The 144,179-nt window shown below is 45.7% G+C and overlaps 1 protein-coding gene and 1 long non-coding RNA gene across 2 annotated transcripts; one reads left to right on the top strand and one right to left on the bottom strand.

The window, feature by feature from the left end:
- Positions 1–35,266: 35,266 nt before the first annotated feature.
- SPP2 (secreted phosphoprotein 2) lies at positions 35,267–62,961 on the top strand. The gene is made up of 6 exons (XM_073577615.1): positions 35,267–35,273; positions 47,482–47,630; positions 51,230–51,358; positions 55,324–55,434; positions 57,967–58,018; positions 62,687–62,961. Exons 1-6 carry the CDS (start codon positions 35,267–35,269, stop codon positions 62,791–62,793), a joined length of 555 nt encoding a protein of 184 aa, XP_073433716.1. The 3' UTR covers positions 62,794–62,961.
- A 2,914-nt stretch (positions 62,962–65,875) lies between these two features.
- Positions 65,876–141,633, bottom strand: LOC141091832 (uncharacterized). Its single transcript, XR_012232598.1, has 3 exons — positions 141,264–141,633; positions 76,608–76,732; positions 65,876–67,653 (listed from the first exon to the last, which is right to left on the bottom strand). It is a non-coding gene; the product is annotated as an uncharacterized lncRNA (long non-coding RNA).
- Positions 141,634–144,179: the final 2,546 nt, after the last annotated feature.

Below are 144,179 nucleotides of genomic sequence, written 5' to 3'. Positions count from 1 at the left end.
TAGACTAAATACCCTGTGTTTGTTATTACCTTTTATCAGCACTTGCTGACTACTGTTATATGTCTTATTGCAAGGTATTTTTGCACATTTGTCATTCTGTGCTTTTTGTTTGTGAACATGTCAATACTGTAAAGTATTATTCACAGATAAAATGATTGTTTATTATACTAAGATATTCCCATTGTTTGTACTTTGAGGACATTTTCCCTTGATGCTTTTTATTGATTTTAATATGTGATTAATAAACTTATAGCATTTTATTCTATATTCCAGTTGTTCTGTGCCACATTTATAGGTTTATATAATTCAGTGGATACACAACACACATTTACTTGTTTATCTGTGTTAATGCTTTCTTTTACTTCCAAATATCTTAACTTGTAAGTGGGTCGCCCTCCCAGGGCTGTGGGGTACTCGGTACCGGGCCGGTGTCAGGGGGATGTGTCACAGCAGCGGTGACCCGGTCCGTGGCCCTGGGCGCCCAAATCAATGGTGGTTTGTAGTATAGGTTAGGTGAATAGTTCGTGACGCCACCTGTGGTGTTTGGCAAGTAAGATGTTAAGCCAACACTGCTTGCAGATCCGCTGGGACTGATGGTGTGATGCAGCAAAGATGGTGTAGCTCCTCACAGGTGGAGCTGTAGTCCCAGGGCAGTGTAGGTGTAATGGGTCTGGAGAAGTGCAGGATGGTGTGGATGCTGGTACCCAGATGTAGCGGTGCTGAAGGTGTTAGCGCACAAATCAATGGAGGACACCAGAGCTGCAGTTTCAAAGCTTTACTCACAGTTCGTGGTACACACTGGTGCCTGCCTCCGTGCCGTGTCCTCCGGGGTAAAGACTCAATCAACCTCTCGGGCAAGTCAGGGCTCTCCTCTCCAACACTCCGCCAACATGTACCTTTCCTGAACGACTCCGCCAATGCGCCTTGTGGTGTGAAGCACTCCAGTATTTAGTTACCCTGGAATACCTCCTGTCTAGATGTTCCTAGAACTCTACTTGTATGACAGACAGCTGTAGCCTGCTCGGGGATGCTCCAAGATCCCGGCTCTCTATCCGTGTTGCTGTTGTGTCCCAAGTCTTGGATGGGAGTAGTGCATTTACAGCCAACTACTCCACCGGTGTCTGCTGCAGAACCATAAGCGTCCATACCACCTCGGGGACCGGGCCCCGTCCTTGCGCTGAGAACCTTTAGGCAGGGTTCCTATCCAACCCACTCCTCTTCTCTGTTCTCTTCTCCTTCGTTCCTTACTTGTCTCTCCTTCATATGGATGCTAAGGTTACAGTTCTACGTCTCTCCTTCTCCTCGGACCCGTCCTCAGTCTCTCCTGACTGACTGTCCTTCTCACTCCTCTCAGACTGACTTGTAATTCTAAACCTTCCCAACCTTTTATATGAACCTAAACTCTACCCACCTCCCAGCACATCTCGTGTTACAAAGCAAGGACCCACGAAAGGTGCTCTGCTACCCTCTAAGCATGGAGCTGCAATCTGGTCCTTTGCTGAACTATCCTGTGTGCGGGTGCAGGTGTTGGAGTGTGGTAAGGCGTTCCCAACTTACCAGGATGGTGGGGCACTACACCTGAGTGAGAAGGTGCAGTACCTCTGTGGCGACTGAGCCTCAGGGGCGCCACATAAGCATCATCATTTTGGAGTGACAGAGTTGTTGTTATCGCACACGAATGGACAGAAACACTTATAGATTTTTTTCACATATGAAGAAAAAGTGAAGCTAGATTTCCTTCAGTATCTCAACCCTAAATGTATTAATTCAGAACCTTTGCAAGTAAGTTTAATTGTCCTTTTTTTGACCACCTACAGGCTTATGTGTTTCCATGTCAGCAACAACTAAGGCTGCGCTGGCGCTTGTGGTGGCCCTAACCTCCTGGTCACGGGACCTGACGAGAGATCCAGTGGACCCGGGTCATTATACAGAAGCCCGCTACCTGGGGTACGAGACTATGGAGCAGACCAGCCTTTGGGGGTGAGGGATGAGGTGAAGACCTTCCCTCTGGGACCAAGGGTTGAGGTGTACTCACCACCTCTGACCGCCGTTGTCTGACCGCATCTGCCCCGTGATCACTAAACTCCTCCGCGGTGGCTGCGCAGACTGGCTCCTGCGGATGTAGTTCTGGTTCAGCCTTGTCCTCCGGCGTGGGTTCCTCCAGGGCGGTTGATATTTCCGGTCCCGCGGCCTTCAGCTCCTGATGACAAAGTTCCGGCTCCCGATGTCGAGATTCCCGTTCTGGAAGATGTTGAAGCTCCGGCTCCGCAAGAGAGGGTCCCGGCCTCTGTTGGTGTTTTGGCTCCGGCAGCCGCCGGTCCTGTTCGGGTGAAAGCTCCGGGAAGCGGTGAGTATGAAACTCATCTTCATCTCCTCTCTGCCATCCGGGTCGGGTCCTTTCCTGCTTCTGCTTCCATTTCCATTCTACGCGGCTGACACCCCCGCAATGACGTACGCAGGAGTGCTGCATCGCTGCTGGTGCCGTGTGTCGTAGTGACACCGTGCAGTTGCACGTCGGGTTTTCTTCTGGGCCCCACTCATCCCAGGGTGGGGTCGCTTCTGGCCGCTCCACCCATTTCCTAGCAATCTGTGGCAGAGAGCTAGACCTTTTTTTTCTTGGGAGCAACCACCAATGGTGGGGCAAAAGACATTGCTGGACAGATTTTCGCGCCATCCCTGCACTGTCACGCCCACGAAGGGTGTCATCATGGTGGTGATTGTCCTTTTTGGTGCCAAACTCCTCCATCTTCATAACCGCCATCTTTGTCACAAAAACGGTGTAAGACAAGTCCAAACTATCAGTCATATCCAAACAATCAGCATCACTTTTCTTCATGGTTTCTAGTTCAGTAGGTACAGGGCAGTAGTCGTGGCTGATAGCATTTGCACTAGCGCTCCCTGCCCTCCTGTCACATACACATACTGTCCATAGCTCTGCATACACCTGTGGCTTCTTCACCTGCACCGTCAGGGCCCTCTGCATGTTTCTGGAGGCTTCCTCGGTTCGGTTTTTCACAAAATGAGCCACAGTCCAAATCAACTTGCAAATAAACAACTTTACTGATCCTAGTACACAGCATATGTATATTCGCTCCAGCATCAGCATCAGATTTCACACCATGCGACTCTCCCTCTGTCCCTGTCCTTTTCTCTGTGTCACTAAGCTGGTTTCCGGGACCGACCGTACCGTTCAGTTCTTCAGCGTCCTCCCTGTGTAGGCTTACTCCGTTTGGGGAGTCCCTCAGCTGTTTCACCCCAGTCCTAAGGGCATCAGCTCACGCTATAAGCTGCCACATTTTGAGTGATCTGCCAGTACTGCTTAGTCTTCCTTAGCAACTGCAGTTCCCACTAAGCTGCGCTGCTAGCACTGTTGCCGCCGCTTCTTCTGATGATGACATGGCCACAAATACCAGATGGCTGAGCCTCACGCTTCCTTATGTTGCACGACACAGTGTTGCCCAGGGCTAATTAGCCCATGTGAGCTGAACAGGCACCCTGGCCCTAACTGACATCTATCGGGAAGTCCCTCCTGCCTTATCCACCGTTCCCCTGCTATCTTAACTGTTCACATGCTAATCCTCTTATTCATACTATAGTATATACACTATGTCGAATCCCTAACTGATACTATGTAGGCTAAACTACCCCATCTAGTGGCCAAACTATGGAAATACACTGTCCCTAAAGAACTATGAACATACAATATTATATTATAAAACATTAGCACTATTTACATAGCAGCATTACCAGGCAACCTTAGACATAAACGAGAATATATACAATACAAGTCACAAGAATATATACACTAATATGTACAGCACTAATACTTAACCAGGATGTGTTTGAGGAACACAACAGTCCTTGTAACCCCTTACAAGTACAGGTGATAATTGTGTTTCAATGGATTTTATCTTTTCCTGTTAGTAGAGATGAGGTGATTGATTTGGTGGACTCCACTCCAGCGTCCAGATCAGTAGTACTTGGCAGCTGGATGGACGGCCCGTGAAACTCTTACCTTCCAGTGTCCCTGGCACAACATTTGATTTGTCAGGGCTGCCGCAAAGTCATCTGTGTGACGTGACTTTCTGTCACAACTTTCTCCTGCAACTTAACTAACTTAAGGTAAAGCAGCGCTGTCAGTCATCAGCGTGGAGATGGGGTATCCAAATTCAGGTGCAGAACAGAGCACTGAGGCTGCTCAGCCACAGCAAGGGTACACTGAGCACAGTAATTAAAATATGGAAATAAATAGCGTTATATGCACAATGGAGGGACAGATTTACAGCAGTCAAGTCCAGTATATGACTGTGTGCCTATTTTAAAGTTGTATTTTGGGGATAACAGACTCCCTTTAAGTAAAAAATAAATTTTCCTACAGGTGTCATATCATCAGAGTTGTACATGAACATATATATTACAGTAGTGCTTTACCTTTTTCAAGAAGAACCAGTCCTTGCTTTGTGTGATGTTGTGTTTGTTTCATATTGTCTTCTTCATTAAAACATCTCATTGAAATACACCTTGTTCTGACTTTTTTGTTCCTCCAAATCTCAGATCAGAAAAACTTCTATATAAAAACAATAATATTCTGTAAATTCTAGAATTGAAGCTCCTTTTTTATCTTCACATGCCTGTCACAATAGCATTGACTTAATCATATACTGACATTTCACTGAACCCATAGAATGGCCTTCATAGTTGACATTCCTATTAGTACAGTTAATGGACAGCTCATGTCCTGGGTCATTGCACTAACATTTTATACATGTTGTCTGTCTCCTGACCTGCAGAACAGTACTATGCAATGTACATTTTTGATATCTAATGTATACCATCACAGTTCAAAGGCAGTTCTCAGTTTGCTGAATAAATCTCAGTAGAGATGAGCACATATTTTAAAATTCAGATTTGCCAGCTTCAAATTTTTCCAAAAAATCTGACTCAAAGGAATCGCAAGTACTGGAAAGCATTCAATTGCTCTGAAAAGACATGTAACACTTTGAGGTCTCCTAGGACTGTATCCAAACTCTCTTTAATTAAAACACAGCTTTAATAATATGAATTTGACTTTGCCATATAAAGGATGGCAACTGATTGCAACCAACAGCACACTGACAAACTTTTCATGCTTTTCAAAAATTAAACAAAGGTCCAAAAATTATCCCTTTTATGCATTTATTCATTAAAAAAAGCCCTGTGCACCCAGATCCATGCAGTGGCCTAATCCTACGCAGAATCATACTGGGAAACTCCAGAGCAGTTAATCCCCAATTTGGTTGTAACATGTAAATAGCAGTAATTTTCATTAATCTCATTATTTTTACTTCCTATAGCACAAGTTGGTGTATAATTATAGTACAAGCAATCCTTTTGGTTTGCAAATTGTGGAGTTTGCTTTCCAACTAGCAGCTGGGGATAGGCATGAAAATTTAGCGCCATTGTATGTTCCAAATGTTCGAATGTAATCCCTACAGGGATGGTTTTTCAGAAAGCGCTATCTGGAGATATTGGTGATAAGGAAACATTAATACAATGGGACACTGTGTTCAATAATTTATCCAAACAGACAGTATCCTTTATTATAGATAAACGAAAGACCCAATTAATGCAAAGCAGTGTAAACATATCTAAGCTATCTTAAGAACTAAAAACATGTAAAAACTACCCTGATATTGTCACTTTATCTCACCATATTCAGGTTATGATGCAAAACAATGAAAAATATATAATTGAGAAACATATTAGACCACATATATGATGCTCCAGAGTATGATGGGCCTCATATATGATGCTCTTGTTTTTGATGTGTTTGATGGGCCCCATATATTGTTCCAACCATAAAAAGAAAAAATGAAATACTCACCTCTCCTCGCTGGCCGCTGCTCTGCTCTGGACTCCTCAGCATCGGCGTCTTCTGGCTCTCTGCACTGTGACTGTTCAGGTAGAGGGCCCAAACTGGTCACGTCATTGAGCCCTGTGACCTGAATCATTACAGTCAGGAGACGTGGTGGAATAGGACAAGGTAAGTATCACAAGTGCCAGGGCCCTGAGCAAGCATGGGGTGGGGGGCACTCGCGTACGCTGGCGCAAGCACCAGCGTGCCGGTGTCTCTGACGGCAAGTGGTCCCCCTCACCTGCTCAGGGCCCCAGCACTTGCCCAGGTGCTGACGCCGGCCCTGCCTTGTGCCTCTTTACAGTTATACAGTATCCTATCAAAATAATGTCCCCTTGTGCCTCCTTATTATAATAATCCCCATTGATCTCTTTTAATTATGACCACAAACCTCCTTATAATAATACAAACTCCCAGGTGTAATATAATAATAACAATACTAGCTTGGCCCGTGCAAAATTTTCGTTCTTTGGTCGTCGATTTGGGCGCAGGCAATTTCAGCAAGTTAGTCTAATGTAAATGTATTTCATGAGCTGATGAACACAGACAGGTATTTATATATGTAGAATGGTAATACAATAATTTGTTTTGATAAGTAGAGGCCAAAAAATGTTTTCCGGTTGAGGTGCCACCTGCAGGTCATTGTGTCTTTCTGCAGGTTTATGAAAATGAATGTTTAAACTGTATTTAGTGATAAAAACATGAATGTGTGGTTTGTTTGGCTGTTTTCTTGCTGAAGGGAGCAAGTTTTCCTTTCAAATCCTGCATCATGTGTATGTGTGTGGGGCGAGGTCATCAGTGAAAAAGCAGTGCATGTTTACAAATGTGTTGGTAGTGTGCTTTGGGGTACTGTGGTGGCACCTGCAGGTCATTTTTCTTTACTGCAGGTTTATGAAAATTAATGTTTAAACTGTATTTTGTGATCAAATCGTGGATGTGTGGTTTGTTTGGCTATTTTCTTGCTGAAGGGGGCAAGATTACCTTTCAAATGGTATATCATTGTGTGTGTGTGGGTACAGTATGAACGGGGATACAAAGGAATCACCCAAAAGCAGTGTTTAGAAATAATAGAATAGATTAATAATAATAATGCCTTCTTTGCTCTCTCAATAACATTTCCCCAATGTACCTCCTTATAACCTCCCCCCCCTTACTGTGCCTTCTTATAATAATGCACCTGAGCAGGGGATTCCATACAAGACCCCTTTGCAAAAGTCCTATAACAACGTACAGTTGCAGTAACAGTTCATACCTTTCAAGAATTTAAGACAAGCACAGGGATATGCACAGTTATTTCACCCCTACTGAAGCCCCTTAGTTTTCTCGCCCACTATACACTCCCTTTCATAACCTCCATAGAGTATGGTGCCCCCCATAACTCTCCCATACAGAATAATGTTGCCACATTTTTCCACCTACACAGCATGATTGCCTCAAAAACATCACACAATAAGATAGTCACTCCAGCCCTCCACACATTATTAAGGTCACCCTAATCCCCCAACACATTATGATTGCCACCACTGACCCCTATGCGGTAAAATGTTCACCATAGCTCCCCACAACATGATGGTTCTCACACAGTCCCCCACACAGTATAATGGTTAACCCAGAGCCCCCCACACAGTAGGATGGGCCACACGCAGCCATAATTCAGTATGATGGGAGTCCCCCCTATAGTATGATGGTCCCCCCCTCAGGTCTCCACATAGTATGATGGTCCACACAACATCTACACAGTATGATGGTCCACATCATAGACCAATAAAGTAAAATGGTTCCCTACATTTCGCATATACTGTAGTATGATGAATCCCTTTACAGCTGAAAATACAGTATAATGTTCCCCCCACTCGCACCCGAAATACTGTATGATGGTCCCCCTCACAGCCCTAATACTGTATGATTGTGCACCCACAGCCTCTATAGAGTATAAGGGTCCCTCTAACTGTCATAATACAGTATGATGGTCCCCCCACAGCTCTATAAAGTATGAGGGTCCCCCCTCACAATCCCAGTTCATTATAATGGTCCCTCACAGCTCTCCTATTGTATGAGTGTTCCACTTAAAGCTCCTATACAGTATAATGGTTCCTAACACGGCCCCCATATAGTATGTATGTCGCCCTCACAGCCCCGATAAGGAACGATGGTTCCCTACAACCCCCCCACATAGTATGATGAACCCTTTAACCACCCCAATACAGTATGATGGTCCCCCTTGCAACTCTAAGACTGTATTATGGGCCCCCTCACAGGCCCAATACTGTATGGTAACCCCCACAGACCCATATAGTATGAGGGTCCTCCTCACAGCCTCATATAGTATCATGTACAGGTTTACATCCCAAATACAATGCAACAGTTCCCTTTGCAGCCCCAATACTGTATGATGGTCCCATTTTCAGCCCCAATATTGTATGTTGGCCTCCCACAGTCAATATATAGTATGAAAGGTCTTTCTCACAGCCCCAATACAGTATGATGGTCCCCTATCAGCGCCCATACAGTATGAGCGTCCTCTTAAAGCTTCAATGCAGTATGATGGTAACCCTCACAACCCCCATATAGTAGGAGGGTCCTTTCATAACCCCAATACAGTATGACTGTCCCTCTCACAGCCCCAATAAAGTATGATGGTTCCTTACAGCCCTCATATAGTATGATAACCCCCTTTACAGCCCCAATACAGTACAATGGTCCCCTCACAGCCTCATTACTCTGCGATGGGGCTCCTTACTGCTTCTTTACTGTATGATGGTCCCCTGTAGCCCCCATATAAAATTAGCGTCACCTTCACAACTCTAATACAGTATGATGGTCCCCTGTTATGAATGAGTCACCGTAGGAGGCAAAAACAGAAATACTAGCTAAGTCCAGAAAACAGAGAAGTTGGCAGCTATCAGATTGCAGACCCTGAACCTATCAACAACAACTAGCAGTAGCCGTGGGGGGTTCCTACGGTGCCCTAGACCCCTCAATCACAGCCGGAGAACTAAATAGCCTAAAGACAGAAAGGGAAATCTAAACTGCCCCAGAGCAGACCCCAAAGCAATAGGCAGCCCCCAACATATAATGACGGTGAAGCAAGATGAAAAAACACTCACACAGATAGAAAGATAGGCTGAGCAAATGATGGGGCCCAAGCTAACTAAATAGGACAGGATAGAAAACCTGCTGTCTGCAATCCGCCAAAACCCTATCAAAACAAGAGCCAACAGACTGATAGGGAAAAAAGCCCTGAAGACGCTAGGCTTCAAAAAGACTATATCAGTACTCAGGTATTTTCTGAAGACAGAGCAAAAAGGAATTCAGCTCACCCCAGCAGGGAATGGCAGAAATCCAGAAAAACAAGGCAAAACAAAGCCAAAACACAAATGCAAAAAGCAGAGCAGAAAACTTAGCTTTTGAGGAGCAGGAATCAGACTGGTCTCCTAGAATCCCTCAGAGAAATCACCAGCAAGGCAGAAGGGCGTCGGCTGCCTTATATCCAGTCAGCAATTCCGTCACCCAGTCATCCTCATCCAGCTCAGGTGCTTGGCAATCAGTCTCACTACCTTCCTTCACCAGAAGAGGGAGTTCATCAGACCTCAATGGTGAAGGGGAAAATGAACTCACAACAGTGCCTCCCCCTTGAGGAGGGGTCACCGAACCCTCATCCACGCCACCAGGGCGATCAGGGTGAGCCCGATGAAAGGCACGCACCAATCTTTTGGCATGAATATCAGAGGCAGAGACCCAGGAATTATCCTCCTGACCATAACCCTTCCACTTAACCAAATACTGGAATCTCCGTCTAGCCAGACGGGAATCCAGTATCTTCTCTACCTCATATTCCATGTTACCTTCAACCAATACAGGGTCCGGAGGTGCCACCCCAGGAACTACTGGTTCAACAAACCTCTTCAACAAGGACTTATGAAACACATTATGGATTTTAAATGTGACAGGAAGAGCCAAACGAAAAGAGACCGGATTAATAATCTCCAAAATCTTGTAAGGTCCAATAAATCTAGGCTTAAACTTAGGAGAAGCCACCTTCATAGCGATATTTTTTGATGATAACCAAACCATATCATCAACCTTAAACTGGGGACCAATGGCCCTATGTTGGTTGGAAAACCGCTGGGCCTTTTTCTGGGAGAGAGATAACTTATCCACCACTTGGTCCCAGATCTGGTGCATTCTCTCCACCACAGAGTCAACACCTGGGCAGGCAGAAGGCTCCACCTGCCCTGAAGAAAATCGAGGATGAAACCCAAAGTTACAAAAAAAAGGTGACATCAAAGTGGCAGAACTAGCTCTATTATTTAAAGCAAATTCGGCCAAGGGCAAAAATTAAACCCAATCATCCTGATCAGCGGAAATAAAACATCTCAAATACGACTCCAAGGTCTGGTTTGTTCTCTCCGTCTGCCCATTGGTCTGAGGGTGAAAAGCAGAGAAGAAGGACAACTGAATTCCCAGCTTGGAACAGAAAGTCCTCCAAAATCTAGACACAAACTGAACTCCTCTGTCAGATACAATGTTCTCAGGAATCCCGTGCAAGCGAACCACCTGTTGCAAAAACAGGGGCAACAACTCAGAGGAAGATGGCAACTTAGGGAGTGGTACAAGATGAACCATCTTAGAGAACCTATCACAAATCACCCAAATAACAGTCATTCTCTGAGAGACAGGCATATCAGAGATGAAATCCATTGAAATATGGGTCCATGGCCTCCTGGGGACCGGCAAAGGCATCAACAACCCACTAGAGCGAGAACAAGGTTTAGACTGGGAGCAAGTCCCACAGGACTGCACAAAATTCCTGACATCACGAGACAAGGCGGGCCACTAAAAAGACTGACTCACCAGATCTCTAGTACCAAAAATACCTGGATGACCAGCCAATGCAGAGCAATGAACTTCAGACATCACTCTCTTCTTCCACTGGTCAGGAACATACAACTTTCCACTGGGACAACGCTCAGGTTTGTCCTCCTGGAACTCTTTTCCAGAGCACGTCTCAAATCGGGCGAGATGGCAGGAAGAACTACCCCTTCGCCTAAGATGGTAGCAGGCTTGGTCACCACAGGAGAATCAGCAAAGAAGCTCCTAGAGAGAGCGTCAGCCTTGACATTCTTAGTGCCAGGAAGAAAAGAGACCACAAAATCAAAAGGTGTAAAAAACAAGGCCCACCTAGCCTGTCTAGGGTTCAAGCGTTTGGCCGAATCCAGGTAAATCAAATTCTTGTGGTCAGTGAGGACCACGACTTGATGTTTAGCTCCCTCCAACCAATGTCTCCACTCCTCAAATGCCCATTTCATGGCTAACAGTTCCCGATTCCCCACATCATAGTTACGTTCAGATGGAGAGAACTTTCGGGAAAAGAGAGCACAGGGATTCATTTTAGATGTTACAGGATCCTTTTGGGACAAAACAGCTCCTGCACCAATCTCAGAAGCGTCCACCTCTATCTGGAATGGGAGTGAGACATCAGGTTGCCGCAAAACCGGGGCAGAAGTGAATCTTCGCTTCAGCTCCTGAAAGGAAGAAACAGCCTCCGGAGACCAATTCAACACATCAGCACCCTTATTAGTCAGATCAGTCAATGGTTTGGCAATACTAGAAAATTTTGTTATAAATTTCCAATAAAAATTAGCAAAACCCAAAAACTTCTGGAGGACCTTCAAAGAAGTGGGCTGAACCCAATCATAAATGGCTTGTACCTTGGCCGGGTCCATTTCAATAGTTGACGGAGACAAAATAAATCCCAAAAATGAAATCCTCTGTACCCCAAAAAGGCATTTCGATCCTTTGACATACAGGGAATTCTCCCTCAAGATCCGGAACACAGTCCGAACATGTTCCACATGAGAATCCCAATCCTTGGAGAAGATCAAATATCATCCAGATAGATAACCAAAAATGTATCCACAAAGTCTCGGAAAATGTCGTTCATGAAGCACTGGAAGACAGAAGGGGCATTAGTGAGCCCAAAAGGCATCACCAGGTACTCAAAATGTCCCTCCAGAGTATTAAACGCCGTCTTCCATTCATCCCCATGCTTAATGCGGATAAGATTATACGCCCCCCTGAGGTCAAGCTTGGTAAACCAGCAAGCACCTTTAACTCTGGAGAATAGATCCGAAATCAGGGGTAACGGATACTGATATTTAATAGTAATTTTGTTGAGGGCACGATAATCAATACAAGGCCTTAATGAACCATCCTTTTTGGCCACGAAAAAAAACCCAGCACCTAAGGGTGAAGAGGATGGTCTAATATGACCCTTCTCCAACGCCTCCTTAATATAGGATCGCATAGCCTCGTGCTCGGGTACAGATAAATTGAAGAGCCGACCCTTGGGAAATTTACACCCCGGGCTCAGTTCAATTGCACAGTCATAACTCCTATGAGGAGGCAAAGACGCAGACTCATTCTCACTAAATACATCATAAAAGTCCTCCAAATAGTCAGGAACATCAGGCGACTGAGGAGAGGTGGAAAAAAACGGAGCCTCACTAAGGGCACACCGACAACCCCAACTCACCACAGACACAGATTTCCAATCCAAAACTGGATTATGAATTTGCAACCAGGGAAACCCCAGAACAATGGCATCATACAAATTATGCAACACCAAAAATCTGCAATTTTCTTGATGGTCTGGGGCGACCCGCATAACCACCTGGGTCCAAAACTGAGGTTTATTTTTCGCCAAAGGAGTAGCATCAATCCACCTCAAAGGGATAGGTGTCCGCAGAGGTGTCATCGGAAATCCACAACGTTTAGCAAAATCCAAGTCCATTAGGTTCAGAGCTGCTCCCAAATCCACAAAAGCCTTGGCGGAAAATGTGGACAGGGAGCAGATCAGAGTAATTGCCAGAAGAAACTTAGGTTGAACACCACCCACAGAAAACGTGTGTGCAAAACGTTTCTCTCGTTTAGGACAAACAGAAATAATATGCGAGGCATCTCCACAAAAAAAACACAGCTTATTACGCCTTCTGAACTCCTGACGTTGCTCCCTGGACAAAACTCTATCACATTGCATAGGTTCAGACAATTGTTCAACAGGTGGCAACACCTCTTGTGCAGTCCTGCGTTCACGTAAATGCCGATCAACCTGAATGGCTAATGACATAGAATCGTGAAGACCAGAGGGAACAGGAAATCCCACCATAGTATCTTTTACGGCTTCTGACAAACCCTTCCGAAAGAGAGCTGCCAAGGCATTATCATTCCAGGTAGTAAGGACTGCCCACTTTTGGAATTTTTGACAGTACAATTCTGCAGAATCTCGACCCTGGCTCAATGCCAACATGGTCTTTTCAGCCTGATCAATAGCATTAGGTTCGTCATACAGCAACCCCAAGGCTTGAAAAAATGCGTTCACATTAGTCAGAATAGGATCGTCTGGTTTCAAAGAAAACGCCCAATCCTGGGGATCGCCACGCAGCAAAGAGATGACAATTTTAACCTGCTGCGCGGAGCTCCCTGATGAGTTAGGCTTCAAGGCAAAAAATAATTTACAATTATTGTTGAAATTCAAAAATTTAGACCGATCCCCAAAAAACACATCAGGAGTAGGGATCTTTGGTTCAGCAGCATGTGAATGAGCCAGGTAGGCGGAAATTCCCCGCACTTCCGCAGCGAGCTGCTCCACACGATCAGACAATTGCTTTATCTCCATTGAGAGAAAAAAAAATTCCCCCTATGGCCTCAGAGATATAGAGGAAAAAATATACACACTTTTTTTTTTTACAATTCTTTCCTGCTATTGAGTACCCTAGGATCTGCGGTATGGCTGGTGATTCTGTTATGAATGAGTCACAGTAGGAGGCAAAAACAGAAATACTAGCTAAGTCCAGAAAAACAGAGAAGTTGGCAGCTATCGGATTGCAGACCCCTGAACCTATCAACAACAACTAGCAGTAGCCGTGGGGGGTTCCTACGATGCCCTAGACCCCTCGATCACAGGCGGAGAACTGAATAGCCTAAAGACAGAAAGGGAAATCTAAACTGCCCCAGAGCAGACCCCAAAGCAATAGGCAGCCCCCAACATATAATGACGGTGAAGCAAGATGAAAAAACACTCACACAGATAGAAAGATAGGCTGAGCAAATGATGGGGCCCAAGCTAACTAAATAGGACAGGATAGAAAAGCTGCTGTCTGCAATCCGCCAAAACCCTATCAAAACAAGAGCCAACAGACTGATAGGGAAAAAGCCCTGAAGACGCTAGGCTTCAAAAAGACTATATCAGTACTCAGGTATTTTCTGAAGACAGAGCAAAAAGGAATTCAGCTCACCCCAGCAGGGAATGGCAGAAATCCAGAAAAACAAGGCAAAACAAAACCAAAACACAAATGCAAAAAGCAGAGCAGAAAACTTAGCTTTTGAGGAGCAGGAATCAGACTGGTCTCCTAGAATCCCTCAGAGAAATCACCAGCAAGGCAGAAGGGCGTCGGCTGCCTTATATCCAACAGCAATTCCCGTCACCCAGTCATCCTCATCCAGCTCAGGTGCTTGGTAATCAGCCTCAATGGTGAAGGGGAAAATGAACTCACAACAGTCCCTCTCACATCTCTACTGAAGCTGCTGGCAGAGGCTATTCCATGTTTATGCCGTTACTTCTTTGTGCAGGCTCCTCTCATCTAAGCAGCATTCCTACAAAGGACCTTTGAATTCACCTAAATAATCTACATAAATCAGGCTGGCTTCACACTAGCATTTGGCAGGACTGCGGATGGCAGCCTACTTCCTTCTTTCTTCCTCCGTAAAGCCCTGCCCACTGCCGCACCTCTTCCTTCAGCTCTGCCTACGTCTGCATGCGTCCTGCGTGCCCTATCTTTAACATTGTGTACGCAGGCCATGCGGATGTATGCTAACGCATCCGCATGTGTCGTTTTGACAAGATAAAGGCCAACCAGGTCCAGACATGGACATTTCAGATCTGACCTACACACTGCCAATCCAGCAACCATAGAAGAAGGGTGAAACAGGCCCAAACACAGGTGCATAATGTGGCGCCCCTGAGGCTCAGTCGCCACAGAGGTACTGCACCTTCTCCTAAGGTTTAGTGCCCCACCATCCAGGTAAGGTGGGAACTCCCTGCCACACTCCAACACCTGCATCCCACACACAGGATAGTTCAGCAGGGCCACATTGCAGCTTTAGGCTCAGGGTGTAGCAGAGCACCTTTCGTGGAACCCTGCTTCGTAACATGAGATGTGCTGGGAGGTGGGTGGAGTTAGTATGAAAGACTGGGAAAGATGGATTCACAGGGCAGTCTCAGTAGAGGACTGTCTGAGGTCAGTCCCTGAGAGGGGAGGCTGAGAGAGGAGAGTCTGGGGCGAGTCCCAGAGGTCCCTGGAAGAAGGGATGGAGGAAGGAGTGCTGCAGCTGCCTCAGTGACCTGAGCCAGCTGGCACGGGAAAGGAAGGAGGAGAGACGTAGAACTGTAACCTGCATTTCCATAAGAGAGAAAGACAAGTACGGAATGAAGTGGAGAGAGAACAGAGAGGAGGAGTGGGTTGGATAGGAACCCTGCCTATAGGTTCTCAGCGCAAGGCCGGGGCCCGGTCCCCGAGGTTGCATGGACACTTATGGTTCTGCAGCAGACACCGGTGGAGTAGTTGGCTGTAAATGCATTACTCCCAACCAAGACTTGGGACACAACAGCGAAACGGATAGACAGCCGGGATTCAGGAGAAGGGAGTCCCTGAAGCAGGCTACAGCTGTCTGTCATACAAGTGAGAGAGTTGTTAGGAACATCTGACAGGAGGAACTTCAGAGAACCACGGTACTGGAGCTCTTCACACAAAAAGGCGCAATAGAGGAGTCGTTCAGGAAGGCACATGTTGGCGGGATGCTGGCAGGGAGAGTCTTAACTTGCCTGGAGGTTGGCTGGGCCTCTGCCCCGCAGGACACGGTACCGAAGCAGGCACCTGTGTGCACTACGAACTGTGAGTAAAGCTTTGAAACTGCAAGCTCTGGTGTCCTCCATTCATTCCCACACCAGCACCGCTACATCAGGGTATCAACATCAACACCATTCGGTGCCTCCCACTCCTTCATCGCACCTATACACTGCCCTGGGACTACAGCTCCACCTGTGGGGAGCTATACCATCTTTGCTGCATCACACCATCAGTCCCAGTGGACCTGCAAGCAGCGTTGGCTTACCATCTTACTTGCCAAATACCACGGGTGGCGTCACGAACTTTCCATACAAACATACAAACATCACCGCCATTGATATTGGGCACCCAGGACCACAGACCGGGTCACCGCTGCTGTGACAACACCATTCCCCTGACACTGGCTCGGTGCCAAGTACTCCACAGCCCTGGGCGAAGCCAGCGAGGGCGACCCACATAATCAAATAGAGTCTGAGGGAGGGTAGGGCTGGTGCCATGGGAGTGATTCAGAAACGCTTCAGGTACACTTGTGGGTCGCCCTCCCAGGGCCGTGGGGTACTCGGTACCGGGCCGGTATCAGTGGGATGTGTCACAGCAGCAGTGACCCTGACCGTGGCCATGGGCGCCCAAGCACTGGAGGGAATTGTGAATGGTAGAATGTAGTTAGATGGAATAGTTTGTGACGCCACCTGTGGTGTTCGGCAAGTGAGATGTTAGGCCGACGCTGCTTGAAGATCCTCCGGGGCTGGTGATGGGTTGCAGCCAAGATGGTGAAGCTCCCCACAGGTGGAGCTGTAGCCCCAGGGCTGTGTGGATGTAGGGGAAGAGGACAGGCGCAGGCGGTGTAGAAGCTGGTATCCAGATGTAGCGGTGCTGGGTGTGTTGGCGCAAGAATCAATGGAGGACACCAGGGCTTGTAGTTCCAAAGCTTTACTCACAGTCTGTAGTACACACAGGTGCCTGCCTCCGTGCCATGTCCTCCGGGTCAGGGACTCAGCCAACCTCCAGGCAAGATGGAATGCTCCATTCCCACACTCCGCCAACATGTGCCTTTCTGAACGTCTCCTCTTATAGCGCCTTTTATTGTGAAGATCTCCTAGTACTGAGTTACACTGGAGTTCCTCCTATCAGATGTTCCCAAGAACTCTACTTGTACGGCAGACAGCTGTAGCCTGCTTCGGGGACTCCTTACTCCTGAGTCCCGGCTCTCTATCCATGTTGCTGTTGTGCCCCCAAGTCTTAGATGCTTAGATGGGAGTAGTGCATTTATAGCCCACTACTCCACCGGTGTCTGCTGCAGAACCATTAGTGTCCATACAACCTCAGGGACCGGGTCCCGGCCTTGCGCTTAGAACTTCTAGGCAGGGTTCTTCCTCTAACCCATGTCCTCTGTGTTCCCTTATTCTCCTACGTTCCGTACTTGTCTTTCTTTCCTATGGAAGCTCAGGCTTCAGTTCAATGTCTTTCTCCTTCTTTCCTTTCCCGTGCCAGCAGACCCGGGTCACTCAGGTCTGCTGCAGCACTCCTTCCTCCATCCCTCTCTCAGGGATCTCCTTTCCTCACTCCTCTCTGAGTGACTCCCTCTGACTCACTGACTGACTGAACCACAAAATCCTAAACCTTCCCACTCTTTTATGCATTCTCAACTCCACCCACCTCCCAGCACATTTCGTGTTCCAAGCAGGGAGCCACCAAAGGTGCTCTGCTACACTCTAAGCAAGGAGCCGCAATGTGGCTTTGCTGAACTACCCTGTTGTGTGGGGTGCGAGTGTTGGAGCGTGGTCAGGAGTTCCCACCTTACCTGGATGGTGGGGCACCACACCTTAGAAGAAGGTGCAGTACCTCTGTGGCAACTGAGCCTCAGGGGCGCCACACTTGCATTTTATACAGTCTTGCTTTTAATACATTTAGGAGGCCATAATGGCACAGCGAATATAAAAAACGTAGACTAGGACTGCCCCATATGAGAATGCCTTGGCGTTGTGGGGTGGCTCAAAGAATTGATCAATTGTTTGCTAAATGTACCATTTTAAAGTACAATTAGAAATCAATATGTGCATGTGCACTTTATGTATTGTGTTCTGACCATTGGCAGCGCTGACTTCCCCCCCTTTTTATTTGATATTGGCTTGTGGCTGACCACCACTTTTTGCCGTGCGCACTGGGTTATGCATGCCATTCTGTCTGTCTTTATTGTGATTGATCTAGGCTGCTTTACACACATACAGCAGCACTACGCTCCCCCAGGCTCTATTTGATTATGCACCTGTGTCTGGGCTGTTTCACCCTTCATCTGTGGTTGCTGGCCTGGCAGTGTGGAGGTCAGATCTGAATTGTCCATGTCCGGACTTGGTTGGCCTTTATCTGCGCTTGTCCTTCTGGCGCCATGGGAGTGATTCAGAAACGCTTCAGGTACGCTTGCATTTTATACAGTCTTGCTTTTAATACATTTAGGAGGCCGTAATGGCACAGCGAATATAAAAAACGTAGTAGGACTGCCCCATATGAGAATGCCTTGGCGTGGCGGGGTGGCTAAAAGAATTGATCAATTGTTTGCTAAAGGTCTCATTTTAAAGTACAGTTAGAAATCAATATGTTCATCTGCACTTTATGTATTGCGTTCTGACCATAGGCAGCACTGGCTTCCCCCCTTTTTATTTTATTTTACAATATGAAGAGCCGCTTTTTGCTTTTCTTTCTTTAGATTCTGGACAGATTCATATCAGAGTAATAAGACGGAGGCCATCGAAGATGTGCTATAAACAAATCAAATATTTGCTAATTAAAAATATTAGCAATTTATTTCTAATAATTTTTATTGATTTATTTATTTCTAATTCTGGAGAAGCCCTTTAAAGGGAATCTGTCAACAGGTTTTTGTTATCTCATCTGAGAGCAGTGTTAGGGTATGTGCACACATAGTTTTTTGTCTCTGCGGATTTTGTAGAGAAAACTGCAGGAAATCCGCAGGACAAAGTGCTGCGGTTTTTCTGCGGTTTATCTGCGTTTTTTCTGCGGTTTTGCCCTGCGGTTTTACACCTCTAAGGCTATGTGCACACGTTGCGGATTCCGCTGCGGTTTTTTCCGCGCGGAAACGCAGGTAAAACCGCAGGTAAAGTGACCTGCGGTTTTCCTGCGTTTTGGTCTGCGGTTTTGCCCTGCGGTTTCACACCTCTACTATGGTAGAGGTATGAAACCGCTGCGGAAACCGCACAAACAATTGACATGCTGCGGTTTGTAAACCGCAGCAAAACCGCGCGGAAAAAACCGCACCGTCAGCACAGCGTTTTTGAAACCCCATAGGGTTTCATTGTACTGTACTTGGTCAGCGGAACTACTGCGTTTCCGCAGCGGCAAAACCGCTGCGGAAACGCAGCAGAAACCGCACCGTGTGCACACAGCCATAATGGATGAGGTGTAAAACTGCAGCGTTTCTGCACCAAACAATTGACATGCTGCGTTTTGAAAACCGCAGCAAAACAGCGCGGAAAAAAACGCAGCATGTGCACAGCTTTTTTTTATTTCCATAGGAAATAAAGGTACTGTACAACCAGCAGAATCTGCTGCGTTTCTGCAGAGCCAAAAACGCTGCGGAAACGCAGCAGAAACCGCAAAGTGTGCACATACCCTAATGTAGGTAAGGAGAAACTGAATACGGGTATGTGCACACTTTGCGGTTTCTGCTGCGTTTCCGCAGCGTTTTTGGCTCTGCAGAAACGCAGCAGATTTTGCTGCGTTGTACAGTACCTTTATTTCCTATGGAAATCAAAAAAAGCTGGGCACATGCTGCGTTTTTTTCCGCGCGGTTTTGCTGCGGTTTACAATCCGCAGCATGTCAATTGTTTGGTGCAGAAACGCTGCGGTTTTACACCTCATCCATTATGAGGTGTAAAACCGCAGGGCAAAACCGCAGAAAAAACGCAGATAATCCGCAGATAAACCGCAGAAAAACCGCAGCACTTTCTCCTGCGGATTTCCTGCGGTTTTCTCTACAAAATCCGCAGAGACAAAAAACTATGTGTGCACATACCCTACAACGATGTGTCACTTAGTTTACTGGAGCGGATTGGACACAATCAGACATTGTAGATTTAAAATGAAACTGAACTGAGAAACCTAACCACGCCCACACCAGGCTCTCTGTGTATAAAGGGGTGAGGGACACGCGGCACACACTCCACACATGTGAGTTTTTTCAGGAGAAATCCTTTTGTCTGTGACATGGTCGTTTATAATTAGGGATGACTATTGGGTGCTCCTTTTGCACGCCGGCATATATGGGCTATGGTGTATTGCTGGGCCACATGTTAGCCTGTCAGTGTGGGGCGCTCTTTTTCTCATTGGTGTACTAAGCGACCAGAGGGATTTGATTCCATATACATACAACTTATTATAACCAGTTATTTTCCTGCTTGCATATAGTGTGGTTAAAGGAGTGCATAGCCTTGATTGTGTCCTACAACGGAGGTTATTAAGTTTGTTCATTTGTATTTTTTGTTTTAATTTTATGGTAAACTAGCTGAAGAGCCCGGCGCTGCCCGGGCATAGTAACTAACTTTGGTTAGTAATAGCAAATTATAATTATCCTTCATCCCATAGTCCTGTGCCCATAAACCCATCATACATATCCACGATCCCATAGGCCCATGCCCATATACCCATCATACATATTCGCCATCCCATAGTCGAGTGCCCATATACCCATCATACATATCCTCCATCCCATAGTCCCGTTCCCATATACCCATCATACATATCCGCCATCCCATAGTCCCGTGCCCATATACCCGTCATACATATCCTCCATCCCATAGTCGAGTGGCCATATACCCATCACACATCCTTTATCTCATAGTCCCATGCCCATATACCCATCATACATATCCTCCATCCCATAGTCCCATGCCCATATACCCATCATACATATCCGCCATCCCATAGTCCCGTGCCCATATACCTGTCATACACATCCTCCATCCCATAGTCCCGTTCCCATATACCCATCATACATATCCTCCATCCCATAGTCCCATGCCCATATACCCATCATACATATCTGCCATCCCATAGTCCCGTGCCCATATACCAGTCATACATATCCTCCATCCCATAGTCCAGTGCCCATATACCCATCACACATCCTCCATCCCATAGTCCCGTGCCCATATACCCATCACACATCCTCCATCCCATAGTCCCATGCCCATATACCCATCATACATATCCGCCATCCCATAGTCCCGTGCCCATATACCTGTCATACATATCCTCCATCCCATAGTCCAGTGCCCATATACCCATCACACATCCTCCATCCCATAGTCCCGTGCCCATATACCCATCACACATCCTCCATCCCATAGTCCCGTGCCCATATACCCATCATACATATCCTCCATCCCATAGTCCCGTGCCCATATACCCATCATACATATCCGCCATCCCATAGTCCCGTGCCCATATACCCGTCATACATATTCGCCATCCCATAGTCGAGTGCCCATATACCCATCACACATCCTTCATCTCATAGTCCCATGCCCATATACCCATCATACATATCCTCCATCCCATAGTCCCGTGCCCATATACCCATCATACATATCCACCATCCCATAGTCCCGTGCCCATATACCCGTCATACATATCCTCCATCCCATAGTCCAGTGCCCATATACCCATCACACATTCTCCAGCCCATAGTCCCGTGCCCATATACCCGTCATACATATCCTCCATCCCATAGTCCAGTGCCCATATACCCATCACACATCCTCCTTCCCATAGTCAACCATTATGACATCATAATGAGCGGCGAGGCTTGCAACCTATGATGACATCAGCGTCGCCATGGCAACCATTATGACATCATAATGAGGGGCGGGGCTTGATACACACACACTTTTCCCCCATTATGTAGATAGGGGCAAAATTGTTTGGTGAATTGCAACGCGCGGGGTTAAAATTTCGCCTCACAACATAACCTAGGACACTCTCGGGGTCCAGACGTGTGACTTTGGCAAATTTTATGACTGTAGCTGCGACGGTGCGGATGCCAATCCCGAACATATATACATACATACATACACACACTTGAGCTTTATATATTAGATAAAAGGATATTTTAAAAGTGTTTTCAATTGTGTTGTTTCTGCTCTCCTGTTTTCGTTATTATGGTGAGACAGACGGGTTTATTATCTCTGTGCATAAAGTTCATAGACAGTGAGCTGCTTATCACAGAAGGGGGTGTTGCCGGACTAGTCTGGCAATATTAATCTCTTAGTGATAAATCCTTCACAGTTAGTAAGCAACAGCACGCACTTTGACAAGTGACACATCCCCGAATTCTGTGTCTCAGCCTCTATCTCCTGCTGATTTAAGATTATATAGCACCAATCTGCTGACAGATTCCCTTTTAATATTTTTATTTTGAAGCCAGGATTGGAGTTGGTACAATTCTTTCAACTTCAACTCCATGCAATACTAACTTCAGACGCAACTCCACGTCTCTGGCCACAGGTCACAGACCACTGACATCTTCTAAGAGAAACCCTTTAATTAAGACGATTGTGGCTGATGTTTAATACACACTGTAATAAATAAATATTCATTAGATACATTTATACATTTTTCTACACAGTCACTATCACTAGGATTAATAGTTTAAGAGTCCTGTCCCAAGTAGCTTATCCCTACTCTGCTCCCGTAAACAGACAGGTCTCTTCCTATGTATGCCTGTGTAGGGAGAGACCTCTTCACTCAGATGGGGGTCAGAAGAAGCTGAGGTTCAGATTGAAGCATATGTCGCGCCCCTGAGGGTTCAGTTGCCACAGAGGTACTGCACCTCCTCCTGAGGTGTGGTGCCCCACCATCCAGGTAAGGTGGAGACACCTGACCACACTCCAACACCTGCATCCCACACAACATAGTAGTGTAGCAATGCACCCTTTGGTGGCTCCCGGCTTGGAACACGAAGCGTGCTGGGAGGCGGGTGGAGTTTAGGTTGCACCAAAAGAGCAGGAAGAGTTTTGGATTTGGGCAGTCTGACGGAGTCAGAGGAGGAGAGAAGATCCCCTGAGTGGGATGGAGGGAAGGAAGTGCTGCAGCCGACCTCAGTGACCTGGGTCCGCTGGCACAGGAAAGGGACATTGATAGAAAGCCTGACTCTCTCCATAAGAAGGAAAGGATTTGTACGGAACGTGAGGAGAAGAAAGGGACTAGGGTTAGAGCAGAACCCTTCCCCAGTTCACAGCGCAAGGCCTGGGTCCGGTCCCCGAGGTTGTTTGGATATTAATTGTCCTGCAGCAGACACCGGAGGAATAGAAGTTGTCACCACTTTATTGCCACACCAGACTTGGGGGCACAACAGCATCGTGAGTGAGCCGGGACTAGGTAGTAAGGAGTCCTCGAAGCAGGCTACAGCTGTCTGCCGTACAAGTAGAGTTCATAGGAACATCTGATAGGAGGAACTCCAGTGTAACTCAGTACTGTGAGTACTTCACTCTAGGCGCTAAGAGGGAGACGTTCAGAAAAGGCACATGTTGGCGGAGTGTTGGAAAGGAAAACTTCACCTTGCCTGGAAGTTGGCTGAGCTCCTGACCCGGAGAACACGGCACGGATGCAGGCCCTTGTACCACAACAGACTGTGAGTAAAGCTTTGGGACTACATGCCCTGGTGTCCTCCACTTATTCCGGCGTCAACCTACTCAGCACTGCTACGTCCCCCCCCTCCGCGCCTGACACTGCACCATCTACTTGTCACTTCACCTACACTGCCCTGGGACTACAGCCCTGTCTGTGGAGGGCTATAACATCCTTGCTGCACCACACCATCTGTCCCAGAGGATCTGTCTGCAGCGTCGGCTTAACATCTTCATTGCTGAACACCACAGGTGGCGTCACGAATCATTCATAAACTTTAATCACACTGAACTTTTCCCCTTTTACAATGGGCGCTCAGGGCCACGGGCCGGGTCCCAGCTACCGTGACATCTCCCATTGAAGCTCATCAGGCCCGGTACTAAATACCCCGCCAGCCCTGGGAGGGCGATCCACATACTCCAGTATAATTGTGGCGCCACCAGGAGTATGGTCGCCACAGTGGCATTACCTTCCTCCCAGGGAGTGTGATGTCATGCTTGGAAGCAATGAAGAATCTCTCTGTCAGTTAATCACAACACACAACACAGTTCTCATTCCAGGCCAGCAGAGGGAGCTCTGAACCAAAACTGGGGGAAGAGCTACTCTCTGGGGGCCAGGAAGGGGAAATTAGGAGTTTGTGTGAGGAGGGCAACGTGTGTGGATGTGGAGGAGAGGAGCTGGAAGATTGAGCAGAGTTGAGTGCTCACTTCTAGCTATAGCGCATGATCTGGAGCCCGGTCTCCAAGGTTGTATGGATACTGATGTTCCTGCAGCAGAAACCGGAGGAATAGGAAGCTGTAAATGCTCTGTTCTCATATAAGACTCGGAGGCACAACAGCAACGGGTGAGCCAGAAGAAGAAGAAGGCTACAGCTGTCTGCCATACGAGGGAGTTCTAAATGAGAACAAGCAAGTGGAACTTCAGTGTAATACAGTACTGCAAGTACCTAAGATAAGCGCTAGAAAGGAGACTACACAACCCATCTGATAGAGAGATTCCTAAGATGCTTCCAGGCCGGCCAGCCTCTGTTCAATCTGTAATCTGGAATTTGTCAGGAACACCGCACTGAACTTGCTCACTGAGCCAGTGCACGTGTCCTGAGTAAAGCGAACTGTGCTCAACGATACCTGTGGAGCGGGCAGCAGCCGGGTAGATGCGTACTGCAGAGCCGCAGGACCTGAAGCACATGACTGCTGGGGGCGTGGTCTAAACTCCAGAGAGCTAGGAGCTGCAAGAGAACTCCTAGCAGGGTAACTGCGAGACAAAGTTACCAAGGGGCATAGACAGGGAGCATAGTCAGGATGTAGCCAATGAGTCAAACACAGAGATAGCTGCAAGGTACCAAAGGGGTGAGCAGAGAGTAGTCAGGTCACAGGCAATGAGTCATACACAGAGATAATAACGCAGTACAGAATCAACAGGCAAACTCACAACGGGAAACAGAACCGGGTCAGAACCATATAAACAAGCTATAGCAACAAACAGGCACAGGCACACAGGGGTCAGCACACTCGGCCAAAGGCAGAAGTATAACTGGCAGGGACTGAAGCTTCCCAGGGGTTTAAGAAGCTCTCCCAGAACCAGAAAGAGGCCACCATCATTAACACCATGTGTGCAGGTCAAAACCTGCACTGAGCTCCAGACATTAACCCCTGACGTGCAGCTCAAAAACCTGCACTGAGATCATGACAGAATTCTGGACTGCATTTACCAAGCAAAGTAAAGGTAAAAGAAACTGCACCCTATTGTGTCCTTGCCTTCTTCCTCCAAACTCTCCATCACTGCTACATATCTGTGCCAGACACTCCACCCTCTTCCTCAACACCTATCCTCTTCATCTACTCTGCCCTGGGACTGCACCCCTGCCTGTGGAGGGCTACAACATCATTGCTGCACCACACCATCTGTCCCAGAGGATCTGTTTGCAGAGTCGGCTTAACCCCTTTATTGCCGAGCACCACAGGTGGCGTCACATATCATCCACTCATAAACTTTAACCAGCCACGCTTCAACCCCTTTTACATGGACGCCCAGGGCCACGGACCGGGTCACCGCTACTGTGACACTTCCCTCTGAGATACCGGCCCGGTACCGAGTACCTCGCTGCCCTGGCGGGCAATCCATAATGATGAAGAGGAAGTCTGTGATTGATGTTGCTTATGGTTCAAGCAGCATAAATTATCTGTCAAGTTTCCTTTAAAAATTGCAGAAAACTGATGCAATGTTTGACTATATCATTATCTACATGATTATGGTCAAAAGTACAAATCTCTCAAATATGTTAATAATTTACCAGTGGTGTGGTCAGGCAGAGGTATAGACTTAAAGCATCTGTATATAGTACATTTATGTCAGTTGTTGCGTCCTGCAAGGAAGATGAACATCTACATACTTCTGTTGGTGACTTTTTCCTGTTGCTCAGGTAACGTGCTAAATTTAATAACTTTTAAAAATAATATTTCTACTTTTCAGAATTGATGTTTCTTCTCATTCTGATGCAAAAATATATAATGGTCTTTGCTGGACACAAGCCTAACTACACGTAAGCCATCTGCCTCAACAGTCTTTGTCTCACTGTTAAGAGATACGCAGATGCAAAAGTGCAGAAAAAAATGAGACAGTGGTATTTAAACCAACAACTATTTATTCGATTAACAGAATTAGAAGGGTGCCATAGGCACAATATCAGGGGATAATGCAAAAGGTGAAAATGAAGCAAATTATGCTACAAGGCAAATACAGCAATTTGAATAAACAGGATGTTGGCACAATGCTTTATACACACTGTTGTTCTATTATTGCAATTAAGCAACTGTTATCATCAGTGAAGTCTTAGTCTTAATATCCTCATGAAAAAGACATTACTATGACTATCGAGCCTGTCACTGTCACTCCCTAGTCCACGTAAAATGTCATATGCTACCCGCTAGGCTGCAAGTCTTAGATTGGTAAGTTACTCAGCTCTCTTGTCACACTGGCTGCCTTCGTTCCCTGAACCACAGCCCCGGTCCCCACTTTGTACCTTATGTGTACTGTACACTGAAAGTGACAGCTCACACGAATGTCCCTCTACTGCGGCCTAGTCATCTCTCTCAGCCCTGACACTGCCCAACTCTCCCAGCTCTGGTCTGTCTTGAGTCTTCACTAAGGTCCGGTTTCTCTCGAGTCTTCACTCAGTTTTGCTCTCTTGATTCCTTTACTCGGGTCTGGTCTCTCGTAATGGCAGTTATAAGGCAACTCCACTGCTCTCACGACCATCCTGCTTCAGGTACAGTTGGTGACTCTTCCCCTTCTCAACCTTCCTGGGCCTTTTATAATATTAACTGCACTATAGCTGTCACCTGACTCAGTGTCTCCTCCAGTCTCTTTCCTGAGGGAACATGCACTTCAATGTTGAGTTCCTGCCAATGTAACGCTTTCTGCTTTTCGTTTCTCTATCATATCTGACCAGCAAATGGCAGTGTCCACTTGGAGACACTCTGTTAGGCATTTACTGTTTGTATCTGGATCGCCCTCCCAGGGCAGTGGGGTACTCGGTACTGGGCCGGTATCTCAGAGAGAAGTGTCACAGCGGCAGTGACCCAGTCCGTGGCCCTGGGCGTCCATTGTAAAAGCGGGATGTCGAGCTTGTGGGTGATGATTAAAGTTTGTGAATAAATGAGTCGTGACGCCACCTGTGGTGTTCGGCAAGGGAGATGTTAAGCCAACGCTGCAGACAGATCCTCTGGGACAGATGGTATAGTGCAGCAATGATGGTGTAGCCCTCCACAGGTAGGGCTGTAGTCCCAGGGCAGAGTAGGTGAAGTGACGGGAGACGTGGATCGTGCAGTGTTAGGCACAAAGATGTAGCAGTGCTTAGTGGGTTGGCACAGGAATAAGCAGAGGACACCAGGGCATGTAGTTCCAAAGCTTTACTCACAGTCTGTTTTGAATACAGGTGCCCGTATCTGTGCCGTGTCCTCCGGGTCATGGGCTCAGCCAACCTCCAGGCAAGATGAAGTGCTCCCTTCCAACACTCCGCCAACATGTGCCTTTTCTGAACGTCTCCCTTTTTGTGCCTAAAGTGAAGTATTCACAGTACTGAGTTAAACTGGAGTTCCTCCTGTCAGATGTTCCTATGAACTCTACTTGTACGGCAGACAGCTGTAGCCTGCTTCGGGGACTCCTTGCTACCAAGTCCCGGCTCACTCACGTTGCTGTTGTGCCCCAAAGTCTTGTGTGGGAATAAAGTGGTGACAACTTCTATTCCTCCGGTGTCTGCTGCAGGACCATTAGTATCCATACAACCTCGGGGACCGGACCCCTGCCTTGCGCTGTGAACTTGGGAAGGGTTCTGCTCTAACCCTAATCCTTAGTCCTCCTCTCCTTACGTTCCGTACTAATCCTTCTTTCTTATGGAGAGAGTCAGGCTTTCCATCAATGTCCCTTTCCTGTGCCAGCGGACCCAGGTCACTGAGGTCGGCTGCAGCACTTCCTTCATCCATCCCACTCAGGGAATCTCCTCTCACAGACTGACCTAGTCAGACTGACTAAATCCTAAACTCTTCCCGCTCTTTTTGTGCCAACTAAGCTCCACCCGCCTCCCAGCACTCTTCGTGTTCCAAGCAGGGAGCCACCAAATGGTGATTTGCTGCACTACTGTGTTGTGTGGGATGCAGGTGTTGGAGTGTGGTCAGGTGTCTCCACCTTACCTGGATGGTGGGGCACCACACCTCAGGAGGAGGTGCAGTACCTCTGTGGTGACTGAACCCTCATGGGCGCCACACATCTTCTCACTTGGCTATCTCCTTACATCACCATGATTTTTCCGGGTAATTGACTAAACTCAAAATAAAACTTTCAGCATTCTCTGAGATGTGAACTTCAACTTTCCCTTGCATCTTTCAGGATATGCTTTTGTAATGCAAAGTGATTGGTCTACGGCTTGACAGGCAAAAATGGCACCCAGCAGACTCCATTGGCTTTAATTGGATCGGATTTATGGCATGGTATTAATTATTTTACCAAAGTAAACAGCAACCCTCGCTCTGGCATCCTTGATAGTATCTGCAACAGCAACGCAGATGTGTGAAGAGCTAAGACTAAAATTAGTCTGTGGTTATGTTTTACAATATGTTTTATGAAATGAATCGGAAAATAATTCGTCAGTATGAATACCTAAGCAGAGCACCACATAAAGAACCCTGACAGACTGAAATCTGAAAATAAAGATTAAACAACAACCACAAGATGGATTTCATCAACCAAGGTATCATTGTAATCAGTATAATGGCACAGACCTGACACTGTCTGTAGGTTACTGTGCACAATCCTGCTGACAAGTTCCCTTTAAAGGTTTGGAGAGACTATCTGTTAAATAGCCCTGTTATTTACAAAGATTTGTTCTTTTTGCAGGATCGAAAATTATGTTCTGAGTACTCACTTCAGTTGCTGGAGTCCTTCGGTCTCTTTCACTCCAGCTTCGTGTTTCCAGGTTCCCTAAAACACTACAGAGTCACAGTCCTTTTCAAACAGTGCAACTTTACTGATAACATCAGCACTCATCACTTTGGCAGCACAATTCACATATAGCCGCATATCCTGCACTTTCCCTGCCTTCCAGGCAGACTCCATTCTTTCTATATCCTCTCTTTCTGTTCTCCTGACAATCCCTGCCATCTCTGTGGACAAGCCATGTCCCATCAATACTTCCTGCGTCACCAGCTCCCTGTCAGCCCGTCATCCGGTTCCAATCGGGAAAGGTGCCGGGAGTGCCATCCTAACTACTCCCACCCCGATCATAGACCCCGGAACCTTCCTGAGGATGGTCCTGCTGAGCTGGTGCCTGTTTGCACTACGCTCCAGCCTGGGGCTCATTAGTGCCATCCGCAGTTTTAGCCCCACGGCCTGTAACTGTCTCCTGCACTGCATGCACCCTGCACTTGAGTAGGCTACCTGGGCTTCTCACTCTAATTTGGAAGTATCCTGACTATACTTCCCTGATCTGTGCTGCTCCCCGCATTTAGTTAACCCCTGTGCTGCCTATCTCCTACTCTATTCTTATGCTGTTCTCTATCTCTAATGTGCCCCTCTCTATTCTACCCCACTATGGTCCTATACTATCTAAGATCCTATTCTAGCTCTAATCCTATAACAGTACATGACATCACAATGTATAAACATTACCTATCACATCAATAACAATGAGGTACCACATCTAACCGTGCAAACAGCGTCCAGGAGAGAGAAGGCACATGAGGTTCCCCGCCACCTCCTTACACTAGTTCCAGAACTGCAAGTATGTGATTTGCATACTTCCAACCGCATTTCATCTGGACGTGTCTGGCCTTGCTCAATTCACTTGTATTCAAGACTAGTTGTCATGTGACCACACGCATACTTGGGGTCACATGCATGCCACTCCTGGTGCCAGCACCAGAGAATCCTAACAGCACATGCACTGCACACTGTGAGGATTCACAAGTCTGCATTGACTAGAGTGACTGCAGACTTATAGGCCGGAAAACCCCTTTAAGCAAATAAAACCGTTATAGACAATGAATTCAGTCAAACTTTTAGTGAACACTACTATGATGATTGCAACTCAAATTATAGATTATAACTGAACTATAAAAAAGATACTAGATACTGTCTTGGGTTTACCGTGACAGAGAGGAACCAGAAGACCGCGCTGTCTGATTTCTCCTACTCCTGCACTGATTAGAAGCACTTTACCTTCAAATTAAACAGTGCATATTGCTTCTAGCAGTGCATGTGTTAATAAGTTCAGTTGAGAGCTCCTGGAGGCTTTTCTGCTTTGATGCTTGCAGCTGTTCAGTGTTAACCACTCTACCACTCTCCTCTCCTATATATACTAACCTCTGGCAAGAAGGTGTTGCCAGAGTTATCTTCATGTTGCATGGTTCAGGAGCTGGAGGAGTTTTGTTGCTTAAGGAGGCGTTTTGTGGATTTATCTAAAGACTGTTTGCTTGGTTTTGGATGTATGACAATCCTCTTCTTCTCCTACTTTGATTTTATCCTTCCTTTACTCCCTGGTGTTCCCCTTTGTTGTTTGTGAGAGCATATTTGTATGATTGGCATTTTCCTTTATCCCTGTACACATTGACTTGTTAGTCTGGTTGGTGTATTTGCATACACTACTACTCCCCTCTTCCCTGGGTTGGGGGAGGGAACAGACTTAGGGCAGATTCAGGAGCTCAGCAAGGTACGTAGCCCTGGCATCTTCACCATTAGAAGTAATCCGGGAAACAGGGATAGCTAGGGCACCCCTAGCGCTAAGGACAGGGAAGGCTATCAGACAACAGAGTCGTAACAAATACACAAAATAACTGAGCTTTACAAAATTAATAGAACTAGATACACACATAACAAATACTGCAGCTCTTTTAGCCTCTGTTCCTTTTACATAGGCTACAACAACTCAGGGTGCACAATCTCACACCATTGCATTAATTTCTCCCTTTGTCTGGTGACTCTAGAACAATCCCATAGCTTTTTGTCTGTTTTCGCAATCCTTGCATTTCAGCAGTTTATACTCCTGGGGTTTTATCTCTCTATCAATTCTGTTCAGTAGGCACACTGACCATAGGTTGCTCTGACCACATTTTAGGTCTTCTCCATTCAAACCTGTACTGACAGGCAACTTTTACTTTCCCTGACTCTCTCTAGGACTTTAACTAAGCCCCCTCAACTGTCTACTTAACACAGACCTAAAAAATTACTAGAATGTACTCCCTAGTCTCGTCGCATCCCTACAAGACCGCCTACAGCCTCTTTTGGGTTTGTTCCCACAATCCCACCAGACCCAAAGTCAACTACACTTAAACAGCATACCTCTCAAGGTCAGGTGCTAGCTCGTCATCCACTTTCCCAATGACTCAGGTTTCACTTAGCAAAGCAGTGCATACCTCCAATATGCAGCAGGACAGTCTTGGATTTGTGGAACGTTCTAAGGAGGTCTTTATCTGTGTCCTCAGGACAAAGTGGAATATATTGGTAGAGCAGGGAGCTGACAAATCCTTGCTTTACTATTCAGTTAAGGTAGAGCCTGAACCTTCAGATCACATGACATTCACAGAATAGTTCAAAATGCAACAACACTTAAATAGGAAATTAAAGTTTTCCTTATAAGTCATAAAAAAAAAAAAACGAGAAAAGTATTCAAGGAGTGATACCTTTATTGGCTAACCAGAGAAGTTATATTTGCAAGCTTTCAAGGCTCAGAAGGCCCCTTCATCAGGCATATACTGAGAACAGATGGCAACATTTGGCCTATCTTTCAGGCATCTCTCATGTCCTTGTATATATTCCTTGAATCATACGGCACATTTCAAAACAAACAAAAAAGACCCAGAAAATTCAGGAGAGCAGCAAAAATAAAATAAAAGCAACTTTTGACTTGGTGACAAGTCTGGTTTATCTGACTTCCTTTTCAATGTCTGCTTCCATTTCAACAGATCACCTCTTTCCACAGATCCGTAAAGGCCTCTCGTTCATATCTCCTTATCACTGGTCCGCCACATCCATATGAACAACTTTCCAGTCATCCCTCACCTTCCCCAAGGTCCTATCATTCCTAAGACTAAGAGCGATATGGTCTAGCTCTTCATTCAGAAAAATTCACGCTACCAGTATGGACAATACAATGGTGACATCAACCCCACAAATATGAACCCCACTTGCCACTGCCACAGGACAAGTGGGTAGAGCTGGGCAAAGCGCCATAATTGGCACATTTAATAGATGTGCCTTATCAGCCTGAGAATACCAGCCCCCAGCTTGGCTGGTTGTCAAAATTGGGGGGACCCAATGCCGTTTTTGTAATTGTTTATTTAACCCCTTCATGACCCAGCCTATTTTGACCTTAATGACCTGGACATTTTTTGCAATTCTGACCAGTGTCCCTTTATGAGGTAATAACTCAGGAACGCTTCAACGCATCCTAGCGATTCCGAGATTGTTTTTTCGTGACATATTGGGCTTCATGTTAGTGGTAAATTTAGGTCGATAATTTTTGCGTTTATTTGTGAAAAAAACGGAAATTTGGCGAAAATTTTGAAAATTTTGCAATTTTCAAATTTTGAATTTTTATTCTGTTAAACCAGAGAGTTATCTGACACAAAATAGTTAATAAATAACATTTCCAACATGTCTATTTTACATCAGCACAATTTTGGAAACAAATTTTTTTTCTATTAGGAAGTTATAAGGGTTAAAATTTGACCAGCGATTTCTCATTTTTACAGCAAAATTTACAAAACCATTTTTTTAGAGACCACGTCACATTTGAAGTCACTTTGAGGGGTCTATATGGCAGAAAATACCCAAAAGTGACACCATTCTAAAAACTGCACCTCTCAAGCTACTCAAAACTACATTCAAGAAGATTATTAACCCTTCTGGTGCTTCACAGGAACTAAAGCAACGTGGAGGGAAAAAATGGACATTTTAATTTTTCCAACATAAATTTTTTTTTTGCATCAATTATATCATTTTCACATGGGTAACAGGATAAAATGGATCCTAAATTTTGTTGGGCAATTTCTCCTGAGTACACCGATACCTCATATGTGGTCATAAACCACTGTTTGGGCGCACGACAGGGCTCAGAAGGGAAGGAGCGCCATTTGACTTTTTGAATGGAAAATATGCTTGAATATTTAGCAGTTGCCATGTCGCGTTTGGAGAGCCACTGTGCGCCTAAACATTGGAGCTCCCCCACAAGTGACCCCATTTTGCAAACTAAACCCCCAAGAAACTTATCTAGATGCATAGTGAGCACTTTGAACCCCCAGGTGCTTTACAAATTGATCCGTAAAAAAAAAGTACTTTTTTCACATAAATTTTATTTAGCCTCAGTTTTTTCATTTTCACATGGGCAACAGGTTAAAATGGATCCTAAAATTTGTTGGGCAATTTCTCCTGAGCACACCAATACCTCATATGTGGTCATAAACCACTGTTTGGGCGCACGGCAGAGCCCAGAAGGGAAGGAGCGCCATTTGACTTTTTGATTGGAAAATTAGCTCCAATCGTTAGCGGACACCATGTCGCGTTTGGAGAGCCCCTGTGTGCCTAAACATTGGAACTCCCCCACAAGTGACCCTATTTTGGAAACTAGACCCCCAAGGAGCTTATCTAGATATGTGGTGAGCACTTTGAACCCCCAAGTGCTTCACAGAAGTTTATAATGCAGAGCAGTGAAAATAAAAAATAATTTTTTTTTGCTCAAAAATGTTTTTTTAGCTCGCTATTTTTTTATTTTCACAATGGTAACAGGATAAATTGGATCACAAAAGTTTTTGTCCAGTTTGTCCTGAGTACGCTGGTACCCCTATATGTGGGGAGAATCACTGTTTGGGCGCACGGCAGGGCACAGAAGGGAAGGAGCGTCATTTGACTTTCTGAATGGAAAATTAGCTTCGTTAGCGGACACCATGTCGTATTTGGAGAGCCCCTGTGTGCCTAAACTTTGGAGCTCCCCCACAAATGACCCCATTTTGGAAACTAGACCCCCTAAGGAACTTATCTAGATGCATAGTGACTGCACTTTGAACCCCCAAGTGCTTCACAGAAGTTTATAAAGCAGAGCCGTAAAAATAATAAAAAATTTTCCTCAAAAAATGATTTTTAGCCCACTATTTTTTATTTTCACAAGGGTAACAGGATAAATTTGGACCCCAAAAGTTGCTGTCCAGGTTGTCCTGAGTACGCTGGTACCCAATATGTGGGGGGGGGGGACCACTGTTTGGGCACACGCTGGGGCTCGGAAGGGAAGTAGTGATGTTTTGAAATGCCGACTTGATGGAATGGTCTGCGGGTGTCATATGACGTTTGCAGAGCCCCTGATGTACCTAAACAGTGGAAACCCCTCACAAGTGACCCCATTTTGGAAACTAGACCACCCAAGGAACTAATCTAGATGTGTGGTGAGCACTTTGAACCCCTGAGTGCTTCACAGATGTTTATAACGCAGAGTCGTGAAAATAAAAAATAATTTTTTTTCTACAAAAATAATTATTTAGCCCCAATGTTTTATTTTCCCAAGGGTACCAGGAGAAATTAGACCCCCAAAGTTGTTGTGCAATTTTTCCTGAGTACGGTGATACCCCATATGTGGGGGTAAACCACTGTTTGGGCGCACATCGGGGCTCGAATTGGAGGGAGCACTGTTTAACTTTTTGAACGCAAAATTGGCTGGGATCAATGGTGGCGCCATGTCGCGTTTGGAGACCCCCTAATGTGCCTAAACAGTGGAAACCCCTCAATTCTATCTCCAACCCTAACCCCAACACACCCCTAACCCTAATCCCAACTCTAACCCTAACCACAAGCCTAACCGTAATCCCAACCCCAACCCACCCCTAGCCCTAATCCTAATCCTAATTACAACCCTAACAGTAATCCCAACCCTAATTCCAGCCCTAACCCTAATTCTGGCCCTAATCGTAATTCCAACCCTAACCCTAATTCCAACCCTAACCCTAATTCTAACCCTAACCCTAATTCCAACCCTAACCCTAAACCTAATTCTAACCCTAGCCCTAATCCTAGCCCTAGCCCTAACCCTGATGGAAAAATAAAAATAAAAATATTTTCTTTATTTTATTATACGTCCCTACCTATGGGGGTGATAAGGGGGCGGTGATTTACTTTTTTATTTATTTTGATCACTGTGACAGTGATCAAAATAAATGAATGAATCTGCAGCGTCGCAGATTCCCGGCAGGCGCATGGTGCATGCGCCCGCCATTTTCCAAGATGGCGGCGCCCATGATCCGGGACGGCGGGACACGGGGACGGCCAGAGGGAGTTCAGAGGCCTCATGGAGGGTGAGAGGGGGTGATCAGAGGGTGGGGGGACCGGAGGGAAGGCAGGGGGCAGATTTTGACAGCGACTGCCAATCGGCACCATCAGATGGTGGCGGCGGCCGATCGGCGCTGTCAGTTAGTTGGGGGGGTCGGTTCAGTGTCTCCAGCCATGCCCGATGCTATTTCATCATTGGCCATGGTTTGATTTGTAATATTTCATCAAATTTCATTGATGAAATATTACAATCGCTCTGATTGGCAGTTTCACTTTTAAAAGCCAATCAGAGCGATCGTAGGCACGTGGGGGCTAAGCCACACACCCTACGGTGAACTCTGAGGTGTCCTCTGTGTGCGGGTCGGGTGACCTTTCAGTGACCACGGTCACCCGACCCGCAGGGGGGCTTGAAATTCATGATGCCACAAAGGCGTCATGGGTCGTTTTGACAAGACTTTTCATGACACCTATGTGGCGTCAAAGGTCGTGAAGGGGTTAAATAATTAAAAAACAGCATGGGAACCCCTCTTTTCTTGATAACCAGCCTTGCTAAAGCTGATAGCTGAGGGTTGCAGCCCGCAGCTGTCAGTTTTGCCTGGCTGGTTATCAAAAATACAGTGGAACCCACGCAGTTTTTTTTTTTTTTTTTTTAAATTTACTTAGAGTGCATACAGCAGCTGCTGAATACTCTCATCAGCCGTCATCTGCCGTCTCGCTGTTTTTTGCCCTCACACTGTATCATGGCCCCCCTGTATAATGACACCCTCAGTAGATCCCACTCTGTATCTTGGCTCCCTAGATAGCCCCCAATCTGTCTTATGACTCCTTTCGTAGACACCAATCTGTATCATGGCCCCTTCAGTAGACCCCATTCTGTATCATGGCCCCATTAGTACCCCCACATTGTGTTATGGCCCACTTAGCAACCCCCATACTGTGTCATGACCCTTTTAATAGTCCCACACTGTGTCATGTCACCTTTAGTAGCCCCCACACTGTCATAGCCCCCTTAGTAGCCCCCACTATGTATGATGGCCTTCACTTATTAGCTCCCACTATTTATGAGTGCCTCCTTAGTAGTTGCCATTATATAAAGAGGCCCAATTAGTAGCACCAATTGTTTTGTGGGACCCCCACACATTATGGCCTTAACACAATTTTAAAAGAAAAAAAATAAACATCATTTACTCACTTTACCTTCGCAAGTCCAACAACAGCAGATGAATGTGGTGATGTCATTGCTCTGGGACTCACATCCTGCCCATGTCACTCCCCTCTGGACCTGCCTTTCGGTAGGCCACAGGACTAATGTGACCTACAGCCTACTGAACAGAGAGCAGCAGTGCAAGGAGATCGTGCCTCCCTGCTCTGCCGCAAAGTTTAATTATATCGGTGGGCTGCGCAAGCGGATAAAATTAAAAGTAGCGTAGCTCATGGTGGTGCCCTCAGGGCGTGGGGCCCAGGGGTGACTGCACACTCCCCTTCCCGGTAGATATGTTACTCGTAGAATCCTAAATATGTCCTAGAGGTCAGTGGTATATGTTGTCGCCGCTGGTGACTTACACATCTATTGTTATAATTCCTGTTAGACTTATACATATATTATTAACAGTCTTTGTCATCACCGACATATCAAGTTGAGTAAATTATAAGATATAAGGAATGCCAATGAAAGAAGCAATAGCATTAAACAAAAGGCATAGAGCATACTAATTGCTATTAACAATAAAATATCCCTATAGAATAAAAGTCTAGAGTAGAGTTGAGCGAAACGGGTTGAAAAAATTCAAAAGTCGCCGACTTTTGGCAAAGTCGGGTTTCATGAAACGAAACCCGACCCTAGGATGAGGTCGGCCACGAGGTCGGCGACTTACGCGCCAAAGTCGCGTTTCAAAAGTTTGTTTTGCGCTCTTTTTCAGCCAATCAGGATCCACGGACACTGTGGGCAACGTGATGACATAGGCACGGGTCACCACCATCTTTCAGTAGGGCATGCAAGTGATTGGCTTGCTTTGGTGGGCGTCACAGGGGGTATAAAAGGGCGTGCACGCCGACCGCCATCTTACTTCTGCCGATCTTAGCATAGGGAGAGGTTGCTGCTGATTCTGTAGGGAGAGCGTTAGGCAGGGAAGAAGACAGAAAAACTGCTTCTGCTGCTAGCGATTTGGCCTGCACAACACACCAGTCACTGTGTGTGCAGTGCAAGGGGAGGCTATATAGTGGTGTATCAGTGGTGTTGGTTGTTGGGCTGCCTTCTAAGGCTTCCTGACAGGCTGGCATTGCTGTTTACCCACTGCTCCGCAAACTGCTTTTTTAAAAGCAATCCAATCTCCCTTATCCTCTAGTCACTTTGGTCACAGCTGCGCCATCGAGCCTGTCACATAGCGCTCAGATATTCATTGGGCCTCAAACTGCTTTTTTAAAAGCAAGCCCAATTTTTTTTTTTTTTGTCCTGCTGAGAAGAAAAAAAAACTGCTTCTGCTGCTGATAGCAATTTGGCCTGCACAACACACCAGTCACTGTGTGTGCAGTGCAAGGGGAGGCTATATTGTGGTGTATCAGTAGTGTTGGTTGTTGGGCTGCCTTTTAAGGCTTCCTGACAGGCTGGCATTGCTGTTTACCCACTGCTCCGCAAACTGCTTTTTTTAAAAGCAATCCAATCTCCCTTATCCTCTAGTCACTTTGGTCACAGCTGTGCCATCGAGCCTGTCACATAGCGCTCAGATATTCATTGGGCCTCACACAATCCAAAAGTGTCCAGTGACCAAAAGTGTGTGCAGAGATTCAAAATCTCCCTTATCCTCTAGTCACTTAGGTCACAGCTGTGCCATCGAGCCTGTCACATAGCGCTCAGATATCAGTGGGCCTCACACAATCCAAAAGTGTCCAGTGTCCAAAAGTGTGTGCAGAGATTCAAAATCTCACTTATCCTCTAATCACTTAGGTCACAGCTGTGCCATCGAGCCTGTCACATAGCGCTCAGATATCAGTGGGCCTCACACAATCCAAAAGTGTCCAGTGTCCAAAAGTGTGTGCAGAGATTCAAAATCTCACTTATCCTCTAGTCACTTAGGTCACAGCTGTGCCATCGAGCCTGTCTCATAGTGCTCAGATATTCATTGGGCCTCACACAATCCAAAAGTGTCCAGTGTCCAAAAGTGTGTGCAGAGATTCAAAATCTCCCTTATCCTCTAGTCACTTAGGTCACAGCTGTGCCATCGAGCCTGTCACATAGCGCTCAGATATTCATTGGGCCTCACACAATCCAAAAGTGTCCAGTGTCCAAAAGTGTGTGCAGAAATTCAAAATCTCCCCTGTCCTATAGACACCTTGTACCTTGTTTTACATACTATATAGTTTGTTGGATTTTGTCTACATTTCTACCAAAAATGAGGAAGGCTGGTGGAAGAGGCCGTGGAATTGGGCGGGGGTTGGCAGCTGGTAATGATGGTGTTGGTGGTGGATCTGATGGTAGTGGCAAGAGCAAAATAGGACCGAATGCAGGAGGTGTTGAGCCTGCGTCATCGTCTGGCTACATAAGGCCTCGAACGCTTAGTTTTCTAGGAGTTGGCAAACCGCTTTTAAAGCCAGAGCATCAGGAAAAAGTTTTGTCTTACATTGCTGACTCAGCCTCCAGCTCTATCGCCTCCTCTTCTTCAGTTGTAAAAAGTAAAAGCACTGAGTCGTCATTGGAGGCTCATGTTCATGAACCACACCTTTCCTTGTGTCCTTCACCCCAACCAAGATTGAAGGATGACGCAGGCCATACTACTGATTACTCCATGGAGCTGTTTTCACATACCATGCCTGGATTATCAAGTGAAATGGTGAATTACCCAGGCCAAGATGAATCTGACATGGAGTGCACTGATGCACAGCCGCTGATGGATGATTCTGCTGGTACATTCACTCAGAGCACTACATTGTCCTCGCAGTGTACAGAGCCAGATTCTGACCCTGATGAGACTCAGGTGCCCCTTCCCGCACACTATACCACCATACACGGTGACACAGAGGAAGGTGCACATGACATAGAAGAGGAGGTGATGGATGACCCAGTTGTTGACCCAGATTGGCATCCATTGGGGGAAGAGGGTGCTGCTTCCAATAGCTCAGATGAGGAGCATCCACAGCAGACATCGACATCGCAACAGCTGTTATCTGGCAGGCCCGGAGCACTCCAAAGACAGGTTCCAAACATCAAAAGAGTTGCTGGACAGCTTGTCCAGAGGGTCAAAAGATCACAGCGTGCTAGGCCACAAAATGTCTGCCAAAGTAGGAAGAGTGCAGTGTGGCACTTTTTTGAACAAAATCCTCATGATCAGGCCAAGGTTATCTGTAAGAAGTGCGCAAAGATGCACAAAGCCGATGGAAAAATCTGAAAAATGTGAATACCAGTTGCATGCTTAGACATTTAACCAGCATGCACTTGCAAGCGTGGACACAACACCAAACCTCAAGTGCCACATGTGCAACTGATCACAACGAAGGTAGTCAGCAACGCTACATTGTTTCCCCCACTGTAAGCCCACCGGTTAGCACAGCAGCAAATGTTGAGGTGTCGTTGCAAGGCCACAGCAGTCAGGGAATCCCACTGTTATATCAACGAAAGACTGATTCTAGGCCATCAGAAAGAACACCAACTCCATCACCATCATCAACCCTCTCTCAGTCCGCCCTGTCCACCGCTACTTCCACCATATGCAGCTCTCAAGTCCAGCTCACCCTCCCAGACACTATGAGTAGGTCAAGAAAGTACTCAGTCTCTCATCCGCGTACACTGGGTTTGAACGCCCACATTGCCAAACTAATCTCGTTTGAGATGATGCCCTTTCGGTTGGTGGAAAGCACAGCTTTCCGCGAACTCATGGCCTATGCAGTACCACGCTATGACCTACCCAGTCGCCACTTCTTCTCTCGCAAAGCCATCCCAGCCCTCCACCATCATGTGAAAGACCGCATTGTCCATGCACTTAAGCAGTCAGTGAGCGGAAAGGTGCACCTCACTACTGATGCATGGTCCAGTCGGCATGGCCAGGGCCGTTACGTGTCCATCACTGCGCACTGGGTTAATGTGGTGGATGCAGGGTCCACAGGGGACAGCGGTGGTGGGACAGTGCTGCCTAGCCCACGGTATAGGAAACAGTTGGCTGTTGGCGTTCCACCCTCCTCCTCCTCCAGAAGCGAAAGCTCGTCCACAGAGCGCAGTCGTACGAGCACTCCATCTGCAGCTGCCACTGTTGCACACGATGTGTCCCCCTATCGAGCAGCTAATGGAAAGCGTCAGCAGGCTGTGTTGCAGATGATGTGTTTGGGCGACAGACATACCGCCGAGGTGCTGGCCGAGTACTTGAAGCGACAAACTGAGTCATGGCTGGGCAGTGTACATCTTGAGGCAGGCAAGGTAGTTAGTGATAACGGCCGTAATTTTGTGGCAGCCATAGCCCTTTCAAAACTCAGCCACATACCTTGCTTGGCTCACACCTTGAACCTGGTGGTGCAGTGCTTCCTCAAAAATTATCCGGAGTTAACAGCCCTGCTCCAGAAGGTGCGAAGACTGTGCGCGCACATCCGCCGGTCGCCTGTACACTCCGTTCGTATGCAGAAGCTGCAGTGATTGCTCCACCTTCCCAACCACCGCCTCATTATCGACATTGCAACAAGGTGGAACTCCACCCTGCACATGGTGGAGCGGCTGTGCGAGCAGAGGCAGGCCATAATGCATTTGTGGGAGGATACACGGCCAGGCACTTTGAGAGCAGACATGGAGTTGACAGGTGTGCAGTGGTCGAAGCTGAAAGACCTCTGTAAAGTCCTTCAGTGTTTTGAGGAATGCACACGGCTGGTAAGTGCAGACGACGCCATCCTAAGCATGAGCATCCCACTTATGCGTCTGCTCATGCAAACTTTGACGCACCTTAAGGAGCAGGCGTCTGCAGCCAATGTTGATGAGGAGGAAGAGGAGGAGGGAATCCTTGATGACATTCAGCCATTGTCTGCTCAGGGACCTCTCCTGGACGAGGTGGAGGAAGAAGAGGAGGAGGAGGATGATGATGGGGATGATTACTTAGGGGAGGAGGATGCATCTCGTGGGGCAAGTGAAAATGTTGGCGTGGCAAGGTCTGGTACAGGGTTTGTGCGTGACTGGAGGGATGTGGATTTGCCAGAAAGTGCTCCTCCACCCAGCACTCGCAGTGCATCATTGACACCGGGAACATTGGCCCACATGTCAGATTATGCCTTGCGGATCCTAAAAAGGGACCCCCGCATTGCCAAAATGATGAACGATGACGACTACTGGTTGGCCAGCATCCTGGATCCACGCTATAAAGGCAAATTACAAAACATCATGCCACAGGAGAACCTTGACCTAATATTGGCTAATAAACAAGCAACTCTGGTAAATCGGTTGCTTGAGGCATTCCCCGCACACAGCAGCGGTGATGGTTCTCACACGAGCCGTACGGGCCGGGGGCAGCTTGGCAGAGGTGTTCGTGGTGCACACAGCAGAAGTGGCGTTGGAGACAGGGGTTTCATGACAATGTTGTGGACTGATTTTTCAAATACCGCTCACACAACTGGTAATACTGCATCGATGGAAAGTGACAGGAGACAGCAGTTGTCAACCATGGTTACAAACTACTTTTCCTCCCATATCGATGTTCTCCCACACAGGTCATTCCCCTTTGACTATTGGGCCGCTAAACTGGACACCTGGCCTGAATTGGCCCAATATGCCTTACAGGAGCTCGCTTGCCCAGCTGCAAGTGTGCTATCGGAAAGAGTCTTCAGTGCAGCTGGATCAATCCTGACAGAAAAAAGGACCCGTCTGTCAACCCAAAATGTGGATGATCTAACCTTCATTAAAATGAACCATGCATGGGTTTCCAAGGATTTTGTCCCACCTTCCCCTGATGACACATAGGGTGACAGAAAAATGGCTTGCTTTGGTCCACCTCTTCCTGGGACTTGACCTATTTCGCCTTTTGCATCAGCTGAATGTCCAACATCAACATATGCCACTTTCTAAAACTCCCTAACTGTGCTGCCTCCCCCCCCATGGCCGGGGTCACCACCTAGCGCACGACACCGTGCGAGTGCCGTTGCCCTGGACAGGTGGGTAGGCCGACTCTTGGGCGCGGGCACTGGCACAGGGTCCCTCATAGTGCAATCAAGTGTCTCTGATGGTGGTGGTGCACACCCGCCGTCAGACACACCGCTGTACTATGAGGGGCCCAGTGCCAGTACCGACGCCCACGAGTGGGCCCCCCTTGCTTGGGCAGGGCCCCAGCATTTGCAATCTTTACCTCTCCCTGCTCCTCCGCTGTGTAATCTGGGCCGTCAAATCCATACTGTGCCTGACACCGTCTGAGCCTGCCTCCTGAGACATATATTTTGAATGTGTACGCTATCCATACATGTTATCCGGGGATACGGTACCCTTTCTAACCTTTGTGCAATCACGTGCAATCCATACTGGGCCTAACACCGTCTGAGCCTGCCTCCTGAGACATATATTTTGAATGTGTACGCTATCCATACATGTTATCCGGGGATACGGTACCCTTTCTAACCTTTGTGCAATCACGTGCAATCCATACTGGGCCTAACACGTCTGAGCCTGCCTCCTGAGACATATATTTTGAATGTGTACGCTATCCATACATGTTATCTGGGGATACGGTACCCTTTCTAACCTTTGTGCAATCACGTGCAATCCATACTGGGCCTAACACCGTCTGAGCCTGCCTCCTGAGACATATATTTTGAATGTGTACGCTATCCATACATGTTATCCGGGGATACGGTACCCTTTCTAACCTTTGTGCAATCACGTGCAATCCATACTGGGCCTAACACCGTCTGAGCCTGCCTCCTGAGACATATATTTTGAATGTGTACGCTATCCATACATGTTATCCGGGGATACGGTACCCTTTCTAACCTTTGTGCAATCACGTGCAATCCATACAGGGCCTAACACCATCTGAGCCTGCCTCCTGAGACATATATTTTGAATGTGTACGCTATCCATACATGTTATCCGGGGATACGGTACCCTTTCTAACCTTTGTGCAATCACGTGCAATCCATACTGGGCCTAACACCGTCTGAGCCTGCCTCCTGAGACATATATTTTGAATGTGTACGCTATCCATACATGTTATCCGGGGATACGGTACCCTTTCTAACCTTTGTGCAATCACGTGCAATCCATACTGGGCCTAACACCGTCTGAGCCTGCCTCCTGAGACATATATTTTGAATGTGTACGCTATCCATACATGTTATCTGGGGATACGGTACCCTTTCTAACCTTTGTGCAATCATGTGCAATCCATACTGGGCCTAACACCGTCTGAGCCTGCCTCCTGAGACATATATTTTGAATGTGTACGCTATCCATACATGTTATCCGGGGATACGGTACCCTTTCTAACCTTTGTGCAATCACGTGCAATCCATACTGGGCCTAACACCGTCTGAGCCTGCCTCCTGAGACATATATTTTGAATGTGTACGCTATCCATACATGTTATCCGGGGATACGGTACCCTTTCTAACCTTTGTGCAATCACGTGCAATCCATACTGGGCCTAACACCATCTGAGCCTGCCTCCTGAGACATATATTTTGAATGTGTACGCTATCCATACATGTTATCCGGGGATACGGTACCCTTTCTAACCTTTGTGCAATCACGTGCAATCCATACTGGGCCTAACACGTCTGAGCCTGCCTCCTGAGACATATATTTTGAATGTGTACGCTATCCATACATGTTATCTGGGGATACGGTAACCTTTCTAACCTTTGTGCAATCACGTGCAATCCATACTGGGCCTAACACCGTCTGAGCCTGCCTCCTGAGACATATATTTTGAATGTGTACGCTATCCATACATGTTATCCGGGGATACGGTACCCTTTCTAACCTTTGTGCAATCACGTGCAATCCATACTGGGCCTAACACCGTCTGAGCCTGCCTCCTGAGACATATATTTTGAATGTGTACGCTATCCATACATGTTATCCGGGGATACGGTACCCTTTCTAACCTTTGTGCAATCACGTGCAATCCATACTGGGCCTAACACCATCTGAGCCTGCCTCCTGAGACATATATTTTGAATGTGTACGCTATCCATACATGTTATCCGGGGATACGGTACCCTTTCTAACCTTTGTGCAATCACGTGCAATCCATACTGGGCCTAACACCGTCTGAGCCTGCCTCCTGAGACATATATTTTGAATGTGTACGCTATCCATACATGTTATCCGGGGATACGGTACCCTTTCTAACCTTTGTGCAATCACGTGCAATCCATACTGGGCCTAACACCGTCTGAGCCTGCCTCCTGAGACATATATTTTGAATGTGTACGCTATCCATACATGTTATCCGGGGATACGGTACCCTTTCTAACCTTTGTGCAATCACGTGCAATCCATACTGGGCCTAACACCGTCTGAGCCTGCTCCTGAGACATATATTTTGAATGTGTACGCTATCCATACATGTTATCCGGGGATACGGTACCCTTTCTAACCTTTGTGCAATCACGTGCAATCCATACTGGGCCTAACACCGTCTGAGCCTGCCTCCTGAGACATATATTTTGAATGTGTACGCTATCCATACATGTTATCCGGGGATACGGTACCCTTTCTAACCTTTGTGCAATCACGTGTAATCCATACTGGGCCTAACACCGTCTGAGCCTGCCTCCTGAGACATATATTTTGAATGTGTACGCTATCCATACATGTTATCCGGGGATACGGTACCCTTTCTAACCTTTGTGCAATCACGTGCAATCCATACTGGGCCTAACACCATCTGAGCCTGCCTCCTGAGACATATATTTTGAATGTGTACGCTATCCATACATGTTATCCGGGGATACGGTACCCTTTCTAACCTTTGTGCAATCACGTGCAATCCATACTGGGCCTAACACCGTCTGAGCCTGCCTCCTGAGACATATATTTTGAATGTGTACGCTATCCATACATGTTATCCGGGGATACGGTACCCTTTCTAACCTTTGTGCAATCACGTGCAATCCATACTGGGCCTAACACCGTCTGAACCTGCCTCCTGAGACATATATTTTGAATGTGTACGCTATCCATACATGTTATCTGGGGATACGGTACCCTTTCTAACCTTTGTGCAATCACGTGTAATCCATACTGGGCGTGAGAACGGCTGGCGAGCTGTTAAGCAAGCTACAGAACCTGTGGTTTGCACATGTAAGTTTTTCATTTTTTCAGGAATGACGGTTAGGCCTAATTCCGGAACTGCAGTTGACCTGCACTTACTGGGAAATCATTGTTCGCGGGTAATAATTGTAATCAGTGATCCCCATCACTAACGTTGTTCAGCGGGTTATCTGCACCTGTAAGCGACAAACGCTGGCCTTTTCAGTGTAGCGCACATGCAGCCACGGACATGTAAGGGCATGACACACCAGTTATTGGCCAATCTCATGTTCCAGAGCCTCACGTGTCCCTCTAGTAAGCCGGACTCGGACCGCGGGGCATGACGGAGTCTCGTTCGTTAACGGAATTAAGCTTGCAATGTGTGCATCTGTTCTGTAGCTGGCATGGTTGAGGTTTCCCAGGTGGAGTCGAATTTAACCGTAGGCTCCACTCCTGGTGGTGCCCTTCTGGACATTCCTTTAAGGTTCAGCTTTGCAACCATACTGCCCACGTAAAACAAACAATTTGCCTTCATGAACGCTGTTTGGAGGGTCATGACTCGTGGGAATAACGCCGCCCAATCAGTTAACCTGCTAGAGAGATCCTTCGTTGCTCCCAAGCATGACATCACACTCCCTAGGAGGAAGGTAATGCCACTGTGGCGACCGTACTCCTGGGGGCGACACAAGTGCACTGATGCCCAGCCACTGCTCGATGAATCTGCTGGTACATTGACCCAGACCACTACATTCCCCTCGCACGCTATACGGCCTGAATCTGACCCTGATGAAACTCAGGTTACCCTTCCCATATACAGTTCCATCTTACACGGTGACAAAGAGGAAGCTGCAGATGAAAGTGCAGGTTCGGCCCACCCGCCATCAGACACACCACCGTACTATCAGGGGCCCTGTGCCAGTACCGTCGCCAACGAGTGGGCCCCCCCTGCTTGCTCAGGATCACAGCACTTGCAAGGTTGAAATACTGTGCAGTGAGATGGAAGATGGGGACGACGAGGAGTCCAGACTAGTACAGGGATTCCCTAGCGAGGAGACTTATTTGATTGTTTTCAATGTTGGGACAGCAATTTTTGGGGAGCACGTTACTCTGGAGAATGATAGATGGGGCCCACCATACACTGGAACATTCCAAAGGTGGACATCAGACACTGGAGCAGCATTTACAGGGCCCATTATACACTAGAGCATTAGAAATGGGGCCCATTATGTTTGGAGCATTATTTGGGCCCATAAGACAGTGGAGCTTCATCCATGGGGACCAACATATACTGTAGCATTATGTGGAGCTCATCATATACTGTTTCAAACATTATATGGGACCAATGATTCTGTATGGAGAAATAGATGGGCCTCGTCATGAGATGTAAAAAGTGAAGTATTTTTCATTGTACTATACCGCTATTTCTCTGCCGTATCGGAGCATGATGAGTTTTGGTATGTGTTAAAGGGGCGCTCTTTCGCCCAGGGCACATGAAAACCTGGAGCCAGCCCCCCCCACAACTTTAGCCAAATAACCCCCATTTTTCAGTGCGTAACTTGTATTATGAAGTTAATTAAGGTTGACAAGCTTAAGTAAGAAGAATTGATGCTTTTGGCATTCAAATGGGCACTGTAGGTGTGTTTCCTGTCCTCCTCTCACTGCCGACTTTTATTCCCCATTGACTTACATTGGGTTTCGTGTTTCGGGACGACCCCGACTTTTCCCTATAATCGGACGATCTTGCTTGACCCGACTTTTGGAAAAGTCGGGTTTCACGAAACGAAACGCGACCCTAAAAAAACAAAAGTCGCTCAACTCTAGTCTAGAGTATAAATGTGGAAGAGAACAAAAGAACATCCTGGGGATAATAAACCATGCAAACCATACATACAGTATCTATAGGTCTGGTATGTTGTCCTAGACATAAATCAAGCAGATACTATATAATCAGGAGTTATAGTCACAGACACAAGAATCTTCCTTGATTATTCAGTAGTTGTGAGGAATTCGTATAATCTTCCCAGGCCTGCCAACCCTCAATGCCAAACCTAGACAAGAAATAATCACCACCGCATTAGATGCCTCTATTGATCAGCTGAACAACGAGGCTTGGAGAAGAAACATTCTAAGACTGTCAAGGGCTGGAGAAATAAGAGTGAAACCATTGCTCCAGGTAAGGTTTTTTTTTTAAACAGTCCATTTGCATGCTATATTATACAGTTGATATACACTACAACAACCTACAAAGACATGAAGGCACTGAAAACAACCATAGATATATGTAAAAGATTCTTTACTCAAAATATTATTAAATGCTCTTACATTTCATAATAGGGCTATCAGAGAGAAATATATTAATATGGGAACACCAGCATTCTAACATACAAGATCCAATACAGTTTGTAAAATATAGAATAGATCTCTGTAATATATTGTTACAACGACACAGGGCCAATCTAAAATAATAACATTAAAGTCTATTATTTCCAAAGTGGTCATATAAAGAGCAAATATCAATGTGCTTATAATAAAGAAAATACTGGGTCCTCCACTTTACCCTGACACGTCTCACAAATGGCTTTTTCAAGGGGAAGTCTAGTATGAACGTAAGTATTGGGACAAACATCTTAATCATTGAATCCAGGTTTTCATTAAGCCCCATTGCCACAGGTACATATAATCTGTCCTCTCCCCATGTGCAGTCTGTGTGTACAAACATTTGTGAAAGAATGGCTTGTTCTGCAGAGCTCACTAAAACCCACGTAGTTCTGCAACTGGTGAAGCAATCTCATCAAAAATTTGTATCCTCTTAATATGTTGCAATCATAATTTTATATAGCATTTTTCATTACATCTACAGTCATATGTTAAAGTTTGGGCACCCCTATTAATGTTAACCTTTTTTCTTTATAACAATTTTGGTTTTTGCAACAGCTATTTCAGTTTCATATATCTAATAACTGATGGACTCAGTTATATTTCTGGATTCAAATGAGGTTTATTGTACTAACAGAAAATGTGCAATCTGCATTTAAACAAAATTTGACCGGTGCAAAAGTATGGGCACCCTTACCATTTTCTTGATTTGAACACGCCTAACTACTTTTTACTGACTTCCTGAAGCACTAAATTGGTTTTGTAACCTCATTGAGCTTTGAACTTCATAGCCAGGTGTATCAAATCATGAGAAAAGGTATTTAAGGTGGCCACTTGCAAGTAGTTCTCCTATTTGATTCTCCTATGAAGAGTGGCATCATGGGCTCCTCAAAACAACTCTCAAATGATCTGATTATTCAACATAGCTTTTCAGGGGAAGGATACAAAAAGTTGTCTCAGAGATTTAACCTGTCAGTTTCCACTGTGAGGAACATAGTAAGGAAATGGAAGAACACAGGTACAGTTCTTATTAAGCCCAGAAGTGGCAGGCCAAGAAAAATATCAGAAAGGCAGAGAAGAAGAATGGTGAGAACAGTGAAGGACAATCCACAGACCACCTCCAAAGACCTGCAGCATCATCTTGCTGCAGATGGTGTCACTGTGCATCGGTCAACAATACTGTGCACTTTGCACAAGGAGAAGCTGTATGGGAGAGTGATGCGAAAGAAGCCGTTTCTGCAAGCACGCCACAAACAGAGTCACCTGAGGTATGCAAAAGCACATTTGGACAAGCCAGTTACATTTTGGAAGAAGGTCCTGTGGACTGATGAAACAAAGATTGAGTTGTTTGGTCATACAAAAAGGCGTTATGCATGGAGGCTAAAAAGCACAGCATTCCAAGAAAAACACTTGCTACCCACAGTAAAATTTGGTGGAGGTTCCATCATGCTTTGGGGCTGTGTGGCCAATGCCGGTACCGGGAATCTTGTTAAAGTTGAGGGTCGCATGGATTCAACTCAGTATCAGCAGATTCTAGACAATAATGTGCAAGAATCAGTGACAAAGTTGACGTTACGCAGGGGATGGATATTTCAGCAAGACAATGATCCAAAACACGGCTCCAAATCTACTCTGGTATTCATGCAGAGGAACAATTACAATGTTCTGGAATGGCCATCCCAGTCCCCAGACCTGAATATCATTGAACATCTGTGGGATGATTTGAAGCGGGCTGTCCATGCTCGGCGACCATCAAACTTAACTGAACTGGAATTGTTTTGTAAACACGAATTACAAATACCTTCATCCAGGATCCAGGAACTCATTAATAGCTACAGGAAGCGACTAGAGACTGTTATTTTTGCAAAAGGAGGATCTACGAAATATTAATGTCACTTTTATGTTGAGGTGCCCATACTTTTGCACCTGTCAAATTTTGTTAAAATGCAGATTGCACATTTTCTGTTAGTACAATAAACCTCATTTGAATCTAGAAATATAACTGAGTCCATCAGTTATTAGATATATGAAACTGAAAAAGCTGTTGCAAAAGCCAAAATTGTTATAAAGAAAAAAGGTTAACATTAATAGGGGTGCCCAAACTTTAACATATGACTGTATGATATCACATGATTAAAAACTGGCTAGCTGAATCCTTCTAAGCTCTATATAGGAAGAGGAGGTCAATTTTCCCTGTATGAGTCATAAATCACTGTCATAAGTCATTGGCAGGGAAAGGAGGGAGCAGCTAAGTCAGGAATAGAAGAGGGGATTGATAAATGCTGGGAAAATAGACTTACTGTTTCTACATAGAGCAGAGGAAAGAGAAGAATTGGGTAGAAAGGGAAAACAAGCAGTTGTAAGTACACAGTGCTATATAATGTGATGACTTCAATATATTAAGAGGATAAAAACCCTGATTGGAGGAGGAGTGCTTCTGTAATATTACGCCATCGGCTGGGAGTATTACTATTGAAAAGTGGAAACGTTTTGGAACTACAGCAACTTGGCCACAAACTGGAGACCACATAAAGTTACAAAGCTGGAGACCGAGTACTGAGGAGCATAGTACATAAAAGTCATCAGCGCTCTGCTGACTCCATAATTGCAGAGTCCAAACCTTCTCTGGCATCAACATCAGCACAAAAATAAAAATGAGTTAAAATAAATAAAAGCAATTCTACCATTCTATATAAATGACCAAGCACTTATAGGACAGATATCCAGTGGCTGCCATGTCCAAGTTAGAATCATTATACTGAATAAAAAAACTACATGGACGACTAAGATATATCCGAATTGATCTCATCTTTATTTTTGAATAATTATAATAAAACACAATATAAAATAGAGAGAACTACACAAAGGAGCCCACCATAGGTTTGCATGTGATTAATAGAACAAATACAGAAAATTATTAACATATTATGTGCGCATATAAGCACTAGGGTAAGTGACTCGTAGGGTAAAGCTTACAAATAACCAGCCGAATGCTCTATAACGTAAGAGGCAAAGCCCCTCTTATCAGATACTAAGCAGTATACACATGTAACCCCAGCACTGAAGATACTCAGAGTATTAGCGCTAATAGGAAAATATACAGAACTATATTAGAGTGGTAGGATATCCATACAGACACTATGGAAGCGGAACAGCCCGATGTTTTGCCTTGCTTGATCATTCGCTCATGCCTAAAAATGCTCCAAAAGTAACATGTGATATTGATTATTTTTATATAGGTTAAACAGGTTTTTCATCTCATACATTGCCTATTGCTAGGATATCAAGAGACAGCAATAGCACGTGTACATCCACCTATGGTTTGCCGGCTCTGACGACATGACCCACATCAGAGATTTGCAACTTCATTTCACACTTCTTTGTTTTTTTTTGTAGGTCAGAGACAGATCAGAAACTGAAGATGTATTTGAAGTATTTTCACAATTCGCAGTAAGAGAAACCATTTGCAACAAGAATACAGCTATCGATCCATCAGAATGTCAGTTTCAAGCAGGGCCGTACATGGTAAGTACTAAGCGAGATTTCACACAAACATTAGCGGGACTGCATTAGAGGAATATGGATGTTTCACATGCAGTACATGTCTTGTAGCTGGGCATGGAGAAAATCTTTTAGACAACTACCCGAAACAATAACTTGATTCCGCTAACACATTTTCTACATAAGTCAGAGTCTGTAATTTTTCTGGCAGATGGCATTTAATATTGGACCATGCATTTACAAATATTACAAAGGGATACGGAAGTCTTATATTTTAAAGCCTGTGATAAATGAGGATGAATGAACTCATGGAGATCAACATCCAACACTGCGGAGACACCATCACATGTTTCTCAACGCAGAGAATCATGTGATGGTGTCTCCGCAGTGTTGGATGTTGATCTCCATGAGTTCATTCATCCTCATTTTTCACAGTCTTCTACTAGGCATTGCTCCTACTGGCCAGTTTCCTACTCCCCACTGATGTGGGGCAATACCCCGAAACAGCTGTCTGTGGATGGATACCATGTTTTGGCATAGGTGGTTTCTTCATTGGAGACTGCCCTTCCCGTGGTTGTTCCTTCCCGGGGAAAGACCTGGCTAGTCATTGCTTGCGTTGAGAAACATGTGATGGTGTCTCCACGGCTTGTGTTTTGCCTATATTTTAAAGCGGCTGGCTGGCCATGTTATCTTCATTATAATAAATATGTTGGAGACATGATTTGTGTCCCTTACTAATATAAACATACATTTTACATATCCTGTATTTGCTCTTGTCATCATAACTATGTGCAATACCTCCAATTCTGCAAATCTTGCAAAGACATATTTTAAAGAGGCACTCTTCCTCCTTCCATCAAAGTTGTTACCCTCTTAAAATATCGCAATCACCATATTATATAGCACTCTTTACTTACAATTGCTCACTTTGCCTTTTCTACCCAGATAATTTTTCTCTTTTCCATTAGGTCTATGACATCATGTGATTAAAAATGGACTAGCTGAGTCTCTATGTAGAAACAAAAGGTCAATTTTCCCTGTATGAGTCCTAAGTCACTGCAAAAGTCCCTGGCAGGGGGAAGGAGGAGGAAGCAGCTGGGTCAGGAGGTGAAGAGGAAATGATAACTGCGGGGAAAAGAAACTTCATGCTTTTATATAGAGCAGAGAAAATAGAATAATTTACTGGGTAGAAAGGCAAAATGAGCAATTGTAAGTACACAGTGCTATGTAATATGATGATTATTAGGATCTAGGAATGTTTAGCTTGCAAAAAAGAAGATATTAATTAGAAAAAACTTTTTGACAGTGAGGGCGATCAATGAGTGGAACAGGCTGCCACAAGTAGTGCTGAGTTCTCCTTCAATGGAAGTCTTCAGAGGCTGGACAGATATCTGCCTGAGATAGTTTAAGTGAATTCTGCATTGAGCAGGAGGTTGGACACGATTCACCTTTGAGGTCCCTTCGAACTTTAACATTCTATGAATTAGTACAGTTTATTAAGAGAATAAAAACTTTGAAGTGACTAATTCTTTAAGTTATGTTGGAGACTTTGAAATTGAGGCTTAGTGGCTCTTTAAATCATTGCAAGTGCTTTAAAATTATGAATTTATTTAAGGTCTTTTTGTCTAAAATTACATTTTGTTCAGATGTTCAAAACCATGTGTGATGAATGTGAATCAACAGGCAATCTGGGAACCATATTGTATGCCATCTATTAACCCCTTCACAACATTTGATGCAAGTTTACGTCACGGTCACAAAGGGGTTCCCGCAAAATGACATAAACTTACGTCATAGCGATCATGAGGGCACAGACGCAGTGCCTGCAAGATCGCTGCAGGGAACTCAGCTTAAAGCGGTTGTCCACTACTTGGACAACCCCTTCTCATTCCCCACACTTGGCCCTGACAAAATAAAAAAAGCCTATACTCAACTCCGGTGCCGATGCTGTTCCCATGGTGTTGGCACTTGCAGTCCCGGGGCTCTCTTGCAGTTGTATGACACGTGACCCTGGTGTCCAATCACGTGACGCTGGCACAGGAGTATAAGCTTATTTTATCGGCTTAGCGTGGGGAATGAGAAGGGGTTGTCCTAGCAGTGGAAAATCTCTTTAAGTGAAAGCCGAGCCAAAATTACACTCCAGAATTAAATTGCCACTCCCTTCTGAGCCTTGCCATGCACCCAAATCGTTGGGGGATGCTATGTATATGGGGTATCGGTGTATGGAGAACATACACAGCAAATTGTATGGTACACTTTTTTTTTGTTACCCTTGTGAAAATGAAAAATTTGGGGCTGAAGCAACATTTTTGTGGGAAATTTTTTTTTTTTTATTTTCACGGCTTAACATTATACAATTCTGTGAGGTACCAGTGGGTTCAAGGAGCTCACAACACCTTTAAATAAGTTCCTTGAAGGGTGTAGTTTCCAAAATAGGTTCACTTTTGGGGGAGTTTCCACTGTTTAGACAAGCCAGCTGCTCTGCAAACACAACATGGTGTCCACTATCTATTCCAGACAATTTTCACTCCAAAAGTCAAACGGTGCTCCTTCCCTTCCGAGTCCTGCTGTGTGCCCAAACAGTAGTTTTCCACCACATATAGGGTATCGATGTACTGAGGAGAAATTGCACAACAAATTGTATGGTCCATTTTCTTTTGTTACCCTTATGAATATGAAAACTTTGGGGCAAAATCAAAATTTTTGTGGTAAAAATGTATATTTTCATTGTCACAGCTCAATGTAATAAAATTTTGTGAAGCACCTGTGCATTCAAGATGCTCACAACACCCCTAAGTAAATTCCATGAGGAGTGTAGTTTCCAAACTGGGGTTACTCATAGGAGGTTTCCTTTGTATAGGCACACCAGGGGCTCTGCAAACGCAACATGGCCAATTTTGCGTTCCGAAAGTTAAATGGCACTCCTTTCCTTCTGAGCACTTCCATGCACCTAAACAGTAGTTTTCCACCACATATGGGGTATCGGCGTACTCAAGATAAATTGGACAACAAGTTGTATGGTCCATTTTCTCCTGTTACCCTTGTGAAAATGCAAAATTTCGGGCTAAAGCAACATTTTTGTGGGAAAAAGTAAAATTTACATTTTTTTCCTCCACATTGCTTTAATTCATGTGAAGCATCTGAAGGGTTAATAAACTTCTTAGATATGCTTTTGAGCACTGAGGGGTGCAGCTTTTAAAATGGTGTGTTCTTGGGCACTTTCTTTCATACAAGCCCCTCAAAGTCACTTCAAATGTGATGTGGTCCCTAAAAAAAATACTGTAGTTTTGTAAATTTTGTTGGAAAATGAGAAATTGCTAATAAACTTTTAACCCTTCTAACTTCTTAACAAAAAAATATCATGGTTCAAAAATTATGCTGATGTAAAGTAGATATGTGGGAAACGTTATTTACTTACTATTTTGGGTTATATAACTATATGATTTAAGAGCATACAAATTAAAAGTTTGAAAATTGCAAAATTTACTAAATTTTTGCCAAACTTCTCATATGTTCAGAAATAAATGCAAAAAATATCAACGTAAATTCGTCACTAACTTAAAGTACAATGTGTCATGAAAAAACATTCTTAGACTCACTGGGATATGTTGAAGCGTTCCAGAGTTAATACCTCATAAAGTGACACTGGTCAGAGTTGTAAAATTTCATTTGATCAGGAAGGTGAAAACAGGCTTGGAGGGTGAAGGCGTCAATAATTGGAACAAAAGTATTTTTAAGTTACAATTGTGACCTTAAAGACTAATTCACATGTGACAGATTTGATGCTGCAATTTCCGTGACTGTCCCATTAATCTGAATGGCAGAAATACATGTGCTTGGCATAAAATAATCCCATTCAGATAAATTAAATTTATTTTTTGGTTGCTGAAATTTCTACAAAGCTGAGTGTGAAGATACCTTTTAAATACCTAAGGGCTTAATGGTCTTTCCAAGATGTCCTCTTATGGTCTTTATAATTTATATCGCAGGAAATACCATGTGAAAGTAAAGTATTGATATCACAAGGAAAAGTCATAGTCTTAAAAGCCCACTGCAACCTGAGTAAATCCAGCTCATCTGAGTCAGACAGCAGTGAAGAGGTAAGAAACCAGTAGAACTTGTACAATGAGGGTCCAATCGACATTTTCTTTCTTAAGCCTATGAAATGGCAGAGACAATATCTGCATTAACGCTGTGGTACTGATACAATTTGAGATAAGCTCTGCAGTGATGTAGACAAGTTAGGAGAGACTTTAATTATTAGGGTTATTAGGGTTATTATTAGTGATGAGAGAGTATACTCGTTGCTTGGGTTTTCCTGAGCATGTTCACATGTCCTCCGAGTATTTTTGGCGTGCTCGGAGATTTAGTTTGTGTCGACGCAGCTGCATGATTTGCAGCTGCTGGACAGCCTGAATACATGTGGGGGTTGCCTGTTTGTTAGGGAATCCCCACATGTATTCAGGCTGTCTAGCAGCCGCAAATCATGCAGCTATGTTGACACAAACTAAATCTCCGAGCACACCAAAATACTCACAGGACACCCGAGCATGCTCGGGAAAACATGAGCAACGAGTATACTCGCTCTTCACTAGCTATTATCACTATATTATTAGGGTTATTATCACTATATTATAAGGGATACATTTCGTCTGTTGGGAAATAATAGCTGTCACATTGTGGTGATGGACAAAGCACAGTATATTGAGACTGTAATAGGGTAAAGGAGTCCATGGCTCCTGTCCTTTTTGAGTTAATAAAGCTTCTTTCACAGGGGAAGACCAAGGGCATAAACAAAGGGTATAAGTCCTTTGGCCCATGTGAAAATACATATTGTCTCGTCTATTTTGAGGTCTCCTGGTCAAAGCATGGTGAGATACTAGAGTTAGAACCATCCTGAATGGGTACATCAGGTTTTGGTGGGATAGGTTTTACCCTTTTTTTTTAATCAAAAAAGTATTAACTAAGTACCCTATGTTATTTACATTCTGGATGACATGGTTTTCTGTATGGCAAGAATTTGTGTCCTTAAACCCTTCCTGGATTAGAACGTGAATTACCATCTTGGGTAGGGCGGTCTCTTCACACGTAGTTGATGGCGGCTATATTACATAGCCAGCATATGTCTCTAACAGCCACGGCTGGAGCCGTCTTCCGTCCATGGATGGTAACCATTTAAATGCTGTTGTAAGACTAACAGCAGCATTTAAATGGATATGTGCTGGTGCTCGCTCACAACTCTCTATGGCTCTCCATGACAAGATCGTAGAGGATCGATGGGTTACTATCACAAGTGGAGATCTACTGAAGATCCCCAGAGCTGTCATCTCAGCCAAAGGCTGAACTTCAGGGAAGACCAAGATTTTCACTATACACTAAAATAATATGTATTCCGATATACTGTATAGTGCAAGCAATCAAAGGATATGGGTAGGGGGAATCAAAAATAAAAGTGAAAAATAAAAGTTTTTAAAAAGATAAAAAAAATGTAAAAATTCAAATCGCCCCCTTTTTCCCGTGATAAAAATAACACCAGAATTGCTCTTTTTTGTCACCTCAACTTCCTAAAAAATGTAACAATAAACAATTGATAACAATAAAAATGTAATCTCACTACAAGAAAAACAAGCCCTCAGTTAGCCCCATTAATAAAACGAATAAAAATGCCACCGGAAAATGGCGACACAAAGCAAAACATTTGTTACAATATTCAGAATTTTTCACATCACGTAAATAGAAATAGAATTGATGCAACTTTGATATCGCCATAATTGGGCTGACCTACGTAATCATGTCATTTTAACCGCACAAATGAAAGTTTTAAAAACGAAACACCCTAAAAATGGCGGAATTGAATTTTTTTCAAATTTGGATTTTTTTTCCCCATTTTTCAGCACATTATATGGTAAAATGAATAAGGCCATTCAAAAAAAACAATTCGGCCTGCAAAAAAATGAGCCTTCGTATGTCTATGTCAAAGGAAAAATAAAAAAGTAATGGCTTTTTAGAAGAAGGCAAGGCAAAAATGAAATGTAATAGATAAGATAAGATAATCCTTTAATCGTCCCACCATGGGGAAATTCAGAGCATTACAGCAGCAAGGCAGGAACAAGTACAGATACAGATGCATAAAGGCATTACATTGACGGTAGGTACATATACGAAAAAAAATAAATAAATAAATAAAGCAAGCATGTGAGGATGTATAAATCATTACTGTAAAGATTGTGTTATTTGCCAGCCTGGCATGTTTACTGATCCACAGGGGGCACCTTGCTATGCCTCACCCATACAGTGGTAAGCATGCCAAAGGTTGATGTGGCACCGAGTATTCTGACAGGTGGGTTCTCTGCTGAAGTGAGTGTGAGGTGTATCAGGATTCAGCAATATATCTGACTAAGGAGCCAGTGCACTTCATTCACTATGACCCTAACCATTAGGATATAGTGTCCGCCAATGGGGACCTGATGGTAAGCTATGAATAGCAGATTCGGACTGCTGTCCTGCATAGGTTGCTGTATTACAGAGTCAGTGGCACTGAGTGACGGACAGAGAGGTAGGGGCACCGTAAGAGAAGAATGTTAGATATTCTGTTGTCTGATAATCTAATGCTTTCTCTGTTACAACACAAGATGTTCTGGAGGGCTCGTAACTCTGCTAGAGGAAATCTAAGGACCAAACCGGGTAAGTTGTAAAGTGGCAAGAAACCTTATTGCATTAGCTGTCCCTTATTGACATGCCATTTTACGCAATGCATTTGTCGTAATCAAAAAATACGGAGAAAAAACGAGTTTACCATATACAATGAAAAATAACTATTTATTAATACAAAAGTTCATCAATTACATAAATAGTAAAATGTACAATAAAATATATCATATCAGTTAGTGTGTATGGATACACATGATCCACAAGATTGATGGCCACAGTCATGTGGATCATGTGTATCCATACATACTAATTGATATATGTTATTGTACATTTTGCTATTTATGTAATTGATGAACTTTTGTATTAATAAATAGTTATTTTTCATTGTATATGGTAAACTCGTTTTTTCTCCGTATTTTTTGATATGTATCTCTGAGTTTATATACATGAAATTTTCTTGACTTTGTGCTGGTACTTTTTATGTTATATGAATTTGCCGTAATATAAAATGTTTGCTTCAATGACGCAACCATCATTTCCAGATCATAGAATACTGATGGGCTATCCTTATTAGGAGACATGTCTCAATATTTATTCGTTGAGGGTTTGACCCCTGGAAGCCCATCCGATCAATGAAATACCAGTGTCTATGTCACAAAGCCATGCACCTGACTGTAGCTGTACCTGGTACTGCAGCTTAATCCTATTTAATATAGCATACTGTACCAGGCGCCGCTTCTTCTATATATATGCTTCAACTGCATAAACATTGAAGGGTACAAAGCGCTTGCTGTACTGCCAAGGCCTATTTATTCACATATATATAGCAGTGCCGGGAGTGCTGTTAACAATGGATTGCCTTTCATAGGTATATGAGATCAATTATGTACACCCCTCCTCACATGTAAAGCTCCATGGAATAAATGGCGCTATGATAATAAATAATAATAGAAGAAAAATATATATATTTGGGGGCGCTAGTACTAATAAAGGAATGCCCGCCGCATGACAGAGCAACACACCACAACGTTGTAAATGAAAACTATAAACATAGATATGTGTCTGCGCTGAGATATCCTTAATATATCACCCTAAATTAACCCTAGATTAGAAACATGAACTAAATGGTAGAACTGTAAGGTTCTGTAGTGACAAATGAATATGATGTAATATAAAAAAAATATATAAATATAAAAAATATATACAGTATATATGCAGAGGCGTTTATATAAATAAAAATAAAGGTAAAGTTTAGAAGCAATTAGATTATAAAAAAGAGCCTGATGGAGATTTACCTCAAATATGTCCAGTGCAATACTAGGATTTGCATTGAAGAGAGAGGGTGATACCTCTGATTTAGTGTGTTGCACTTGTGGGTCGCCCTCCCAGGGCTGTGGGGTACTCGGTACCAGGCCGATGTCAAGGCGGGAATATGTCACAGCAGCGGTGACCCGGTCCGTGGCCCTGGGCGCCCAATATCAATGGCGGTGATGTTAATGGTGTTAAAGTTTATATGAATAGTTCGTGACGCCACCCGTGGTGTTTGGCAAATGTGGTGTTAGGCCAACGCTGCATACAGATCCGCTGGGACTGATGGTGTGGTGCAGCAGAGATGGTATAGCTCCCCACAGGTGGAGCTGTACTCCCAGGGCAGTGTAGGTGCAATGAATGAGGAGAGGCGTAGAATGGTATGGATGCTGGTACCCAGATGTAGTGGTGCGGGAATAACTGGAGGACACCAGAGCATGCGGTTCCAAAGCTTTACTCACTGTTTGCAGTTCACACAACTGCCTGCCTCTGTACTGTGTTCTCCAGGTCAGGGCTCCAGCCAACCTCCAGGCAGGATAGGATTCTCCCTTCCACACTCCGCCAACATGTACCTTCACTGAATGACTCCTCCAATGCGCCTTTAGGTGCGAAGCACTCCAGTACTTAGTTACCCTCGAATGCTTCTCTCTTGGTGTTCCTAGTCTTTACTTGTATGACAGACAGCTGTAGCCTGCTTCGGGGACTCCACTCTGCCTCCCGGCTCTCTATTCAGTTGCTGTTGTGTCCCAAGTCTATGATGGGAGCAAGGCGTTAGTGGCTCACTACTCCTCCGATGGCTGTTGCCGGACAAAAATATCCAATCAACCTCGGGGACCGGGCCCCGGCCGTTGCCCTCTCTGGACTGGAAGGGTTCTCTATCTTTCTTCAACCAGCTTCCCACTGTCCTTCTATTCTCCTTCGTTCTGATCTATTCTATCTCTCTTATGGAAGTTTAGGTTATCAATCTTATCAGTCTCTTTCTCTGGTCTTTCTCGTGCCAGCAGCCCAGATCACTGGGACCTGCTGCAGCACGTCCCTCAGACATCCATCTTCTCTCTCCTCTAACCAACTAACTAACTCTCACTCTTCCCACTTTTTTGTATCATCTCACTCCACCTGCCTCCCAGCACATCTCGTGTTACAAAGCAGGGTTCCACGAGGGGTGCTCTCCTAACCCCCAGCCTGAAGCTGTTAGGTGGCCCCACTGAACTCTCCTGTGTGTGGAATGCAGGTGTGGAGCGTGGTCAGGAGTTCCCACCTTACCTGGATGGTGGGGCACTACACCTTAGAAGGTGCAGTACCTCTGTGGCGACTGAAGCCTCAGGGGCGCCACACTTGCTTGAGGACAGGGTTAAAAATCCGACACACAGATGGTTGCTGGAGCACTGCCCCTCCTACTTGCTGTGCTGCGCTTGCTTGAGGACAAAGCAGGGTTAAATCTCCAACACACAGTTTCTTGAGCACTGTCCCGGCCGGCCGGTAACAGGCTCTCATGTTACTCACTGATCCCTTGACGCGCTAGCGTGGTTCAGAGCGTGGAGCTGCTGGACCTTCGTGACGTCAGTAGTCATGTGGTGGGATCCGGAGAGCAATGTGGACCAATTCCTTTCCTTCCTACCGGTTTCGGAAATGCTCGGTTTCCTTCCTCAGGGATGGTCCATCAGGGGAATGGTCGTCTTTTAATCCTGCGGTTGTCAACTTGGCATATTAACTCATTAGATGCTGTCCTATTTTTTCAGTTGAATAAAAATAGTTCACACTCAGCATTAAGTCCCCTTGGCATTAGGGAGTCTAAATTAAAACTCCATTGACTTTCTGCGCGAGACATTTTCCTAATAAAATCCCCTCTCCTCCAATCTTTCTGGACAATTTGTATTTTATTATTGTGCCATTAGTGGAGCCCCTATGGTGACGTACATAGTGTTTGGACAATGGGTGTCCTATAAATTTGCGCCTTCTATTTCTTAGATGTTCATTAATACGTACATTAAGTGGACGCTTTGTTCTCCCTACATATAATTTCCCACAGGGACATTTTAATGCATAGATGACTCCTGTTGTGTTACATGAAATGTGATCCTGAATGGTAAATTCCATATTTCCATTAGGCTGTGTGCACACGCTGCGGATTTTGCTGCGGTTCCGCAGCGGTTTTGGCCGCTGTGGACCCGCAGCAGTTTCTGCTGCGGTGTACAGTACCATGATTCCCTATGGGAATCAAAAACCGCAGTGCAGACGGTGCGGAATTTTCCGCGCGGATTATCTGCGGTTTTCAATCCGCAGAAAGAATTGACATGTCAATTCTTTCTGCGGATTCTCCTGCGGTTTGCCATCTCCTCCATTGAGATGAAAAACCGCAGGGCAAAACCGCAGAGCAATCCACAGGTAAAACCGCAGGTCTTTTGACCTGCGGTTTCACCTGCGGATTTTACAAAATCCGCGCGGATGAATCCGCACCTAATCCGCAGCGTGTGCACACAGCCTTAGACTCAGTATATTGCTTTATAGTTTTTAGAGTTTGCAAGTTTTGCATTTCTGGCATGGATAGAAGCCAGGCTTAATAAAAGAGCTCATACATGGTACTATAGTATTCTTACTTTTTAGCACAGATGATGCTACAAGGTACCCTAAATTTTTAGCCTTTCTGTAAATAAATTTTGGTTTCTATGGTAATAATTCTCCTATTAAAGGAGGATAAGACAATAGGAGAATTATTACCATCGAAACCAAAATTTATTTACAGAAATAAATGGGAAATTATATGTAGGGAGAACAAAGCGTCCACTTAATGAACGTATTAATGAACATCTAAGAAATATAAGGCGCAAATTTATAGGACACCCATTGTCCAAACACTATGTAGATCACCGTAGGGGCTCCACTAATGGCACAATAATAACCGGCATACAAATTGTCCGGAAAGATTGGAGGAGACGGGATTTTATTAGGAAAATGTCTTGCGCAGAAAGTCAATGGATTTTTAATTTAGACTCCCTAATGCCAAGGGGACTTAATGCTGAGGTTGAACTATTTGCATTCAACTGAAAAAATAGGACAGCATCTAATGGGTCAATATGCCAAGTTGACAACCGCAGGTTCAAAAGACGACCATTCCCCTGATGGACCATCCCTGAGGAAGGAAACCGAGCATTTCCGAAACCGGTAGGAAGGAAAGGAATTGGTCCACATTGCTCTCCGGATCCCACCACGTGACTAAATACGTCACGAAGGTCCTGCAGACACTATTTAGGATATCTCAGCGCAGACACATATCTATGTTAATAAATAATAATAATGTTAAAATTCCAGAAATCGCTTTACCCTATGTTTATTCTGTTTATGTACCATCCCAATGTTTACTTTTCCACTCACATCTTCTATGTTGCCCATCAGAGAGGTTCCCATCTCAGTGGGATCCATATGGAAAGAGACATCAAAATGTGAATCCTCGCTGGGAAGAGGAGGAGGAAAAGATCCAAGACCATTTCCTAATGGAATAGATGCACTCGATCTAAATGCAAGATGTCAGATATGACATGGCTACTACTCATCTTTCCAACATCAATTCGTTTTGCATGACTTGTAATGAGCTCCAGGTTAAAGATACAAGTGATGTAGGGCAACATGGTCCAGAGACGGATAAATAAAATACAGATACGTTGACACTGGTTTATGTTAAAGAGCTTTTTTCTTTGTGGGTCTTATCAAAAACCTGGGACAAAAAAATGAAGTTGTTGATGGCCTACACTACAGTCAAATGTAAAAAATGGTTAAGAACATGTAATTATTAGGATATTATCTCAAAACTTAAACATTTCACTCTTTTCCAAAGGTATAAACACCACATCTGTATCCAATTGTAAAATCTGTTTTATTTATTATACGAGCACTACATGATGTGTTAAGACTAATGGGAGCAGAGAAATACATCTGAGAGGGTCTCTAACCAGGTAACCATGTTTACCACTTTGATGGCGCACCCTAATCGTGGGTTTAGAGGAACCTCAGCAGTCCCCACACTGTATGATGCCCCCACAGCAGTCCCCACACTGTATGAAGCCCCCACAGTAGTCACCACACTGTATGATGCTCCCATAGCAGTCCCCACACTGTATGATGCCTCCACAGCAATCCCCACACTGTATGATGCCTCCACAGCAATCCCCACACTGTATGATGCCTCCACAGTAGTCCCCACACTGTATGATTCCCCCACAGTAGTCCCCACACTTTATAATTCCCCCACAGTAGTCCCCACACTTTATGATGCCCCCACAGTAGTCCCCACACTGTATGATGCTTCCACAGTAGTCCCCACACTGTATGATGCCACCACAGCAGTCCTCACATTGTATGATGCCCCCACATGGCCGTCTCCGCAGGTGATCCGCGGGCATCTGTGGATGCATAGTGGACATAGAATTTCTTGAAATCCCATCCACTATGCTGTAACATCTGGCTGCTGCGGGTTGGACGCTGCACAAGTACACAGCGCCCAACTCGCAGCGTTTACTGATTGTGTGCACATCCCTTAAGGGTCAGGCCACACAGGGTAGATTTCATCAGTTCAAAATATGCATTTATTTTTTCTGTATAGCTGCACGGTTTTGATAGTCCATTTTTAATTACATGTAATTTAATAGGTTCATTGCACAGGTATTCCATGTTAATTAACTTTACCCATTAAATAGAATCTGTCACCAGATTTGTGCTATCTCTTCTGAGACCATAATGATGAAAATGTAGAGATACTGATTCACATACTGGGCTGCTTGATCCAGTTTTAATAAAAATCCCTGTTTTATTTACTGCAGATCTAACCGTTCTCTGAATGCTGAGCTCTGTATAACCCCGCCCACACCATTGATTGGCAGCTTTCTGTATGCACTGTGCATAGGCACAAAGTTGCCAATAGGGACAGGGTTATACAGAGCTCATGAATATGGAGGACTAAATGGCAGCAGGTTTACTAGTCCTCTAGTGATAATCTCCTGCTGATAAAACAGTGATTTTATCAAAACTAAGGAACGCATCCCTGTAATTGACACATCGTTTGAATCAGAGTTTCTGTCTCTACATTATACTGCTGCGAAAATTAGGGCACACAAATCTTATGATTGGTTCCCTTTAAAGAAATGTTCTCAAGATTTCTCTTCAGGAGAACACTGCTTCCGTGCCTCTGGGTTCCTGCTTTTCAGGTGGTGGGACGCTCATGAAAATTGACAATCCAGGCAAGCAGTATTGTTGTGCTGCAGGCAGGGGCGCACCTACCATGAGGCAAGTTGAGCACACTGGAGCCTCAGGCAGCGCTCTATCCCTGAAGAGAGGGGGCGGAAGAATCTGCAGTTGTAGTGACTGAACTTGCATCGGAGACACAGGTTCAGTTCCTACTCTATTGCCTTGCGGGCCCGGGCTCTCCCTGCCAGGAGCTACTCTTTCCGCACTGCACTGATACGTGGCCACGCCCCCCGTGAACCCCATCCTCGCCCTACCAGACAGACCCACCAACACGCTGCGCTTCCCACCCCGCCGTGATGCTGCACAATATGGTCATGCACCCCTGCCCCCTCCTGATCCTGACCCTCCCCCCATCCGAAAAGACAGCAGATTTCCTGGATTGCCTAACGGAGGGGAGGTTAAAGAAAAAACATTCTCTTCCATGTCTTGGTGCCGTGCCCCTGCAGCCCAGCGCCCTAGGCACCTGCCCTCCAGTGCCTAGTGGCAAATACAGCCTAACCTTCCCATATGGGGTCAGTCACTTCATCGTCCACCACCTCATCTTCCACTTCCATACTCTGGTCCTCCTGACTTGTTGACTTAATAACATCACTTGGCAACAGTGTTTCATCATGTACCTCTTGAGACACTAATTGCTGTTCCCCATATGTCATCTTCTTCTGACCGTGGCTGCTCAAATATTTGGGCATCGCTACACATGATCTACTCATGTCCCTCTGGAGAGAGTTCAAAATCAATAAATGGAAATGTAAAGAGCTCCTCGAAGTGTCCGAGTGTGGAATCACATGACTCCTGGGACTCGCCATGGTGGGAAGAAGGAGGCTCAGGGTGAGAATTCTGTGGTCCAGATGCCTGGCTATTGAGACTGGACCATGTGGAAGACGGGTAATGCTGGGAAACATACTGGAAGCAGTATCTGTCATTTAAAGAGAATCTGTCACCAAATTTTTTGACTATCAGCTGCCGTCACCGGCATCAGGGGCTTATCTACAGCATTCTGAAAGATAAGAAAAAAGAGTTAGATTATACTCACCCAGGGGCGGTCCGGGTCCGGTTTTGATCCGATGGGAGTCGCGGTCCGGTGCCTCTCATCTTGTAGGGATGACGTCCTCTTCGTTCCTGCCCGTCGCGGCTCCTGCACAGGCGCACTGCTCTGCCCTGTTAAGGGCAGAGCAGAATACTGCAGTGTGCAGGTCCCTGACCTCTCCCGGCGCCTGCGCACTGCAGTATTCTGCTCTGCCCTTAACAGGGCAGAGCAGTGTGCCTGTGCTGGAGCCGCGACAGGCAGGAGAGAAGAGGACGTCATCGCTGCAAGATGGGAGGCGCCGGGCCAGACCGCGACAGGACCCACGACAGGCAGCAAAGAAGAGGACATCACTGTTAGAAGATGGGAGGCACCAGACCGCAACACCCATTGGTCCAAGACCGAACCGCCCCCCCGGGTGAGTATAATATAACAGCATTTTCTTATCTTTCAGGTTACATTGGGGGCTTATCTACAGCATTACAGAATGCTGTAGATAAGCCACTGATGGCGGTGACGGCAGCTGATAGTCAAAAAATGGGGTGACAGATTCCCTGCAACCGACCACCTGTTTGCACTGTTCTGGCTTTAAGAGTGGTGTCCTGCAACCTCCTGCAAAGTGGGACAGGAAGCTGCATCTTATGGATAAGCACGTTTGTTGTGTTCCTGCAGCACCCACAGTTTTACCTGGCTCACGACCTCGGCCCCTGTGTGCACCATCAGCAGCACGTAAACTTCCCTGTCCCTTACTCCACTCCTTGTGCTTTTTTAAATTAGGTTTATAATATATGCTTGCGAATTTCTGGTATTTATAGTGAAAAGACAATATGTAGCCTTGAAAAGGCCTTTTGTTTTTAGGATACAGCAGCACTATACCTATGGTAGGACTGTAAGGCAATAAACCCTTCCTATGTGCCTCTAATCCAAAACTATCCCTCCTCCACCAGCTATCCCTACCCTTAATGCAGGTAACAGCAGTTTTACTAGCGAAATCACAGTATTGAGCCCTGAAAAGGACTTTTGTTTTCAGGGTGCAGCAGCGGTATACGAGTACAGCAATAGTAATTAAACACTGCCTATATGCTTGTGGGTCGCCCTCCGTCCCAGGGCTGTGGGGTACTCGGTACCGGGCCGGTGTCGGTGGAATGTGTCACAGCAGCAGTGACCCGGTCCATGGTCCTGGGCGCCCAAGTAATGGGGAAATGTAATGATGTAATGGAATAGTTCGTGACGCCACCTATGGTGTTTGGCAAGCAAGATGTTAAGCCAACGCTGCGTGCAGATCCTCTGGGGATGATGGTGTGTTGCAGCATAGATGGTATAGCTCCACACAGGTGAAGTTGTAACCCCAGGGTAGTGTAATGGCAATAGATGAGAATAGGCGCAGGTGGTGTGAGGAATGTTGGTACCCAGATGTAGCAGGGCTGGCGGTGTTGGCGAACAATTGAATGGAAGACACCAGGGCTTGTAGTTCCAAAGCTTTACTCACAGTTCGTGGTACACACTGGTGCCTGCCTCCGTGCCATGTCCTCCAGGGCAGAGACTCAATCAACCTCCCAGACAAGTCAGGCTTCTCCTCTCCAACACTCCACCAACATGTACCTCTCCTGAACGACTCCTCTATTGCGCCTTTTAGTGTGAAGAGCTCCAGTACCGTGGTACTCTGAAGTTCCTCCTGTCAGATGTTCCTAACAACTCTACTTGTATGACAGACAGCTGTAGCCTCTCTCGGGGACTCCTTTCTCCAGAGTCCTGGCTCTCTATTCAGTTGCTGTTGTGCCCCAAGTCTTGGATGGGAGTAGTGCATTTACAGCCAACTACTCCACCGGTGTCTGCTGCAGAACCATAAGTGTCCATACAACCTCGGGGACCGGGCCCCGGCCTTACGCTGAGAACCTATAGGCAGGGTTCCTGTTCCAACCCACAACTCCTCTCTGTTCTCCTACTCCTTCGTTCCACGCTGTTCCTTCTCTCTCTTATGGAAGCTTAGGTTGCAGTTCTACGTCTTTCTCCTTCTGTTCCTTTCCCGTGACAGCTGGCTCAGATCACTGAGGCAGCTGTAGCACTCCTTCCACTGTAGATAAGCCCCCAGGCCGACCTGAAAGATTAGAAAAATAACTTTTATTATACTCACCCGGGGGTCGAATATAATAATTGTAATTAACATGTTAATATTAATATTGAGCAGAATTAATTTAAGCCTCTTGGTTCTGTCCTCCACAACAGTCACGGTCTCTCATGTAGCCCCTTGGGAAAATTAATAGCCCAGCACTGGAATACATAGTAAGATTGTCTATAGTGTCCTCTCCTATTTACTGGCCATTTATCCTACAGTAGTGTATCTACCTCCCCATCCAACCATCCATATAATCTAATCTTCTGTAATACTGGGATATTTGGGTTATTGTTATCGATTTATCCCTGTTCAAAACAGTAGAAACTACTCCGCAATCACATTGTATGGCAATAATGACATTGTGGCATTTTATTAAAGTTTTAAGAGGTCAAGGTGGATTATTAGAGTTCATTTAACGTATATGGCAATAACTTGGTTGTATGGTCTGGTCACTTTAACCCCTTTGTGACAGAGCCAATTTGCAGCTTAATGATCAGGCCAATTTTTACAATTCTGACCACTGTCACTTTATGAGGTAATAACTCTTGAACGCTTTAACGGATTCCGCTGATTCTGAGAATGTTTTTTCGTGACATATTGTATTTCATGTTAGTGGTAAAATTTCTTCAATATGACTTGCGTTTATTTATGCAACAAACAGAAATTTTTTCGAAAATTTTTAAAATTTTGCAATTTTCAAAATTTAATTTTTATGCCCTGTAAGATAGCGCTTACTGTGTGTATTGGGCGACACTCGCTTAGCAACGGGATGAAGGCACGGGCACGTTTTCTACACAAAATAGTCTATTAGGGTTTATTTTACTCCGCATAAACCGCCATGTTACACATCACACACATAGTCCTTAGCACTTCCTAGTATACGGCTTAACTCGCAGTCACTAAACACGCCGGACCACTTTGTCCAGTTGCCTTGGGCGACCGCACGCCGAACAGTTAATTTATGTCCACGGAACACAATAGCCACCAACAGATGACATTAAGTTGCAGTCTCTAAACACGCTGGACCATACGCCATCCAGTTACTGTGGGTGACCGCACAGTTCATTAACTGACCCTTGTCAGTGCACACAGTTACCCATACTCTGGGTTACCTTCCAGGAGCTCCTGCTCCTACACGCTGACTCCTCGTCTGCCTCGTCTCCCAGGGAAGCTGCCTAACTGGGTCCACTGTCCTTTTGACCAGGGCACTCCCGAAAGTCCAGACCCTCAGAAAGACCATAGCTTCCCCAACGCAGTGCCGTCACAGACTCTGCACATACATGGTCTCATTCTGTGCTCTTCAGGAATCCAATCCCCATGTGACACCATCCAACACAGCGACCATGCAGGTAGGTAGCCTCTCCGTGCGCTATTCAGGACGTCCGTGCACTCATGGGACCGTCCAACACACAGGCCTTCAGGTCCATGGCCTCACCATGTGCTCTTCAGGAATCCGGTCCACACACACCCAGGACCTTCCAACACAGAGACCTTCAGGACCTTGCACAGGGACCATGTGACCAAACCAATGACACATTATGTAGCTGAAACCACCCCCATAGGTGGGAGGTGTGTGCTTAGCCAGTCCCACTCAGCTCTCCGGCCAACCCTGTAAGCCTCCCTTTACAAACATACACAAACAAAGCTCATAGGACTACAGGTCCCAGAGCATCATTACTGGCTTACAGCGCAGAGGACCCCCCTCCTCTGCGATATATACCGGCCATTTACCACAATGCCGGTCACTGTCTAACCATCACAGTTACGCCTCCATGCGTATCCTGAGGAGCACATACAGCGCCCCCTAGCTGTAGCAGAGGCCACTGTTTCAGAGCCCTTAAATAATAATAAATAACATTTTCCACATGTGTACTTTACATCAGCACAATTTTGGAAAAATTTTTTTTTTCTGTTAGGAAGTTATAAGGGTTAAAAGTTGACCAGTGATTTCTCATTTTTACAACAAAATTTCCAAAACCATTTTTTAGGGACCACATCACATTTAAAGTCACTTTGAGGGGTGTACATAACAGAAAACCCCAAAAGTGACACGATTCTAAAAACTGCACCCCCCAAGGTGCTCAAATCCACATTCAAGAAGCTTATTAACCCTTTACGTGCTTCACAGTAACTGAAGCAATGTGGAAGGAAAAAATTAACATTTAACTTTTTTTACAAACATTTTACTTCAGAACCAATTTTTTTTATATTCACAAGTGTAAAAAGAGAAAACGAACCACAAAATTTGTTGTGCAATTTCTGCTGAATACGCTGATACCCCATATGTGGGGGTAAACCACGGTTTGGGTGCACGGCAGAGCTCGGAAGGGAAGGAGCGCCGTATGACTTTTTCAATGCAGAATTGGCTGGAATTGTGATCGGATGCCATGTCGCTTTTGAAAAGCCCCTGATGTACCTAAACAGTGGAAACCCCACACAAGTGACACCATTTTGGAAACTAGACCCCTTAAGGAACATATCTAGATGTATGGTGAGCACTTTGAACCCCCAAGTGCTTCACAGAAGTCTATAACGCAGAGCCGTGAAAATAAAAAAATCATTTTTTTCCTCAAAAATGATTTTTTTTACCCCGCAATTTTATAATTCCACAAGGGTAACAGGAGAAATTGGTCTCCAAAAATTGCTGTCCAGTTTGTCCTGAGTACATTGGTACCTGATATGTAGGGGGAAACCACTGCTTAGGCACACTTCGGGGCTCGGAAGGGAAGGAGCGCCATTTTGGAATGGGAAAATGAAAATAAATATATTTTCTTTATTTCATTATTTTTCCCTAACTAAGGGGGTGATAAAGGGGGGGTGGTTATTGACTATTTTTTATTTTGATCGCTGTGACAGGGTCTAAATGAATCAATAGGTAAAATCTTCCAATTGTTCACGGGTGCCGGCCAGTAGATCTCGGCGGGCGCACTGCGCATGTGCCCACCGGAAAAAGATGGCGCGTCCACCGGCGGAAGCAGGTGGGCCCTGGAGCATCGGGAGGAAATCGGGAACCCTATTTCTTTCTCCTCTGATGCGCGATCACATCAGAGGAGAGAGAAATTAAATGGCACATCGGACTTTTTTTTTGCGGTCCCCGTTATACGGTTAATAACGGCGATCGCAACCCTGGGGTCAGTAAAAACCGACCCGAATCATGTTTTCTGGGGACTCGGCTACCACCGGCAGCCGAGACCCTGGACAAAATCTGACTTTGGAGACGCTATATACTTTTTCCTCAGCGCAGGGAATTCACAACGCCGTGGTAAACCCCTTTCTGACATCAAACGTACTATCCCATCCATGGTACCTGGGCCCTGGATTATAATCACAGCTGACACCCGTCACTATGTGTCAGGGGCAGTCAGGGACCGCCCCCGGCACGTTAACCCCTGGCACACTGCGTTCAAACATGAAAAAAAAGTGTAAAAATAATTTATAAAAAATCGCTAAATAAATTACAAAAAATAAATTCCCTAACAAATTCATTTTTTTTAAATAAAAAAAAAAATATTAAACTACACTTATTTAGTATCGCCGCATTCGTAATGACCCGCCCTATAAAACTGTCTCACTAGTTAACCTCTTTAGTGAACCCCTTAAAAAATAAAAATATAAAACAAAACAAAAAACAATGCTTTATCATCATACTGCCGAACAAAAAGTGCAATAACTCGCGATCAGAAAGACGGATGTAAATAACCATGGAACCGCTGAAAACGTCATCTTGTCCCACAAGCCACCACACAGCGTCGTCAGCGAAAAAATAAAAAAGTTATAGCTCGCAGAATAAAGTGATGCAGAAATAATTATTTTTTATATAAAATTGTTTTCATTGCATAAAAGTGCCAAAACCTAAAAAAGACATAAAGGAGGTATCGCTGTAATCGTACAGACACGAAGAATAAAACCCCTTTACCAATTTTACCGCACATGAAATGGTGTAAACGCACCACCCAAAAGAAATTCATGAAATGAATGACCTACTAACCGCCAAGAGCCAGCAACACTACTCTGTCTTCCTTCTCCTGGACCTGTCTTCTGCCTTCGACACCGTAGACCATTCTCTCCTGCTACAGATTCTCTCATCTCTTGGCGTCACAGACTTGGCCCTATCCTGGATCTCATCATACCTAACAGACCGAACATTTAATGTCTCCCTCTCACACACCACCTCCTCACCTCGCCGCCTGTCTGTTGGTGTTCCTCAAGGCTCTGTCCTAGGACCCCTTCTGTTCTCCATCTACTCCTTTGGCTTGGGACAGCTCATAGAATCCCACGGTTTGCAGTATCACCTCTATGCCGATGACACGCAGATCTACCTATCTGGACCCAACCTCACCTCCTTACTGACTGAAATCCCACAATGTCTGTCTGCTATCTCAGTCTTCTTCTCTTCTCGCTTTCTCAAACTGAACATGGACAAAACAGAATTCATCATCTTTCCCCCATCTCAATCTACCCCTCCACCAGACCTATCCATCAATGTCAATGGCTGCTCTATTTCCCCAGTCCCGCATGCTCGGTGCCTCGGGGTGATCCTCGACTCTGCACTCTCTTTCAAACCACATATCCAAGCCCTCGCCTCCTCCTGCCGCCTCAAACTCAAAAATATTTCCCGGATCCGCTCATTCCTCAACCACGAAACCACAAAAACACTAGTGCATGCTCTTATCATCTCCTGCCTCGACTACTGCAACCTCCTACTCTCTGTCCTCCCCTCTAGCACTCTGACTCCGCTCCAGTCCATCCTGCACTCTGCTGACCGACTAATCCACCTGTCTCCCTGCTATTCTCCAGCCCCTCCCCTATGCCAGGCCCTTCACTGGCTTCCTATTGCCCAGAGGCTCCAATTCAAAACCCTAACCATGACAAACAAAGCCATCCACAACCTGTCTCCTCCATACATCTGTGACATGGTCTCTAGGTACCTACCCGCACGCAACCTTCGATCATCTCAAGATCTCCTTCTCTACTCCCCCCTTATCTCCTCTTCCCACAACCGCATACAAGACTTCTCCCGTGTTTCCCCCATACTCTGGAATTCTCTGCCGCAACACATCAGACTCTCACCATCAGCGGAAACCTTCAAGAAGAACCTGAAGACCCACCTGTTCCGACAAGCCTACAGCATGCAATAATCCTCGGTCTACTGAACCACCGCACAACCAGCTCTACCCTCTCCTACTGTATCCTCACCCATCCCTGTAGACTGTGAGCCCTCGCGGGCAGGGTCCCCTCTCCTTATGTACTTGTGTGTGCCTTGTCTTACACATGTTTATTATACTTGTCTATATTTCCCCTTTTCACATGTAATGGAATAAATGGCGCTATATAAATGCATAATAATAATAATAATAATAAATGCTGGTTTTTGTTCATTCTGCGTCCCAAAAATCGGAATAAAAAGCAATCAAAAAATGTCACGTGCCAAAAATGATACCAACAAAAACATCAATTCGTACCGCAAAAAATAAGACCTCACATGACTCGGTGGGTCAAAATATAGAAAAATTATAGCTTTCAAACTGTGGTGATGCAAAAACTATTTTTACAATAAAAAGCGTCTTTTAGCGTATGACAGCTGCCAAACATAAAAACGCGCTATAAATAGTAAATCAAACCCCCCTTTATCACCCCCTTAGTTAGTGAAAAATAATAAAATTAAAAAAAAGTATTTATTTCCGCTAGGGTTAGAGTTAGGGCTAGGGTTGGGGCTAGGGTTAGGGCTAGGGTTAAGACTGAGATTAGTGTTAGGGGTGTGTTGGGGTTAGGGTTGAAGTTAGAATTGGGAGGTTTCCACTGTTTAGGCACATCAGGTGCTCTCCAAATGCAACATGGCGTCTGATCTCAATTCCAGCCAATTCTGCATTGAAAAAGTCAAACGGTGCTCCTTCCCTTCCAATCTCTGCCATGCGCCCAAACAGTGGTTTACCCCCACATATGGGGTATCAGCCTACTCAGGACAAATTGCAGAACAACTTTTGGGGTCCAATTTATCCTGTTACCCTTGGGAAAATAAAAAATTTGTGGAAAAAAAATATGATTTTTTTATTTTTATGGGTCTACATTATAAACTTCTGTGAAGCACTTAGAGGTTCAGAGTGCTCACCACACATCTAGATAAGTTCCTTGGGGGGTCTAGTTTACAAAATGGGGTCAGTTGTGGGGGTTTTCCACAGTTTAGGCACATCAGCGGTTCTCCAAAGGCTACATGACACTCGCACACCATTCCATCAAAGTCTGCATTCCAAAACGTCACTACTTCCCTTCCGAGCCCTGACGTGTGCCCATACAGTAGTTTTCTCCCACATATGGGGGATCAGCCTACTCAAGACAAATTGGACAACTTTTGGGGTCCAATTTCTCCTGTTACCCTTGGGAAAATAAAAAAATTGGTGACTAAAAGATCATGTTTGTGGAAAAAATATGATTTTTTTAATTTTCATGCCCGGGCGTTATAAACTTCTGTGAAGCCCTTGGGGGTTCAAAGTTCTCACCACACATCTAGATAAGTTCCTTGGGGGGTCTAGTTTACAAAATGGTGTCATTTGTGGTAGTTTCCACTGTTTTGGCACATCAGGGGCTTTCCAAACGCGACATGGCGTCCGATCTCAATTCTAGCCAAAAAAGTCAAATGGCACTGCTTCCCTTCCAAGCTCTGCAATGCGCCTAAATAGTCATTTACCCCCACGTATGGGGTATCAGCGTACTCAGGACAACTTGCACAATAACTTTTGGGGTCCTGTTACCCTTGGGAAAATAAAAATTGGGGGTGAAAAGATCATTTTTGAGGAAAAAATATGATTTTTTAATTTTACCGCTGTACGTTATAAACTTCTGTGAAGCCCTTGGGGGTTCAAAGTTCTCACCACATATCTACATAAGTTCCTTGGGGGGTCTAGTTTCCAAAATGGGGTCACTTGTGGGGGGGTTTCCACTGTTTAGGCACATCAGGGGATTTCCAAACGTGACATGGCGTCCGATCTGAATGCCAGCCAATTTTGCAGTGAAAAAGTCAAACGGCACTCCTTCCCTTCTGAGCTCTGCCATGCGCGGAAACAGTGGTTCCCCACGACATATCAGGTATCGGCGTACTCAGGGCAAATTGCATAATAAACCTTTGAAGTACAATTCCTCCTGTTACCCTTGGTAAAATAAAAAAAATTGGACCTGAAGTAATTTTTTTGTGAAAAAAAATTAAATGTTCATTTTTTTAAACATTCAAAAAATTCCTGTGAAGCACCTGAAGGGTTAATAAACTTCTTGAAAGTGGTTTTGAGCACTTTAAGGGGTGCAGTTTTTAGAATGGTGTCACTTTTGGGTATTTTCTATCATATAGACCCCTCAAAGTGACTTCAAATGTGATGTGGTCCCTAAAAATAAAATGGTGTTGTAAAAATGAGAAATCGCTGGTCAACTTTTAACCCTCATAACTTCCTAGCAAAAAAAAAATTTTGGTTTCCAAATTGTGCTGATGTAAAGTAAACATGTGGGAAATGTTATTTATTAAGTTTTTTTGTGTGCCATATCTCTGTGATTTAAGGGCCTAAAAATTAAAAGCTGGAAAATTGAGACATTTTCAAAATTTTCGCCAAATTTCTGTTTTTTTCACAAATAAATACAAGATATATCAATGAAATTTTACCACTAACATGAAGTGCAATATGTCACGAGAAAACATTGTCAGAATCACCAGGATCCATGGAAGCGTTCCAGAGTTATGACCTCATAAAGGGACAGTGGTCAGAATTGTAAAAATTGGCCCGGTCATGAACATGCAAACTACCCTTGGGGGTAAAGGCGTTAAAGTACCCTTAACGACCGCTGTTAAAAGGTGTATCGGCGGTCGTTAAGGGGTTAAATAACAACTGTTGCTCCTGCTGATGAGATCAAGGAATGTTGTGGTTTCTGGCTCCACCCCCTTGTATTATGACATCACACACATTGTGTAAGAGCCAACATTCCATTTGACAGTTGCAGACGGTGGAGAGACAGGTAAGTCGGTTCCATGTTTTCTCTTGTTCTGTCCTTCATTCTCTTCTATCATCTATTTCTCATTTATTTTTCATTCATTAAGGAGTCTTTATTCTATATGATACAAGCAGGTCCAAAACAAATAGTGAACCCCTCAGATTAGGAGATGTCCAAGTTTTACAGCATTTCTTCCAATAGTAAGGGGATATATAGGATGTGACAGGATTTATCTCCAAGTACAGAAATGACAATGACTTCCCGATTATCCATCACATTTTATTGGTTTCTGACTTTCTTGCTCATCAGGTCCATAGAATACTTGTAACTGAGAGAATTCCCTCAGCCATAACTGGAACATGACGACTTCTTGATTTTTAGGCCATGAATTATTATGAAATCATCCAAATCTGGGAGATTAAAGTTATATCCTGTAAAAGGAACACATGTAACCTGGAGACAATTATGGAATTGTTGGATGTTATTGAGACATTATAGTAATATGTAGTCTAAATCAAAAATATAAATCCAACCAATATTGGGAAATTCTCGTACAACACCGATGTATATACATATTAGCTCCATAGGTAGTGAAACTATTCAAGAATTCCCCCACAATAGTAGGATTCATATTGTTTGATGTCTAGCATACTGAGCAATGCACTTCAATGGAAGCCAGCAGTAACAGCCAACACTTGTAAGGTCATGGAATGTGGTGGTTGTTGGCTCGGCCCACATTAGTTGTTGCTTGTTATGTCTTAGAGCAGGGGGCCTCAAACTTTTAAACAGGGGGCCAGTTCACGGTCCCGCGGACCATTGGAGGGCTGGAATATAGTTTAGAAAAAAAGACTATGAACAAATTTCTATGAACACTGCACATATCTTATTTTAAAGTAAAAGACAAAGACAGGAACAAATACAATATTTAAAATGAAGAACAAGTAAAGTTAAATCAACAAACTTACCGGTATTTCAATGGGAACTATGGGCCTGCTTTTGTCTAATGAGATGGTCAATTTCCGGTTCTATATTTGTCACTGCTAGTCGTAACAAGTGAAGCAATTGTTCTCTTTCTTGATATCAATGTTTCCTAGGGATTAGCAAAATATCAATATATATACAGCGCGACAAAAACAATATACCAGAAATAAAATTGCCCACACAGAGAAATACAGACTGCACTACCCATCAATGCAGTCTGATCACTGCCCATTAATGCAGCCTTGCCAGTCCATATCATTTTAGTCTCACCAGTGCCCATATTGGTGGAACTCTGCTTTTACCTCAGGCTCAGACTGGCGTGGTGTGAGAGTCCCCAATAGCCAGGTAAATGTCCCCAATAGGCAGGTAAATGTCCCCAATAGGCAGCATAGTCTCCAATAGGACCACAATTGTCCAAATATCAAGAAAATGGCACTTCCAAACACATTAATCAATCAAGAGGACAGCTGTTAAAGCAATCACTAAACAAGAAGAGAACCGTGTACTATTTAAAATAATTTATTTTATTCTGAAACATAATAAAATCCATAAAAATGCTACTTATACACAATCACTGTCAACATACCCCAATGGGGGACACCAACCACAAAAAAGGTCAAAATAACATATAGGAGACCTAAATATGTTGCTTGCATATGATATATCCATGTGGACAAAGAAATCACAACTAGGGAGTACATAAGCGGTATGCAAAAAAATGGTTTAAAATTCCAATAAATTATTGCCTAGGGCATTTCTATTTTAAACCATAAATGCCTTTATCAAATAGTCCCCAAGAAAATCTCCATGTGATTCCCACATTGTGACATCCAGCAAATAGTTTAAGATAAAATTATCCAGTCCACAATAGAAAACATATATGGTATATCCGCAGGTTACTTACTGGACTGAGAAGAGTAAAGTGTGCGACCGTGGTGGTTGTGAGCCTCTGCGCCCAGATGCGCTTTTCGCCCGCTTGCTTCTTGCGCCCCCGAGATTTTCTGGGAGACTATTTGATATATGCATATATGGTTTATAATAGAAATGCCCTAGGCAATAAGAGGGGACGGGGAGAATAGGAAGGATGACACTACAGTTACAGAGGTGACCGTCTGATAGCCTAGCTCGACTACCCATCTCTCCTGAAGACCCTTTCAGCTTTTTGAGACTTGAGTGGAGGACATCATCTCTGAAAATAGGGTCCCACAGCTGCACCCCAACAGTTTGAGCAGCACTCTTACATGAGTAAATATCCTAAGAGCAAAGGGAGATGCGTAGCCACTTGCTTTGTCACTGAGGATGATTTCTGTCATAGCTATGGATGGGATTTCTTTATCCCATCCTCTCATGGTTAATTTTTTGGCCTCCTTTTGGTTTGGGGAGGGCTATATTTACCCGCTCCTGTCTGAGTTCCCTGGTGTGCTTGCATTCTCTTTTGTCTGATTGTCTCTCAGTGTATGACCCGATCTTTTTTCTTGTTCTGAGCCTTGTAAATCTGTGCTTACTGTCTATTCTGGCTCTGACCTTTGGCTTGCTTCGCACCAGTCTGCCCCATTTGTACTACTCAGCTATCTCCGGTTTTTCTGACATTTGGCTACGTCCTGACCTCTGTCTGTTTAAGCCTTTGGCACCTCACCGACCTCCTGGCTTGATTTCGGTGCGATCCTTCTACTTTCTGACATCGCCGGTCACGACTGCTACTTGGCGTCTGACTCTGCCTCCAGCCACTCCCCGGTAGTCACTTGCTTCAGGTCCTGCTCTGCTGCAGGTAAGCTCACCGCAGCTCTCCTCTCAAACTCTCTGAGCTTTCAGGATTCTTGCACAGATTCCTGCTGTAAGTCTGCAGCAGGGATCTTGATAGATTTCATTCTCCGGGGATTACCCCAGAGTGGTTGTTGTGGTGGGATGCAGGTCTGGACAGCTGTCGCCATCCTGTTAGATAGATAAAAATTAATATATGTGCGTTTATGCTTTAAAGGGAATCTGTCACCCTCGAGACATATATGACCTATTAATATGGGCATACAGGTAATAGAAATGTTAAGCTAGTCCTAACTGTATGCCTCATGTTAATGGTGCTGTTGTGGAGAAATTTTATATTCTGGCTTTATGCTAATGATCAGTCCAATAACTCATGATAATGCACAATTTCATCTACTGTGGAGGTGGAAATGGGTCCCCTTATTTCCTGGCCTGTGTGCAGTTACACCAATATGATTTCCGCCCCTGTCCACGCCTGAATGGAACCATAGGAAGGATGACACCACAGCTACAGAGGTGACCGTCTGATAGCCTAGCTCGACTACCCATCTCTCCTGAAGACCCTTTCAGCTTTTTGAGACTTGGGTGGAGGACATCATCTCTGAAAATAGGGTCCGACAGCTGCACCCCAACAGTTTGAGCAGCACTCTTACATGAGTAAATATCCTAAGAGCAAAGGGAGATGCGTAACCACTTGCTTTGTCACTGAGGATGATTTCTGTCATAGCTATGGACGGGATTTCTTTATCCCATCCTCTCATGGTTAATTTTTTGGCCTCGTTTTGGTTTGGGGAGGGCTATATTTACCAACTCTTGTCTGAGTTCCCTGTCAGTGATACATTCATTCTTGGCTGTGTGTCTGACCACCTGGTTTGCTTGCATACTCTTTTGTCTGATTGTCTCTCAGTGTATGACCCGGTCTTTTTCTTGTTCTGTGCCTTGCCTTGTAAATCTGTGCTTACTGTCTATTCTGGCTCTGACCTTTGGCTTGCTTCCTCTGACTTCCCACCAGTCTGCCCCATTTGTACTATTCAGCTATCTCCGTTTTTTCTGACATTTGGCTACGTCCTGACCACTCTCTGTGTTTAACCCTTTGGCACCTCACCGACCTCCTGGCTTGACTTCGGCACGATCTAACTAGTTTCCGGCATCACAGGTCACCGTCGCTAATGGGCGTCTGACTCTGCCTGCGACCACTCCCCAGTAGTGACTTGCTTCAGGTACTGCTCTGCTGCAGGTAAGCTCACCGCAGCTCTCCTCTCACACTCTCTGAGCTTTCAGTATTCTTGCACAGATTCCTGCTGTAAGTCTGCAGCAGGGATCTTGATAGATTTCATTCTCCGGGGAATACTCTAGAGTGGTTGTGGGTCGCCCTCCCAGGGCTGTGGGGTACTCGGTACCGGGCCCGTGTCAGGGGAATGTGTCACAGCAGTGGTGACCCGGTCCGTGGCCCTGGGCGCCCAATATCAATGGCGGTGGTGTTAATGGTGTTAGAGTTTATTGGTATAGTTCGTGCCGCCACCAGTGGTATTTGTCAAGTGAGATGTTAGCCAGCGCTGCGTACAGATCCTCTGGGACTGATGGTGTGGTGCAGCAGAGATGGTATAGCTCCCCACAGGTGGAGCTGTAGTCCCAGGGCAGTGTAGGTGCAATGGATGAGGAGAGGTGCAGGATGGTGTGGATGTTGTTACCCAGGTATAGTGATGCGGGAATAACTGGAGGACACCAGAGTATGGGGTTCCAAAGCTTTACTCACTGTTTGCAGTTCACACAACTGCCTGCCTCCGTACTGTGTTCTCCAGGTCCGGGCTCCAGCCAACCTCCAGGCAGGACAGGACTCTCCCTTCCACACTCCGCCAAAATGTACCTTCACTGAACGACTCCTCAAATGCGCCTTTAGGTGCGAAGCACTCCAGTACTTAGTTACCCTGGAATGCCTCTCTCTAGATGTTCCTAGTCTCTACTTGTATGACAGACAGCTGTAGCCTGCTTCGGGGACTCCTCTTCTGAGACCTGGCTCTCTATCCGTTTCGCTGTTGTGTCCCAAGTCTATGGTGGGAGTAAGGCGTTAGGGGCTCACTACTCCTCCGGTGTCTGTTGCCGGATATAAAGATCCAATCAACCTCGGGGACTGGGCCCCGGCCTTTGCGCTTAGAACCTATAGGCAGGGTTCCTCTCCAACCCACTCCTCCTCTCTGTTCTCCTTCTCCTTCGTTCCGACCTGTTCTATCTCTCTCTTATGGAATCTGTAGTCTTCAGTCTACGTCTCTTTCTCCTTCTCTTCCTTTCCTGAGAAGCTCGTTCCACTAAGACCAGTCCTCAGCCTCTCCTGACTGACTGCCTTCCTCCGCCATGAGCTCCTCTTAGGCTGACCCGCCGTCAGCCTGCTCTCTTCTCTGGGTCTCTCCCCAGACTGACCCCTTCTGGGTCTCTCCCAGACTGAACCCCTTCTGGGTCTCTCCCAGACTGCTCTGAAATCCTACACTTTCCCTCTCTTTTACATCATCTAACTCCACCCGCCTCCCAGCACATCTCATTTTACGAAGCAGGGTTCCACGAGGGGTGCTCTGCTAACCCCCAGCCTGAAGCTGTTAGGTGGCCCCACTGAACTATCCTGTGTGTGGAATGCAGGTGTGGAGCATGGTCAGGAGTTCCCACCTTACCTGGATGGTGGGGCACTACACCTTAGGAGAAGGTGCAGTACCTCTGTGGCGACTGAAGCCTCAGGGGCGCCACAGTTGTTGTGGTGGGATGCACGTCTGGACAGCTGTCGTCATCCTATTAGATAGATAAAAATTAATATATGTGCGTTTATGCTTTAAAGGGAATCTGTCACCCTCGAGACGTATATGACCTATTAATATGGGCATACAGGTAATAGAAATGTTAAGCTAGTCCTAACTGTGTGCCTCTTGTTAATGAAGCTGTTGTGGAGAAATTTTATATTCTGTCTTTACGCTAATGATCAGCCCAATAACTCATGATAATGCACAATTTCATCTACTGTGGAGGTGGAAGTGGGTCCCCTTATTTCTTGGCCTGTGTGCAGTTGCACCAATAACATTTCTGCCCCTGTCCACCCCTGAATGGAGCCATAGGAAGGATGACAATACAGCTACAGAGGTGACCGTCTGATAGCCTAGCTCGACTACCTATCACGCTTACCCTTAGTCGCCGGGGGGTAGCGTGACCGGTCAGCTGTCGGTGCAGAAACCCTGACCACGGGGCTGTCAGAGGGGCCCGTACAGGAGCGCAGGTTGGAAGGTCGCAGGACCTGTGGAATGAGCGGAGCATTTGCAGAAGCGCTCGGAGGCTGCAGGACCTAGCACCACGTGACCAAGCGATGTCAGAGAGGGCAGAGCTTATCGCAGAGACCCTTCGGTGAAGGGCAGGGGACTCAGAGAGCCAGGGGCTTACACAGTAGCGATGGTCAGGCAATCCAGAAGTCATACACAGGAGAAGCAAGGCAGTACAGAATCAGGCAGAACAAGAAAGGTCAGGGAAGCAGAAGGTCAGGCACGGGTCGGGCTGCACGGTACAAAATTAGAGAGTCAGAGAATAGTCTAGGGAAGCCAATGGTCAGAATACGGGTCGAGCAGGACGGTACCAAATCAGAAAGCCAAGAGACGTAAACCAAAATCCAGACCAGGTAATACACACCACAAGTACGGAAACAGGCGAGAGGCACTTAGCAAAGGCAGGGTCGGACACACTCAAGTTAGAAGTATAAACGACAGGGAAGGGTGTTCACCTGAAGCCATAAATACCCTCCCTGAGGCTAAAGAGAGGCTCTCACCTTTAACTCTTCACTTGTCAGACCAGAATTCCAGATAAACCATGACACTACCCATCTCTCCTGAAGACCCTTTCAGCTTTTTGAAATTTGGGTGGAGGACATCATCTCTGAAAATAGGGTCCCACAGCTGCACCCCAACAGTTTGAGCAGCCCTCTTAGATGAGTAAATATCCTAAGAGCAAAGGGAGATGCGTAGCCACTTGCTTTGTCACTGAGGATGATTTCTGTCATAGCTATGGACAGGATTCCTTTATCCTGTCCACTCAGGTTTAATTTTATGGCCTCCTTTTGGTTTGGGTAGGGCTATATTAACCCGCACCTGTCTGAGTTCCCTGTCAGTGATACATTCATTCTTGGCTTTGTGTCTAACCCTCTGATATGCTTGCATACTCTTTTGTCTGATTGTCTCTCAGTGTATGACCCCATCTGTTTTCTCATTCTGTGCCTTGCCTTGTGACTCTGTGCTTACTGTCTATTCTTGCTCTGACCTTTTGCTTGCTTCCTCTGACTTCCCACCAGTCTGCCCCATTTATACTGTACAGCTATCTCTGGTTTTCTGACATTTGGCTACATCCTGACCACTCTCTATGTTTAACCTTTTGGCACCTCACCGACCTCTTGGTTTGACTTGGGCATGATCTAAGTACTTTCCGGCATAGCCGGTCACCGCCTCTACTTGGCGTCTGACTCTGCCTCCGGCCACTCCCCGGTAGTCATTTGCTTCAAGTCCTGCACAGCTGCAGGTATGCTCACCGCAGCTCTCCTCTCACATTCTCTGAGCTTTCAGTATTCTTGCACAGATTCCTGCTGTAAGTCTGCAGCAGGGATCTTGATAGATTTCATTCTCCGGGGATTACTCCAGAGTGGTTGTTGTGGTGGGATGCAGGTCTGGACAGCTGTCATCATCCTGTTAGATAGATCAGAATTAATATATGTGTGTTTATGCTTTAAAGGGAATCTGTTACTCCCGAGACGTATATGACCTTAATAACATGGGCATACAGGTAATAGAAATGTTAAGCTAGTTCTAACTGTATGCCTTATGTTAATGGTGCTGTTGTGGAGAAATGTTATATTCTGTCTTTACGCTAATGATCAGCCCAATAACTCATCATAACGCACAATTTCATCTACTGTGGAGGTGGAAATGGGTCCCCTTATTTCTTGGCCTGTGTGCAGTTGCACCAATATCATTTCCGCCCCTGTCCACCCCTGAATGGAACCATAGGAAGGATGACACTACAGCTACAGAGGTGACCGTCTGATAGCCTAGCTCGACTACCCATCTCTCCTGAAGACCCTTTCAGCTTTCTGAGACTTGGGTGGAGGACATCATCTCTGAAAATAGGGTCCCACAGCTGCACCCCAACAGTTTGAGCAGCACTCTTACATGAGTAAATATCCTAAGAGCAAAGGGAGATGCGTAGCCACTTGCTTTGTCACTGAGGATGATTTCTGTCATAGCTATGGATGGGATTTCTTTATCCCATCCTCTCATGGTTAATTTTTTGGCCTCCTTTTGGTTTGGGGAGGGCTATATTTACCCGCTCTTGTCTGAGTTCCCTGTCAGTGATACATTAATTCATGGCTGTGTGTCTGACCCCTGGTGTGTTTGCATACTCTTTTGTCTGATTGTCTCTCAGTGTATGACCCGGTCTTTTTTCTCGTTCTGTGCCTTGCCTTGTGATTCTGTGCTTACTGTCTATTCTGGCTCTGACCTTTGGCTTGCTTCCTCTGACTTCCCACCAGTCTGCCCCATTTGTACTGTACAGCTATCTCCAGTTTTCTGACATTTAGCTACATCCTGACCACTCTCTGTGTTTAACCCTTTGGCACCTCACCGACCTCCTGGCTTGACTTCGGTACGTTCAAACTACTTTCTGGCATCGCCGGTCACCGCCGCTACTCGGCGTCTGACTCTGCATCTGGCTACTTCCTGGTAGTCACTTGCTTCAGGTCCTGCTCTGCTGCAGGTAAGCTCACCACAGCTCTCCTCTCACACTCTCTGAGCTTTCAGTATTCTTGCACAGATTCCTGCTGTAAGTCTGCAGCAGGGATCTTGATAGATTTCATTCTCCGGGGATTACTCCAGAGTGGTTGTTGTGGTGTGATGCAGGTCTGGACAGCTGTTGTCATCCTATTAGATAGATAAGAATTAATATATGTGTGTTTATGCTTTAAAGAGAATCTGTCACCCCCGAGACGTATATGACCTATAAATGTGGGCATACAGGTAATAGAAATGTTAAGCTAGTCCTAACTGAATGCTTCATGTTAATGGTGCTGTTGTGGAGAAATGTTATATTCTGTCTTTACACTCATAATCAGCCCAATAACTCATCATAACGCACAATTTCATCTACTGTTGTGGTGGAGATGGGTCCTCTTATCTCTTGACCTGTGTGCAGTTGCACCAATAACATTTCCGCCCCTGTCCACCCCTGAATAGAACCATAGGAAGGATGACACTACAGCTACAGAGATGACCGTCTGATAGACTAGCTCAACTACCCATCTCTCCTGAAGACCCTTTCAGCTTTTTGAGCCTCGGGTGGAGGACATCATCTCTGAAAATAGGGTCCCACAGCTGCACCCCAACAGTTTGAGCAGCCCTCTTAGATGAGTAAATATCCTAAGAGCAAAGGGAGATGCGTAGCCACTTGCTTTGTCACTGAGGATGATTTCTGTCATAGCTATGGACGGGATTTCTTTATCCCGTCCTCTCAGGGTTAATTTTGTGGCCTCCTTTTGGTTTGGGGTGGGCTATACTTACCCGCACCTGTCTGAGATCCCTGTCAGTGATATATTCATTCTTGGCTGTGTGTCTGACCCCCTGGTGAGCTTGCATACTCTTTTGTCTGATTGTCTCTCAGTGTATGACCCGGTCTGTTTTCTCATTCTGTTCCTTGCCTTGTGACTCTGTGCTTACTGTGTATTCTGGCTCTGACCTTTGGCTTGCTTCCTCTGACTTCCCACCAGTCTTCCCCATTTGTACCATACAGCTATCTCCGGTTTTCTGACATTTGGCTATGTCCTGACCACTCTCTGTGTTTAACCCTTTGGGACCTCACCGACCTCCTGGCTTGACTTCGGCATGATCTATCTACTTTCCAGCATCGAATGTCACCGCCGCTCCTCGGCGTCAGACTCCGCCTCCAGCCACTCCCCGGGGTCACTTGCTTCAGGTCCTTCCTGCTCTGCAGCAGGTAAGCTCACCGCAGCTCTCCTCTCACACTACCTGAGCTCTCAGTATTCTTGCACAGATTCCTTGTTAGGAATCTGAGTTCTGCCATACCTATGCAGAAACCCAGGTCCTCACATTTATCTTCAGAGGCTAAGTCCTTTGTGCCAGCTTCTGAGCATGCTCACAGGACGAGCTTCTTTTGGAGTTCGGGAGTCAGGTGCTTAGGTCCTGCTGTGAATCCTATTGGCTCCTATTGGAGTTCTGGAGATTTCCGGCAGGTCTCGTACGCTATAAAAAGCACGCATGGCTGTTCCGCCGTGCGCTAGTATAGTCATACTTGCTGCTGTATGTTTGTTGACTCTGCATCCGGCCACCCCCCAGTGGTCAATTGCTTCAGGTCTTGCTCTGCTGCAGGTAAGCTCACCGCAGCTCTCCTCTCACAATCTCTGAGCTTTCAGTATTCTTGCACAGATTCCTGCTGCAAGTGTGCAGCAGGGATATTGATAGATTTCATTCTCTGGGGATTACTCCAGAATGGTTGCTGTGGTGGGATGCAGGTCTGGACAGCTGTCGTCATCCTATTAGATAAATAAAAATTAATATATGTGTGTTTATGCTTTAAAGGGAATTTGTCACTCCCGAGATGCATATGACCTATTTATATGGGCATACAGGTAATAGAAATGTTAAGCTAGTCCTAACTGTATGACTCATGTTAATGGTCCTGTTGTGGAGAAATGTCATGGAAGTCTGGAAGAAATCATTAACATACAGACAGTATATAACAATTCTCCACAAGATCTTTAATATTAGGCATACAGGTAGGACTATTACTTACTACCTGTGTGCCCATATTAATAGGTCATATATGTCCCAGGGGGTGACAGTTTCCTTTTAATAATGATTTAGTGAATGCGTAGATGAAATGTTAACTATAGGTAGCAAAGAATGGGTGTCTGACAACCCATTATCTACGCAGACTAGCTACATACTTCATGTAGTATAGGTTTTCAACAAGTGTCATTTCACGATATGCAGAAACTTGGCCGCCATCAGGGCATGACTACCCTTACTAGTGTACGGGACCTGGTGAGTAGAACATAAAGGGGGGTTGGACATGGTTCCGTTCCTTGGATCGTGTGCAATACTCTTTGTTGTTTTTTTATTATTTTTCTCTGATCTCACAAAATAACCTTATTTTCATTGTTTTGATTGGCTATATGTGTTGTCTTTTTTGTCTGTTTTGTTTGTTTGTTATCTCTTTTGTTATTGACAGTGTAATTTTTCACCTTATGTAATTGACCAATTGATTTAACTAAATGACTCTTATGAAAAATAGATTTAGTTAGCAAAATATTTAGTGGGAATGTGTTATGAATAGTGTTGAGCATTCCGATACCGCAAGTATCGGGTATCGGCCGATACTTGCTGTATCGGAATTCCGATACCGACTTCCGATATTTTTTCAATATCGGAATTCGGCATCGGAATCGGAAGTTCAAAGTTGATTGACGGCCTGACGTCATCATGATGCGCGGTGTGTGCGCATCATGATGCGCCGTCATTTCGGGCCTTCCGGGGGTCTCTGCCGGCCTGCCGGGGGGCTGTGTGGACTGCCCGGGGTCGGTACCGGCCTGCCGGGGGGCTGTGCCGGCCTGCCGGTGGTCTGTGCACCCTGTGGGGGTCTGTACCGGCCTGCCGGGGGGCTGTGCCGGCCTGCCGGGGGGCTGTGCTGATGTCCGGGGGTCTGTGCAAGCATCGTCCGATGGGACTACAAGTCCCATCTGGCGATGCCTGCTACCATGACAGTGATTGACACATTAGCCAATGATGGGACAGTAGTAGTCCCATCATCCGGCTAATGTGTTAAATGTTAAAAAAAAAAAAAAAATACTACATACATACTACATACATACTACATATATACTACATGCATGCTACATACATACTACATGCTACATACATACTACATATATACTACATGCATGCTACATACATACTACATGCTACATACATACTACATATATACTACATGCATGCTACATACATACTACATGCTACATACATACTACATATATACTACATACATACTACATACATGCTACATACATGCTACATACATACTGCATGCTACATACATACTACATACATACTACATACATACTACATACATACTACATACATACTACATGCATGCTACATACATACTACATACATACATACTACATGCATGCTACATACATACTACATGCATGCTACATGCATGCTACATACATACTACATGCTACATACATACCACATACATACTACATACATACTACATATATACTACATGCATGCTACATACATACCACATACATACTACATACATGCTACATGCTACATACATACTACATACATACTACATACATACTACATGCATGCTACATACATACTACATACATACTACATGCATGCTACATACATACTACATGCATGCTACATACATACTACATATATACTACATGCATGCTACATACATACTACATGCTACATACATACCACATACATACTACATACATGCTACATACATACTACATACATACTATATGCATGCTACATACATACTACATACATACTACATGCATGCTACATACATACTACATGCATGCTACATACATACTACATGCATGCTACATGCATGCTACATACATACTACATACATACCACATACATACTACATACATACTACATACATGCTACATGCTACATACATACTACATATATACTACATGCATGCTACATACATACTACATATATACTACATGCATGCTACATACATACTGCATGCTACATGCATGCTACATACATACTACATGCTACATACATACCACATATATACTACATACATACAATACATACATAGACATACAGTACATATAACATAGAGTAACATACTTACCAATACTTGTCACATTGTTCCCCGAAGCCATTGTCTTTTCCGGAATAAATATTAACATAACAAACCACAAAAATACTCACCCACGATCCGAAGCAGTCCACGAGTGTGTCCCACGACGATCTTGGGTAGAGAACTGCAGCATCAGCTGTTGCTGCCGTTCTCTACGGGCTGCAGGAATCCAATGACGGAAGGTAGGTATCCTTCCGCACTGTATTCCTCCGCCACTTAAAAAAAAAAAAAGTCCCTAGTCTCACTTTATGCCATTGCTGCGTGGGAATTTCCCACACAGCAATGGCATAAAGTGAGACTAGGGACTTTTTTTTTTTAAGTGGCGGAGGAATACAGTGCGGAAGGATACCTACCTTCCGTCATTGGATTCCTGCAGCCCGTAGAGAACGGCAGCAACAGCTGATGCTGCAGTTCTCTACCCAAGATCGTCGTGGGACACACTCGTGGACTGCTTCGGATCGTGGGTGAGTATTTTTGTGGTTTGTTATGTTAATATTTATTCCGGAAAAGACAATGGCTTCGGGGAACAATGTGACAAGTATTGGTAAGTATGTTACTCTATGTTATATGTACTGTATGTGTATGTATGTATTGTATGGATGTATTGTATGTATGTAGTATATATGTGGTATGTATGTAGCATGTAGTATGTATGTAGTATGCATGTAGCATGCAGTATGTATGTAGCATGCATGTAGTATATATGTAGTATGTATGTAGCATGTAGTATGTATGTAGTATGTATGTAGTATGTATGTGGTATGTATGTAGCATGTAGTATGTATGTAGCATGCATGTAGCATGCATGTAGTATGTATGTAGTATGTATGTAGTATGTATGTAGTATGTATGTGGTATGTATGTAGCATGTAGTATGTATGTAGCATGTATGTAGCATGTATGTAGTATGTATGTAGCATGCATGTAGCATGCATGTAGTATGTATGTAGTATGTATGTGGTATGTATGTAGCATGTAGTATGTATGTAGCATGCATGTAGTATGTATGTAGTATGTATGTAGCATGCATGTAGTATGTATGTAGTATGTATGTAGTATGTATGTAGCATGCAGTATGTATGTAGCATGCATGTAGCATGCATGTAGTATGTATGTAGCATGTAGTATGTATGTAGCATGTAGTATGTATGTAGCATGTAGTATGTATGTAGCATGCATGTAGTATGTATGTAGTATTTTTTTTTTTTTTTTAACATTTAACACATTAGCCGGATGATGGGACTACTACTGTCCCATCATTGGCTAATGTGTCAATCACTGTCATGGTAGCAGGCATCGCCCGATGGGACTTGTAGTCCCATCGGACGATGCCTGCACAGACCCCCGAAGCCTGCACAGACCACCGGCAGGCCGGCACAGCCCCCCGGCAGGCCGGCACAGCCCCCCGGAGCCTGCACAGACCACCGGCAGGCCGGCACAGCCCCCCGGCAGGCCGGCACAGCCCACCGGAGCCTGCACAGACCACCGGCAGGCCGGCACAGCCCCCCGGCAGGCCGGCACAGCCCACCGGAGCCTGCACAGACCACCGGCAGGCCGGCACAGCCCCCCGGCAGGCCGGCACAGACCACCGGAGCCTGCACAGACCCCCTGGCAGGCCGGCACAGCCCCCCGAAAGGCCCGTACAGACCCCAGAGAGGCTGTACAAGGCAAAAACAGGGTTTTTCTTATTCCGATACCGGAAGTCCCATAGACTTGAATGGGACTTCCGGTATCGGAATCGGCGATACCGATACTTTTTTAAAGATCGGCCGATCCATTCCGATCCGATACTTTGAAGTATCGGACGGTATCGCTCAACTCTAGTTATGAAGCTGTTATGTTTTGGGCATTGACCACTCTCTGGTTATTGTTATCCACTATGTTTGTGAGATGATTAAAAGGCACTTAGAAATATAGACTATGCTGAATATCTGCACTATTTCCCATTTTTCATACTTGTGCTGAAATTCAAGAAAGGCCATATTAGTAAGAGCCTTATCATCTCAAAGACAATCGTCAACAATAACCAGAAAATGGCCAATCCGTTTAATCATAGTTTAAAGTTTTTCAAGAATTTACTTTAAAGTTTATCACCCCTTCAGTCATAAAATAAACAAAAACGGCTTTTCTAGCAGACTGACATGTCCAGAAGAGATCCCTTATTAGCAGTCACCACATTATCATAACAGGCAGGATTACAATAATACAATTATTTTAATTTCTATAGCGCCAACATATTCCGCAGCACTTTACATTTTAGTGGGGACTTGAGCAGACAATAAAAGACATTACAGAATAACAATAATCACTTAAACAACAAATACCAAGAGGAATGAGGGACCTGCCTGCAAGCTTATAATCTGAGAGATAACAGAATTCACCATTCACAGTATGTAGTGTCACAGCTCACCTCTTCCCCCTTCCTACACAATGACATCTGCATGTCACTACAACATGAGAACATAAAGAGAAAATTCTTAGAAGGAAATAGAGTTCCCTAAAATGTCTTATGATATATATATATTTATATATACATGTGTATGTCCAATGTCCTTATCTTCAGTCAGGCAAGAAAGCAGCTTCCATAAATGTACAGGAAACAGAATACAATAATCTGCAATCAGAAATACAGATTATAAAAAAGATGATCACAATCTGATTTCAATTAGCTAAAAAAAATGTATGTGACACATTCCCTTAAAGAAAAATATACCTAAAAAGAGTATTGGATATTTTAAGAAATGTTTAATACGTTAGAGTAGAGTAGGGCCCTGCCCAAAGAGTCTACCTTGTCGTGGTGGCAGGCTTAAAAATCTGTTGGTCAAATCAAAAGCTGATGGTTATGTATGTGATATGGTTCCATGGGAACTGTTACTGTGTGCTTGGTGAGAACGGGGGCAGAAGAGTTTTCTCAAGGGTGGGTGGTGGGACTGTGGAAAGTTCAAGGGGTGTAGATGGGGCTAGGGTGGAGGCGGAACTGAGGTGGAGTCGGGGCAGAGTCTCAAGGGAGCCCCAAAATTTTGCCAGTATGGGGCCCAATAATTCCTTATGGCAGCCCTGATCAGGAACATGGCTAGCTTATATAATATGTGACAATGAAACTATAAAATGATGAGATACTGTGAAAGAAATGATAATTCCATTGTCTTACCCTTGATCTTAGTATCTCTTGGTACATGTATCAGAGATAGAATGACTGTTATTGCTTTACAATAGTTCCTTCTGCCATATTCCTTTATTTTCCCTTGTTTCCCCATATTTTTCCTTTTCTTTTCCTTCATGTTGTTTAACTCCATTTTGTAATAATTAGAACATTTTCAATAAAGACAGTTTAAACAAGAAATTGAGTATCTGCTTAGTAAAATATGTTTTTGTGACTCCTTTGTGAACATCATATGCTAAAGAAGAGCCACGTCCAGCTGAACCAAGCTGAAGGATGATAACGGATTTTATATGGTCACTTCATGAACATTCTTGATGGTGCCCATCAGGAGGTGACCACTTGGCATTCCTGCGATTTTTTTCTTTCTCATGCAGAATTAGTATGAGAAAAAAATTTCAGTCCTGCTCTGCCCCATGGTATAACATCGGGCCTAGTGCTATCTGATAAATCATTGGGTAGTTCTTGGCCATATTATACGGTTGCGTGAACAAACTCTTGTAATAAAGTAATTTTCTTTTAATTTGGAACAGCTGTGATCATGTTGGTTTATTTTCAAAAACAGGACCCCCCTCTATTACTGACAGCTGTAGAGGGTCACTTACACGCCTGCCGTAAACACATTTCCCTTGTGTAATATGATTGTGGGAGAGCTCGAGTACGGTGCTCACCACAATCATGCGTCTCTAGAACCCATGGAACGAATGGTACCGAAATTTACACACACTCAGCCCTATCTCTCTTATTTAAGCTTTCAGACAACCGCAAACTAACCATTAGGCCCATGAACATGGCACTTTTATGTGCAGACTCCGAATTCTCAAGCCTCCACACAAGTTCTTCTCTACTAGACCCCATGTGATCTCTAGGCAACAGGCTTCCTCCTCATCCCCCGATATAAGCTGCCAACAGTCCTGAAATAACAGGACAGTCCATAAAAACGGGCACTTTTTTGCCCTGCTTGTAAAAAAAACTGAAGGCTGCAGTCCCTGAATTTTTCTCTTGCCATCCTACCCCAGGTGTATTGGGAGAGATATCTATTCCTGGGGAGGAAGAGTTTATTGTAGAGTGCAAAAGGAACTACCAATCACATGAAAAAAACAAAGAAAAATAGCTAGACAGGATGACTGAGTCATAATTGTCACAAGAGACCTCTGCCTATCCTGTCAGAGAACAATCTATGCCTTGTATAAATGGTCAGACAGATAGGAGAATCACCCAACATGTTCCGTTGACACCTGAGAAAGTGAAGGGATTTCTGTCATCGATCACGAAATCACAGAGCAATCCATATGCGTTTGTAAATGAGCTGTATAACATTAGTCAGTTACAACCCAACATGGTGAGACTTGTTGCAGAAAATTAAAATTATAGCTGTACAGATTGATGCTTCTGCCATCTGATGCACAAGACTCTTTCTGCCATCTAAAGGTACTGTCACACTTAGCGATGTACCAGAGATTCCGACCAGCGATATGTAAAGGGGCCCTAAGAGTGATTAAAATTCATATAAACAAACAATGGGAAAGATCAGGCAAAAAAAAGGGTGTTCCCTGGAAGGGTGGACCTCAGTAAGTTGAGGTGCTACAGTTGTGATGAACTGGGCCACTTCTAGAAGCAAGTGTAAGGCCCCAAAGAAAATACTGCAGGGAAGGAGCAATTGACATGAAGGGCTTCCACTTCTACCAGTCATCTCTGAAAATAGGGGTCTGATGCCTTTGTTCATTTTACCCTCTCTGATATGCCCTTTAACACAATAGAGTGTCTTGTAGACACTGTAGCAGCCTGCAGTGTCCTACAGAAATCTGAAGTCTCTACCCTGAAGGCCACAGGATTATTTGAAGTTGTAGGCCTACATGGTAAACCCATTACACAAGAAAACAACAGAAACCCCAATAATGATAGGACCCATCATCACTTCACTCTCTTTCATCCTGTGAAGCTGGTCACTACTCATGGAATAGACGTGAGGCAGAGTGGTCAAGAGGTCCAAGGTCAAAAGCCAGGATGGTAAGTCATAGACTGAGGGCAAAGACAAACAGATAGTCAGGGGCAACGTCCAGGGTCAGGTAACTAAAGTCAGAATACATCAAAGGCAAAAGGATTATACAAACGGGTAGTCGAAGGCAAATCCTAGGTCCGGCAATGATAGATCAGAATAACAAAATACTGAGCACAGAGAGTGTGTTTTCAAAGTTAGATATGAAACAGTCATTGTTTGTGGACCATTTGCACAATACAAGGGATTAATAGCGATATTCAACCCTGACAACCTACATTTTGCATGTAAGACCCAAAGACAGTCATGGAAAATAATATGACTAAACTATAATGGGGGCTGTTTAATTTCAATTAAAGTTTCCATCATTTGGCAGATGCCCTATTGGAATCTAAACAGATCCCATTATAGATAAAAGGATACGGATATTTATGATTGTTTTTAAAGAAATACTCCCATCAAATTTTTTTATCCTATTAAAGAAGTTGTCCAGTATTATCACTTTTTTTTTTCATAAATCTTGCTATTATGTGCCACTCAAAACATCCACTGTGTTTATTTTAGCAATATTAACTTTTATCATACTTTAGAAGCACATTTTCGGTGCTGGCTCCAGCTCTCATGGGGTTAATCGACAACTTCCTTTCTCCTGACTTACTGTGCTCTAATACTACAAGTTCCATGATGCATTGCACTTGCCTGTAAGGCCGGGTTCTCACTGCGCCATTATGTGGCGTATCGCGGCGTATGCCGTAAAGTGGCACACGTTCGCGATGTGCCGTTAAGCACTGACGGAGCCTCGGACGCCGCCTGCAGGGTCTGAGGCTCCGTCACAGCTAGCGCTGATGAATCATCAGTGCTAGCGGTATAGCATAACGCATATCGCTATGCATTGATAGGGCTGGTTAACGCTATGTGAACCTGGCCTAAGCCAGCACCTACCACAGCCACTCCAAAATACACCCAAACCCCTCCCTCCTCGCCCTCCTCTATCTTCAAGCTTATTGTAACAAGTTGCAAGCATCCTGAGCACACGCACGAGCATGCACAAACAGACATTCTTTTTTAAAAATAGTGAATATGTACCCATGTACATACCTTAAGGGTGTGTGCACATGCTGCGGATTCTGCTGTAGATCCGCAGCGGTTTTGCTCCTGTGGATCCGCAGCTACAGTACCATTAAAATCAATGAAAACTGAAAACCGCTGTGCAGACAGTGCAGATTTTTCCACGCGGATTTGCTGCGGTTTCAAAACCGCAGCATGTCAATTCTTTGTGCGGATTCCGCTGCGGTTTGGCACCTGATCCATGGCACGTGTCCAACCGCAGGGGAAAACCGCAGGCTAAACCACAGAAAAACTGCAGATAAACCGCAGGTCTTTTGACCTGTGGATTTACCTGCGGTTTTTGACAAATCCACGTGGAAAAATCCGCAGGACAATCCGCAGCTTGTGCACACAGCCTTATAGTGCTGAAAGCTATGAGGGTATCTGCACATGTTTCAGATTCCAGTACGGATTTTTCCGCACAGAATCCGCATCTCTTGGCAGAAAACGCAGGTGCATTTTTGATGCGATTTTTACATATGTATTGTATGCGTTTTTGTAAGCTAATTAAAGATATATTATTAAAAAAAAAAAAAAAGATTTGTGATGTCTAGTGTTCAGCGATACCACCCGATACTGAAAAATATTGTATCGGAATGGATCGGCCGATCTTTAAAAAGTATCGGGTATCGCCGATTCCGATCCCGGAAGTCCCATTCAAGTCAATGGAACAGAAATATCGGAATTAAAAAAAAACCTTTCTTTCCCTGTTGGTTAATTCTACATGGAGAAAAACAACTAATAATAATGTAGAATGTATTGTGGGAGGTGTAGGAGACATTAAAGCCATAGAGGTTTAGCCCAATCAAATGGAATAGCAGGAATTTGTTTGTTTTTTTTAAAGACGTTCGTAGTTACAAAGATATTGACTATGTTAAAGTCTTTAATTTTTTGCCAGATATGTATGTTTCACTACTTCCATGCTTTTCACCTTCTTTTTTACTTCTCCCACACTTTCTCCTTCATCATCTTCAGCAGCAGCAGCAGTATCTTCTTCTTCTTCCTATTCTTCTTCTTCCTATTCTTCTTCATGATATTGTTATTTGTGTCAGGCATTCCTGTAGTTGTTATCTATAAAAGTTTGAAGATTACACCTTCCGTTCAGCCTGTCACAAAATATTTACAACAGGATTTGTCCGCGTTCAGTTTGGCCTGCAGCAACAGGCCTTTTCCAGGGGCACCACGAGAAGGAACGGACTCACCCCCATACACTGCTTAGTCTTCTTCTGCTTATAAATTTGATAATCTCATTTGCTCAGATTTTTAGTCTTATGCTTAATGTTCTTCTGCTTTTGGTTTTTATGCTTCTTGGTCTTCTGTCTCTTGTTGTTCTGCATCTTGGTGGTTGTCTTCCTGTTCTTTGTCCTCTTGGTCATCTTCTTCAGGGTCATCTTTTAGGTATTCTTCTGTGTGGTCTTCAGGGTTGTCATCTTCAGGGTCATTGTCAGGGAGATCCAGAGTGAGAATCAAAAACCATTTCCACAAGCTTGAACTTTGAAAAGTAGCAGAAGTTACAAGAAGGCTGAGGAACTGGCGAGAACCAGCTGATGGTACTGGAACCCGGAGTGGCAGCAGAATGAACAAGAGACAATGGCACAACCGTGGACCAGCTGACGGTGCTGGAACACGGTTACTAAGCAGGAGGTACATGTGCTCCAAAGCCTCTACCAAGGACCAGCAGACGTTGCTGGAACTCGGATACCGACAAGGAGGCACCTAGGCCAAAGGCACTGCCGAGAACCAGCTGACGGTGCAGGAACCCGGATGGGCAGCAGAAGCTGCAAGAGCAAATGAAACTAGCGAGGACCAGCTGACGGTGCTGGAACCCGGAGGGGCAACAGAAGGAACAAGAGCCAATGGAACAAACGTGGAACAGCTGACGGTGCTGGAACACGGTTACTAAGTAGGAGGTACCTGTGCTATAAAAGCACTACCAAGGACCAGCAGACGTTGCTGGAACTCGGATACTGACAAGGAGGCACCTAGGCCAAAGGCTCTGCCAAGAACCAGCTGATGTTGCTGGAACTCGGATGGGTAGCAGAAGGTACCCAGGAAAAAAACAAAGTTGCAAAGCCGTGAGCCGGCCACAGTTACCGAAACCCACAGTCCTACAGGGGGTGCTTGTCCTATTGGCACTACGGAACCAGACTTTATTACCAGAACCCGCAGCCCACATAGGAAGCACCGAAACTGCAGGCACCATAGACTCGGCTAACCCAACCACAACACGACAGGACAACGTATCGGTGGCAAAGTGACGTTGACACTACCCGGAAACAGCAGGCGTGCTGGAACCAGGCTGGGCAGGAGGGAGTGCCCTGCCAAAGACACTTCCGAGAACCAGCTGACGGTGCTGGAACCCGGATGGGTAGCATTAGCTACAAGAGTCAATGGAACTACCGAGAACCAGCTGACGGTGTTGGAACCCGGAGGGGCAGCAGAAGGAACAACAGCCAATGGCACAACCGTGGACAAGCTGATGGTGCGGGAACACGGTTACTAAGCAGGAGGTACCTGTGCTCCAAAGCACTACCAAGGACCAGCAGACGTTGCTGGAACTCGGATACCGAGAAGGAGGCACCTAGTCCAAAGGCTCTGCTGAGAGCCAACTGACGGTGCTGGAACCCGGATGGGTAGCAGAAGCTGCAAGAGCAAATGACACTAGCGAGGACCAGCTGACAGTGCTGGAACCCGGACGGGCAGCAGAAGGAACAAGAGCAAATGGGACAACCGTGGACCAGCTGACGATGCTAGAACACGGTTTCTAAGCAGGAGGTACCTGTGCTAAAAAGCACTACCAAGGACCAGCCAACGTTGCTGGAACTCGGATACCATGAAGGAGGCACCTAGGCCAAAGGCTCTGCCGAGAAACAGCTGACGGTGCTGGAACTCGGCTGGGCAGGAGGGAGTACCCGTGCCAAAGACACTGCCGAGAACCAGCTGACGGTGCTGGAACCCGGAGGGGCAGCAAAAGGAACAAGAGCCAATGGCACAACCGTGGACCAGCTGACGTTGCTGGAGCACGGTTACTAAGCAGGAGGTACCTGTGCTACAAAACACTACCAAGGACCAGCAGACGTTGCTGGAACTCGGATACCATGAAGGAGGCACCTAGGCCAAAGGCTCTGCCGAGAAACAGCTGACGGTGCTGGAACCCGGCTGGGCAGGAGGGAGTACCCGTGGCAAACACACTTCTGAGCAGCATCATGCGATGTTGAAGCCCAGGGGTCAATCAGGCAGCAGGCTGAGGCCAACTTGGAGCGAGTTTTATATTGGTTGTACACAACTACTGATTGTAACCGTGATCCACTTTGGCCTCTGGCTCTACTGTCTCTAGTATTTCCCCTGGCCTCCAACCACGGCAGTTGCTGCTCTGCAGAGTTGTCTGCACAATCCACACTTGTTCCTGAGTTACTGGGGCTCAGTCACGTCAGTTGATCCCCTGATGTGTGTCCGGCAAGGTGTCCTGCTCTGTCCACATTCCCACAACTATTAATGGGAATGGGGACAGAGCAGGAGACATTGCTGGACACACCACAGGGGATCAACTGACGTGACTGAGCCCCAGTAACACAGGAACAAGTGTGGATTGTGCAGACGGCACATCAGAGCAGCGACTGGCGGGGTTGGAGGCCAGGGGAAATACTAGAGACAGTACAGCCAGAGGCCTAAGTGGACCATGGGTAAAAGTCAGTAGTAGTGTGATGTTGGAGGCAGCAGGAGACTTTGCCATCCACACAACAGGGGAACAGCTGGCGTTACTGAACCCCACAGACACAGGAGCGAGTGTTTCTATCTGTGCGGACGGCACTTCCAAGCTACAACTGGCTGTGTTGAAGCCCAGGATCAATGCTCCGAGCAGGCTGAGGCCTACTTGGAGCAAGTGGAAAATAACATGTAGTGTGGTGTTGGAGGCAGAAGGAGACTTTGCCATCCGCACAGCAGGGGCACAGCTGGCGTTACTGAACCCCACAGACACAGGAGCGAGTGTTTCTATCTGTGCGGACGGCACTTCCAAGCTACAGCTGGCTGTGTTGAAGCCCAGGATCAATGCTCCAAGCAGGCTGAGGCCTACTTGGAGCAAGTGGAAAATAACATTTAGTGTGATGTTGGAAGCAGCAGGAGTCTTTGCCATCAGCACAGCAGGGGAACAGCTGGCATTACTGAACCCCACTAACACAGGAGCTAGTGTGTGTTTCTCTGTTAAGACGGCACTTCTGAACACCAACTGGCATTGTTGGATCCCAGGATAAGGCATGGAGTTGGCTGAGGCCAACTTCCAGCACGTTTTATAGAGGTTGTAGACTACTACTGATTGTAACCGTGCTCCACTTAGGCCTCTGGCTCCACTGTCTCTAGTATTTCCCCTGGCCTCCAACCCCGCGAGTGACAGCTCTGAAGTGGCGTCAGCACAATCCACACTTTGTCCTGTGTTACTTGGGCTCAGTCCCGTCAGTTGATCCCCCGATGCGTGTCCGGCAAGGTCTCCTGCTCTGTCCTCATTCACACTACTAGTAATGGGAATGTGGACAGAGCAGGAGACCTTTACGGACACACATCAGGGGATCAACTGACGTGACTTAGGCCAAGTAACACAGGAACAAGTGTGGATTGTGCTGACGCCACTTCAGAGCTGTCACTCGCGGGGTTGGAGGCCAGGGGAAATACTAGAGACAGTGGAGCCAGAGGCCTAAGTGGAGCAGGGTTAAAAATCAGTTGTAGTTTGAATGTGGATGGAGCAGGAGACTTTGCCGTCCACACAGCAGGGGAGCAGCTGGCATTACTGAACCCCACTAACACAGGAGCGAGTGTTTCTATCTGTGCGGACGGCACTTCCAGGCTACAACTGGCTGTGTTGTAGCCCAGGATCAATGCTCCGAGCAGGCTGAGGCCTACTTGGAGCGAGGAGAAAAAGCGTTGTAGTGTGAGTTTGGAGGCAGCTGGAGACTTTGCCGTCCACACAGCAGGGGAACAGCTGAACAGCTGGCATTACTGAACCCCACTGACACAGGAGCTAGAGTGTTTTTCTCTGCGGAGACGGCACTTCTGAACACCAACTGGCGTTGTTGGAGCCCAGGATGAGGCATGGACCTGGCTGAGGCCTGATGGTGTTGGCATGTGTATGGAGCAGGAGACATTGCCGTCTACACAGCAGGGGAACAGCAGGCATTACTGAACCCCACTGACACAGGAGCTAGAGTGTTTTTCTCTGCGGAGACGGAACTTCTGAACACCAACTGGCATTGTTGGAGCCCAGGATGAGGCCTGGAGCAGGCTGAGGCCTGATGGTGTTGGCATGTGGAGGCAGCAGGAGACTTTGCCGTCTACACAGCAGGGGAACAGCTGGCATTACTGAACCCCACTAACACAGAAGCTAGTGTGTTTTTCTCTGTGAAGACGGCACTTCTGAACACCAACTGACGTTGTTGGAGCCCAGGATGAGGCATGGAGCTGGCTGAGGCCAACTTGCAGCACGTTTTATAGAGGTAGTAGACTACAACTGATTGTAACCGTGCTCCACTGTCTCTAGTATTTCCCCTGGCCTCCAACCCCGCCAGTGACAGCTCTGAAGTGGCGTCAGCACAATCCACACTTGTTCCTGTGTTACTTGGGCTCAGTCCCGTCAGTTGATCCCTTGATGTGTGTCCGGCAAGGTCTCCTGCTCTGTCCTCATTCACACTACTAGTAATGGGAATGTGGACAGAGCAGGAAACCTTTCCGGACACACATCAGGGGATCAACTGACGTGACTGAGGCCAAGTAACACTGGAACAAGTGTGGATTATGCAGACGCGACTTAAGAGCTGTCACTGGCGGGGTTGGAGGCCAGGGGAAATACTAGAGACAGTGGAGCCAGAGGCCTAAGTGGAGCAGGGTTAAAAATCAGTAGTAGTTTGAATGTGGATGGAGCAGGAGACTTTGCCGTCCACACAGCAGGGGAGCACCTGGCGTTACTGAACCCCAGTAACACAGGAGCTAGTGTTTTTCTCTGTGCAGACGACACATCTGAGCAACAACTGGCTGTGTTGAAGCCCAGGGATTATAGTTCAGGTGGTAGAAACATGAACACAACATGAGACTCGGATACAGTTGCCAACCAATTATTTAGTCTGGAAGAGGACTGGCAAATTCTGGGGAGATCCAGGCCTTGTTCATTTTCAGAAAAGTAAGCCGGTCAACGTTATCGGAAGAAAGTCGCGTGCGACGGTCTGTTAGTACACCACCTGCGGCACTAAAGACGCGTTCCGATAATACACTGGCAGCAGGGCAAGCCAGCACCTCCGATGCATACTGGCTAAGCTCTGGCCATGTATCCAGCTTAGAGACCCAAAACTTGAAGGGGGAAGAGCCATCTGGGAGTACACTCACAGGGCAAGACATGTAGTCTGTCACCATCTGACGGAAACGTTGCCTCCTGCTGACTGGAGCCGTCAGTGATGGTGTAGACAATTGTGGCGGACACACAAAACTTTGCCACATTTGGGCCATAGTGGTCTTGCCTTGTGCTGAGGCGCTGCCTCTGCTCCCTCTTTGTGCCGAGTTTCCTCCACTGGGTCGACGCACAGAGGTGCTTTGTAAAGCACTAGCACCACTGCTGTCGGGTGGAATGGAAAACATGATGGCCTGCACCAGTGTGTCTTGGTACTCCCGCAGTTTACGCTCCTGTTTCAACGTTGGTATGAGGGTTTGCAAGTTGTCCCGGTAGCGAGGGTGTACACTCAATAATCAGCCGTGTAGAGAATGTGGGCGATGCGGCGGTCGTTTCTCAGGCACTGCAGCATGAAGTCAACCATGTGCTGCAGACTCCCAACTGCCAAAGAACCGCTGTCCCCTGCTTGAGGCGTGATCTCTGCCTGCTCTGCATCACCCCACCCTCGCTGTACATACTGACTAGAGCTTTGTGTACCTCCCTCCTGTGGAGAGATGTCTTCCTCCTCCATCGACTCCTCCTCATCCTCCTCACAAAGTGTCCCCTGCCTAGGCCTTTGTGAGGAAGCACGTAGCGCAGACTGTCCAGAAGCAGATGGCATTTGGGACTCCTCATCCTCCACCTCTTCCAAAACCTCCTCCCTTAGTGCTTGCAGTGTTTTTTGAAGCATGCAGATAAGGGGGACAGTCATGCTGACTAGTGCATCATCTGCACTCGCCATCCGCGTGGAATCATCGAAGGCACGCAAAACGAAGCAGATGTCCTTCATAGAGGCCCACTCAGTGGTGCTGAAGTGTGACCGGCGCACATTGCGACTTGTTTGCGCCTGATGCAGCTGGTACTCCATGACTGCTGCCTGATGCTCACACAACCGCTCCAACATATGTAACGTTGAATTCCACCTGGTGGGTAGGTCACATATGATGCGATGTTCCGGAAGGCGTAATCGGCGCTGCAGAGCAGCAAGGCGCGATCTTGCCGTGCTGGAATGCCACAAGTGAGCGCACTCTATGCGGACCTTGTGCAGCAGTGCATCAAGATCCAGATAGTCCCTCAGAAAGCTCTGCACGACCAAGTTGAGCACATGTGCCAGACATGGGATGTGAGTGAGGTTGCCAAGGCCAAGAGCTGCCACCAGATTTCGGCCATTGTCACACACTACCAAGCCCGGCTGGAGATTCGCTGGCAGAAACCACACGTCGCTGTCCTGCTTGATGGCATTCCAGAGCTCCTGCGCTGTGTGGCTTCGATTCCCCAATGAAATTAATTTCAGTACGGCCTGTTGACGTTTGGCCACGGCTGTGCTCATATCGGTCGTAACAGGCTCCTGCTGCGCTGTTTCAGAGGAACTGGAGTAGGAGGAGGAGTCAATGTGTACAGACTGGATTCCTGCAATCCGTGGAGTTGGCAGAACACGTAGCGCGCCACTCTCCAGATCTGTACCCGGCTCCACAATATTGACCCAATGGGCAGTGAGGGAAAGGTATCGTCCCTGTCCATGGTTACTGGTCCACGCATCGGTGGTCAGGTGGACCTTGCTACTGACGGCGTTTAGTAGCGCATGTTTTATGCTTGCCTCCACATGTTTCTGCAGGGCACGGATGGCTCGCCTGCTGAAATAAAAGCGGCTGGGCACAGTGTATTGTGGGACTGCCAATGCCATGAAGTCCCGGAAGGTGTCAGTCTCCACCAGCCTGAATGACAGCATTTCAAGGGCCAGTAGTTTGGCAATGCCAGCATTCAGAGCCTGTGCTCGGGGATGGTTTGCCGAGTATGGCCGCCTTTTCTCCCATGCCTGGGCTGCCGAGTGGCCTGGGAGTGTGAGGATGACTGGGAACGTGGTGCTGTGGGTGGAATGTCACAGGGTCTCTGGACAACAGTGCCAGAGGTTCTTCCTTGGCGATCCTGTGAGGAAGCCGAACCAGCTGTGTGTGAGCTGGAGGAAGAGGCCCCAACACGAGCTGAAGAGGTGGTAGGTGGTGCTGTACGTTGGCCTACGTCTTCAGTGTGTCTGTGTAACTCCAGCTCGTGCTTGGTCCGCACATGTTTCCACATATTAGTGGTATTGAGGTTGCTGACATTTTTCCCTCTTTTGACTCTCTGATGACACAGCTTGCATTTGACAAAGCAAATGTCATCTGCAACTGTGTCAAAAAAGGACCACGCACTGCAAGTCTTGGGAGCGCCCTTTTTGCCTTTTGAAAGTGGAATGCTCCTAACGGGTGCCGAAGTGGAGGCTACAGGCAACCAAGTCTGCCCCCTCCCTCTCCCTCCGGTTTTGGCCGTTCGGGGAATCTCTTCCTCAGAGCTGCTCCCACCACCTTCCTGTTCCTCACTCCACGATGGGTCAAGGACCTCATCATCTACACTCCCCTCTTCAAACACCTGCTTCTCCTGGGTAGTCTCGCCAGCACCGTACGCACCAGAAAGTGGTAACTGAGTCTCGTCATCATCTGATGCGTACTGAGGTGTGCTGACCATAGGCACTGGCCCACCCGCCTCTTCAGATTCAGAGGGACAAAGAAGTTGCGCATCACTGCATACTCCCTCTTCTTCACATTCTGGAATGCTGCTTGGCTGGCCCCCTCTTTCCAAACCAACAGATTCCGAAATCAGAATTAGAGACTGTGATGGCTCCTATCCAGGGGTCTCTGACTGCCTGGGCACTTTGGCAGGTGGTGAAGAGACAGATGGTTGCTCTTCAGTGCTCTGGCCCTGAGAGGATGTGGAAGTAATTGAAGTTGATGCGTTAGCTGCCATCCATCCGACAACGGCTTCAATTTGCTTCTCCCGCAGCAGTGGGGTACGGTGAGGTCCTACAAAGCTGCGCATAAAGGGCTGTTGCCTGCTAAAACTGGGGGATGCTAACTCACTGGTGCCAACAGCAGGCACAGAATCCCCATGTCCTCTCCCTGCAGAATCCCCACGTCCTCTCCCTGCAGAATCCCCACGTCCTCTCCCTGCTGAAACTCTACGCCCACGTCCACGTGCCTTACTCCCTGCCTTCTTCATCTTGCTAGACTGAGAAAGATAGGCAGAAAAGTACAAAGGGGGGCCTTAGTGTGCTTATTCCTGAACAGCTGGTTACAGGTATAAGAAACACTAATTTTATGAAGTGTGTGTGTCGACTACACTTTAATAGGAGATAATGTGGCCTACATAACTTTCAAATGTAGTGTTTGGTGAACTTTGGTGGTTTTTTTGGGGGGAAAAAAACTAAAAGGATGTGACCAAAGATTTGAAAGTCAGAGTATCACCAACTTTCTGGAGCTATTACAATGCAGGCAGGTAACCTACAATGCAAAAGATGAGGCTCCAAAAAAATTGGGTAATACTAATCTGGCTGCAGCTGAAGGGCACAAGCCAGAAAAAAGGCTCCTCTATCTACTCCTATATAGTGTTTGCAACCAACCAATGTAGATGGATATGGATGGATGCACACTAATAGGAGAAGAAAAAATGAGCTGCAATTAAAGAAATATACACTCACTGGCCACTTTATTAGGTACACCATGCTAGTAAGGGGTTGGACCCCCTTTTGCCTTCAGAACTGCCTCAATTCTTCGTGGCAGAGATTCAACAAGGTGCTGGAAGCATTCCTCAGAGATTTTGGACCATATTGACATGATGGCATCACACAGTTGGCGCAGATTTGTCGGCTGCACATCCCTGATGCGAATCTCCCGTTCCACCACATCCCAAAGATGCTCTATTGGATTGAGATCTGGTGATTGAGGAGGCCATTTGAGTACAGTGAACTCATTGTCATGTTCAAGAAACCAATCTGAGATGATTCGAGCTTTATGACATGGCGCATTATCCTGCTGAAAGTAGCCATCAGATGTTGGGTACATTGTGGTCATAAAGGGATGGACATGGTCAGCAACAATACTCAGGTAGGCTGTGGCGTTGCAACGATGCTCAATTGGTACCAAGGGGCCCAAAGAGTGCCCAGAAAAAATTCCCCACACCATGACACCACCACCACCAGCCTGAACCGTTGATACAAGGCAGGATGGATCCATGCTTTCATGTTGTTTACGCCAAATTCTGACCCTACCATCCGAATGTCGCAGCAGAAATCGAGACTCATCAGACCAGGCAACGTTTTTCCAATCTTCTACTGTCCAATTTCGATGAACTTGTGCAAATTGTAGCCTCAGTTTCCTGTTCTTAGCTGAGAGGAGTGGTACCCAGTGTGGTCTTCTGCTGCTGTAGCCCATCTGCCTCAAAGTTCGACGCACTGTGCGTTCAGAGATGCTCTTCTGCCTACCTTGGTTGTAACGGGTGGCAATTTGAGTCACTGTTGCCTTTCTATCAGCTCGAACCAGTCTGCCCATTCTCCTTTGACCTCTGGCATCAACATGGCATTTCCGGCCACAGAACTGCCGCTCACTGGATTTTTTTTCTTTTTCGGACCATTCTCTGTAAACCCTAGAGATGGTTGTGCGTGAAAATCCCAGTAGATCAGCAGTTTCTGAAATTCTCAGACCAGCCCTTCTGGCACCAACAATCATGCCACGTTCAAAGGCACTCAAATCACCTTTCTTCCCCATACTGATGCTCGGTTTGAACTGCAGGAGATTGTCTTGACCATGTCTACATGCCTAAATGCACTGAGTTGCCGCCATGTGATTGGCTGATTAGAAATTAAGTCTTAACACACAGTTGGACAGGTGTACCTAATAAAGTGGCCAGTGAGTGTATGTGTGAGGCAGTGGCGCACGCTGAGCAGCCTACAACCAGACGTAGCTGCAGGACACACTACTCAGCGTGAGCTGCACTCACACACAGTCAGAGACCTCTCAGACAGCCGTGAACAGTGCAGCTAAGTGGGCACTAGCACTGACAGGCTGCAGAAAGGCTCCGCTGTCTATTACTAGTGTTTGCAACCAACGTATATGGATACAGATGGAAGCACACTAGATAGAATTTTTTTTAAATAAGCAGCTCAAAAAGAAAAATATGTATGAGGCAGCAGTGAGGCACGCTGGGCGGCCTACAACCAGACGTGGCTGCAGGACCCACTCCACAGTGTGAGCTGCACTCACACAGCCCTTGCAGACAGCTGTGAACACTGCTGCTAGGGAAAAGCAAGTTACAGTGGTGGTTTATGTAGCCTGGGTAAAGCACAATATTGTTTTGAGAATCGCTATTTCTAACTGTCCCTCACAGTCTTCAACAGCAGCCTGTCCCTAACTGAATTCACAGCAGAGTGACCAGAAATGGCGGCGGCAGTGGCTTTTATAGTGCATCATGACATCATTTCAGCAGCCAATCACAGCCATGCCAATAGTTAACATGCCTACATGCCTAACAGGATGTGCCCACCCTTCTGAGGAATCCCATTGGCTGAATCAAAGTGAGCGGGCTGATAGCATTATGGGAACTTCCGATTCCGGTATCTGATATGAAAAAAGTATCGGAAGTCAATATCGGAATTCCGATACAGCAAATATCGGCCGATACCTGATACTTGCGGTATCGGAAAGCTCAACACTAGTGATGTCATTTCTGTCCAACCTCATCTTTTACATTTGTCCACCCCACACTCCATTACACACAGATAGATAGATAGATAATATATAGCTAGATAGATAGATAAGGGATAGATAGATAGATAGATTGATAGATAGGAGATAGATATGGGATGGCTAGATAATAAATAGATAGATAGATTGATAGATAGATATGGGATAGATAGATAGATAGATATGGGATAGATAGTTAGATAGATATGGGATAAATAGATATGGGATAGATACCCGCAGACCCCTTCCTCATAGCCCGCAGACCCCTCCGCACAGCCCGCAAATACTGAATGTGTGAACATGGCCTAAAAGGGACATCCGGGACTTTCTGAGAAGCAAAAAATGTGTCTAAGCACTAACAGGCTGGTAGTTGTTACTTACTTGCTTGTTATGCCTGGTGCCGTTCTTCCCCGACACACATTGGTCATAGACCACTCCTGCCATAAATTCAGCTGCCTCTGCTGACGTCACATTGACAGAGCGGTGGATTCTTCCCTACTCCGCACTGTTAACGAGGCAACACAATTAAGGAGCAGGAATCATACTGTCAATCAGAATGATGTCGGAAGTCCCGCCCTGCTAACAGAGCAGAGCTAAAAAAAAATCCACTGCTTTGTCAGCCTGGTGTTAGCAGAGGCACCTGAATTGCCTGCAAGAGCAGTCTGCCATTATCAGCTATAATCGCCACACCCTCCGCCCTTAGGAACAATGGCCTATATACCATGGAGGGGATCTGCTGCAGACACTGTTATAGGGGATATGTCCCCCAGTTCTGCACAAATGTCCCCCATTATGGGCCCGTTCTAGAGATATAAGTCCCCCATGCTGGTATACATGACCCCTCATCCTCTTATATAAGGCCCCCCACATATAGGGGCATCACTTTTTCACACAGTGCCCTGTAGGTTTGGATTTTCTTTAACCTCAATTATAAAGATGTTCATTTAAAAACTACATTTTGTGTTCACTTGTGTTATCTTTGTCTATTATTTAAATTTGTTTGGCGATCTGAAAAATTTTTGTGTGACAAACATGCAAAAGAATAGGAAATCAGGAAGGGGACAAACACTTTTTCCAGGGGGATGAGTCAGCGGTCGCAGCCTCCGCAGGGGCGGCCTGGGAGCAAATGGCCTCTCCTCCCCCTGTTCTTCTGACTTCTCTTCTTTTTCCATCATGGTGTTCTGGCGTTTTTCTACCTGCCTCGGCCCCTTTCCCACCACTGGCTTCTTCTGCCCCTCCTTCCGGGGGTGGCGTCTTCTTCCAGCGCTTCCTTACCAAGCCAATATACGAACCCCTCGGGGGGTGGGCCATGTAGCTGTCACATAGTAATTCAGGCAGGGGAGGCCCAAGACTCTTCGCGGTCTTTTCCTAGGACCTCCCATCTCTTCACGCCCTTCTTCTCCGCGCCAGCGGCCATTTCTAATGTCCATTTTAACAGTCTATCAAATCAGGTCTTCTGCACATTTTCAAAAGTGTAAAGTCCAATAAATCTCAGGTGCACAGAACCCGATGGTGTCGGGTCTTGTCATCCTGTTCGTGAAGCCAAAATTGGGTCGCCCTCCTAGGGCAGCAGGGTACTCGGTACCGGGCCGGCGTCAAGGTGATGTGTCACAGCGGCGGTGACCTGGTCCGTGGCCGTGGGCACCCAATATCAATGTTGTTTTTGGTAGTTAATGGGATAATAGTTCGTGACGCCACCTGTGGTGTTCGGCAAGGGAGGTGTTAAGCCGACGCTGCATGCAGATCCACTGGGACTGATGGTGTAGTGCAGCAAAGATGGTGTAGCTCCCCACAGGTGGAGCTGTAGTCCCAGGGCAGTGTAGGGGCAATGGATCTGGAGAAGTGCAGGATGGTGTGGATGCTGGTACTCAGATGTAGCGGTGCTGAAGGTGTTAGCGACAAATGAATAGAGGACACCAGAGCTTGCAGTTTGAAAGCTTTACTCACAGTTTGTGGTACACACTGGTGCCTGCCTCCGTGCCGTGTCCTCCGGGCAAAGACTCAACCTCCCGGGCAAGTCGGGGCTCTCCTCTCCAACACTCCGCCAACATGTACCTTCCTGAACGACTCCGCCAATGCGCCTTGTGGTGTGAAGCACTCCAGTACTTAGTAACCCTGGAATGCCTCCTATCTAGATGTTCCTAGAACTCTACATGCACGACAGACAGCTGTAGCCTGCTTCGGGGACTCCTCACTCCCGGCTCTCTGTGTTGCTGTTGTGCCTCAAGTCTTGGATGGGAGTAATGCATTTACAGCCAACTACTCCACCGGTGTCTGCTGCAGAACCTTAAGTGTCCATACAACCTCGGAGACCGGGCCTCGGCCTTGCGCTGAGAACCTATAGGCAGGGTTCCTCTTCCAACCCACGTCTCCTCTCTGTTCTCTACTCCTTCGCTCCGTACTTGTCTCTCCTTCTGATGGATGCTTAGGTTACAGTTCTACGTCTTTCCACCTTCCTTACTTTCCCGTGCCAGCTGGCTCAGGTCACTGAGGCAGCTGCAGCACTCCTTCTCGGACCCGTCCTCAGACTCTCCTGACTGACTGTCCTTCTCCTCCTCTGGGACTCACCCCAGACTGAACCCCCTAAGGGACTGACCTGTAATTCTAAACCTTCCCAATCTTTTATATGGATCTAAACTCCACCCACCTCCCAACACATCCAGTGTCCCAAGCAGGGAACCACCAGAGGTGCTCTGCTACTAAGCACTGAGCCGCAATGTGGTTGTGCAGAACTACCCTGTTGTGTGGGGTGCGAGTGTTGGAGTGTGGAAAGGAGTTCCCAACTTACCAGGATGGTGGGGCACCGCACCTTACGAGAAGGTGCAGTACCTCTGTGGCGACTGAGCCTCAGGGGCGCCACACTTGCCTCTTGCACTCTTCAGTCCGACACACTCCAAATAGAAAGACAGGCTTGTCTCCTTTTGAATTCCTGTTTGCTAGTGCACCAAAGACTGGTCTGTACTTCCCACAGGTGCTACAAATGCAACACGGTGCTATGACAGCTTATGTCCAGGCCTTGCAGAAAAGACTTAATGTGGTGTATAAACATGTGTTCAAATCCATTCCAGATCCTAATGCCAGTGCAGACCAGCTGAATCCAGGTGTTTGGGTGGTCATACGCAGACATGTGAGAAGTCTAGACCCACGATTTGACAGCCCCTTCCAAGTCCAGCTGACCACATTCAGGTGAATGTAAAACTTGACAGGTGAACAGTTGAACAGGTGATCAGTAAAACTTGAGAGAAAGCCCACCTGGATCCACGCCAGTCACGGAAAGAAGGTCCTTTCAACAGCAGAATGACTGTTCTCCTAATCACCTTGCTGGCAGTGACAGGATTACTGCACTCTACAGAGACACAGGACAAACTCTTAAATGTTGACTGGGACAACAAACTTATTCGACATCATGTTCTTATAAAGGACATGGAAGGACAGAAATCGAAAGACTGTTGGATCTGTACATACAGCCCAGTATCTGCAAGGACTATGCCATACTTAGCTTTACCTCTGGAGCCATGGAAGGTATTCACCCCACACTGCATACATAATGAGACTTGGACTCAATCTAGGTTTTGGGGAAAAGATGTGCCCCGTGACATATCTGCCTCATTGGCTATAATCGGATGGGCCGCTAATCTCTGGTTTCAGTTTAATGTAACGCGGCCTAAGGTACAAATGTGGTGGCGGGAATACGATTCAGACGTCGGAAATATGGTCGCCCGGAGTAGGACTGAAATCCCTCACTCAGACTCCATTCCCAGTGATGGACTGTGATTCAGTCTTCAACACACTGGAGCAAATACCTGTGGTGAGGACAATAATTGCTTCCGTATATACACTCATGATCAAACACAGGTTAATGAGACGGTGTACCAAGATTGTGTTGAAGGCTGTAAAGCATCTACGGGTAAAATAAGGAAAGAAAGGGGAAAATGTACATCTGGTATAAGTGGAAAACAAATGAATAATACTTGGTGTGCCCATAAACCTATGTCAGGACTTTTGAGTTTATACCAATGTATACAGACCCTTGGCCACATTTGTGTTCTCCCAGATGGGTGAGCCCAGACATAAGAGGAATTTACACTCTTGCCAAACTAACACCAGCCACTTTCATAGTTCCTCATAGTAAAATAGACACAGTAGCAGTTCCAATTCATACTTTGTATAGAAGGGCTGCAGACAATAAGCCCCGTCCAAATGGTAGGCTGCATCTAGTAGAAATGGGGATAACAAATAAAATATTCAGTAGTATGCTAATATACAACTTCATAACACAAATGTCGGATAAATTAGTGGAAGCTACCGACTATCTGGATGATCAGATTTTCCAGATTCTTGAAGATCTTAATGAAACTAATACAATACAGAGACAATCATAATTACTAACCAACATACTATAGTACTAGATTATCTGACAGCAAAAGAAGGAGGAATGTGTCAAATAATTGGTCCCACCTGTTGAAATTATATTGACCCTGCTGGCAATCTCCAGATCAGGGCCAGTATAGACAAAATAGGTGAACTTAGAGACCAATGGTTAAAACAACACAGTGCAAACAGAGACTCCAGGTGGGGTAACACATTCTCTTTTTTTTTTTATCCAGCAAATTGGTTTAATGGCCTAGCAGGATGGATTTTTGGCATTGTACAGACTTCTATGCAAATTTTGTTGTTTTGCTTATTGTTTTATGTAGCTGTAAAAGCGCTAATATATGTATTACTTAAGCTACTGAATAATGTATGGATGAAAAAAAAATCTAAGGCTGAACCTTCTGTAGTGTATCATAGACACCAGATAGCCATTGCTGATGGGAAAGTGAGTGTCCACACTGAGGGTGGATGGGCGAAGCAGGTAGGAAGCCCCCTTATGGGTACTAGACCCATGAGACAGTAGCTCCTTTGTGGACATCAGCTGACCCTGTGGCAAAGGTTATACCATTTACAAAAGGGGGAAATTGATATAGAAGGGTTAATGGTTTGCCTTTAAATGCCTTTAACTGCCTTTAATTCTTCAATTGCCTTTTTCTTTTCATTGCTATGTTTTTTATTCTCATGACACAGCAGACTATTAGTCTCTGCTTCAAGGAGACAATACTTGTTATCATATATGTTCTCAATAGTCAGCAACAACATGTTCTGGGGACATTGTAAACAAGGTATGACCCTGGGGAAGCGGTGGGGGCTACATGAGCTACATAGAGTTACATTTGTTGTAAATGGTAAAAAATATTGCCTTGTGTTTCATTAAGTCAGATAAAGTGATTTGCCCATGACCTGTGTGTGCAGTCTCCTTTGTCTCCAAGCGCTTATAAAATAAGGGCGTAAACTCCTAATTTGGCCTCACTGGTGATCTGGCAGACCTGACTTTGGTCAGAATGAAAACAGCTACAGTACAGCACATCATACACTGCAAAATAATCCATAAAATGTTTGACATTAGGATCACAGTGAAAGCATAGTGAAATGTAGCTTAAAAGGTTGCTGTGCCATGCTAATTCACAAGTGTATAACGGCAAACATGCAGACTAGCAAGCAGAGCATCACATAGGTTCCTGTTAGCTTCATTTGTGGATTAATGTTAAAACATGCTTTGGGTTTGTATATTTAGGTTGGTACTTACTCATTTTCTGCTGAACCTCAGGTGTACTTTCTGCATAGTTTGGAAACATTTGCCGGCAGGTCCGTTGCCATGAGGCATCTTTGCGAGCAGGGTCGACATAATGTGCATCACGTACATCCCAAAGTTCTGGGGTCTCCTGTACAAGTACAATCAGTAGCTCAACATTAATTTGCCTGGCCATCTTGCTGTATTCCGTGGAGGCGTGCTATTTCCTTGTTCCAGAACTTCCAAGGCTATTTAGCATGCCAAAGCATTGGCTGAGGCAATTTCCTGTCACCTGGACAATGCCTGCGTATTTCTCGCAAGTCACACGCATGGTCCGTGTGTAAGCTGTTATTTTCTCGCACCCATAGACTTGCATTGGCGATTCTCAGCCGAGATATGCTGACAATCGCAGCATGATGCAATTTCACGTGCGAGAAAAAAAAATCGGATGATGGGAGCTGCCCCATAGATTAACATTGGGATGCGTGCTAGGCGATTTTTTTATCGCCTAGCACTCATCTGTATTATACTGTAGTGTGACTCTGATGGGTGTCGCAGGTCTGGTCCGGCACCTCCCATCTTATAATCGCCGCCCTCCTGCTTGTTTCACAGGCTCCCCAGCATCACGCTCCTGCGCAGGCGTACTTTTCTGCCCTGTTGAGGGCATAGCAAAGTACTGAATTATAGAATGCTGTAGATAAGCCCTGAAAAAAGAGGGCAGGAATAAGCGGAGCTCAATGTAAGCCCCCCATGACTGCACTTGGCCATGTGGCATTTTTAAAATTTGTATTAACCCCTTAAGCCCCAAGGGTGGTTTGCACGTTCATGACCGGGCCAATTTTTACAATTCTGACCACTGTCCCTTTATGAGGTTATAACTCTAAAACGCTTCCATGGATCCCGGTGATTCTGACATTATTTTCTCGTGACATATTGTACTTCATGCTACTGGTAAAATTTCATTCATATAACTTGCGTTTATTTGTGAAAAAAACAGAAATTTGGCGAAAATTTTCAAAATTTCGCAATATTCCAAATTTGAATTTTTATGCCCTTAAATCACAGAGATACGGTGCACAAAAAACTTAATAAATAACATTTCCCACATGTTTACTTTACAACAGCACAATTTTGGAACCAAAATTTTTTTTTGTTAGGAAGTTATAAGGGTTAAAATTTGACCAGCGATTTCTCATTTTTGCAACACCATTTTATTTTTACGGACCACATCACATTTGAAGCCACTTTGAGAGGTCTATATGATAGAAAATACCCAAAAGTGACACCAATCTAAAAACTGCACCCCTTAAGGTGCTCAAAACCACATTCAAGAAGTTTATTAACCCTTTAGGTGCGTCACAGGAATTTTCTGAATATTTAAAAAAAATGAACATTTAACTTTTTTTCACAAAAAAAATACTTCAGGTTCAATTTTTTTTATTTTACCAAGGGTAACAGGAGAAATTGGACTGCAAAAGTTATTGTGCAATTTGTCCTGAGTACGCTGATACCTGATATCTGGGGGGGAACCACTATTTCGGCGCATGGCAGACCTCAGAAGGGAAGGAGCGCCGTTTGACTTTTTCAATGCAAAACTGGCTGGAATTCAGATCGGACGCCATGTCGCGTTTGGAGAGCCCCTGATGTACCTAAACAGTGGAAACCCCCACAAGTGATCCCATTTTGGAAACTAGACCCCCCAAGAAACTTATCTAGATATGTGTTGAGAACTTTGAACCCACAAGGGCTTCACAGAAGTTTATAGCGTACAGCGGTACAATTAAAAAATCATATTTTTTCCAAAAAATGATCTTTTCACCCACAATTTTTATTTTTCCAAGGGTAACAGGACCCTAAAAGCTATTATGCAATTTGTCCTGAGTACGCTGATACCCCATATGTGGGTTTAAATGACTATTTGGGTGCATGGCAGAGCTCGGAAGGTAAGCAGCGCCATTTGACGTTTTTGGCTGGAATTGAGATCGGACAACATGTCGCGATTGGAAAACCCCTGATGTACCAAAACAGTGGAAACCCCCCACAAATGACCCCATTTTGGAAACTAGACCCCCTATGGAACTTATCTAGATGTGTGGTGAGCACTTTGAACCCTCCAGTGCTTCACAGAAGTTTATAACGACCGGGCGTGAAAATAAAAATATCGTATTTTTTCAACAAACATCATCTTTTAGTCCCGATTTTTTTTTATTTTCCCAAGGGTACCAGGAGAAATTGGACCCCAAAAGTTGTTGTCCAATTTGTGCTGAGTACGCTGACACCCCATATGTGGGAGAAAACTACTGTATGGGCACACGTCGGGGCTCGGAAGGGAAGTAGTGACGTTTTGGAATGCAGACTTTGATGGAATGGTCTGCAGGTGTCATGTTGCCTTTGCAGAGCCCCTAATGCACCAAAACAGTGGAAATCCCCCACAAATAACCCCATTTTGGAAAATAGACCCCCCACAGAACTTATATAGATGTGTGGTGAGCACTTTGAACCCCCAAGGGCTTCACAGAAGTTTATAATGCCCAGGCATGAAAATAAAAAAATCATATTTTTTCCACGAACATGATAAATTAGTCTCCATTTTTTTTATTTTCCCAAGGGTCACAGGAGAAATTGGACCCCAAAAGTTGTTGTCCAATTTGTCCTGAGTACCATGATACCTCATATGTGGGAGAAAACTACTGTATGGGCACACGTCGGGGCTCGGAAGGGAAGTAGTGACGTTTTGGAATGCTGACTTTGATGGATTGGTCTGCGGGTGTCATGTGCGTTTGGAGAGCCCCTGATGTACCTAAACTATTGAAACTCCCCACAAGAGACCCCATTTTGGAAAATAGACCCCCCACGGAACTTATCTAGATGTGTGCTGAGCACTTTGAACCCCCAAGTGCTTCACAGAAGTTTATAACGCCTGGGCGTGAAAAAAAAATCATTTTTTTCCACAAAAATGATATTTTTGCCCCCATTTTTTTATTTTCCTAAGGGTAACAGAAGAAATTGAACCCCAAAAGTTGTTTTGCAATTTGTCCTGAGTATGCTGATACCCTATATGTGGGGGTAAAACACTGTTTGTGCGCATAGCAGATCTTGAAAGGGAAGGAGCACCATTTGATTTTTTCAACGCAGAATTGGCTGGAATTGAGATCAGACGCCATGTTGCATTTGGAGAGCCCCTGATGTGCCCAAACAGTGGAAACCCCCCAATTATAACTCCAACCCTAACCCCAACACACCCCTAATCCTAATCTCAGCCCTAACCCTAGCCCTAACCCTAACCCTAACCCTAGCCTTAACCGTAACCCTAACCCTAGCCCTAACCCTAATGGGAAAATTGAAATAAATACATTTTTTTAGTTTTATTATTTTTCCCTAACTAAGGGGGTGATATCGGGGGGTTTGATTTACTATTTATGGCGGTTTTTATGTTTGGCGGCTGTTACACGCTAAAAGACGCTTTTTATTGTAAAAATAGTTTTTGCATCACCACATATTGAGAGCTATAATTTTTCTGTATTTTGACCCACCGAGTCATGTGAGGTCTTATTTTTTGCGGGACGAGTTGACGATTTTATTGGTACCATTTTCGGGCACGTGAAATTTTTTGATCGCTTTTCATTCCGATTTTTGGGATGCAGAATGAACAAAAACCAGCGTTTCATGAATTTCTTTTGGGGGGCTGCGTTTACACCGTTCCGCGTGCGGTAAAATTGATAAAGCGGTTTTATTCTTCGGGTCAGTATGGTTACAGCGATACCTCATTTAGGTCTTTTTTTTATGTTTTGGAGGTTTTTTGCAATGAAAACTATTTTATGTAAAAAATAATTATTTTTGCATCGCTTTATTCTGCGAGCTATAACTTTTTTATTTTTTGCGGATGACACTATATTGCGGCTCATTTTTTGTGGGACAAGCTGACGTTTTCAGCGGTACCATGGATATTTATATGCGCCTTTTTGATCGCGCGTTATTGCACTTTTTGTTCGGTGGTATGATAATAAATCCAAATATGTGTACTTTTATTGTTTTTTTTTATTTTCAAAAAATGAATTTATTGGGGAATATCTTTTTTTTTTTTACTAATTTATTTAGCGATTTTTCAAAAAATTATTTTTACACTTTTTTTTTTTTTTAACTTTATTACATTGTTCCAGGTAGGACATCACTGTCCTGTGACAGATCAGCGATCTGTCACAGGCACTGCTGCAGACTTCCTCATGCCTGCGCCTTGCAAGCAGTGAGGAAGTCAGCTCCCTACAGGCCCCCGAAGGTCCCCGTCACCATCTTGGATTCGGGGGCCTGTAGGGAAAGAGCCCCCCGCAGCAGCCCTCCACATTGCGCTGCTGTGGGGGGCTCAGGGAAGCACGGAGGGAGCCCCCTCCCTGCCAATGCTTCCCTTTAACCCCCGGTACACCGCGATCGTGTTTGATCGTGTTTGACCGCCCCTGACACATTGTGCCGGGTGTTAGCTGTGATAATCAGCTGACACCCGGCCGCGATCAGCGGCGCTCACCACGTGGGCGCCGCTGATCGCTATGACGTACTATCCCGTCCCTGGGAATTAAGTCCCAGGGCACATGGACGGGATAGTACGTCATATGGGATTAAGGGGTTAAAAAGGACGGGATTGGTTCAGCGGGTTTAGGGGAGGAACATTGGGGGGAGGCGGGCTCTGGGAGTGGGGCAAAAGTGCAGGAAACCGCCACTTTGGGACTGGAAGCCGGAGTGAAGAGACCCACCCACCCTCCCCCTTGTTTTCGCTTCCGTTGGGATTACGTTTGCTTATATGGGTTGGGGCATATGTACGGAAGCTAATAGACGGATATATATAGAGGTATGTTGGCAGTTGTTTTGTCACAGTGGCAGAGTGGGTGGGGGGTGGGGTTCTTGGAGTTGACGCTAATTCAGCAGGGAAGGAATTCTAAGTAAAAATCCGGAGAGTTAAAATTGTGTGGGTTGATCTGGAATTTGGTTATGGGCTCTGGATGGGGTTTTTACCCTGGGAGATGGTTGGTCGTTAGTCTTCCCGGAATGGGATGTATGGTGCCCTCGAGCTGGTGGTGTACTGCTGAGGGTAAAGTGGTGGTTGAAGTTCTTTTGGTTTGCCAAATGTTAAGCCAGATCTTTCGGAAGCTCCAAGAACCCTCCCCTCATGTTTTATGCATATAAAATTGCATAGTAATATTTATTGTTTAAAAATGTTTTTATGTTATTGTTTGTTAATAAACTGGCTGCTGTGGCCAAAATTATCCAAAATAATTTTAGGTGTAGTGCTTTTATTTTGAAGGGGGTGGCTTTTTTCCCTTTACAGGTTGGTGCGTAAGGGAGGCGGCAGGTAAGAAGCCATATTGGCCATTCATGGTCAAGGTGATTGCATCTTACATCGGCCAAAACTGCTGACAGGGTCGCTTTAACTTAAAACTGAAAATAAAGTTTACACAAGTAGCACAAGACGGATTTCATCCCCAGGTATCAGTGTAAGGCCGGGGTCAGACTAGCGTATGGCATTGGATGAGATATGCTAATTATTTTCTCCATCTCTTCCATTGCCGGGGTCAGTGGGTCGCCCTCCCAGGGCTGTGGGGTACTCGGTACCGGGTCGGTGTCAACGGGATATGTCACAGCAGTGGTGATCCGGTCCGTGGCCCTGGGCACCCAAGTAATGGGGGAATGTAATGGTGGAATGTAGTTAGATGAATAGTTCGCGACTTCACCTGTGGTGCTCGGCAAGGGGGGTGTTAAGCCGACGCTGCATGCAGATCCACTGCGACTGATGGTAGGGCGCAGCAGAGATGTACAAGCTCCCCACAGGTGAAGCTGTAGTCCCAGGGCAGTGTAGATGTGATTGGCACGGGGATGTAGCAGTGTCGGAAAGGTAGGAAGCAGACAAGACACAGCAGGGTGAAATTCTGTACCTTTACTTGATAACGGCACTCCAGGTTCCTGATTACAGATGGTATCGGAGCGGGCTAGCCTGGAAGCAGCTCAGGATTCTCTCTCAGCAGAAGGGCTGTGCAGTCTGCTTCCTAGCGCTTATTTGAATGAAGTACTCCTAGTACTGAATTACACTGAAGTTCCTCTCAATTCTCTTCTACTCTCACTCCTTGTATGGCAGACAGCTGTAGCCGCTATTCCTCTCCTGGCTCACTGCGTGCTGTTGTGCCGCCGAGTCTTAGATGGGAGTAGGGCATTTACAGCCTCCTACTCCTCTGGTATCTGCTGTAGGACCATCAGTGTCCATACAGCCGTGGAGACCAGGCTCCAGATCATGCGCTCTCACTGTGAGGGAGCTCTCTTTCCTCAGCTCAACCTCCAGCTTCTCTCTACACATCTGCACACTTCACCCTCCGCAGACTAACTAACCACTCCTTCCTCTTGGCCCACAGAGAGCACTCTTCTCCTTAATCCTGGTTCAGAGTTCCCCCTGCTGGCCTGGAGTGGAACTGTGTTGCATGTATAGGTAAACTGCTGGAGAGACCCATCATTGCCTCCAAGCCTGGCATTACACTCCCCTGGAGGAAGGCAAAGCCAGTGTGGCGACCATACTCCTGGGGGCGCCACATTCCCCCCTAGTGAAAGTCAGCACTCTGGGGCTGAACAAAGAAAAACATGAATAATACATAACAGTTAAACAATAGGAATTGTACAAGATTTAAAAATAAAAAGTTACCAAAACCAAGTGTTTCAAAAATGGTGCTGTGATGACAAGTCCACAAACATCAATGTCTATGGTCTATTCCTGGCAAATGGTAAATTATTTACAATCAAAGTTTTTGACCACACACAAGTCCTGTGGTTCAGTGTCCATAAAAATTCAAAGGGAACTCTTACAGGTTACCTGTAGGCACAAACTTGAAAACAGTTACATATTTACACAAACAATTTCAGTATTTACATTTATTCTATTATATACGATATTTAAGGGGCGGTATCCCTTGTGTGATACGGGTAGACCTTCGTAAGACTGGTGTAGTGAGTAATGTACTGGATACACTACTGGGTGGTAAACTGGGCAGCATTCTCCTATGGACTCTTAGACTCACCAGGGGCAATACAGGTTTACCACTGGCAGGGCGAGGGTTCTCTGGCTCCACTGCTGGTGTGTCATCTGCTGCCTGGTTTTCCTGATCTTCAGGATTCTCTTGAGTCACTTCTTCCTGGGCTACCACTTGAGGAAATATCAACACTGGCACCACTATTGCATCATTCACTTTAGTCCAGTTCGCAGGGAATTCTCTAAGTATTGTGCTGACCTTCTTTTCTTCCACTATGGGTTGGTTGTTATCTGGCTCTTCTTTTCTCTCTTTTAACTGGTCAGGGCACAACTTCAAATGATCTCTCGATACCGCTGCTGTGGTCTCTCCTCCATCCTTACTAGCAAGGCACACCTTAGTATTATCAAAATTTGAGGGCATAATGGTATAAGGTTCAGCTTCCCACTTATCATCCAACTTGTGCAATCTTCACTTTCTTTTCAGGACTTGCTCTCCCGGCGACAAAGGGACAGCAGGTGCATTTTGCTTGTAAAGCTTCTCCTGCTTTTGTCTTGCCTGGGCTAGACTTTTCTCCACACATTCTTGAACTCTTCTATACTGTTGCTGCCTTTCCATGTCCCAGTCAGCATCTGGTGACGTTACTCCAGGGGTCAGGACTCCCATACCCAGATCAATAGGCAGCTTACCAGGTCTTGCTCTCATTAAGTAAGCTGGGGTATAGTTGGTGGAGTTCACGGGTATATGGTTGTAGAGGTCTGCCAGATCTGGCAACTTCTTTGGCCACAGATTTCGCTCCTCCAAGGACAAAGTCTTCAGGAGGTCCATCACCACCTGGTTCATCTTCTCACATATGCCGTTGGTCTGTGGGTGATACGGTGTTGTCTGGATCTTCTTACAACCATACAAGCTACAGAATTCATGGAGCACTTCTGCCTCGAAAGCTGGACCTTGATCAGTGAGCACTCTCTCAGGATACCTATGTGGTCGACAAAAATGTTGTTGGAATGCTCTGGCTGCTGTCCTGGCAGTTAGATCTTTGACAGGCACAACTACCAGGAATCTTGAGTAGTGGTCCACAATGGTAAGAGCGTAGATGTAGCCTGACCGGCTTGGAACCAGCTTCACATGGTCCAGGGCTACCAACTCAAGTGGCTGTTTGGTGATGATTGGCTGTAGAGGAGCTCTCTGGCTGTCTCGATCCTTTCTGCGCAGGTTACACTGTCCACACTCCCGGCACCACCTCTCAATGGATTTCCTCATACCAGCCCAGTAGAACCTCTCCCGGAGCAATAGTTCCAACTTCTTCCATCCAAAGTGTCCAGCTCCATTGTGGTATGCTTCCAGGACCATTGATGCCTCTCGCTTCGGGACTACAACCTGCCAAACCACGGGCATTGATACTCCTCTGACACAGCTTTCTTTCATAGATAAACAGCTGGCCTCTCTCCTTCCACAACTGCTGAGCATCTGACTCTGGGCGTGAGTCAACTCGCGACAGTAGCTCCTTCACCAGGCGGACTGCAGGGTCACTATCTTGCGTTTCTGCCCAATCATGATGGGGCAACGGATTCAGAGTGACCTCCTTTATGCCAGACTGTCTGTTCCTCACTCCTTGAGCACGTTGGGCCGCCAGTGGCCTGTGGAACGGAGGTAGCTCTATTTCTTCAAGAGCCTCAGGGTCTTCTCCTGCATCTGGTAGGTTAGGCATCCTGGACAGCGCATCGGCATTGGCATTCTTGTGCCCTGCTCGGTACTTGATAGTGAACTCGTAATTAGACAGCCGAGCCATCGCTGCTCCAGTGCACCTAGCTTTCAAGTGTCCAAGTGGGTCAACGGATTGTTGTCCGTGAAGATAGTAAACTTGGCAGAGACTAAGTAATGCTTGAACCTTTCAGTGACAGCCCAGACTATGGCAAGAAACTCCAGCTTGAAAGAACTGTAGTTGTCAGGGTTCCTTTCAGTGGGGCGCAGCTTCCTGCTGGCGTAGGAGATCACTCTTTCTTTTCCATTCTGTACCTGCGACAGTACTGCTCCTAATCCCACATTGCTGGCATCGGTGTACAGTACAAAGGGTTTCTCATAGTCTGGGTAGGCCAGAACTTCATCACCTGTGAGAGCCATCTTCAATCTGGTGAAGGACCTTTCCAACTCTTCAGTCCATTCAAAGGTGGAATTTTTCTGTTTGTTCTTTTAGGACTGCCCCACCAGAAGATTTTGCATAGGGGTGGCTATTTCAGTAAAGCCTTTGATGAATCTTCGGTAGTAGCCTACCAGTCCAAGGAATTGACGTACTTCATGGAGGTTGCTGGGCTTCGTCCAGTCCCGGATGACTGTGACCTTGTCAGGATCTGGTGCCACACCTTCTGCACTGACCACATGACCGAGGTACTGTACCTTGGGCTTCAGGAGGTGGCATTCAGAAGGCTTCACCTTCAGGCCAAAATTGGACAGAGCCTCAAACACTTCAGCCAGGTGTTCCAGATGATCTTCATAGGTCTTGGAGAAAACAATGACATCATCCAGGTACAACAGGACCGTCTCAAAGTTCATGTGTCCCAGGCAGCACTCCATCAGCCGTTGAAATGTTCCTGGAGCAGTGCAGAGCCCAAACGGCATATAATTGAATTGGAGTGGTAAATGCGGTTTTCTCCTTGTCTGCCTCTGCCACGGGAACCTGCCAATACCCACTAGTGAGATCCAAGGTGGAAAAGTAGTTAGCAGTTTTAAGTGCAGCTAAGGACTCTTCAATTCTAGGTAATGGGTAGGCATCTTTATGTGTAATGCTGTTAATTTTCCTGTAATCAACACACATTCTCATGGTACCATCCTTTTTCTTCACAAACACTATGGGAGCTGCCCATGGGCTACAACTGTCTCTGATAACCCCTGCTTCCTTCATCTCTTTCAACATACTCTTAGCACATTGGTACTTTGTTCGGGGATATAGGTCTGTACCTCTCCTTTATGGGTGGATGGTCTCCAGTGGGGATATGATGTTGAACCCCTTCTGCCTGCCCAAAATCCAGTGGGTGTTTGCTGAACATCCACTCATACTCTTGTGTCACCCTGTAAATCCTATTTCTCTGGTATGAAGGTGTAGAGTCAGTTCCCACCTGCAGTTGCTGGCACCACTCCTCTGGCTGCTTCACGGAGCCATTGTCCTCCACCTGATCGGATGAGACCAAGGGCTCTGCTGCCTGCAATGAGTTGTTATTAACAGTGAGCAGCTTAGCAACTGTGGCGTACCGAGGTATGGTGGCCTCCTCTTCCCCACAATTCAAAAGGCGTACAGGTACTCTCCCCTTACGTACATCAGCCACTCCTCTGGCTGTCAGGACAGTGGGCCTGCTATCAGAATATACTGGTTCTACCAATGCCTGGTAATCTCTCCCTCTGAGGCCTATAGCTGCCTGACACCATATCAACATTTCACACCTGGGGGGTAATGCAATGGGGAAGGGATCACTCACTCTGACACTGCCAATTTCTCCGCCAGAGAGTTCTACCTGCTGTCTTTGCATCAGAGCTCGGATCTCCTTCTGCAGGACTCGTTCTCCGGAGCCAGCAGTCTCAGCCACCTGTTGCAACAAGACAATAACCTCGGACAGACAGTTTTCAATTACATTGGTACCAAGAGTCATCATGGGATTACATTCACGTCGATCAATATCAACAACTATCAGACCCTGAGATTTCAGCTCTACCCGACCCACTTTAACAGTAACCTCTTTACATCCAATCTGCAGCAAAGTCTGACCGTTACTGACAACTATTGTCAGCTCATCAGTTGGGCCACGGGTGAGTTCAGAGTCAGCCCAATATCTCTTATACAAAATATACGGCATAGTGGTCACCTTGGAGCCAGTGTCCAGCAAAGCGTTCATGGGGATGCCGTCAATCACCACAGGAAGGATCGGCCTCCCTCCCACATACTTGGCTCGCCAGTTCCTTGGGCCTGCTGGTCCTACTCCTGGGGGTTGGCCCTCTGCCCCAAGGGTTGCTCGTTTAAAGGACAGTACCATGCAAGATGACCTACCTTGTAACAGCGACGACAGATGGGACGTCCGTCCTGGTTATAGAGATCGTTGTTCCTTCCTCGAAGTGGCGGGGTTCTCCTCCTTCGGAGCCACGGGACATCCTCTGGACTGGAAGCAAGCTGGACCTTTTCTTTGAAAGACACCTGCAGAGACTGCACGGTTTTAGTAAGTGCAGCCAATTCTTTGGTCAACTCCTGGACCTGAAGATGCAGCTCCTCAGTTGGATCTTTATCCAGAGTCCGGGCATCAGCCTCCACAGGGATGGAAGGGAAAGACGTGGCTTCCTGGTGGTAGGTGATCGCTGGGCGCCTCAGGGGCGCTGGACGACCCTGATACTGTCCTGCGCCTTCTGTTTACAGCCAAAGAACCTAATCTTGATTTCAGCTGCAGTGTGAGTGTCAAAGGTGCTTCTCAGCTTGGCTACAATCTTTTTGACAGTCTCTATCAGTGTCCTGCCAGGCTTTCACTTCTCTCTGCGCTGCACCTGTTAGCTGTTCAATCAGGATATTCACTTTCTGGCTTTCAGACAGAGGGTATACTTTAAACAAACTGCACAGTCTCTCTTTAAATTTACTCAGGGTATGTGACTCACCCGAGTACTGCGGTAGCCAGGCCGCTCCAGGTATATAGGGCATAGACAGCGGCATTATGGGGACCACTGCGGCGGGCGCTCCTCCTGGCGGTGCTGCAGGGTTGGCGACGGCGTCCGCATCGTTGTGTGGCGCGGACATTCTCTTCCCCCTTAGTTAACGTTTGCCAGGGCCGGGGGTTGTGTGAGCTCACCGGCGGCTGCTTCGCAGGCCCGATGCTCCGAGCTGTAGGCCTCAGCTTATCCTCTTCTCGGGCGCTCTCCTCTCTTCCTGCGCGGCTCTTCAGTTCTTCGCGCTCTGTGACAGGCTCCGCCCACGAAGGCCCACCCCTTTCTTCCCGCGCACGCCAAGCAGCGCGGCAATTGGCGTCAATTTCACACACAGTCTTTTTCACAAACACAGTCTATGGCACACAGGACCCGGGGGGTACCGGGCTCCGTCATCCTGTTTGTGACACAAGTTGGGTCGCCCTCCTAGTGCTGTGGGGTACTCGGTACCGGGTCGGTGTCAGCGGGATGTGTCACAGCAGCGGTGACCCGGTCCGTGGCCCTGGGCACCCAAGTAATGGGGGAATGTAATGGTGGAATGTAGTTAGATGAATAGTTCGTGACGCCACCTGTGGTGCTTGGCAAGGGAGGTGTTAAGCCGACGCTGCATGCAGATCCGCTGGGACTGATAGTAGGGCACAGCAGAGATGTAAAATCTCCCCACAGGTGAAGCTGTAGTCCCAGGGCAGTGTAGATGTGATTGGCACGGGGATGTAGCAGTGCCGGAAAGGTAGGAAGCAGACAAGACACAGCGGGATGCAATTTCTGTACCTTTACTTGGTAACTGCAGTCCAGGGTCCTGATTACTGAGAGTATCGGAGCGGGCTAGCCTGGAAGCAGCTCAGAATTCTCTCTCAGCAAAAGGGCTGTGCAGTCTCCTTCCTAGCGCTTATTTGAATGAAGTACTCCTAGTACTGACTTACACTGAAGTTCCTCTCAATTTTCTTCTACTCTCACTCCTCGTATGGCAGACAGCTGTAGCCGCTATTCCTCTCCTGGCTCACTGTGTGCTGTTGTGCCTCCGAGTCTTTGATGGGGGTAGGGCATTTACAGCCTCTTACTCCTCTGGTATCTGATGCAGGACCATCAGTGCCCATACAGCCATGGAGACCAGGCTCCAGATCATGCGCTCTCATTGTAAGGGAGCTCTCTTTCCTCAGCTCAACCTCCAGCTTCTCTCTACACGTCTGCACACTTCACCCTCCGCAGACTAACTAACCACTCCTTCCTCTTGGCCCACAGAGAGCACTCCTCCCCTTAATCCTGGGAGGACCCCGGCCTAATCAGTATAACGGCGCCGACCTGACACTGTCTGTAAGTTACTGTGCACAATCCTAATCACAGGGGTACTTTAAGAGTATGTGCACACGTTGCGGATTCTACTGCGGATCCGCAGCGGATTTGGCCCTGCGGATCTGCAGCAGATTCTCCTGCGGCATACAGTACCATTATATTCAATGTAAAACAAAAAAGGCTGTGCACATGTTGCGGAAAAATCTGCACGGAAATGCTGCGGGTTCATTTCCGCAGCGTGTCAATTCTTTGTGCGGATCTGCAGCTTTTCTGCACCCATTGTCTTGCATTGAGTCAGGCACATCCGCTGCAAAAACGCAGGCCTAAAAAAGTTTGCGGTTTTGCTGCGGATGAAACGCTGCAGATCGGGAGGGGGAAGAGTGTGGGCAGAGTGTGTGCGTGTATGGTGTCTTGTGTGCGTGTGTGTGTGGGGGGGGGCCTGCGGGTGTTGCCGGGGCTGTGCGGGGGTTGCCAGGGGGGTCTGTATGCAGGCAAAATCCGATGAGACTACAAGTCCCATCGGGCTATGCCTGCTACACTGACAGTGAGTGACACATTAGCCAATGATGGGACAGTAGTAGTCCCATCATCCGGCTAATGTGTTGAATGTAAAAAAAAACAAATAAAAAAACCCATACAGAACATACAACATATAAAATACAGAACATACATATAACATACAGCATAACATAGAGTACATACTTACCAATCACCTAATTCCCCGAAGCTCTCATCTCCTTTAATAAAACTAAAAAAATAAGCCAACCTATACTTACCTTTCCGCCGTAGTCCAGTTAATAATGACGGTCCCACGACGATCTCTGGTGTAGAACACTGTCATCGGGTGATGTCAGTGCTGTACAGGGGCTCCCACGATGAACTGACAGCGGAGGCAATCCTCCGCTGTGTATGCCTCCGCCGCCGGGAAAGAGGTCCCGTAACCCTAATTCTCATGCAGCATTGCTGTAAAGTGAGAGCCTGAACTCAGGTAACCTCAGTGATGCACTGCAGGAGGCATTGTCTCCTGTCAGTTCATCACTGGAAGGTCCTATAGAGCAGTGACATCACCTGATGTCACTGTTCTATAGGGGAGATCGTCTTGGGACACTCGTTATTAATTGGACTGCATTGGACAGGGAGTATATGGTTGGTTTATTTTTACTTTTCATTATAGGAGATCGAGGGTGTTGTTTGGATCTGGGCTTGCAATAAAAATATGAAAACGGTGTTGTGTTTTATTTAATTAAAATACTTTATTCTTATGTGTGTGTTTTTTTAACTCTTTATTAAAATAAGATTAATAATAGATAGGCGTCTTATTGACGCCTCTCCATTATTAACCAGGCTTCATGTCACCTTACAATAGCAAGGTGACATTAACCCCTTATTACCCCATATCCCACCACTACACAGGAGTGATAAGAGAAGGGCTAAGTGCCAGAATTGAAGCGTCTTATAGATGCGCCATTTCTAGGGCGGCTGCGGGCTGGTATTTGTAGCCAGGGGGTCCAATATCCCAGTCATCCAACAGCAAGGAAGCAGCTTGCAGGTCGGCAACACAGACAACTGGAGACCAGGAAGCTGGTATGTCAGGTCTTCCCCTGTCCCAGGTCTCTGCCACTGGTTTTGAGGGCACTTCCCACCAGCGGCAGAGGGCCTCGGACAGGAATGTCATGCCCGAGTTCCTTCACTAGAGCTCACTTTTTCAGAATGGCATCAAGGTGCTATCACACAGAGTGGAAAGCGGTTTTAACAACATGGACCACCGCTTCCAGTCTGTCAACAGTCGCCTTGACCGTCTGGAAGCCGACCTCAACAGACCAGTGCACCATTTTTACAGCAAAATTGAACGGGCCATGGCGGAACACCTTAGTCCTGATCTACAGCTGACTGTCCTGCAGGACTGCAACACTGCTTTCTTGCAAGCTATGCAGCAGAGTCAGTACGTGCAGCAGTCAGTGGTGTCATTTCCAACTGTGCCACCACTGACTCGCTTCACCTCACTACCTGCTTCTGCTGCATACCACCGCACGGCCACCTGCATTCCAAGCCAAACTGGACACCACTACACCACCGCAAGGCCGAGTGCTGCTGGACATTCCCCCGCCACCACCATGGTAAGTGTAGCTCCTGTCTGGACCACCACTGCCACCACCACGTCAAGGCAGTCACCCAGCTCCAGGAGGTCCAGGCACGACACAAGATCACAGGAGACACAAAAAGAGGAAAACTTTGACTGTCCCTCCCCCCTCACCTGACACTGTGACTCACCTGCCTCGACTTCCATCCCTGAGCTCCTTTCCCCCCAACTTTCATCGCCCCTTCCCCTAGAACCCCTTCCTAACCTTCCAGCCATTCCTCGCCACTCTACACCCCCAACTTTCCACCATGTTCCCCCAAATGTCATTTCCAAAAAAAGTTGTTTTAATTTTTTCTTTTTAACCCCTTACCTACAATTGACGTAATATTCCGTCCATGTGACCATGGACCTAATTACCATGGACGGAATATTACGTCACCATGATCAGCGGCGCCCACGTGGTGCGCGCCGCTGATCGCGGCCGGGTGTCAGCTAATTATCATAGCTGACACCCGGCACAATGTGTCAGGGGCGGCCACGGACCGCCCCCGACACGTTAACCCCTTGCACACCGCGATCAAACGCGATCGCGGTGTACCGGGGGTTAAAGGGAAGCATCGGCAGGGAGGGGGCTCCCTCCGTGCTTCCCTGAGCCCCCCACAGCAGCGCAATGTGCAGCGCTGCTGCGGGGGGCTCCTTTCCTCCAGGCCCCCGAATCCAAGATGTTGATGGGGGCCTTCGGGGGCCTGAGGAAGCTGGCTTCCTCAGTGCCTGCAAAGCGCAGGCATGAGGAAGTCTGCAGCAATGCCTGTGACAGATCGCTGATCTGTCACAGTGATCTGTGATGTGACAGATCAGCGATCTGTCACAGGACAGTGATGTTCCACCTGGGACAAGGTAATAAAGTAAAAAAAAAAAAAAAAAAAAAGCGTTAAAAATAATTTTAAAAAAATCGCTAAATAAATTAGTAAAAAAAAAAAAAAATATTCCCCAATAAATCCATTTTTTCAAAATAAAAAAAACAAAAATAAAAGTACACATATTTGGTATCGCCGCGTCCGTAATGACCTGCCCTATAAATCTGTCCCATTAGTTAACCCCTTTAGCGGACCCCTTAAAAAATAAAAATAAAAAACGAAGCAAAAAATAATGATTTATTATCATACCACCGAACAAAAAGTGCAATAACGCGCGATCAAAAAGACACATATAAATATCCATGGTACCGCTGAAAACGTCATCTTGTCCCGCAAAAAACGAGCCACCATACAGCATCATCCGCAAAAAAATAAAAAAGTTATAGCTCGCAGAATAAAGCGATACAAAAATAATTATTTTTTATATAAAATTGTTTTCATTGCAAAAAACCGACAAAACATAAAAAAACGACCTAAATGAGGTATCACTGTAACCGTACTGACCCGAAGAATAAAACCGCTTTATCAATTTTACCGCACGCGGAACGGTGTAAACGCACCCCCCCAAAAGAAATTCATGAAATGCTGGTTTTTGTTCATTCTGCGTCCCAAAAATCGGAATAAAAAGCGATCAAAAAATGTCACGTGCCCGAAAATGGTACCAATAAAAACGTCAACTCGTCCCGCAAAAAATAAGACCTCACATGACTCGGTGGGTCAAAATACGGAAAAATTATAGCTCTCAATATGTGGTGATGCAAAAACTACTTTTACAATAAAAAGCGTCTTTTAGCGTGTGACAGCCGTCAAACATAAAAACCGCCATAAATAGTAAATCAAACTCCCCGTTATCACCCCCTTAGTTAGGGAAAAATAATAAAACTAAAAGAAAATGTATTTATTTCCATTTTCCCGCTAGGGTTAGGGTAGGGTTAGGGCTAGGGTTAGGGCTAGGGCTAGGGTTAGGGCTAGGGCTCAGATTAGGGTTAGGGGTGTGTTGAGGTTAGGGTTGGAGTTATAATTGGGGGGTTTCCACTGTTTGGGCACATCAGGTGCTCTCCAAAGGCAACATGGCGTCTGATCTCAATTCCAGCCAATTCTGCGTTGAAAAAGTCAAATGGTGCTCCTTCCCTTCCAAGCTCTGCCATGCGCCCAAACAGTGTTTTACCCCCACATGTAGGGTATCAGCCTACTCAGGACAAATTACAAAACAACTTTTGGGGTCCAATTTCTCCTGTTACCCTTAGGAAAATAAAAAATTGGGGGCAAAAATATAATTTTGCGGAAAAAAATGTTTTTTTTAATTTCACGCCCAGGCGTTATAAACTTCTGTGAAGCACTTGGGGGTTCAAAGTGCTCTCCACACATCTAGATAAGCTCCGTGGGGGGTCTAGTTTCCAAAATGGGGTCACTTGTGGGGAGTTTCAATAGTTTAGGTACATCAGGGGCTCTCCAAACGCACATGACACCCGCAGACCAATCCATCAAAGTCTGCATTCCAAAACGTCACTACTTCCCTTCCGAGTCCCGACGTGTGCCCATACAGTAGTTTTCTCCCACATATGAGGTATCAGCGTACTCAGGCCAAATTGGACAACAACTTTTGGGGTCCAATTTCTCCTGTTACCCTTGGGAAAATAAAAAAATTGGGGACTAAAAGATGATGTTTGTTGAAAAAATACGATATTTTTATTTTCACGCCCGGTCGTTATAAACTTCTGTGAAGCACTGTGGGGTTCAAAGTGCTCACCACACATCTAGATAAGTTCATTAGGGGGTCTAGTTTCCAAAATGGGGTCACTTGTGGGGAGTTTCCACTGTTTAGGTACATCAGGGGCTCTCCAAAAGCAACATGACACCCGCAGACCATGCCATCAAAGTCTGCATTCCAAAACGTCACTACTTCCCTTCCGAGCCCTGATGTGTGCCCATACAGTAGTTTTCTCCCACATATGAGGTATCAGCGTACTCAGGACAAATTGGACAACAACTTTTGGGGTCGAATTTCTCCTGTTACCCTTGGGAAAATAAAAAAATTGGGGACTAATTGATCATGTTTGTGGAAAAAATACGATTTTTTTATTTTCATGCCTGGGCATTATAAACTTCTGTGAAGCCCTTGGGGGTTCAAAGTGCTCACCACACATCTAGATAAGTTCCTCAGGGGGTCTAGTTTCCAAAATGGGATCATTTGTGGGGGGTTTTCACTGTTTAGGTACATTAGGGGCTCTCCAAAGGCAACATGACACCCACAGACCATTCCATCAAAGTCTGCATTCCAAAACGTCACTACTTCCCTTCCGAGCCCTGACGTGTGTCCATACAGTAGTTTTCTCCCACATATGGGGTGTCAGCGTACTCAGGACAAATTGGACAACAACTTTTGGGGTCCAATTTCTCCTGTTACCCTTGGGAAAATAAAAAAATGGGGACTAAAAGGTGATGTTTGTGGAAAAAATACGATTTTTTTATTTTCACGCCCGGACGTTATAAACTTCAGTGAAGCACTGGGGGGTTCAAAGTGCTCACCACACATCTAGATAAGTTCCTTGGGGGGTCTAGTTTCCAAAATGGTGTCATTTGTGGGGGGTTTCTAGTGTTTTGGTACATCAGGGGTTTTCCAATCGCGACATGGTGTCCGATCTCAATTCTAGCCAAAAACGTCAAATGGCGCTGCTTCCCTTCCGAGCTCTGCTATGCGCCCAAATAGTCATTTACACCCACATATGGGGTATCAGCGTACTCAGGACAAACTGCACAATAACTTTTAGGGTCCTGTTACCCTTGGAAAAATAAAAATTGGGGGTGAAAAGATCATTTTTGTGGAAAAAATATGATTTTTTAATTGTACCGCTGTACGTTATAAACTTCTGTGAAGCCCTTGTGGGTTCAAAGTTCTCACCACATATCTAGATAAGTTCCTTGGGGGGTCGTTTCCAAAATGGGGTCACTTGGGGGGTTTCCACTGTTTAGGTACATCAGGGGCTCTCCAAACGCGGCATGGCGTCCGATCTGAATTCCAGCCAATTTTGCATTGAAAAAGTCAAACGGCGCTCCTTCCCTACTGAGGTCTGCCATGCGCCGAAACAGTGGTTCCCCCCCACATATCAGGTATCAGCGTACTCAGGACAAATTGCACAATAACTTTTGCAGTCCAATTTCTCCTGTTACCCTTGGTAAAATAAAGAAAATTGAACCTGAAGTATTTTTTTTGTGAAAAAAAGTTAAATGTTCATTTTTTTTTTTAATATTCAAAAAATTCCTGTGATGCACCTAAAGGGTTAATAAACTTCTTGAATGTGGTTTTAAGCACCTTAAGGGGTGCATTTTTTAGAATGGTGTCACTTTTGGGTATTTTCTATCATATAGACCCCTCAAAGTGGCTTCAAATGTGAAGTGGTCCCTAAAAATAAAATGGTGCTGCAAAAATGAGAAATCGCTGGTCAATTTTTAACCCTTATAACTTCCTAACAAAAAAAAATTTTGGTTCCAAAATTGTGCTCATGTAAAGTAAACATGTGGGAAATGTTATGTATTAAGTTTTTTGTGTGCCGTATCGCTGTGATTTAAGGGCATAAAAATTCAAAGTTGGAAAATTGCGAAATTTTCAAAATTTTCACCAAATTTCCGTTTTTTTCACAAATAAACGCAAGTTATTTGAATGCAATTTTACCACTAACATGAAGTACAATATGTCACGAGAAAACAATGTCAGAATCACCGGGATCCATGGAAGCGTTCCAGAGTTATGACCTCATAAAGGGACAGTGGTCAGAATTGTAAAAATTGGCCCGGTAGTTAACGTGCAAACCACCCTTGGTAGTGAAGGGGTTAAATAAATTTCAAAGCCTGGTTTCCCCTAATACTGTTTGATTAATGTTTTTTTCACCGCCTACACACACTGCGCCGTACTCACACTGCGCCATACATTGTGTTTTTGCCACCACATAGCTCCATTAATGACACGTTTCTTGTGTCATTCCTGAAGATATGTGTAGTCAAAAACACAAATATATGACTTGTATTTTCACCACCAGTCTTTTCAGTCTGCTAATATTGCACAGACTGAATAGAGGATGGTGTTGAGTGCAAGGCATATCTATTGTTACCTTGCCAGGTATCATAAAGAGTGAATTGAGGATGGTGTTTTTACCATCATCATTTCACCCTTTGTGACACAAGGCCGGGGATTCTAGATATACCTTGTAATTAACCACATCCTCTATTCAGTGTGTGGTGAATAAACTGAAGAGATGATGGAGAAAATACACGTCATATCTACAATACCCTGGCCTCGTATCATAACTATTTTTCACACCTGGGCAGGTGAATACACATGAGTTAACCTGCAGCGTCGCTTCAGTTTGCATTATCTATTGCACGCAGACTGGAGCGATGCTGGAGTTTAACTCATATGTGTATTAACCTGGCCAGATGTGATAACTTCACCATGACACCAGGCCTGGGGATTGTAGATGTTTTATAAACTTTATCATTTCTCCAGTCTGCGTTCATACTAAAGCCACAGTGGAGATCCTATATTAATATTTATTCTCAGATGGTCAGGTGTCATAAAGAGTGAAGGATGCTATTGCATCCCAAAATCACTATTTGTTAAATCAGGCCATGTGATACAAATATGTATTATCTACACCATTGCTGCACATTGAACACAAAATGTAGAGATGATACAGGTCATACAACTTGTGTGTATGTAGTCACCTGGCCTGGAGTCCTAGTAAATTCATGGTGCACAAAACACAGTATCATAAATTCACTGGGACACCTGGGCAGGTGATTATTGTATTGGAGTGTATAAAAACAGAGTGCACTCAGTACAGGTATCAAAACAGATTTTTTGTAACATACACACAAGCAAACAATTTTACACCATTTGATCTTGCCATTCCACACGTCCTACATCAGAGATAAAGTAGGCCGCAAATTGGTCCCTCATTTAGCCAACTTCAACTGATGACCTGTGAGGGAGCTGTGTGAATTCAGGCAATGAGTTTGCAGCAGGTTCATCGGGTTCAAAGTTAGGATGATCTTTAGCCATAACAAAATTGTGAAGAACCACACACTCCTTCACCACCTCATCCACTGTTTCCAGTTTAAGATTAATGGCTGTGCCGAGAATGCGCCATCTGGAGACAAGAATACCAAAAGCACACGCTACAGTTCTTCGGGCCTTGGTCAGTCTGTAACTAAAGATTTTTTGGGTGTGGTCCAGGTCCCGGCTGGAGTAGGGTTTCATCAGGTTTTGGCACATTTGAAATGCCTCATCCCTAACCATTACAAATGACTGTGGTGGACCTTCTGTGTGGGGAAGAGGCCGTGGCATGGGGACATTGAAATGGTTGCCATACAACCTCCGGCCCATGTCCGAGTTCTTAAAAGCCTGGGAGTCATTCCCACAGCCAAATGCCCCAATGTCCACTGCAACAAACAGACAGTCTGCATCTGCAATGGCCATGAGTACTGTAGAAAAGTACTTTTTATAGTTATAGTACTCCGATCCACTTCTTTTGGGTTTGATTATCCGGATGTGTTTCCCATCCACCGCTCCCAAACAGTTGGGGAAATTGCAGACTGTCCAGAATTTTTCAGCGATATGTATCCACTTTTCCACGGTTGGCAGGGACATAAATTCTGGACAGAGAACGTCCCACAAAACCCGGCAGGTGTCCGCAACCATTCCCGACAAGGTGGATATTCCAATTCGGTACTGGAAGTGGAGTGATGACAGGGTCTCTCCAGTAGCCAGGAATCTGCCAAACAGAGAAGCGAAACGCGCGTTGGGGCGACGGGGAAGCCAGCATCATACACTAACAAACATGTAAGTGCCCTTTCTCTGGGAGTTTCTCCTTATTACATTCATCTAATTGGCTGCACACCACTATATCACCGTTAGGTGTGGTATATACAAATAGATAGGTGGCATATTTTTGAGATTAGAGTCTCCATGTATTTAAATATAGGCTGTGCCTGTTTTAATTAAGGAATTTTTCCTTTTATTTAAATATGCTTACCCAGTATACATGAATTTAACAATTATGGGTGTTGTCTGTACCAACTAGTGGCCCACTGTATGATTAATTCTCATTACAATTGTATACAGGCTATGCCTGCTTTGAATTAAATAGTCACAGTGTATGCTGTTTATGGGCAAACGTGCAATATGGCTCCCTGTTTGGATAGCAGTATCCTTTTTTGTCATCTGTGAACAATTTGTAATGTTTGGATATTTTGTGTAGCAAATTGTGCTTAATAAAATTTGTATATTTTGGCAATTTAAACTAATTCTGCTGTGGTTGATTAATATTGCTCTGAGTTTTTGCCGTAATAATCATTCATTGGTTTTTTTTGTGTGTTATAACAATAATTCTGCAGGCTTTTGTTTACTACATGGCAGAACAATAATTCTGCAGGCTTTTGTTTAGTACATGGCAGAACAATAATTCTGCAGGCTTTGGAATAGTACATGTCAGAACAAAGAAAATTATGCAGGCATTGGTTTGTAAATATCACGTACCGTAATGTGACCAGGAGCCATTCCTCAGGAGGAATTGCATGACGGAGCTGTGTCCTGTCTCCAGATGGCTTCTTGAACACGAGCAAGCAAATCCATGAAGCTTTCTTGGGACATCCAGGTATAGTTACTAAATTTCGCTGGGTTTCCCTGGAGCTCGTTGCAGAGGGTGTGGTACGCTCCACGGCTCTCCCAGAGTTCAATAATCGGATGTATCCACAAACGCCCCTGCTGCTGTCTTCGCTGTCTCTCTCTCCCTTTGTTGCTGGCAAGCAAATGCAAAAGCCTGAGCCAGCACGATGTCCAGATCCAAGTTAAAGTGAAAACTCTTCCAACGCAGATCCATTTTCACAAAGGAAAAAGTAACCAAATCTGAAGAATTCAGCTGTAAACAAGGTATACATAAAGAATTCCCATGACACATGCCCACTGGTGTCCCATTGGTGGAGTCTGTTTCAAGAATTTTTCAAGGATTTTCCTCCTGTGAAATGTGACACCTAGACAACGCATGCGCATAAAAATACAAATGCATGCAAAAACGCATACAAACGCTGCGTTTTTTTGTCGTCATGCGCACACTAATGCATAAAAAAATCGCTGCGTTTACATGCGTTTGCAAGTGTTTTTGGTTGCGTTTTATGTGTGCACGAAACACTGCACAAAACGGCGCAAATGTGAAAGTAGTCTAACTACCGCTGTTAAAAGGTGTATCGACGGTCATTAAGGGGTTAAATAACAACTGTTGCTCCTGCTGATGACGTCACGGAATGTTGTGGTTTCTGGTTCCACCCCCTTGCATTATGACATCACACACACACATTGTGTAAGGAGCTGCAGAGCCAACATTCCATTTGACAGTTGCAGACGGTGGAGAGACAGGTAAGTCGGTTCTATGTTTTCTCTTGTTCTGTCCTTCATTCTCTTCTATCATCTATTTCTCATTTATTTTTTATTCATTAAGGAGTCTTTATTCTATATGATACAAGCAGGTCCAAAACAAATAGTGAACCCCTCAGATTAGGTGATGTCCTAGTTTTACAGCATTTCTTCCAATAGTAAAGGGATATATAGGATGTGACAGGATTTATCTCCAAGTACAGAAATGACAATGACTTCCCGATTATCCATCACATTTTATTGGTTTCTGACTTTCTTGCTCATCAGGTCCATAGAACACTTATAACTGAGAGAATTCCCTCAGCCATAACTGGAACATGACGACTTCTTGATTTTAAGGCCATGAATTATTATAGAATCATCCAAATCTGGGAGATTAAAGTTATATCCTGTAAAACGAACACATGTAACCTGGAGACAATTATGGAATTGTCAGATGTTATTGAGACATTATAGTAATATGTAGTCTAAATCAAAAATATAAATCCAACCAATATTGGGAAATTCTTGTACAACACCGGTGTATATACATATTAGCGCCATAGGTAGTGAAACTATTCAAATATTCCCCCACATTGGTAGGATTCATATTGTTTGATGCCTAGTATATTGGGCAATGCACTTCAATCGAAGCCAAATCCCAATCTACCAAAGGACCCCTTGACCAGAAAAGACCAAGCAGGATATAATTAATTCAATAATTTTTATTATATTAGTGGTAAAAATTGTATATTTAAAATCAATTTAAAAACAATGTGCAGGTAGGGACAATTGTATAACAATAAATTGGACCCAATTAAATATATACTATAATCGCATATGTATTCCTCAGTATATCTCCAATATCTCGTTCACTGGAAAAGTGCAAAATAAAATAAAAAAATGAAAAGATCAAATATATCAATATTCAATGAAATATAAAGTGCAATACGCATCATAGGTCCCCAGTAAGCAGGTAAATGTCCCCAATAAGCAGGTAAATGTCCCCAATAGGCAGGTAAATGTCCCCAATAGGCAGCATAGGTCCCTAATAGGCAGGTAAATGTCCCCAATAGATAGCATAGGTCCCCAATAGGCAGGTAAATGTCCCCAATAGGCAGGTAAATGTCCCGAATAGGAAGCATAGTCCCCAATAGGCAGCATTGTCCCCAATAGACAGGTAATTGTCCCCAATAGGCAGCATAGTCCCCAATAGGCAGCATTGTACCCAATAGGCAGGTAAATGTCCCCAAAAGGCAGCATTGTCCCCAACAGGCAGGTAAATGTCTCCAATAGGCAGCATTTTCCCCAATAGGCAGCATTGATCTCAGTAGGCAGGTAAATGTCTCCAATAGGCAGGTAAATGTCCCCAATAGGCAGCATAGTCCCCAACAGGCAGATAAATGCTACTAACAGGCAGGCAAATATTCCCAATAGGCAGCATAGACCTGACCCAACTTAAAAAAAAAAACCTAACAGTACTCACCTATGTCCCCCGCTGCTCTGAAGAGGCACGCTGACTCCGTCTTCTTCTAGCACAGGCGGCGTGACGTCACATCAGGCCGTGCAGGTGGCATAATGACAATCACGTCGTCTGTGCTGCATATGGGTTGCCTTCCTTTGCTGTCTCGTCATTCCACCCGAAATTACAGGGCCCGCCGGCATTGAACTGTTGTGAAGATCAATGTCGGCCGGGCCCAGGGGCCAGATAAATGTCCTCAGCGGGCTGCATGTGCCCCGCGGGACATAGTTTGAGGACCCCTGTGTTAGAGTGTTGGGATTGTTGATTCCGCCCCCATTAGATGCGTCATATGATGTCACAGAATGCTATGGCTGTTGGCCCCACCCACATTGGCTCTTATTTGTCATTTCATCAAATGTTTTGGTTGTTGGTTGTGCCCCCATTAGCTTCTACTTCTGATGTCAACGAAAGGGGATGGTGGCCATTCAGAAGAGAATGGCTCTTGACTACCTGTTAGCGATTGAAGGGGGCACTTGTGCTGTTATCGGTGAGGAATGCTGCTCCTGGATTGAAGATGCATATGATTCAATAGAAAAACATGGATAAAGTAAAGGAGCTGCAACAAAAAGCTAGAGATATATGCAAGGAGTGATGGAATCCCTTTTTCTGGATGGGGTCTATCAGAGTTGGGATAAACAATATACCGTATATACTCATGTATAAGCCGAGATTTTCAGCACATTTTTTGTGCTGAAAATGCCCCCCCTTGGCTTATATGCAAGTCATTTTGCAGAAAGCCAGCGGGGGAGCGGCAGCAGGAGCCAGTGGCTGGGACATCAAACTCACCCACCTCATGCCATCGCTGAATGTCCCTGCATCCTCCATTGTACCAGGGCAGGCAGCTTCTTCCCGTGTTGAGCGGTCACATGGTACCGCTCATTAAGGTAATGAATATGGACGCGACTCCACTCCCATAGGCGTGGAGGCAAATTCATTACCTTAATGAGCAGTACCATGTGACCACTCAACACAGGAAGAAGCTGCCGGCCCCAGGACAACGGAGGATGCAGGGACGTTCAGCGATGGCACAAGGAGGGTGAGTATGACGGAGGTGGATGGGGGGAAGCATGGATGAGGAGGACTGGGGGAGCACTGAGGAGGATGAGGGGAGCACACAAGGAGGGTGAGTATGATGGCAGAGGACGGGGGAAGCACGAATGAGGAGGACTGGGGGAGCATTGAGGAGGACGGGGGGAGCACTGAGGAGGACGGGTGAAACACTGAGGAGGATGGGTGAAACACTAAGCAAGATGGGTGAAACACTGAGGAAGATGGGGAAGCACTGAGTAAGACAGGGGAAGCACTGAGGTGCAAGAAGGAGGGTGGGGAAGCACTGAGGAGGACAGAGGAAGCACTGAGGAGGATGGGGGAAGCACTGAGGAGGACGGGGGAACACTGAAGAGGACATGGAAGCACTTAAGAGCACGGAGGAGAACAGGGGAAGTACTGAGGAGGACAGGAGAATCACTGAGGAGCACAGAGGAAGACAGAGGGAAGCATCGAGAAGGACGGAAGAAACACTGAGGAGGACATGGGAAGCACAGAGGCGCACGGAGGACGACGGGTGAAGTACTGAGGAGAACGAAAAGCACTGAGGAGGACGAGGGAGCACAGAGGAGTGCAGAGGGAGCACTGAGACGGACAGGAAACAATGAGGAGCATGGAGGAGGACGGGGGAGCACAGAGGAGGAGGGGGAGCATGGCAGAGGACTGGGATAACGGAGGAGGACGGGGGAGCACTGAGGAGCATGGAGGAGGACAGGGGAGCACGGGAAAGGACAAGGAGCTGAGCAATGCATAGAAGGATGGGACAGGGAGCCGAGCTGTGCATAGTAGGAGGGGAAAGAGCCACACATAGCAGGACAGGGATGAGGGGACATTGCATTCCCGGCTTATACTCAAGTCAATAAGCAAAATTAAGTGCATCGGCTTACACTCGTGTCGGCTTAAACTCGAGTATACACGGTAATCTCAACTTTGCTAAACCCCATAGTGGTAGTTATAGGATTGATTGTATTGAGCTTGATTGCCTGGAAATTATTAATGTGATGTGATTCTCATTGCAGGAAATTAATTATACTTTGGAGCCACTGACTTACACAGATAGAAGAGGACCCCTATGCAAGAACAGTATATGAGTCCTTTGCAGCCCAATAACTCATCATAATGCACAATTTCATCTACGGTGGAGTTGGAAATGGTTTCCCTTACCTCTTGGCCAGTGTGGAGTTGCAACAATATCATTTCTGCCCCTGTCCACCTCTGAATGGAACCATAGGAAGGATGACACTACAGCTACAGAGGTGACCTTCTGATAGGCTAGCTCAACTATCCATCTCTCCTGAAGACCCTTTCAGCTTTTTGAGACTTGTGTGGAGGACATCATCTCTGAAAATAGGGTCCCACAGCTGCACCCCAACAGTTTGAGCAGCGCTCTTAGATGAGTAAATATCCTAAGAGCAAAGGGAGATGCGTAGCCACTTGCTTTGACACTGAGGATGATTTCTGTCATAGCTATGGACGGGATTTCATTATCCCGTCCTCTCAGGGTTAATTTTGTGGCCTCTATTTGGTTTGGGGAGGGCTATATTTACCCGCTCCAGTCTGAGTTCCCTGTCAGTGATACTTTCATTCTTGGCTGTGTGTCTGAACCCCTGGTGTGCTTGCATACTCTTTTGTCTGATTGTCTCTCAGTGTATGACCCGGTCTGTTTTCTCGTTCTGTGCCTTGCCTTGTGACTCTGTGCTTACCGTCTATTCTGGCCCTGACCTTTGGCTTTCTTCCTCTGACTTCCCACCACTCTGCCCCATTTGTACGGTACAGCTGTCTCCGGTTTTCTGACATTCGGCTACGTCCTGACCACTTTCTGTGTTTAACCCTTTGGCACCTCACCGACCTCCTGGCTTGATTTCGGCACGATCTAACTACTTTCCGGCATCGCCAGTCACCGCCGCTAATCGGCGTCTGATTCCGCCTCCGGCCACCCCCCAGTGATTACTTGCTTCAGTTGTTGCTCTGCTGCAGGTAAGCTCACCGCAGCTCTCCTCTCACACTCACTGAGCTTTCAGTATTCTTGCACAGATTCCTGCTGTAATACTGCAGCAGGGATCTTGATAGATTTCATTCTCCGGGGATTACTTCAGAGTGGTTGTTGTGGTGGGATGCAGGTCTAGACAGCTGTCGTCATGCTATTAGATAGATAAGAATTAATATATGTGTGTTTATGTTTTACAGGGAATCTGTCACCCCCGAGATGTATCTCACCTATTAATATGGGCATACAGGTAATAGAAATGTTAAGCTTGTCCTAACTGTATGCCTCATGTTAATGGTGCTGTTGTGGAGAAAAGTTATATTCTGTGTTTACGCTTATGATCAGCCCAATAACTCATCATAACTCACAATTTCATCTACTGTGGAGGTGGTAATGGGTCCTCTTATCTCTGGGCCTGTGTGCAGTTGCACCAATAACATTTCCGCCCATGTCCACCCCTGAATGGAACCATAGGAAGAATGACACTACAGCTAAAGAGGTGACCGTCTGATAGCCTAGCTCGACTACCCATCTCTCCTGAAGACCCTTTCAGCTTTTTGAGACTTGGGTGGAGGACATCATCTCTGAAAATAGGGTCCCACAGCTGCACCCCAACAGTTTGAGCAGCACTCTTAGATGAGTAAATATCCTAAGAGCAAAGGGAGATGCATAGCCACTTGCTTTGTCACTGAGGATGATTTCTGTTATAGCCATGGATGGGATTTCTTTATCCCGTCCTCTCATGGTCAATTTTGTGGCCTCCTTTTGGTTTGGGGAGGGCTATATTTACCCGATCCTGTCTGAGTTCCCTTGTCAATGATAGATTCATTCATGGCTGTGTGTCTGAACCCCTGGTGTGCTTGCATACACTTTTGTCTGATTGTCTCTCAGTGTATGACTTGGTCTGTTTTCTCGTTCTGTGCCTTGCCTTGTGACTCTATGCTTACTGTCTATTCTGGCTCTGACCTTTGGCTTGCTTCCTCTGACTTCTCAACAGTCTGCCCCATTTGTAGAGTACAGCTATCTCCGGTGTTCTGACATTTGGCTATGTCCTGACCACCTTCTGTGTTTAACCCTTTGGCAACTCGCCGACGTCCTAGCTTGACTTCTGCATGATCTATCTAATTTCCGCCATCGCCGGTCACTGACGCTACTCGGCGCCTGATGCCGCCTCCGTTCACTCACCGGTGGTCACTTGCTTCAGGACCTGCTCTGCTGCAAGTAAGCTCAACACAGCCCTCTTCTCACACTTTCAGAGCTCTCGGTATTCTTGCACAGATTTTTGCTGTAATACTGCAGCAGGGATCTTGATAGATTTCATTCTCCCGGGATTACTCCAGAGTTGTTGTTGTGGTGGGATGCAGGTCTGGACAGCTGTCGTCATCATCCTATTAGAAAAAATAAGAATTAATATATGAGTGTTAATGCGTTAAAGGGAATCTGTTACTCCTGAGACGTATATGACCTATTAATATGGGCATACAGGTAATAGAAATGTTAAGCTAGTCCTAACTGTATGCCTTATGTTAATGGTGCTTTTGCGGAGAAATGTTATATTCTGTCTTTACGCTAATGATCAGACCAATAACTCATCATAATGCACAATTTCATCTACTGTGGAGGTGGAAATGGGTCCCCTTATCTCTTGGCCTATGTTCAGTTGCACCAATAACATTTCTGCTCCTGTCCACCCCTGAATGGAACCATAGGAAGGATGACACTACAGCTACAGAGGTGACCGTCTGATAGCCTAGCTCAACTACCCATCTCTCCTGAAGACCCTTTCAGCTTTTTGAGACTTGGGTGGAGGACATCATCTCTGAAAATAGGGTCCCACAGCTGCACCCCAACAGTTTGAGCAGCGCTCTTAGATGAGTAAATATCCTAAGAGCAAAGGGAGATGCGTAGCCACTTGCTTTGTCACTGAGGATGATTTCTGTCATAGCTATGGACGGGATGTCTTTATCCCGTCCTCTCAGGGTTAATTTTGTGGCCTCCAGTTGGTTTGGGGAGGGCTATATGTACCTGCTCCTGTCTGAGTTTCCTGTCAGTGATACTTTCATTCTTGGCTTTGTGTCTGACCCCGTGGTGTGCTTGCATACTCTTTTGTCTGATTGTCTCTCAGTGTATGATCCGGTCTGTTTTCTCGTTCTGTGCCTTGCCTTGTGATTCTGTGCTTACTGTCTATTCTGGCTCTGACCTTTGGCTTTCTTCCTCTGACTTCCCACCACTCTGCCCCATTGGTACTGTACAGTTATCTCCGATTTTCTGATATTTAGCTACGTCCTGATCACTCTCTGTTTAACCCTTTGGCACCTCATCGACCTCCTGGCTTGACTTCGGTACGTTCAAACTACTTTCTGGCATCGCCGGTCACCGCCTCTATTCGGTGTCTGACTCTGCCTTCGGCCACTCCCCGGTATTCATTTGCTTCAAGTCCTGCACAGCTGCAGGTAAGCTCACCGCAGCTCTCCTCTCACATTCTCTGAGCTTTCAGTATTCTTGCACAGATTCCTGCTGTAAGTCTGCAGCAGGGATCTTGATAGATTTCATTCTCCGGGGATTACTCCAGAGTGGTTGTTGTGGTGGGATGCAGGTCTGGACAGCTGTTGTCATCCTATTAGATAGATAAGAATTAATATATTTGTGTTTATGCTTTAAAGAGAATCTGTCACCCCCGAGAAGTATATGACCTATAAATATGGGCATACAGGTAATAGAAATGTTAAGCTAGTTCTAAATGTATGCCTTATGTTAATGGTGCTGTTGTGGAGAAATGTTATATTCTGTCTTTACGCTAATGATCAGCCCAATAACTCATCATAACGCACAATTTCATCTACTGTGGAGGTGGAAATGGGTCCCCTTATTTCTTGGCCTGTGTGCAGTTGCACCAATATTATTTCCGCCCCTGTCCACCCCTGAATGGAACCATAGGAAGGATCACACTACAGCTACAGAGGTGACCGTCTGATAGCCTAGCTCGACTACCCATCTCTCCTGAAGACCCTTTCAGCTTTTTGAGACTTGGGTGGAGGACATCATCTCTGAAAATAGGGTCCCACAGCTGCACCCCAACAGTTTGAGCAGCACTCTTACATGAGTAAATATCCTAAGAGAAAAGGGAGATGCTTAGCCACTTGCTTTGTCACGGAGGATGATTTCTGTCATAGCTATGGATGGGATTTATTTATCCCATCCTCTCATGGTTAATTTTTTGGCCTCCTTTTGGTTTGGGGAGGGCGATATTTACCCGCTCCTGTCTGAGTTCCCTGTCAGTGATACATTAATTCATGGCTGTGTGTCTGACCCCTGGTGTGTTTGCATACTCATTTGTCTGATTGCCTCTCAGTGTATGACCCGGTCTTTTTTCTCATTCTGTGCCTTGCCTTGTGATTCTGTGCTTACTGTCTATTCTGGCTCTGACCTTTGGCTTGCTTCCTCTGACTTTCCACCAGTCTGCCCATTTGTACTGTACAGCTATCTCCGGTTTTCTGACATTTAGCTACGTCCTGACCACTCTCTGTGTTTAACCCTTTGGCACCTCACCGACCTCCTGGCTTGACTTCGGTACGTTCAAACTACTTTCCGGCATCTCCGGTCACCCCCTCTACTTGGCGTCTGACTCTGCCTCCGGCCACTACCCGGTAGTCATTTGCTTCAAGTCCTGCACAGCTGCAGGTAAGCTCACCGCAGCTCTCCTCTCACATTCTCTGAGCTTTCAGTATTCTTGCACAGATTCCTGCTGTAAGTCTGCAGCAGGGATCTTGATAGATTTCATTCTCCGGGGATTACTCCAGAGTGGTTGTTGTGGTGGGATGCAGGTCTGGACAGCTGTTGTCATCCTATTAGATAGATAAGAATTAATATATGTGTGTTTATGCTTTAAAGATAATCTGTCACCCCCGAGAAGTATATGACCTATAAATATGGGCATACAGGTAATAGAAATGTTAAGCTAGTTCTAACTGTATGCCTTATGTTAATGGTGCTGTTGTGGAGAAATGTTATATTCTGTCTTTACGCTAATGATCAGCCCAATAACTCATCATAATGCACAATTTCATCTACTGTGGAGGTGGAAATGGGTCCCCTTATTTC

Source organism: Dendrobates tinctorius, unplaced genomic scaffold, assembly GCF_039654945.1.
Source record: "Dendrobates tinctorius isolate UK_male_01 unplaced genomic scaffold, ASM3965494v1 ptg000056l, whole genome shotgun sequence".
Lineage (NCBI taxonomy): Eukaryota > Metazoa > Chordata > Amphibia > Anura > Dendrobatidae > Dendrobates > Dendrobates tinctorius.
Note: the sequence above shows the minus strand (reverse complement) of the source record. Positions and strands in the feature narration are given on the sequence as shown.

Bases quoted from the DNA above. Each gene is read 5' to 3' on its own strand.
- SPP2 (XM_073577615.1), top strand. The intron at 47,631-51,229 runs GTAAGGTTTTTT...TTTTTTTTGTAG, and splicing joins GAGTGAAACCATTGCTCCAG to GTCAGAGACAGATCAGAAAC. The intron at 51,359-55,323 runs GTAAGTACTAAG...TTTATATCGCAG, and splicing joins TTCAAGCAGGGCCGTACATG to GAAATACCATGTGAAAGTAA.